This window comes from Colius striatus, chromosome 4 (genome assembly GCF_028858725.1).
Source record: "Colius striatus isolate bColStr4 chromosome 4, bColStr4.1.hap1, whole genome shotgun sequence".
Lineage (NCBI taxonomy): Eukaryota > Metazoa > Chordata > Aves > Coliiformes > Coliidae > Colius > Colius striatus.
This window is the reverse complement of record NC_084762.1, coordinates 49,598,534-49,725,342: the sequence shown is the minus strand read 5'-3', so window position 1 is coordinate 49,725,342 and position 126,809 is coordinate 49,598,534. Positions and strand designations below refer to the sequence as shown.

Genomic DNA, 126,809 nt, shown 5'->3' with positions numbered 1-126,809 from the left:
AATAAAAAGAGGAAGAGCTACAGAATAGGGTCGCTGCCAGCATTGCACTTCAGCAACTCAGTTAAGCAGTTGCCAGGAGAACTGCTGTGAACATGCAGAGATTGCAGGTGCCAGCTAACACCCCTTCTCACAGTGAGACACGGGCAAAGGAACCAAATCTCCACCTTCTCTTTTGGTAATGTGAACACTGGATTTCTGCAATAAGCATCGACCCAGGGTTCAGTTACTCCCCTGTTGCCTTTAATGTACCAAACAGCTGCGTAATAGAAGTATGAATCCTGGCACGCTTGGATGAGCCTTTAAAGTGTGAGTGTCCAGTCGAGGACTGAGCTCATTTACCCTGCACCAGACAAAGTGAAGTCCCGCTTAGCCACTACTACGTAACTGCTACTACATTAACCTCTCTTTCCAGAAGCACTTCTTGTAAATAGGTGCTGCTGATTTATCCTGTCTCTGGGTACTTAACTGGCCAGGTAGGGTGGCCTTGAGAATGTTTTTCGTCTGCATCGCCAGAAGAAAGCTGGTCGTTTCAGTGCATGACTGGCACAGATGGGAATAGTCAGGGCGTTGTTTTTTGGTGCCTGATAGAATCCACAATGATATCCAATGGAGACGACCTACTACCCTCTGAAACCTTAAAAACTAAGACACTCGTTTAGTCATTTTCCTTTAAACGGGCACTGATTTCAATTTGAAGAGAAACATTTTGTTCATGAGCATAATTTTTTGTAGCAACCTTTAAAAATTGCTATAGTAATTACAGGGGTTTTACCATCACCTAAAGGACTTGTCAAGTGCATTTTTCTTTAATGTTCACATTTTTAGGGATTTGGGGGAGGAAGGGTTTGATTTTGGGGGGGTTGCAAAAATAATTTTTATTGATCTATGGTCAGTTTTTCAGAGAAATAAAAACATTTGTTTCCATCTGTCATTTCTTGACTGCGGATTTCTGTATTATGAATTATTTCTAGGCACAACTGGTATTTGTATGTCGGCATTCGTGCTGCCTGAGGTTTATTTACAGTGGAAATGAAACCAAGACGTCCTCAGGGCCTGTAGACCAGTTGCTTTGTCTCAGACTTCAGTTTGAGCGGTTTATTATTTCTTGAGGGTCTGGAGGGATCGCCACCATAAAAAATCAATACGTTGCATCAGGTCCCTGTGTTGGCTTTGGCTGCTACCTCATTGATTTGGTTATTGAAGACCCCAAAACTGACTTAGCATTTGGGATCCTCTGTTTGAGACTGAAACTGCTAAAATCATATCCCTACTCCTCCTCAACGAAAAAAGGTGCAGGCACATACTAGCACAACTCATCCCCTTGTAAGCTGAGCTAGCTCTGCTAGCAGGTAACCAGCATGTTAATGTCAGTGCTGGGGGGAAAACCCTAGTGCCAACCTGCTGAAGCATCTTCTGCTTGTGCAAGGATGAGCTCCAGAAACGGAGGTGCCCTCTGATAGATGGGGGAAAGTGCACTTTTCCTTCAGTCTGTGATTTTTTTTCCCCCATTTGTTGACTAGGGGCTTGTCATGTTACTGAGTCTCGTTTCCTAAAATAATGAAGAGCATATTCTTTTTCAACCGATGCCAGATATTATGCTCCAGATTCCATCTTTTGACCTCCATATTCATGGTGAACTTGCCCCACACCCAAATGACGAGCAGAGTTACAGATTAGTGCGATTCAGGGATTATGAGAAGAGGCACGGTGTGGTGGCTGCCTGTCAGTATCATTGAGTCAACAGCAATAGTATGTGACCTCTGTTGTGTGTTGCCTCTGAAAAGCGCTGTGTTTTCCACTGCAGGTCAGAGGAAGTATGGTTCAATAAGACTCCCCTCTCTCAGGCCCATTGAAACTTTATGTCCATGAGCTCTTCTCTCCACAGAGGCTGTCACTGGTATGAACTGGCTGGGTTTGTTCCCTTGGGGAGCACAGGACGTTGGTGCCCTTGCCTCCAGCAAGCCCCATCCCCTGGTCCTCAGAGCACAGCTCTGGTTTACTGGTTTGAGAAGAGATGGAGAGAGGGAGATTTGTCTTTGTACTCCAGAGTTTGGGCTGATAAATGATCTCATCTACAACCCCAAGTGGTCTTCTAGCTTCTTTTCTATTATGTAGCTTGTCAGTGTTGTTATTAATTTTCCTGAGGAAGGTGCATAGCATGGAATGGCTGGCCTTGCTGCTCACCATTGGGATGCTGCTCACAGTCTGAAGGGCAGGGCAGCGACCTGGTGAGTGAGCATTGACTTCACACAAAACCTATACGTGCTGAAGTCCCCCTAAAGTCACACACTACACTCATTCTGTCTTCACTTCAAACCAGAGGGACTAGTGAGGATGACTAGTGGATATTTGACAATTCATTTGATTAACCTCCAAGAAATTGCAAAGACAAAAGCCAAAACAAACAGAGCGTGAACACTAGCTGTAAAGATGTGGGGACCAGATTTCACTAATCTCTGCTGCTTCTGAATAAATATTTCAGCTCGGAGTGGCTTACATTAAAAACACTTATTAACAGAAAATAGCAAAAGTATCCATGCATTTCTTTCCTTTGCTTTCTTCAGTTCAGGAGACTTGTTTTTCTTCTGATTGGGACTGTGCCTGGACAGCTCAGCTAATAATTTTGGCCCTAATGCAGTGCTTGGTCTCTTCAAAGCATTGTACAAACCTTCAATTAAGCATCTCTCTACCTGTAAGGGAAGATAGTAACGACAAGCTCACCTTGCAGCTGGGGGAGACAGAAGCGGCTCAACTTCCACCCACACTGGTGGCAAGCTGTGCTTCAAGAGCCACGCTCAGCTATCACCCTCTTTCACAGCCCCTATTGCAGTACAGAAAGAGCTTGGAATCGCTGAGGTGCTATCACACCTGTTTTTTTAAAGCTGGGAGTTGCAACCTATTCAGGCAAATACAAGGCATCCCTCACATGTCTTGAATAAACTTAAAAAGTAGCACTACAACCATCTTAGGCTTCATATACCTTTGGGGTTCTTCTTCCTAATTCCTTCCCAAGGGAGAGAAATATCAATGAAATAATTTTCCCTTCACCTTCCAGGTTTTAAGTAGGGTCTACTCATGTCTTCATCTCCTTCCTCTGGCTCAGGTCTTCAGCAGTGACTATCATTTTCAGTTTATATGATGTTTCAGTTGCTTAAAAGAAGTCAGGCATTGGGATGGGGAGGTGGAGGGGGGAGGGTAGCAGGGACAGGAATAGCAACCAAAATCTCCAGTGCAGTTTGTGAGAGAGCTTTGGTCATTCACAGAGCGGTCACGAATTACAACAGTGGGAAACTAGGGCTCAAAACCTCACAGATTATCTTCCTCCTTAAGCATCTGCTCCTCTTTCTCACAGTTGTAGCCTTTGGATGAGTAGCTTTAAAGCCGTGCTATCATCTCTGCCGTAACCAGTGCAGCTATTCCAGGAGAAAGCTGCTTGGCTCAGGGACAGCTGTTCTGCAGAAAAATTCTCTTCTGATGCATTATTGATAGATGTAAGTTAAAGCCATAAAGCTCGCAGCTTTATCAGGCAATATCTACTAAATCCTGGAAGCATGTAAGATAACCTAAATGTAATCTACTGTGTACCCGCTCCTTCAGTGATGGATAGCACAACAAAAGCAGCTCTAATGAAAAATTAATGAAAACAGTTACTTCCATAAGAAAAATGATCTGTTTTCTCCCACCTTTGTATTGATTTTAACTGGCCCTGTAATTGGAAGTGTATAATTTTTTCCTAAGGTAAAGAGGATTGAGGGCGAGGGAGAGCGAGCGTATAATTCTGTTCATGTTTGTGACATACTTTCAGGCTACAAAAACAAAGCATTTTCCTTAGGATGTTGAAGCCGCCTGTGAATGCAGACTTCAAGCATATTTTCTCAGCTCAGGCAAACTGCCACGCTGGTTTGCCTGAAACCAGATACTGCTTGAGCAGAGCACTTGGAGTTACTTTGAAGTCTAGCGGGGAAGTACAAAGAAACAGTGTTAAGAAAAATCAAATATAGTGCATGTAACTTGGTGGTTTTAACATGTTTCATGCATTCAAGTTCATTCCTGATTGATCTGCCACTTCCTGAAAGGCAAAAATCCTCCAATCGCTCTTTGGAGAGAGAATGAATGTCAGCCTGAAAGGAAGGACCTTCTCTGTGACACCACACCAGCTGCACCACATTGTTCCTGCACTGTCTCGACAGTGAGCTTGCTGCCACAGATAGTCTCACCACCTTCTCACCGACTCCTTTAAGTCCAACTATATTTTCCCCTAAATTTAATAGAGCATTTCTGGGGTCTTTGTTTTCACCATACAACAGCAGAAATCAGTCTGAGCTGCAGCTCTGCTGTAAGATCTTTTAATTTTTTTTCTGAAGTCTTTAAGGACACTGCTGAGATAATACACCAATCACAGTGTTATACAGTTTGTTTTGGTGGGGGAAAAAATGCGTTTCTCCAAGTGTTTAGGAAACACCTCTTTCTTGTTCCCTGTGGTGTATCGTGTGGGTCTTTTTCTAATCTCTTCCATGAGAGAGAGCAAAGACATGATAGGGGCTGTATGAGGAGTTGCTGAGAAGCAAGACGTTTCTGCATATATTGCTAGTAAATGCGATCTTAGTCTTTTTCTATTTTTTAACTCGAGGTTTGGCCACGTTCTCCATTGTTGCTTTTCTTCTTGTCTTTCTCATTGGCCTGGTAACAGCTGCAATACAAGATGAACCACCTTTTTCAACTCACATCATTAAAAATTAGAGCATGTACTTGTGCTCAGTGTTTGGCTTGGCTTTATTTTTGTTGCGGCAGTCTCAGCTGGTGCTTCTAGTAGCAGACGTGGTGACTGATTGTCATGGGTGACCGAGGGTCCCTTTCTAATGGTGCCTTCGCCAGCTTCCTGGGCCTTGCTGCAGGAACAAGTGCTACGAGAGCAACATTAGTGAGGAGAAAACACCTGAAAGCTGTCGTGGCTGTAACCATCCAGTAGCAAGGGAGGGCTACAAGCCGGGGCAGCTCCTGTACCTCTAGTCTGCAGATGGCCCTGTGTTGGGGCCTGGGCTATAATGAACATTATGGAGTTAGACAAAGAGGGAGAAAGTTAGCGGTTCATCTTTGAATCGCCTTCGGCAGCAGAAAAAGAAAAGAGTGCCTATGTGACAGCAAGCTTGAGCAGGGAAGAAACCCGAACCATAGACTGTAACAGAGACAAGGTCAAAACAAGAAAACAGGATAGAGCATTCAGTTAAGCATTGTGTGATCACATGTATGTGACTAACAAATTGCAACATATGTAACTAACAATAGTATAAAGTTGAGTAAAATGTAAGGTAAGCATAGCCATAGTCTAGTGTGAGAGAAAACTAACTGAATGCCAAATAGATGGAGTGATATTTTAAGCACAATAAAGTTGATGTTTTAAGTACGTAAGGATGGTGTTTTAATACAATGAGGTTGGTGTCTAAGTTGTTACAAAAACGAAACTTTGAGGCCTTTTGCATAGCCCATGATCCTTAGTAGTAACTAATTGTCATGAGTTGGAGCACATATACAGCATGGACTTAGACCAGGGAAAGCAGGCTGGAGAGGGGCATCAGAGCCTGTCGCAGATAGGCCTGGGTCCATGCTGCCGCTCTGCTGATGGCAGCTCAGCTCTGCAGGGGTGGCAGGAGCATACAGAAGGAAGAGCATTGTCTGAAGAAGGCAGAGTTGTAAAGTAGGGAAAAGAAGCTGTAAGTCATCAAAAATGGTTAACGGCAATGACACAGGTGAAGCATTTGGGATCACTGGCAACTGATATCAAGTATGTATTTTATACACCACTTGTTAATTCAGGTTAGCCATGGCAAAATGTGGTAAAAAAAAAGAGAAATGTTGAGTAAAAGGTACATGTGAGGAAATTATTTTTTCAGTGGTATCTAGCAACAGGACAAGGGGTAATGGGATGAAGCTGGAACACAAAAAGTTCCATTTAAACATAAGAAAAACCTATTTCACTGTGAGGGTGAGGGAGCAGTGGCAGAGGCTGCCCAGAGGGGTTGTGGAGTCTCCTTCCTTGGAAGCCTTCAAGACCCACCTGGACATGTTCCTATGTGACCTGATCTAGGTGAACCTGCTCCTGCAGGGGGGTTGGACTAGATGATCTCTAAAGGTCCCTTCCAACTCCTACCATTCTATGATTCTATGATTAGTACATGCCTTTTCCTTAGCATTGCAGACTGAAAGTAGGACAACAGTTTGAGTGAAAGCTTGTGGAGGAGAAAATTATCTGGATTACTTTAATTCTTTAAAGAAGGAAAACTCTCTGCCCTGTCCAATTGAGGAAGGGGAGTGATAGAACGGCTTGGCAGACATATGGCACCCAGCCAGGGCCAAACCACCACAGTTACAGATGATGTTCTTATTTTCTCCTGCCACCGTCTGTACATCAATTGCAAAGCCAGTCCTCTGCCTGGCCACCACTTCATTGTGTCTTGCTCAGCATGTGCTAATGACAGTAAGAAAGTTCATAAAAAGAAATAGAAACAATACATAGATTTGTTCCAGAAACAGTCATTGTTTACACTAACACATGACTGTTTTTGTTAAAACTGAATATGCACTCCGTGTCTCTCTGTTCTCTCGCCTTGGCAGTCGACTGTGGTTTGAGAGAACCTGGACAGGGCAGAGCCTGAGTACAGGTTTGCTTTGGGAACTGCAGGAGAGGAGAACTCCTCTCCACACAGTGAGATAAAGTTGATACTCACTTGCAGGAAGAGTTCTTCTCCCAGGTGAGAACTAGGAACTCTCATGAAACAAGCATAAATAGAAACAGAGCCTTGTGAGCAGTGTCAGAAAGAGAATAGTCTGCATACGTCATCTCAGAAATAAGAAACAGCAGGGAAAAGGCTTTCATGCTTCCTTGCACTGCTCAGAGACCCAAAGAGGCCACAAATGCAGTTCTTCCTCCAAGTGTCACTCTTCTTAAGTTACGCCGTTTATTTCTGGAGCATCACAATGGTCTTGCATCTACTTAAAAGTAAGATGTGACTTTATCGTGCTTTCCTCCCATTATCGTATCATCTAGGGTTGCAATTCTGTCCTCTCATGTTTTTTTTTTCAAATGAGACAGGTCTTTTGCAACATATTTTTGGAATGGGGATCCAGTCTTAATGGGAGTTGAAAGTCAGTGGGTGCCAGTGTGCTGAGTTTGATGTAATATACTATATTTAAACCATTATTCATAGGAATTTTGCAAACAGTGAAGCTGCAGCTCATAATTGCACAATATTGTTGCTGCAGGATGAACAAACAAAGAGCAGAGCCCCAAGAAAGGTAGATCCAGTCCTTCTCTGATTTGAGAGGGCACATCAGGATGTCCTTAGCTGTTCAAGTCTTCATTTCAATGGGGAACACATGGTACTGGAACTGTGCACCTATTTCCATATCTCACCAAGCTAAGACACAGATGCCTAAAAGAAAGAAGGACAAGAAGACACCAGTGAAAAGTTCCCCAAAGTTCATTCTTCCTGCATTTTTTTGGTTTGTTTTGGTGATTGCAGGGCTAAATACTGATTTTTCAGTTCAGAAAAAAAAAAAAGCCAGAATCTTCTGCCATGTTCTCAATATGCTTAAAAAGAAAAATCACTCCATGACCACATTTTCCCCTGTAAAAATATGAGCAATTAACACGGCAGGTTCTCAGTTCAATATGTACAATTTACTGTAAAATGTACATAATTGGTTTATCAGACAGCAAATGCACCAACATAAGCGTAAACCTTTTTATGAATCCATATGTAACGTTGGCTGTTGATGGGTTATTACTACAGCGAGATGTCATGTTAAATAACTGATGCAGATGTACAGTAGAAAATTACTGGTTTTGCCATTTTCATTAAGAAAGGAAACAAACAAACAACAACAACAACAAAGACCCTATTCACATCTCCATTATTTATTGAAGGATTTTTTTAATACACTCAGTGCCAGAGCATCTGGGTGTATTAAACAGCTGAATTCAGTATCACATTAAGCTCAATTGGCCACAATAGGCAGCTGCCTCATTTCGCTGCCCTTAAAAGTCAAAAATGTGTTTTCTGAACCTGAGGCAATTGTCTCCTTGCTGAAGTCATGTGCTGGTGAGTATTTCACCAAAGGGAGGGGGAAGAGGGGGAGGGAGCATGTCACTTTGCTGCTCAGACCCCGGCCAAACTATCACCAAAAGTTTGCTAGTGAAGAAAGGACAGGAAGAAGAGGAGTGGTAAAATTGTGCTCTCAGCTTCATATGCACCGACTTGGTTTAAAACCTGGTGGCCAAGGGGCATCGTGTGCCATCATTGAGTCGCCTGGCAGTTCTGGGGCTGGATGTGTGGGGAGAGTCACCCTCCTGGATTAGCTCAGTGACCTCTCAAACTCCCAAATATCTATGTGCCATGTAGGGGTGTTGAGGCAATGTAGGGCTGCAGACCCTCAGCCACCCACATAGGCCACAGGCACCCTCCCAATGTTGCCTTGTGGGCTGGGAGCAGGAAAGTAGTGCCAAGAGGGCTGTGTAGGTATGTTCGAGGGAAGAGGGAAAAGGTGGAGGGGCCACCAGGGTCTGCTCTGCTCACTCTGCCTTGTGCTCCTGCAAGAAGCCCTGAAGCCCTTCAGGAGCACCAGACTCCAGAGGAAGTCAGGTTAAAGGAGGAGTTTTGTTTGGTTGATGAGGACTGGGCTAAGGATCAATTGAGCAATCTGGATGTCCATAAATCCATGGGCCCGGATGGGATGCACCTGCGGATGCTGAGGGAGCTGGTGGAAGTCATTGCTAAACCAGTCTCCATCATCTCCAGTAAGTTGTGAAGAACAGGAGAGGTGCCTGAGGACTGGAGGAAAGCAAATGTCACTCCAGTCTTCAAAAAGGGGAAGGAGCAAGAGCTGGGTAACTACAGACCAGTCAGCCCCACCTCCACCCCTGGAAAGGTGATGGAACGACTTATCCTGAGTGCTGTCTCCAGGCATTTAAAGGACAAGAGGGTCATTAGGAGCAATCAACATGGCTTTACCAAAGGGAAGTCATGTTTGACCAACCTGATAGCCTTCTATGAAGATGTAACCAGGTAGATAGATGGTGGTAGGGCAGTGGATGTGGTTTATCTTGATTTCAGTATAGCATTTGACACCGTGTCCCACAGCATCCTCACAGCAAAACTGAGACAGTGTGGGCTGGATGATAGGGTAGTGAGGTGGATTGTTAACTGATTGAAGGGAAGAAGGCCGAGAGTTGTGATCATTGGGGCAGGGTCTAGTTGGAGGCCTGTATCTAGTGGAGTTCCTCAGGGGTTGGTACTGAGGCCAGTACTGTTCAATCTATTCATTAATGACCTTGCTGAGGGAACAGAGGGCACTGTCAGCAAGTTTGCTGATGATACCAAACTGAGGCGAGTGGCTCAGACACCAGAAGGCTGAGCTGCCATTCAACAAGACCTGGACAGGCTGGAGGGTTGGGTGGGGAGAAATCTAATGAAATTCAACAAGGGCAAGTGTAGAGTCTTGCACCTGGGAAAGAGTAACCCCATGTACCAGTACAGGTTGGGGAATGAACTCTGCTCTCCCTCTGCTCTGCCCTCGTGAGACCACATCTGGAATATTGTGTCCAGTTCTGGGCCCCTCGGTTCAAGAAGGACAGGGAGCTGCTGGAGAGAGTTCGGCACAGGGCCACCAAGATGATGGAGTGGAACATCTCCCTTATGATGAAAGGCTGAGGGAGCTGGGGCTCTTTAGCTTGGAGGAGACTGAGGGGTGATCTCATTAATGTTTACAAATAAGTAGAGGGTAGTTGTCAGGAGGATGGAGCCAGGCTCTTCTCAGTGATGTCCAATGATAGGACAAGGAGCAATGGGAACAAGCTGGAACATAAGAGGTTCCAAAGAAATACAAGGAAGAATTTCTTCACTGTGAGGGTGACAGATGGGTTGTGGAGTCTCCTTCTCTGAGGACATTTAAAACCCACCTGGATGAGTTCCTGTGTGACCTACTCTAGGTGGTCCTGCTCTGGCAGGAGGGTTGGACTAGATGATCTTTTGAGGTCCTTTCCAGCCCTTAAGATTCTGTGATTCTGCAGCTCCTGCCCAGACTCGGTCCCTGGGGTGCATCTGTCAACATGGGCAATCCAAGGGGATCCACCTCCATATCTTTCCTGCTCTATTACCCTCTATGTCTTTTTTCATAGGGACCACAAAGCAGTCAGACATTTCACAGCGTCTCTGGAGGTGCTAGTACTCCTCAGGGGAGCCTCCTCCTGTCATTGATCGGGCTCATATTCTGATGTCAAAGCCTCTGTGCCTGCCTCTGCACTCTACACCTCCTGTGTTTCACACCAACATTCCTTCACTCCTTTCACATCTTTGTTGGCCTCTCCCTCATCCCAGAGTGAATTTTACCATTTATTTTCCCACCTTTTATATCTTTCTCCTCCTTTAGACCTTTTTTCATCACGTCTTTCCAGTAGTCTATTTTGTTTCTTCTCTAATCCTTTACATTTGGATAATTTTCATTTGGATTGTTTAACATAACCACTAGATTTGTGTTTTAGCCTTGTTCAGCAGGTTAAGGGCTCTGTTTTCTGTTTTATGCTCTGCATTTTCTTCTCCTTCTTAATATGTCAGGGTTTACAGACTTGAAATCCAGCTCAACTTCAGTGGGAAGCTTCATCAGTGATTTCCATAGGAGCAGGGGGAAAACATTCATAGTGTTGCAATGTGAGAGGTTAAATCAAGTGTCTATGGCCAGATTTCCTAAGCTACTCCATGCTTCCAGCACCTCCTGGCTCTGATGAGACCCGTAAGTAGAACAAACAATGTTTCTGAAAAGCAGGCTGCGATTCCTCAGGTTACAGACGGCTGTGGCAGCGTCCTCCCTGGTTTGATCCAACATGTCGGAGCAGGGACCTTATCTCCAGTGAGCCTCTGCAAGGCATTGTGCCCAGTCCTTCTGCTATGTTTATATTTATCAGTAGCTCATTTGGAAGGAAGAAGAAAATCTTTTTGTCCTTCCATCTTCTTTCCAGAGGCAGCTCATAGAGGTTGAGGTGCTTCAGGCAAGCCAGAAACATCCATGCCATCGTCCAGCTTACACACTCACACGTTACCTGACTGTGGTGCTGCCCCACAGTAGTTTTCTGAGCATATGTGTCCTGTAGATGTACCGTGGCCATCCCAAACCAACAGCTATGATGGTTGAAGCCACTCATCCACATAGCTAATCTAACATAACCCCCGCAATGCCTATTCAGTGATATGCTAGAAAAATTGCTTTTGGCTGGCAGGATTTATCCCAGCTGTCATCAGCCAGCAAAGCAGGGACTGATGCGAGGGATGCCCGCAGGAAGCCTACACGACCTCTGCATAACCTGGGATGGCAGCAATGGCAAAGCACAGGCTAACGCAGCCCTGGAAATAGGCAGCCTTGGTTGTTTCCAGCCTTGGCGTGTAGAAAGAAGGACTCCCTCATGGTGCTCCCGTCACATTGAGACGGAGTTTTTTTATTCTTCAGTTGCAAAACACCATAGAAAAAATAATCCAAACCAATCTCAAGAGTGAGAGAAAAATGGAGCGGCAGTTGTTTTTGAGCTTTGTGAAATGGTGACTGTTCAGACCCCTTCTGTTCCGCGGGAAACGACCCACTAGAAAAGGTCCCCCATTTCCAGCTTATCTTTTCTGCAGCTGTCATCCTGCTGCTCATGGTTTGTGAAGTTGTGGCACCTGTGTCTCTCCACACGATGAGATCTAGAGGCTCCCACTGTTTATTTCAATGTAAATATTTTTTTTTGTTGAGAAACAAAAGGGCTGGAAAAAGGGAGGTTATGGGAATATTCAGGATGAGATAAGGAATCTGAGGCAGAAAAGAACACACCAATTACCTCAGCTCACACGCTCATCTGCCAGATGAAACCAGTTTTACCGGCTCTCTGCCCCAAGGCAAAACACCACAGGGCTTCTGATGTCATGTTGGCCTTTGGTTATGAGCCTGGATTAAACGGGTACCTGGCAGAGAGAGAAAAGGGGCTGTGCTGCTTAATGCCAGCTTCATCTATGTTTGTCTAGCATCAATTAGAGATATCTCTGTCTCATTCTGCCTGCCTGCCTACCTGCTAGTGTGGTACTCATTTTCTTTCCACAACACCGCTGACTGCCTTGCCTTACAGTCTGCAACAGTGAGAGCTGGCATTTGCCTCTGGCAGGGCAGAGGACCAGAAACCATTTCACTTTCATATTACTTTTCCTCCACTCCATCTCCGTGCGGAGCAGAGACGGTGTTTGATGTGCTGGTTGTTGTGGAGGGGTGATGTACAAGACCAGGGCTGTTGTTAATCTGCAGTGCTTCAATAGCATTAGCTTTTCCTTAGGTTTTAAATTGCATTGGTGGCATTGCTGGGACAATATAGTGCTGTAGATCTCAACTGTGTTCCATGTGCTCATCTGTCTTTTTTTTCCCCCTTTATTATATTAACCTTCTCTTTCTTTTCCCTTTTTATATCAGCAAGACACAGTGAAGCAGACTTTATGTTGCAATATTTCTGCATGTTTTGGTTATAAATATCCTGAAGGAAGGCTAATTGTTTTTTTTCCATATAACTATCAAAGCAAGTGTCTGCCTCAGCACAGAGTGAAAGGGCCGTTTTACACATAAAAGCCCATCAGTGGGTGGTAAACAGCTTTGGTGCTAATACACATTGCAAATATTCTGCTGAGGCACAGACTGACAGGGCTTTGGTGAAATTGGTAGTAGCATCTGACTGAGACAAAACAGTTGCCTGTGCTAGTTGCTGTCGTGGGAGCCTAACCAGGATCTAAGCACTCAGGGAATGCCAGCAAAAGAAAGCCTTTTTCGTGCTGCACTACAAAAGAAGTCTCTCTGGCATGTTTTGAATTTCCAGCTGTCTCCTTGAGAGCAAAGAATCCCACAAAGTAGTTTGAAACTGGAGGAGGTAAAACTCAGTAGCTTCAGCAGCAGCAGCACAGACTGTTTCTTCCATCGCAATCTCCCATCTAGGTTTTCCGAGCAGACTCGTGATTTCAGCGTCTGCCCTGGCAGGTGCCCAGCACGGTGCACCTGAAAGCAGCCAGGCTGGCTGGCAGTGGATGCGCAATGGTTTCAGGAAACCAGAGGCCTTCAAGTCACTGTTCTCAAGTCAATCATCAAAAACTACTAAATATTTCACATTTTTCCTCTTCCTCAATGTCGCACGCCCTCGGAACGGCAAGTGCTTTGTGATCTGATGTTAACACGACAACACTGCTGTATCATCGGCTTGCAACAGGATCTATTTGAAGGGATGTTTTAAAGCAGTCTGTGGTGCTGGAAGGCGGCTTTTTTCTGTACTGCTTCTAGCCAGGATGTGCTGATCTGAGCACTCGGCAGCATGATTTATTTATTAGCATTTCATACCACTTTTTTTCCTTTTTCTTCCCATTGACACAGGATTAAAATTGAACGTCCTTAACTGCGCAAGATGAAAGCGCAGCTTAGCTTGTCCAGGTACCTCTGGACGGTGTGTGTGTGGAAGGGATTGCTCCCCGCTAGCTTGATCTCGTGTTCGTGTAAGGGAAATACTCCCCCAAGACAGCGCTCCCGAGCCGGATGTTTGGATAAACCTTGACTGTGCCCAGAGGTGGCAGCGATTTGAAGTAGACCAGGGCAAGCTTTTGCAGCCTTGGATTCTCTGAAGACCCCATCAACAGCTGTCATTGATACTAAGGGGGGCTGTCATGAAAGCCGAAGCCCTTGGGAATGCATCGAATTTGTGGCCTTGCCATCTCACCTGCTCTGCTGAGCATAGCGCTATGCCTGACAGTGTTAAAGCCCAATAACCCACCTCTTCAGGAGCTGGTGGAGAAGAGGCAAGCTCTTGGGTCACACACCTGTGGCCAGGCTGCCGAGTGCTGCTCACTGCTGCTGCACGGCCCTGGGGACATCAGTGCTGGGGTAATCTGCCCAGGCAAGGGGCACCACTGTGGCACTCAGAGAGAGTGCGAATTGTAGGAGCACTGAAGCATAACTCCATGCATTGGCAGCAAGTGGGGATTGTATTCAAAGACCCATTAGAGGCAAGCTGAGCTGGGAATGGAGCTTTGTCACATGCAGATTCCATTCGGCCTTCAACCCCAGTAAAGCAAGGGAGTGTCAGACAAAGCTGTGCTGGAGGCACAAAGCAGCCGTCAGCAGCACAGCCCGTGGTCATTTGAGCTGTCTCTGCTTCACATTCAGACTTTGCTCATAACAGTTACCAAACATCAGGCTAAGGGAAACAGTGGTACCTTAAATTGGTCTCATCCCTTGGTGCTGCCTCTCACAGGGACAGTCCGGGCAGATGGAAAATGTCTGACTGGGTGTCCTGCCGCAGGTGCACAGCAACATCTCACAGAGTGGCACTGACACACAGGACCCAGGAGAGGGAAGATAAAGCATCCTCCACTAAAGGTCCACTGTCAGGGAGACAGGAGTGGCTGCTTTGGGTGCTGGGAAGGGAGTTGGCATGTGCAGACATCTAGTTGGCAGGGAAGGCAGCAACTTGCAACTGCCATGGGGACCTGCCATGACCCAGCCCTGAACAGGACTGCTGGGCCAGCCTGTGATGCTGCAAGCAGGCTGCATTCTGCCACTCCTGCTCCATCAAGCACACTTACCCCAGTAACTGGGCTGACAGCACGAGTTTGAGGTTTGAATAGGACAGATGGGAGAAAAGGGCTCCAGGAGATCCCACCAGCTCTTCAGGGAGGTGGTTTGGCTGCACTTTGCTTCCCTCAGGGTCTCTGCTGCCCTCGCAGCTGCAGGGAGAGAGGTGGGAGGTTCTCACCCACCCTGGCTGTGGGTCAAGGGGCCTCGTCATCTCTGCTGACGGACACAGTATGAAGAAGTCAGAGTCAGGCAAGCCAGTGTGGATTTGCATCCTTGTAGGAGCATTTGTGGTGCAGACCTGCTTGGACTGACTAGACTCTGAAAGGGCCTTGTTGGGGATGCAAAGGGTTTTTTTTGGGGAAAAGTGTTGTGTACATGGGCCCCTAAGCTTTGCAAAGCATGGAAGTGAGCACGTTGCTCTGAAAGGAGCTGGAAGGACTGTGGTGGAAAGTAAGCACTGCTTGCTCTGCCAGGGGCTCTACACAGCATCCAGCAGACCAGCACAGCTGTGGACTTCAGGGGGAAGCAGCCCCCACAGCGTTATCTAGAAGCTGAATGCTTACCCAGGAGGCCTCAACGAAGGAAAGATGAAATACAGTTCTTGCTGGAAATATCACTGAACGCACAACTTATTGCCTCTTACACCAGCAACTTTGAAGTTCAGCTTTATCCTGCACGCAACCAACTACAAGAGCAAAGTCTACGTTATCCTTCAGATTGCACGGCTTCCCTCTTTTTGCAATAAACAACAAGTGAATTGCTTTGTGTATTGCTCTCTGTGCATACTACATTATGTGGTAAGATCTGGTCCAGTGACAACACTGAAAGGGCTGCCCTGTGCTGGAGGTTCCCCAAGGTTTGGAAAGGTGGCCCAGAAGGAAAGCTATTGTTACAAAGACGGTCACATACAGTGACAGTCTGGCTGGTTGATGATTCCAGACCGTGAAGGGATGGGCTAGTAGAGCTTGGGCAGTTTGGTTTAAAACACTGTGATACAGGTTAACGTTATAGATGTTGAAGTGTACTCGCTCATGAAGCTGAAATCACACAATAGGGGAAGCAGCCATGTTACCAAATGATTGCAGAAGCGTAATGTATGGGAAAGCACTTCCAGGGCTTCCATCTCCCCAGAAGTAAACAGAAATTAAAATGTGCTCTAAGTTTGCACACACAGAATCATTAGCTTTGTAGAGTTAGGGACTAGAGGGAGGGAGGGAAGGGGGATTTTTGGTAAGAGTTTTTTTTTTCTTTCTTTTCTTTTTTTTTTTCATTTTGCCCTGGGCAAAATTTTCAACATTAACTAATTAATGTTTATAAAGCACTTTGCATATATAGTGCCTTTCATCAGGGGATCTCCGAGTATTAGATTATATTATCTTGAAGGCCCCAGGCCTGTGCATACTAGCCCTATAAAGTATTAGCCTTATAAACTTTAGTAATTCACTTTGGGGTTTTTTTTCTGGGATATTTTTTTTTGGTTAGGTTTTTAATCTTCCCTCTTCTGAAAACGCGCTGAGCATTTTGGCTGCCTGTGTAAAAAGGTGGTAAAAAGGGTGGTGTCAGCCAGAATGACCGTACGAAAAATCAAGGCCCCACAATGCACTTCTCAAATCCTCTAATTGCTGGACATGGGGAATTGCAACCATGCCCCATTTAAATTGAACTCTAAATCCCACATGTCAAGTAGGGATCAGGAGGAGGCACCACCAACAGTGGGGGAAGCAGCTCTGACATTTGGTCTGAGTTACCTGGTAAGGACAGGAGGGTTAAGGAAAGAGAGACCCCTGATCTGATCTCTGGCAGCATTGGAAGGCAAACATAAGCTCCAGCACAGAGACAAGCCGGTTGGTGGCTCCTCTCTATGGCATCAGGTTTCTGTTACTGGTGGCTGGGAGGCTGGAACCCAAGGATGGACATGCAAAAGGCCACATTCAGCCCATCTGATGTGTTTCCATTGCTGTCACCCTCCCGGGCAGAGGCAGGAGGCAGAGTACCCCAAAGCCACGCCAACAGTAGTGAATCTCCCATGTGTTGAATGTGAAAAGCCTGCTTGGGCGTGGGCTCAGTGGATGACTCAATTACTTAACAATAGCTGGTTGCGTGAGCTGGCAGAGATGTAGCCAGGTTCACAATGGAAAAAATATGTGGGCATCTCAGCTTCAGCACAATACAAGGGGAGCAGACTTGCTGCTGCATGCAGAAACTACCAACAGAGAAAGCAAGGCCTTGGGGAGCAGAAACTTGACAGGGACAAGGCAAAGGATGTATTTGCCCTTACTTGCACATCTTACAGGTGGAATTCCCCCAGCTGAATTTAGCTGGGTAAGGGCTGCAGCTCTGAAGGCAAAGACTGAGCAGCAAGCTCAGTCTTTCAAAGAGTCAGCGGTATTTAGAAATCCAGAATGGAGGCATTCCCTCCGAGGCCATCTTGCCCAGACCAAAGTACTCTTGTGAGCAGCAAAAGTTCACAGGGAAGGGTGGGAAAACCCTCTCCTTCAAAGGAGAAGGAGAATTCGGCAGGCCGATGGCACATGTAGCTAAAACTAGACAGGTACTTTTTCGTAAAAACAGCCTGAGAGCTCTTCCAGAGCCTGCACACATCAAAGAACATGATGGGGAGACTGACATGAGTAGAAGCACTCACCTGCCACTCCTGGGCTGATGTTTTGAGTCCCAGAATAGCCACTGTGTGCAACTGCCAGGGGAGAGGCAGTTGAGAGAAGTGTGCAAGGGGGCTGTGGGGAACAGCTGGCCAGCTGGTGTGCAGGCAGCATCTGGGCACAGAAAGTCCTATCAGGAAATTGAGCAGGTAGGATTCACTTGCCAGGCTCGCAATGTAGAATTAGGCTTGGGAGGCTGAGCCTTGCACTCTGCTCTGTGCATCCCCGGTCCTGAGGAAGAGTGGGAACCCCACACAGATCTGGAGGGTGCTCACTGTGTTGACCTAGAGCAGCATTCAGATGGAGGCAGAGCTGTAACACAGACCCTGCTGGCAGAGATGGCTTTGCTGTGGAACTCCACATCTTCTGTCCCTGGAGCCAGCGCTGTCCCTGGAGCCAGCTCAGGAAGCCCATGTGTTGTGTTGGCAGACCTCTTAGGAAGCATGGCCCACATGGGCTGCTCTGCTGTTGCAAGCAAGAGAGGGTTGTGCTGGCCAGCTGTGGATTGAGAGTGAAGAGAGAGCTAACTTTCTTCCTCTGGACACACGACAGTGCAGGGGGTCTGCCTGGGAGCAGCCAAAGGTCTCAAGTCAGCTTGCTCCAACCAACTATCAGTGTAGGCTGATGCACCATATGTGAGACCAGTGAGCATTACGAATGACTTCTCCTGGTCTTCTCTCTCCCCCTCAGGCAGCTGTGGTTGAAGAGGAACTGGAAGAAGAGGGATCAAAGCAAGAAGTATGTTGGCATAGAGCTGGTGCTTTTTTCCTGGGATCTCCACATGTGCTGGGCTCATTTTGCTCTTTTGGCTTCTCCTGTGCTACACGCACTGTGCTCATCTCACATCAGCAAGTGTGTATTTATATTGGCAAATGAGACCACCTACCAGATAAAGGGCCTCTAAGGAGGCAAGCAAGGCACGTTTATGAGGTACCACTGCCACTGGCCATACGTGTATGTGTTGCTCTCACCCCTTCTTTAATGTACACGCTTCATTTATGGATTGGGCTAATACACCCGATCCTTCAGGCCAGGGTACTCCCACACTTGCTTGTTATGCAGAAGAGACTGCTAGGTGCTATTGGTATTACCTCCAACCTAAGGCAAGAGTGGATTAATTCAGGCTCATCAATAGGGACTGAGACACCTTTTCCCTTTCATAAAGCTGAGGAAACAGCCGTTGCTGTAGCAGGCCTCGGAGAGCGGAGGACCAGGCATGATGGCTCACAGGTAACCATAAACCAGCCGTGAGTCATTCCCGTCTTGGAAGCCAACCAGCTCCTGCTCATAACCTACCGTTGGAAGAGCTACTCTTAGACATGAGTGGTTTTGGTTGGAAGTCACCTGTGCTAGTCTTCCACGGGTGGGTGGGACAAGCACTTTGAAGCAAAGCACAATGCTCGGCTTTGAAGGAGAAAGGCCGTGAGGCTTCACCCCTCACCCAAGCAGGTGTGCTGCCAACTGCAGACTCCGGCCTCAGCAGGGCTGGGAGAACAGGGGCTCTTTGGTTGCTCTTCCCAATTTGCATGCAATTCCCTCTAACTCCTGAATCCTCTCCCTAAGACGGGTAATTTGCTTACCTGACAGGAGCTCAGGAAGAGCCACACAGCCTGGGATTTCCCCCGTTTCACACCAATGAGTCCTGACAGGTACACTCCCATAGCTGAACTGGGACGTAGGAGCAATGAGGGGGCAACACTCCAGGATGGGAGCAGCTTCTGCTGAAGCAGAAGAGATTTCGGTCCACTACAGGGAGGCAACACTAACAAACACGTGGGCTTGGGAAGACCATCTCCCTCCTTGCTGCTTAGGCAATCATTCTTGGGAGTCCTGGCCCACGGAGGTCACCCTCCTGGTCCTCTGCTGTGGAGAGCTGTAGCTGAGCAGCTGTAGCAACGACCCCAGAGCTTTCAAGGACCAACATCGCGGTGCTGGCAGTGGCTGAGGGACTCCAGAGGGATAGACAAGAAAGGGCTTGCCGCAAAGCTGACTCTGCAAGGCTGAGTTGGGCAACAGTAGTTTAGATCAGCTATAGATCTAGAGGCCCTCAAGTGAGGCAGGAGACAGAGGAAGCTTCCCTCTCCTGCCAGCACACCCATATTTGGAAGTGTGGGTGAAGGCTGCTCGCTGCCTAGGGGCTCAGGCGCCAGCAAATTGGGCGACTAAGTCTAGCAGCGGGGGAGTTCATCACAGTCCTCTTCTCAGGTTTTTGGGGGGTTGGGTGACATTGAGGGAGGAGCTATTAATTTGTACTCCCAGATAAAAATACCTTCAACTCTCTCTTAGAGTGAGCTCTTGCATAGTGTGTAAAAGCAACCCTCCAAAATGGGAATCATGGGCAACTCTCTCTACCTTGGGCAGTACTCCTTTGGTTTTATGGCCCTAGCTATGTTCCTCTTTGAACTATTCGCAGCTCTCTGGTGGCTCTCTGTTAATAATCTGTGAGAAAAATAGAGATGCTGCTTCCTTACTACCTGTCCACAGGGAGACAACTGACTCTGATGCAAGTAGCCGTTTTTCCCCACTGTGATGAGACAGGCCCTGGGGCTTGGCCACCCTCCCAGGCAGCCCAGCAAGGATGCGAGGGGGAGCTCGGGAGATTGGCAGGGCAGGATGACCATTTCGGGCTCCAGCACAGAGAGGATGGGTTCCTATAAGCACGTGTAGGCCTCGACTCTGTCCTGTCAGCAAGCTTTCCCCACTGGAGGGCCTGCAGCTTCCCCTAGGGCAGCGAAAATATGGAGGGAAATACCCTTCAGAAACTGCCCAGATTTCGTTTTTGAAATTCAGACCACCAGTCTTGTGATTCCTGGAGATCTGATTCATGCCTTCTGAACGCGTGGGTTTGGCAATCCTATGCTTGCACTTACAGCCATTTCCCAACCCCTTATTTTCCCCAGAGGTGTTCTTAGTTTTCTCTCTCTTACTCTTGTATACATGAAATAAACTGCTCGGGGGGTAAGGGAGTTGTTACCTATAGCAAAACTCATCTATTGAATTCACAGAGAGCTGCTCACTATACAACAACAAAAAAAAAATCCCCCACAACTTTACAGCCTAAAATAACCACAGCAGGTTGGAGCAACTCCTCTCCCCTCTTGCTTTGCCTCGGGGTGGGACATACTGGGGGAAGGCTCCTTTCCCCAAGGTGCAGCAGGAAAATGCCTTGCCACACTGGGAGTGGCAGACAAGCCCCAGGCCACTGTGGTGGACATGACCTGTCTGTCCCCATGTCTTTTTGTGGGGAAGCTGAGCTCTTGCCTCCATCAGCCGCTCTGGGAAGAGAGGTGTGGGGTGCACACAGGCACATAAGCCTCTTGGGACAAATTTAAGGGCCCCTCCTGGGGTCACAAAAAGAGCATAGTTTTGTTTTGGAAGATTGCGAGTTTTTGACACATGTTCAGTCAGGTAGCAAAAAATCCTGGGTTTTCCTCTCAAACAATTTTTTTTCTGGCCAGTTGTGGCAGGGCCTGCATCTTTATCACCACAGATATCAATCAGGGGCATAAGTGCTACCTTAGCTCAAATAAATAGTATTAATTATCCGGAGCCTGTGCTGAACACCATTTGTATTCCCATAGACAGCCTGCTGCTGGCACAATAGAAGGCAAAACCCCACACCCATGGGAGTGGAGATTGTTTTCCATTCCCTGCAAGATATCCCTGCCCACTTGAAGACAGTGCAGCAGTCAGGGAGCAATAGGGAGCCCCATTGGGAGGGAGAAGGTTTGTGCGGTGCCAGCCCCACACTGGGCAGCAGCACACTCCGAGCATGTAGGGGAGGTGCTATGAGACGTGGCCTCGGTGGGTTTGGGACTTGCAGCTAAGGCCGGGAAAGGACTTTGTTGTGGTAAATATTAGGGAGGTATAAGTAGCCTCCACTACCCTGGGACACCACCTGCTCAAGCAATGTGCCAAGGAGGTCCCTAGAGGATGGAACATCAGGAAGGGGAACTACTAAAACTAGACGGGGAGAAATCCCCAATGCAGGGCTTGCTGAGAAGCAAGTGCTTCCTTCTTGCAACATTCAATGGGATGCTGCAGAACCCTCATAACAGCACATTTGCACTGGCATCACAACAAAGCCCAACTTGAAGGAGACATCCAAAAAGGAACAGCTTAATAGACTAAAAGCACTGCAGTTGCCTGAGACAGTCAACTTCCTTCCTGCAGTAGGCGTGCACAGGGGTCTAGGAAAGGAAAAATGCTCTGCCCTAGCCATCTTTCCCTGGGGAAATGGGAATCTGCATCTCCGATACCCTGGGATGCCTGAGATGATGACCTTTGTAGTCAGCACTCCTCAAAGCTCTCCAGAACTCACATTCAAGATTTGGAAGCTCTTCAGAGAGCAGGTGCAACATGAGCAATATTGCCTGGTCAATAACGAAGGTCATGAGTAGAGAAAGTAACCAAGCCCTGTTTTAGCCCTGATGAATTTGATTTAATGTCCCAGCATGCCCAGAGGATCTTCATGTATCCACAGTTTCTGCCTGTGCAGATGACAGCAGGTTTGTTATCCAGATCTATGAGCCATTAGCCCAGACAAGTGGCAGCTGAGGAGCTGTTTGTGCAGGACATGTGCATGCCTTTGTGCATGCCTCTTATGAAAGGCAATCAAAACAGCAAGCCTGAAGGAGGCTGGTGAGGGGTTGTAGTCATCCAAGGGACATTGATAATTTGAGGGACAGGGAAGAGAACTGGAGCGGCTATGGAAGCTGAAGAGGAAGGCAAGCTTTTGGGAAGAGCAGAAGTGCCCAAAAAGCTGTGCAAGACGAGCCCAGCTGTGGAAACACTCAGCCTGATCATTGCTGACAACAGCATTCTTGCCAGATGTACCTGGCGATCTTCATTCCAAGAGCAAGGGAGTACTTGTGCTGCAACCCGATGTCAGGGGCTCGAGCCCCCTCCATATGGCTTGCTGTCTGTGATGGAGGCTGGCCTGTCAGGAGACTTCCTCAGCCTGCCGTGTGTCTGAGGAGGCTGAGCAGACCAAGGAGCACCTGGGGGATCGACTGGCCCACCGAGGGCTCACAAAGCCCTCCCTGCCCAGCCTCCCACCTGCCCGCCCACCAACTGGCTCATCCTCTGGCCTAGTGCCCACAAGCCCCCAGCCTAGCAGAGCTGAGGGGCAGGGCAGGGCAGGGCAGGGCAGTCCCACGGCAGCTCTGCGGCCCGGCAGCCTGGGCCGGGCTGGGCATGCCTGGTGGCCCTGGGGTGGTGCTGGCTCCTCTGGGCTTTCTGCCAAGCGAAAAAAACCAAACATGTTCTGCCAAGGGTGCCTCTGCCAGCTCAGCCCCACTGCCCTCCTGAGACCAGGTCCCTGACACCCATTGTCCCCACGCCACCAACTCTGCCCACACGCCACCAACTCTGCCCACAGCCTACGCTGCTTCAACTTCCTCCACATATCAAAGTGCTGCCCAGCTACACAGGGCTTGAAATCCCCTCTCGTGAGGAATATTGCCCCTGGGGTCTGCTTGGCTTCCCTGCTGCTGGCCAGTTTCAGAAACTCAGCTGCAGCTCGTGACAACAAAAAATTTAGTCTGTTATAGAGAAAAAGCCTGAATGGCAGCTGTCTAGCTCAGGAGGTGGAGGAGCCTCACCCAGGTATAGGGAGGTCTGGAAGAGTCAGGTCTCTGCAAAGTTTTCTTAAGTTTTGACTTGATCAAGACTATAGAGAAAAAAAAAAAAGCAAAAAAAAAAAAAGCCTCCTGACTCACTCTCTTCCCAAGACTGCCCTAGCCCAGAGCACTTTCCCTGCCTTGGGAAGTGTTGCAAAATTTGAGCTTTCCCTGGAGGTATCTCTCACTAATTACTGGATATCCTGGTTTTGTGTAAGGACACAGGCAGAACCTTCCCACAGGTTCTTCTTTATGGCATGGGAAAAAAAACCCCCTCGAAACGCTGATTTCTGTTTCAGCATCCCCAGCAGACTGTGAAGGGCTGATTGCACACTCGAGGGGATCTCTTTCTGGAGCCATCCTCCCCAGCTCTGGGGCATCACTCACCAACGTCTCTAAGAAATGAGGAATTTCAAAGGCAAACACAATCTTACTTTTAATATTTGCCCTCTGTACCTGAAGTTTGGGTCACTTTCAATTTTTTATTCCCCCCTGTAATAAAAAAGGCTAAAGCTTTCAAATTAGAAGCAAAGACTCTGAGAGCTGTGTGAGATGAGACCTGTTTGAGTTTGCACCGCCCGCCAGCTGTGCTGCAAAGGGCTAATGAATCGGCTGGTGAAAGGCAGGGTGCAGAAAATTACAGCCCTGGCCCCGACAAGAGGCAGCACAACCCTGATTACCGTGTCAGCTCGACGCAAGGCAGACACTCACATGGGCTGTAGAGCTTCCATCCAGGCTTTACTCACATCAATACAGGAAAATGGCTTCAGCTCCAAAATACTGAACAGTCCATGCTGTTTCTACATGTCTTCAGCCTCTTCTTTCAGCACTGGCCAGGCCACTGACTGCCATGGGCAGCACATGTCCCCCTTTTCCCCATCCCGCAGTGCCTCAGCTCTGTGGCTGGTCCACAGGCACAGAACTGCAGCTGGTGATAATCTTCCTTGCCACTCCTTCAGAGAGAGATGAGATTAATACAGAGGGTTTCTCCAAATTTTGAAAGACGTGAAGTTAAGAATGAAAACTGCATTGAACAGGAAGCAATGATTTAAGGATTTCCTCCTCAGTAAGTCTGTTTCATTAAATACATAGCCTGCATACACATATCCATCTACTGTGATGGATTTTTTTTTTCCTAGAAAGGCCCTTTTTGTCATTTCTGTAAATGAAAGCTGCTGCCAGAACACATGTAAAGGTATCACCGAGCCTCCTGGAGAGAGGAGTGAGTACTCTTCTGAGTGCCTTCTCCTTTTCTTACCCTCCCTCCTTGAGAAGTCCCACTGATCAGCTCTTCAAGGGAGTCTTTATTCTCTGCCCAATTTTGCACAAAGGTATCAAAGGACTTTAATGTATTAAAACTTGCAAACTCTTCAAGAACTTGTCTCCTTTCTGCCTCTCTCCTTCACACCTGGGAGCTGTTATAACTCAGTCTTTACAAGAAGTAGGGTATTTCTTTTTAAAAGTTACTTAGCCATCCTTAATCACACAGAGTACATGTATATTCACTTATCATTACTTGAAAAAAAAAGATTTTCCTCTTCCCTTCCAGCTTCTAAGGACAGAAATAAGAAACACATTCAAAGAACTGTAAACAATAAACCCTGTCACACTAAATACTTCAAAGTGGAAGTGAAAACATCTCAAGAAGCTTGGGGAACTACACATAATTATGAACTAGCTCTCACGAACAGACACAGATGATCTGTCAGATAATTTTTAATTCCAAATAGATTTAAAAAGAACATTCCCTGTGATCTGGTAGAGAGAGTAGCTGCTTACTGATAAACTGCAGTTGTTCAAGTACTGCCTGCGGAGCAGGACCACACGTGCCAAGCTGCTGAGATGCAGATGACTCTTGTGCCTTAGCAGTACTCGTGCAGTAGACTCTCACACCTTTGCTCCCTTCCACCAGGGCACAGCCCAGGAGAGGCAGCCTTTCAGTGACACTACTGAGGGGAGCAGCTCTAGAGAAACATGTATCAGCCGCTGCCCCTCGGGCCTCAGCGCAGGTCCTGATACCACCCACTATCCACCTGAATCACACAAGACATGGCTCCATACCTTTTCCAACTTCTCAGACCTGAAGCAGAGACATATGAAAGAGCTGAGTGACTGTGATGGGAGCTGGGGAACAGAACAGATGACAACAGATGACCGGCTCGAATGGGGCCTCCAGTAGGAACTTTAGGTGGCTCTGCCAGGGAAACATCCTTTTGAACGTGAGAAGTACTTACTGCTGCAAGGACCTTGTAGACATTTCTTGACTGAAATGAGACTCAATGTTAGAAGTCTTGGCCACAAGAAATAGAAACTTCTTGCAGATAACCATTCCCTATGCAAAAAGTAGCAGCCTCAGGGCTGATGGGAGCTGACCTGCACCACCACCTCCTTCCGCTTCATAACAGCCACTCAACCTTCAAGTCCAGGATGGAGATCCTCCATTTTCTCCCCCCTTCTTAGCACAATCCCTTTCAAAAACAGGCTTCCTGAAGGCATCTGGTGAACTTTGAAGCATGGGATCCTGAGGAGAGACTGTGAAGCAAAGTTAGCAGCTAACAGGCCAGAATACCTACAGAGAGCAGACAAGGAGCGATCAGCTCATGCCTACAGTAGAAGAGGAAAGGTGGAACAAGATCTGATGTATCTGGAAGGAAAATCAGAGAATCACAGAATGGTAGGATTTGGAAGGGACCTTTAGAGATAATCTAGTCCACCCCCCTCACCCCGCCCTGCAGAAGCAAGTCCACCTAGATCAGGTCACACAGAAACTTGTCCAGGCGGGTTTTGAAGACCTCCAAGGAAGGAGACTCCACACTCTCCCTGGGCAGCCTGTGCCAGGGCTCCCTCACCCAAACAGTAAAATAGTTTTTCCTTATGTTTAAATGGAAATTTTTGTGTTCCAGTTTCATCCCATTATCCCTTGTCCTGTTGCTAGCTACTACAGAAAAAAGTGACATCTCAACCACCTGACACCCACCATTTAGGTATTTGTAAATATTTGTGAGATGTCCCTTCAGTCTCCTCTTCTCTACACTAAATAGCCCCAGTTCCCACAGCCTTTCCTTATAAGCAAGACGTTCCAGTCCTCTGATTATCTTGGTGGCCCTGCACTGGACTCTCTCCAGCAGTTCCCTGTCCCTCTTGAGCTGAGGAGCCCAGAACTGGACACAGTACTCCAGATGAGGCCTCACCAGGGCAGGGTAGAGGGAGAGCAGAACCTCCCTTGACCTGCTGACCGTACGTAATCTTCTTGATGCATCCCAGGATACCATTGGCCTTCTTGGCCACGAGGGCACAATGCTGGCTCAAGGTTTCAAAAAGACAAGGTTTCTTGCTTATTCCTTCAAAGGGTTACAAAGCCAGAAGAGTGCTTGTCTAGCTTCTAGAAGTCCTGCAACAAGTAAAGCACTGACATTGTGGCCTGCAGATTGGCAGCCTTTCTACCATGAGGGTGAGCCTAGCCACCGATGGTAACAAGTTCAGTACCAGAAGTGGCAAAAGAGGTCCAAGGTGCTACATTCTGCAGTTTTGGTACTAAATTTTGCACCCATCAGAGTAAACCCTTCACTGCAGTTATCTCCAGAGCCTTGGATAACAACATCTGGATCCAGCTCTCGGAGTATGTGCAGACATTGTGTGCGCTACTTGCAGAGGGAAGAGTGCCGTACTTGGCCTCAGAAACCCAGCAGCCCTCATTTGCACCCTCAGTTGCTGGGAGCAAGCCTGTTTAACCAAGTCCAATCACTTGGACTGTCTGTTCCTTCGGGACATCCTCGTTTGCTTTAGTCTTTCCTTCTTCACCCTAGTGATTACAAATGAAGAGGAAAGCAAGGAGCAGAGCAAAGAGATGAAACTGGAGAACGGCTGGCAGCATTCTCGCCAAGCACAGTGCACTCGTATGGCAAGACACAGGTGCCTACAAGACAGCAGCCTAGAACAACTTGATGCAAACAGTAGCCTTAAGCTACTCATGTCAAAGTGTCCAAGAGAGTGCAATGGCTTTGAAGAATCATCTAGCAAGGCCTCACGGGCTCCCGCTACCTTCCTCATTAAACCTCGAACAAAGCTGCAGGGTGTGTTAGCGCACTCTGGCTAGTCCTTCCCAGGGGAAGGAGGCAAAAGCTGGAGTCAAACACAGTGCAAAGGGCTGGATTCAATGGTAAGACTTGAAAGTGGCAATAAAAGGAAAAAGCAGCAGCTGGAGGAGAAAGAGTACAGGGCTCCCTTTGTCACCACATAACACAGAAAAACCTGACATACTATGCTGCTAAGATAGTGGTAGTCAAGAGCCGGCAACAACTGCTTTCCTTCCACAACTTTATATACTGTTTCTCTACAGGCTGAATACTTGAGTGGCAGGGATCGCTGCCCAGACAGCTCAGTGCATGAGAAATAGCCACTAGGCTAGCAGGCCATCTAGACAGCAAGAAGTGCTGGAGCAAGCTTCAGCTCCCTCGCAGCGTTGGTAGCATGGAGGGCTCCGCTGCTAGGTTCCCTGGCTTAAAAACTACTCTGCTGGGAACCAAGAGGCAAGAATTATGTCAGGGGTTTGTCCTCATCACCTAATGACTAGGGTTGTAGTATTCCCATAAAGGGCAGCGAGACTGTGGAAAAGTATTCTGGTCATCTTTCCTTTAAGTCCTGGTGTAACCAAGCAATCTCAAGTATCTCCTAAGTGCCACTTTAGAGGATGCTCGCTCTTCTCAGAAGCAAAGTTGAGCCTGACTGAGAGGCAGGATGAACCCTTGGAAGAGTTTTAATCTTTGCACCAAGGCCTCGCCCGTCCCTACCTGAAATTATGCCTCAAGACCTGATGACAAACCTTTCTGAAAATGTCTGCTGCTTCCTACAGGATAAAATTTTTGTGGTTTGGGTGTGTTTTCACAGGGGGCCAAACACAGGAGGAAGAGGTAGCACAAAGGGAGGAACCAGCACTGAAAGAGACAACTTGCCACTGCAGCAATGAAAGCATGCAATCTGCATTGTAGACAGGCCCTAAGAACGCTTGAATAATCTACCATACTTTATACACATCTATTTGTTAATGAAGTTTTCCCCTCCACCTTTCATTTTAGTATCATATTGCTTTAAAGATGAAGAGGCAAGAAAATATACAAGACACTCATCTTTGTTCTCCAAATTGCACTTAATTAATAGTGAGTTGCTTTAAAAATAATTTAGGACAACACTTCCACTGCACATTGCTGAAGTCTTGAGATGGTTCTTGTGTTACTACTTTCCAGAACATGTGCAAAGTGTTCACCCTCTGTCCAGGTGTTAAGAAAACCAAACCCACCAACACAACAAACCCCAGCCCTGGGGTTTTAAAAAAAATAAGTATCAGACAAACAAGAGGCCCTTCCCACCCCTCTTTTAAGTAATCCTTTGCTCTGTCACCTAGTTCTGTTTAAAAACCTTAAAATCCAGATGTTTATCTAATATATCATGTGAGGTAACTGTGCCAATCGCTGCGACGGGCAGATAGCTGGGGCTTGCTCTCAGAGCTATGCCATTACTCGTGGTGATGACAGCTTCAGACGCCAAATTGCTCGTGCTGGGAAATGAAGGTACCCATTTATGATTTTTAATAAAATAATTGCTTTAATGCAGTATTTAAAATAATTTTAAACATCTGATCAATAAGATACAGTACACAAATATGGAAAATGCTGCACTTTACAGAAAAAGTAAAGCTAAGCATTTAATTATACAAAAACAATTTTGCCTGATGCCGTCAATATCTTGCAAACTATAGCTTAGTCAAAGTACTGCTTTTCTTTTATATATATATGCTATATATACATATATAAATAATTTACAGCATTCATTTACTAGATTTGCTTATTACTGCTCCAACAGAAAAAAAAAACCCAAAACACATAACTGATTCAAAACTTAATGAATTTGGTAACTATCTGCAGTGGTTCCGAAGGGGAAGGGCATTGCTTCAGGTTTTGAAGTAGCATGCCAAATAACCACAGGAAGCTTGTTCCTTCAAAGAAAAAAGTTTCAGCAGGAAGCCATTCAATAGTTAGTGCTTTTCCCATGGGTCCTGGGCAACAGCCATGCTATAAAGCACCGTGCCACGAGAGGCAAACTGTTTGGAGGCTGGGGAGAAGGGTGACCCAGAGGGTTTTCCTTCCACCACAAGGCAGTCTCTACCAGCAAGCAGAAAATATTTTAATCTACTCTAGCAGTCTTAATAATCTGGAGTCTTTCTCCTCACTGAATGGAAACCAGGCAACTGTTTAAACACTTTCTATTTGGGAAGTTTCTCTGTTATACTACATTAAGGTATTCAATCAATGTTCTAAATAAAGCAGTGAACCCCGTGCTTTGTAAACCCTGCCATTCTCGTTAAGAGAGTCTCCAGCTGTTAAGTTTCAATGCATCTTAAGTCTTCCCCTCCTTGCAGTCAGCACAGGTTGCTTTTGCTCATGCCTTCTATGCTCAAGTTCAATGCTATTTTTTATATCTACAGAAAGATAAGCTGTTTCTTCTGTTTACCCTTCCTTTTTAGTCTCTTTCACTCATTGTCTTCAAGTTTGATAACTCCAAATTTTCGCCAAACATTGAAGTATGCCCTAACAACACTGTCTGATACACTTCAATCACAGGAATGACCAATTCCTTCAGCTTCCCTTAGTCCTCAGAGGAAAGGAGGAGGGCAGTTGAGACAACGTGAGAGCACGAAAGCACTCCTCATTCCCTTTGCTTGCTACTTTGCTCTCCACAAACAAGCATCCAGTAGTAATTCTACACCCTGAAAATTTAAGAAGATGCCAAGTCAGACAGGCAATACATTAGCATGTCGATTGATTGCTGGTTCATGATTAAATACAGTTGCCATGCTATGCAGTGCCTTTAAAGTATTACTAGTTTCCCCACATAAGATTGTATTAGAAAAAGGCACTACATGTAGAACAGATGTTGCTAACTCTGGAGTACTGAAGCAAGCGACATTCAAAAACTAGAGACATGTATCAAGCCCTCAGAGCCTGCAAGTCAGTTGAATGCAAGCAGGTAGTCAGGTGCTTGTGTGTGCAGCTCAGTGTTTTCACTGGTTTACAGATTGGTTTAAGTCAAATATTATTAAAAATCCTACAGGTGCTAAGTTAGGTATTTAATAAAAATGTTTATCTGTAAACAAGAGTTATCCTTACAACGGATCATTTTCCAGAAACTGGAATTTCAAGACAGTGCAACAATGCTTCAGTGTTTTCTTTGGCAGTAGACAGCAAGGTGAAATGTAAAATTCAAATCACTTCAGAAGAGCACGGTACAAGGTTAGAGAATGCTTCATCTCCCTCTCTTGTTCCATGCAGAATATCAAGTCCCTGAGACAGATGCGGGTTATTCTCGGACACAGCAGCTGTTTCGTAAGGCTAAAACTTGATGATCCAGGAACGGTTCTATTGTCATTCAAACCCTAAATGGGGGAGGAAGAGAGAAGAAAATATTAGAACTTCATATAAATACAAGCTTTTAACCAAACTGGTCAGATGAGATTGTCTACCTTGCCTAAAACTAGCTTGCTGACAAGCTTTATATGGTGAAAACCAGCAGTTCAGAAGTCCTTGCACATTACATAGAATCACAGAATCTCAAGGGCTGGAAGAGACCTCGAAAGATCATCTAGTCCAACCCCCGTGCCAGAGCAGGACCACCTAGAGTAGGTCACACAGGAACTCGTCCAGATGGGTTTTGAATGTCTCCAGAGAAGGAGACTCCACAATTCATCTGGGCAGCCGGTTCCAGTACTCTATCACCCTTACAGTGAAGAAGTTTTCCCTTGTGTTTCTTTCAAACCTCCTATGTTCCAGTTTATATCCATTGCCCCTTGTCCTATCATTGGACATCATTGAGAACTGTCTGGCTCCATCCTCCTGACACCCATCCTTTACATATTTGTAAACATTAATGAGGTCACCCCTCAGTCTCCTCTTCTCTAGACTAAACAGCCCCAGCTCCCTCAGCCTTTCATCATAAGGAAGATGTTCCAGACCCTTGAACATCCTTGTGGCCCTGTGCTTGACTCTCTCCAGGAGTTCCCTGTCCTTCTTGAGCTGAGGAGCCCAGACCTAGACACAGGACTCCAGATGAGGCTTCTCCAAGCTAAAGAGCCACAGTTCCCTCAGCCTTTTATCATAATGGAGATGCTCCACTCCACCATCTTCATCTTGGTGGCCCTGCACTGAACTCTCTTCAGCAGCTCCCTGTCCTTGAACTGAGGGATCCAGAACTGGACACAATATTCCAAATGTGCATTAGATAGTTTAAGAGACAAAGCAAGCACTTGCCAGCTGATTTATTTCAGTCAAAGCAACCAGAAAATTCTGCCTTTAACACTATGTTATTACAGTATGATAAATAACTGCTGTTTCACTCAAGTCATGCTACATAGCTGTTTGCAGTGAGAAAAGACAACCCAACTGCCAAGAAGGTACTACCACAGATCTATGCAGATTCCCAGGTTGTGAAGAGCTCTTACTCCCACTTGCAAATCCCCAGGCTCCAGATGTTCACATCTTCTCTTGAAGGAAACCATCACTGTGAGTGGGCTCTAGTCTTGTGACACAGCTGGGAGAAACTCTTAGCCCAGCCATCACCCGTGATTTGTCCTTTAAGGGAGTAACACACTGAGGCAACCAAAGTAGTCGTGTGTTCAGAACTGTATCTGAGCCTATTCATTTCAATCAGCTGCCTTGCTTGGTTATGAAAGTGTAATTGGTGGGAGATGATGATGTTTAGTAGTTACACATTCAGGCTACTGGAATGAGGAACCCCCACGCATTCCAAAATGCCCCAAGATTTATTATTAGGGGTGGAGAGGAGGAAGATTACCATGAGCTGCACAATAGACTGGCTACTTATCTTGGAGCCAATCTATGCTACACAGCCAGTCTCTTATCACTACTGGAGGGTTCTTGGTAATGAATGCAATTTGTACAAATACGAGTGCTCTGTCTCTGTAACTTCAGCAAGGCAATGCCTGCCAGCATCAACACCGCTTGGAGATGCTGTTGCTCGGATGCGGTGTTAACTGTATCAGTTCTTACCCTAACACTCTCTGCAAGACTTCAGCAAAATGACTTTGCCCACTTTGCTTAGACAAATCTGGTTAAAATCCCTGTATAGCAGAAACAAATACCAGTGCTGGACTATCTACAGCAGTGAATGTTACTGTTGTTAGGGCGCAAAGCATTGAATTTTATTTAAAAAAATAAAGAGATTCACCAGAGAGCACACACTAACCACACAGAAAACCCTGGGCATATTGTAGAAATGGAAGCTGTATTTCTTACTAGCAGCATGCAGCGTATTCAGCACCATTTCATTTGCTTTACAGTCGATACTATTAAACACTATGAAATGCCATCATTTGAAACTTTCAGTTTGTTAAATGGCTCGGAACAAATGCGTGTGTGGGGAAGACTGCTGGCCACATCGCACAGACAGGGCACTGCTGTCCTGTTAAGACACAAAAGGGTCACAGTTCAAGTTTGTCATATGACAACCCTGAAGGATCCAGGGAAAAGATAGCTCTGCAATGCAGCTGCCAGCACGGGTTGAAAAGGAAGTCAATCCAACAGGATGCAGCAGAAGGCCCGAGGCAACATTATAAATGAAACAAACCCCAAGGGTTTTCAGTAACCCAACAGCAATGTCCTTTATAATTCAAAAAACTTTATTGAGGTGAAAGGATTTTCTCTTTAAATACTCATTAAACTAGAAGTCTTACCTTTAAAAAGACACCAGACAAAGCCACTTCAATCCTGTTCCCTCCCTTACAGAGGGCACACACTCCCCGTCCTGCTTTGGAAGCTGTTGGAGCTGCAAGATGCTACCACAGGGCAGGAGTGCCAAACTGCCTGCGTTTGAGACAGTTACAGATTTGTTTATTCTTAAATTCTTACCCATCAGGTCCAGTGCAGAGATGTGAAGAACTCTTATGCTGTAAAATCACATCCAAAACCAAAGCTTATCCTGGGCTCCTGGTTGCTAAGGCAGCTAGTTCACACTTTTAAGTTTCGTGTAGCCTCACAACAGCTGCCTCCATATCCAAGTTAAAAGAAAAGGTCTTCTTCTCAAAGTGCATGATGTTTTAAAATTAAAGAAGCCAACAGCCAGCCTTGGTGATTCCAGTCCAGACTGGAACTGCACTGGGGAACTCGCTCCGCATTATGTTTATACAGGGGTGAACATCAACTCGTTTTAGCTACTGTCCTCCAACACTAGTCTTTCATGGGTTTGCTTTAGACTTCGGACCAAGCAGTGACGGGTGATTTACTGCCTGTCTTTTGTAATGAAACATTTAGAGAACAAAAAGTGAAAACAGCTGAAGTCAAGATGCCATCTGCACATCAAAATGAACCATTGCAGGTGCCTCTGTTACTGTCCAAGACCTTATTCAAGAAGAGCACAACTCTGAGCTCTACAGGGACACTATAGTAGAGGGCCTCTGCTGCTCAGCTCTCAGAGCCTCCTCTCGAGCAAGTTCCTGCTGGGCAGCAGGTCAATCTTGTCTGGCCCTTGGCAACAGTCAGCAGAGTCTTCTCCTTTATGTCTCATATACCCCTTCCTGCAAAGAAGCTTTCCCACGCTGCTTCCAAGACCTTAAATACACTGGCTAGAATACCACCAATCCACTCCTTGCTCCCAGACATCTATTATGTTCCTCCCAGTTGGGCAGCAATTGCTTGCATGTTGCTATTTTGAGTAATTATTCCCTGCAACAGTCTTCAGCCCACCCTAAGACAGTTTTGTGAGCCTCTTCTGAGGCAAAGTGAAAAAGCGCTGCTTTTCAGCCAGGCCACAGACAAGTACAAAGGTAACTGAATAGAAAATGTGCCCCTGTAAAGCCAATTCTACCAAAGGGTAATGCAAGTAACCTGCACCCCTCTTCTGCACCATCTAATTATTACTGCCTTAACCAGAAACTTTTATCTTTTTTTTTTTTTTCCCCCCAAATTGGGAACACTGCTCCACAGAGGAAGCTGGAAGACATTAGCTGTATACTGAGATCCTGCCTTTCATTGAACTCCCACTTTCTTTCCAAAGGGGAAATGACAGAGACACACACAGACCATGAGGGGTGACCACCAGCATAGGTACTACCAGCCAACCTGGGTATCAACAGCTGACAGACCCTGCTCGTGAGCCAGGTATGGTACCACAGCAAGGCAACATGGCTCTGCACCACTGGAAACTGCCTCTCAGAGCACTGAGAGCACCAGCTGGCTCAAAGCCAGCCCCAGAAGGCCACACGGGCAGCAGTCCTGCTTTTGGCCTATCCTTAAGAGTCAAGCTGAATCAGCAACTTTGGAAAATCAATATGCTGTCATCCTTTCTTGGTCCTGAGAGCCATTTATATACACCTGACAAAGATTAGTTAGTCTCACTCATCTTGGCAGCAAAAGACATGGTGGAGCTTCTGCGTAGTCCCACGCCTGTTGTGCAGTTACTTAGTTGAGAGGTTGCTCCCAAAACCTGTATTAAGATCTCGAGAGCTCTCTCCAGTGGCTGGACCAAGAACTGAATACCAACTCTCTGAAAAGGCAAGGCTGAAGTTCATATAGAGCCACAGCCCACAACAAGGTTCTTCCTCTACCTTAACTATCACCACTGCCTTATCCCTGGTCAATGAGGTATCTGGAGCACATGATCTCTAAGTCTGGATCACAGCTAGTGACAAGGATAAAGTTGCTAAGGCTATTCTAAAGGCCCTGATACAAAGCTCAGAGGGGTCAGATGACACCTTCCTTCCCACCAAGTTTGGGTCAGGCTCAGCAAGCTGTTCCTAGTAGAGTACATACTCCCCTCTAAAACTCAATGGCTTCACACCAATCACATTCAAAATTTTTAACTCTGGAGAGAGGGACATTTAAAGGGAGCTCAATCAAATATTAAAAGTCAAGCCAAGAATTTTCATTTCAATTTTTGGTGTGGCACAAATGCAGTGCAGTCCCAGAGCCAAGATCCCAAGAGAGCAAACTGTCATTGCAGCTCTGCTGCACATTATAAAAATACCACGAGCAGAAGGCAGAGAAGTTGTGAGACAGTTTTCAATGACATCTTCATAACACTGAAAAATTAACAGCTGTGTGCAGCAGAGACGTTGTCAAAAGGTGGTTAAGAGTGCCTAGAAAAATCGGACCAAAGGCAACCAGGTTCAACCCCCAGCTATCATCTGCAGTCACACTGAGGTTGGAGGTACCTAGTATAACTTGTACATTAGTTTCCCAGGTGTTAAATACAGAACATATTCCTGTCTTGCAGAAGAAAAAAAGGTTAAAAAGCCAATAACACATTGTGGAGTGCTCAAACACTTTCCTAGGTCTCCCCCCAGCAGCAAGGGGGAAGGAAGAGACCCTGTCAGGATTGTGACAGCTTTGCTTGTACAAGTGCGTGCCTAATTTAGGCCAGAGAAAACAAAGTGAAAGAAGTTGATACTACTTTGGTGACAAGCCAGACTACTGATGCTACCTATTCTAACAAGCCTCAGTCTGATAGAAATGTTCTCCCACTCATAATACTAAAACACTATATTACTCAATATTTATATGATTCTTTCCTTTAAATAGTTGTGATAGATGGTTAGGATTTGTAGGATTTTTTTTCCCCCTAACTTCAGAAGACAATTAGGGTAAATCAAGCCAATGTCTGAAAGGCTTAGACCTCTATTTTCAAGCTGCTTCTCATGCAGCTGAAAACAAACATGTATATTTATGATGTCATCTGTAGCCTACAAAGACGCCTCCTGAAGCTGTCAGATCTGTACAATACCGAATGCTGTTCAACTACACATTTTTTTCCCTCAGATTTCATTGCAACATTCCTACAAGTCCTTTCAAATGTAGGCAACAACATGCTTTACATATTGAAACAAATTACTGCAAATGTAATGTCAGTTTATTCAATATTATGCCCAAGATTCATGTACGCATGTCACTTTGTATGGCTACATCGGATGCTTAATCTGTACCTGGAGGTAATGATGTCATGTTAGTTAATAGACAATTATTAAGCTGAAATTTTCTGGCTCTTTGCCACATCATTTTAAGCAATGTATTGTCAACTAAATTATAAATCTCTTGACCCTTCGCATGTCATCAACATTTGTGCGTTACCAATATGTTCAGCCTAAAGCTACAATGCAATTAGTCATTTAAATTGCAGATATCTTTCACACATAAGAAGAATTAAGTTCATCTCTAGCACAGAGAAGGCACAGTATGGGCCAATGAACTGTACTTCTGAAGTGTGTGAATGGCAGTTGAGAATATTTTTGCCTATTTACACAGCGAAAAATTCACATCAAGTGCGTGGCCTAGACTGACAGCAGCCAGGAAATTCAGTGCTGAAATGGAAACACTCTAGCTGACAGGGCTGTGCTTAGTTGGGTCTTGCAGCAGATAAATAAGATGCTGAAGCTGTATTTTATAATTGCAGTTAACACTTTTAGCTCCCCTTTTCCCCAAAGGTATGACCATGCTGGAGATTCTTCAATTGTCTGATAGCTTGAATAAGAACCAGAAACTGAAATCAAGAGTCTACACACATTAATCACATGCAAAGAAGAGGGAAAAACTCCCACCTTCTTCTATTACTGTAGACCTATGGGCTGGAGGAATGTGTGGTAAGAGACAAAGAGAGACACAGGGAAAGAGCAAAACCCCTCAAGTGTAGAAACAGATTTTGTGTCCTGGGTCTGAACACCTACTTCCACAAAAGTAGTCTAGGTCTAATTTCAAGTGATTGCTTTTAAATTCATTTTCTGCAGCTTTCAGGAAAATACTTTATCAGACTATCGCGTACCAGTGCCAAGCACCAGCCAGCAGACTCTCTGTACCCCATGGATATGCAGGGAGCAGCAAATCTATCATCAAGCACTACAAAGCCAACTTCTGTGTTTAATTCACATTACAGTCACATCCTTAACACCAATAGTGAAGTTGAATTATGCTATAGCATGTCCTCTCATCAGAAGAGCTTATGGCCAAAAAGGCAGCAGTAACTCTACAGCTACCATATAAAGAATGTAAAGCCACATACCTGCCAACTACCATATCTGTCTTCCACAAATGCAAAACAACTCCACAAACACAATTTGAATGGTACACAGCAGAAACCCCAAAACATCTCTTTTCCCTGATTACGTGAAAGAGTTGGGTTTTTCACCCATTTTGCAGAAGAGGACTTGTTGCTCAAAGGCTTAGCTCTTCCTAGGTTAGCCTAAAGAGCATTTTCAAAGCTTAGGCAAGCATCGTATTCTGTATATGTTTAATGAACGTGCATACTGGCATCCTAAGCTGTAAAGCAAGAAGAGTAATTTTAAGTTCTGCTATATCAATGAACAGATGTGGCAGAGACCTAGCCCTAGAAAAACAGATGACAAGTTCATTTCCTCCACCCACAATCAATACTAAAAATGGAACAATGACTGGTGTGGTAAATAAGACACTTGTCCCATTTCTTCTTGCCAAACGTCTTCCCAGAAGTATACAAGCTTATTTGTGGATTGCTGTATTAGATGTGCATCATGGAAGTATCACATTATTTTATGTATGTTGGCCAAAGCTAGGAAAAAAAGTACTTGAATGGCTCTGCACACACTGCAGGATATCAGCTGCGCCATTTACCAGCTATGTGCTGGTTCTTGTTTCCACAGTGGAGATGTGAGTGCAAGGCAAGACTCACGCTTCCTAACAGAGCAGCCAGTCTTGGCAGTGGACAAAACAGTCACAAACAGCACCTGGAAGGAAGAAATCTCCTTTGCCCTTGGATCAGGCAAAAAGAAATAAAAGATACAAGATTTAACTCTGAGTCAGCCAATGTGACCAACCTGAAGAACGCATGTGAACGACACACTACCAACAGCACTTCAGGACAAGACACACTGCATCAGTTCCAAGTAGTTAATGTGTTATCATTGAGCCAGAAAATAGATAGGAAGCAAGCACAAAAAAGCTATAGAGAAGTACAGATATCCAACTCAGTTTCTTTGTCTACAGTAGACTCTTCAGAAGCTGACCATATGAGTAACAGCCAGTTTAATAACTCTACCTTCAAAAGCCTACATAGACTTTTCTTCCTCCCTGCTGCATGATATCACACAAATGTACTGCTCTCAGTTCAAGGCCAAAGATGACCTTGGACCTTGGACAGCTTTGGATGGAAGGAAAGAAAGTTTAAGGACTCAGAACTGCAGTCTGTTTCCTACCTGAAAAAAAAAAGCTTTACATATCTGCAAGGGTTTTAAAACATCTAACACTCCAGTTAGAGTGAGAACAACACAAAGCTGTTTCCAGAATAGCTTTGTCATCAGAAAAGCTGTAAAACTTAATCCAAAATAATCCTTGACTATTTCTCAGCATTTAAAGCATTATGGGGCATGTTACCAACCAATAAAAACTATGAAACAGAACACAGAATCAGAGAAGTAAGTCTTTGGCCTCAAGTTTACTTTTGTCTGATTTGTTTTAGAAGTGTTCTCCCTTCTCAAGTTATCCTTCCAGTCTTCCCACTCTTTAATTCATTATTGTTCATCACATGCCTCCAAACTGAGGTGGGTAACAAAAACCAGAAAACACATACGAATTGAATCCAAGGGCCTCTCCCCTTCATTGTATCCAAAAGCATCCAGAGGGACTAGAAGGAGACAGATGAAGATATTACCACCTCTGGAATATAAGTAGCGCTAATTAAACACATTTTCACAATAGAGAGATTTCTCAAATTACTCTTTCTGAACAATACCATTCAAATTTTAAGATGCAATGAGGAGAACATGCAAAACTGCTCAAACAAGTGTTTCCAACGAGTAGAGAGCAAGAATTCCCATTATACCAATTCCTTTTTTTTTTAAAAGGCTTAGAGCATTAGCCTTAGTTTTTCATTCCATAGTCATCATGTATTTGCCCCTACTGCTGTTTCAAGTTTAGCGATACAGAAGTAGTAATCATGACAAGATACATTTCAAGCTTTTAATGTTGTTTTTAGGTCCAAATTAGTTGAAGCACACTCTTCTGAGCAAAAATCTCTTTCTTTTTTTGTTAGCTGCCACACCATGAGGTGATGCAGCTGCTGGTAAGCAGGGTTCTAGCTATCAAGCACAGTTATGTTGCCACATGTTCTAGTTCCCAGATTAAAAAAGTTCACAATACGTCTCCTTTGAAGACTAAGTAAAGAAAGCAGAATTTCAGAGAACAAGGTAAGATGAATATGTGGGAATCAGACATTCAGCCACCCTTGGAAAAAGACTTTCCAGAAGAGGTGTAAAGTCAGCTTGTAAGTGAATGTGGAGAAAAAGATACCTAGGGCTGAAGAATCACCCCAGTTATATACAGATATTCATTTGTGGAGAAAGGAAACATGGTATGCTAACAAAATGCTGGTCTTGGCCCCTCATGCTTACTGCAACAGAAGGTAGCAGATCCGTACCAACCCCATCTTCCAGTACCCATTACACCTTGGTACTGAACAAAGAAAGGCAAATCTTTAGCACATTTGCTTACAGAATTTCACTTGAATACATACTGTAACTGATTATTTCTTCCCTGTCTCCCTAAATACCTCAGGGCTTCAGTATATATCAATAATGGCTTGAAACAATTCCCTTCCTTTAATTATTGCAGTAGGCAACGTAAGAGATACAAACATAGTACAAAGTACATTATCCAAGGAAAAATGAAGTCTTAGCTTAAAATCTTAATGTGTTTAGCCTCAGTGGTTTCATTCAATACTATCAAAGGATCATTCATATTTAGGAATAACTTTTTCCATCACATCTGTCTACCAAGATATTAGGCTTCAAAAAAAAAGATAAAAAATTGGTCACAGGAGTATTATGCAGAGATTTACTCCTTGACGTTGCATAGTCAGAAAGTTCTGACATTTAAGATTACTTGAGAGCAAAGCTGTCTGTATTTGCAATTTGAAACTAGAAAGTACATCCTGCCTGTTTGAATTGTTCTCAGATAGGTTGCCCAAAAAGATGATTTTAAAGATGTCCAAATGCATTATCAGCCTAAGGCCACACTTTCAGTTTCAAAGACCTCCTTTCATCCCTGAAGAATGGAATGTTGTTTACTGCTCAGGATGTTTTGTCATGTTATCATGAATGTATTACAAATGTTCTGCTTCTTGAACTAGAGAATGTTTGTCAAAACCATTCTTTACATGAGAAGTCTTAAGCCTTCTCTAAATCCTGCTCAGATATATTGGGACACTTAAACATTGAAGTCCAAACATCCTTCTCAAATAAGCTATCCCATATAATTGTACAAAAAAGAAAAAAAAAGAGTCCACAGAGAGTTGTTTCTTGGTAGCATGAAGTTTAAGTACTAGGCACTGGAACGCAAGATTGCATGCGAGAAACAGAAGCAGTTTCACTGGCAGAACTGCTTCCACGTACTGCCCATATAACAGTCTAGTAAGGCAATCTATAGAAGCAGCACCTTAAAATGCAGCACGTAAATTTGTGACAATGAAATGTTATCAAGGTTTATGGTCAATTTTAGGCATGTTATGTCCACGTTCTTTTAAACTGCCAATGTAAATAACGGGACATCACCTTTCAATAGCAACGCTGTTAACTGTCTCACTTTGGCACAACTCATGAAGCTTTTACTAAAGCAGACACACCGCAGACGATGAGAAATAACTGAAAAGCACCTAACAGGCAGACTTGTTAAATATTCAGAAATAAATCCGACAATAATTACAGAAAACCACTATGAAGAACAGGAATAGTTACTCGATAGAAGCTTGGGGGAAGAGGAGAAAAGGATGAGGGAAACTGCTCTTGTGCTAGACTGATTTTTTCAAGTTTTTCCAGTGGCATTACAAAAAAACAAAACAAAATTATACCTTCAGCTTCATGTGAAAGTACATTAAAAAACTTCAAAGAAGTGAAGAATAGCTGCTCAAAAGCTGGGAACACGGCTTTCTGCAGCTTCCTTAGATACAGATTCCTTCACTTGCAGTCAACAAGAAATGTTCAAAGAGTTAATTGTGTCTCCTTGTCAGAAAACAGGAATAATCAGAGAAACAAGCCTACTTCACCTCCTTAGAGTGGCCTGTTGTCACAGTCCAGGCCAAGGGAAAACCTACAGGACAGGCACCACCGCTGCCTCAGTTACACTGTAAATAACTGAGCTTTATACAGGGTCCTTCCATACTCCAGTATGCAAAAACGCTAGAGTATTTTCAATCTTAGCATCTACTGAAGCTTCCTTCAAGGATGGCTACAAGAAATGAAAGAGACTTAAGGTTTATCAGAAAGGAAAAGTTTACCACCACTTCTTCCAAACAAGAGTTACTTTCCAGGTGTCTATTCGCTGCATTTGGGTCACAAGTCAACCAGCTGTTCACTTGAGCAGCACTGAGGCTTTGTAAGAAACTGGTAACAACACTTGAATGACAGACAGGCTACAACATGTTTCTCCCATCTCCAAATAAGATGATCACTAACAGAAGTAGGCTGTCAGTCTCCTTGAAAAGGACTTCTGCATTCCTATAAGCTTCCCGGGTCCTGGAAACAGTTAATCTTCAGCACAACATTAAGAAATTTGTTCAGACCAAGATTTGTTAAAAGCACCTTCAAGGCATTTTTACAATGTGGCACGGTATATTTGAGGAATCCCATGTATTGTACACGGAAAAAAGACCACAGTCAAATATCAAAGCAAGAGCCACTCGAAAAGTCATCAAAAACTGCCATCGTGACTTCCACTGAGAGGCCATGACAACTAGCTGCTGTGGAAGACTAACACGGCTTTGTTACCCTCTCCTGCAGATGGAAGCTTCTCTGAGCCACTACTTCATTCTGTCCTTCATTCACAGTGCCCTTATCCACAGTTCTTCCTACAACACACTATTAAACATCCACATTGACTTTACTAGAAACAATCCTCTCACATATTCGAACACACTGACTAGTTTTCTTACAGTATATAATTACTGTATAATTAGCCATTTGTGAGAGAGAATTCTCACTTCTTCCCACATGGAAGGTCAAAATCAAACCAGTACGAAAACACAACAAAATGCAAGTTATTGCAAGCCATTTCCATACCTCCAGCCCAGATCCAATGTTTGATGAATCCAATGGTCTTTTCTTCCTTGGTCCGATGGCTGCCAAAGCTGTGAGGTTGGCTTCTCTTTGTTGCATTTGTGCTAACTCCAATTGTTGCATCTAATTTAAAAGAAAAGAACTAGATTAATTATGATATAAGGTATCCTAAAAGGTCTTGGTTCTCTTTACAGTAGCTTCAGACAGCTCTGCAGCCCCTACGGAAACAATATATTTCACAGTACCTTTCCTGTCTTTCTGGATACTTTTAATACATTCCACTAGTCAGTCATGCTTGGAGCCTTGAAACATCCCTTTAGACAGCGCTGTGCAAGTAACACTTTTTATGTAGACTACATTGTGATATCAAGGCAGCCTTAATAGAAGCCTTGCTGTTAGTTCTTCAGCTCATAAGCTTTGCCATTTCTGATTAACAGAAAGTATTGATCAGAACTAGTTTATGAGGCTGGATTGTTATTAAAAGATAAAGTCACCAAGTTTGGTGAACTGGGCATATTCTTAATTCAGAATCTCAATTCATGACTGCACATGCAAGACACTCAATTTCTTCATGCTGTATTAGCTGAACCCAGCACTCAGTAATGCAATTCTGAAACATTTTTTTATCCAACTGAATGGGACGCTGTCAGTTCACTGATATTCTTTCTTTTCCAGTACATATTTGAATCTTCAGGCGTATCTGAAGCAAATTAGAGATACATTGCATACATTTATTTACATTCAACTCTAAAAGCTGTTCCACACAAAGAAATCCTTAAAACAATCTGTACCTGGGTTAAGTAAATTTGAGATGGAAGTGAAACACAAGAGCATTACCAAAAAAAACCTCTTTCCAGTTTGAGGTTCACACTACTTCATTCTATTCAATAAGTGTAGGTGTCAGTTGCTCTGAAGCTCAAATCAGTCAAGTCTGCTGACAGACTGACTAGTTTGGATTGGCCACCTCGCTAATGCAGCCATGCTGCCTTCAGATTCAGCAGCTGCAATTTGGAGCAGGGGTGGAGGGGACATGCTTTCTCTCTGTGGAAAAGGAAAAACTTCTCTACTTACTCAGGTTGTGTTTGCCCTTAAACACAAAGCTCGAGGTTTAATGACAAACCTTAGATGATCTGACACACAACTAGAACAGCTCCGTAGCCCATGCTCTCCTCATACCCAGGACTTAAAGAGTTATTTGGATGGGAATTCTCTGCATGTGTATGTGTGGGCATCTTTAAAGAGAGTACAGCCATACCATGGTAGCAAAGCATTCAATTCTCCTCTCTTGTTCTCCTCCCCTAAAGAATCATTAATTAATTGGAATTAATCCAATCAGTCCAGGTATTTTGCTTAAGCTTGCAATACACCACAATTTTGCTTACTTTACAGTTTTCCTACTTGGAAATGAGAAATTCAGCTGGAAAGAACTGAGGTTGTAGCATCTACATGGCATTACTCTCCCACTTGCTTCTAGTTAAAAACAGATTAATCCACAAAACAGAAACACTGTTGGGTTTTAGGGGTGGAAATGTTTTGGGGAGAAGGGTGGTTCGGTTGGATGGGGTTTTTGCAAATCTTATTTCACATCAGATAGGTAGAGTCGTTACTATAGTTATGCTGACAACTTCACACCAGATACTGCAGCAGCTAGGCTATTTAAAGCGGTATTTCAGTCCAAGATGCCTAAAAGGACATTCCCCCCTGTGAGAAACTACACATGATCAAGATTTTTCAGAAAAAATACAGGAATGTGAAACTCTTGACACACATGTTGAAAGCAGTTGTTTTTGGAGGCTTGGCAGTTTTTGTTGGGTTTTTTTGAAGACAAGACAAATGCTTCAGTTATGAAAACAACAGCATTTGCAAGTCAGCTTTGATGACACTATGTAGGCTTTTGCTTACAGAAATGTAGTACTACCTCTTCAACACTAGATACCATACTTCACTTAAGTACACTACTTTTAATTTTGTGCTCAGGGTAAACACTTATAACCTTCTTTAACATCATTAATTCAGTTCTAAATGGGGTCTTGCTTGGTTTTTCCAAGTATACAGAATTGCTTTCAAGAATATTTTAGAGACTACAAGGCTTTATGTCCCTTAAACTTGAAAACTACCACTGTTCTGCAATTATCTGTGGTTACTTCCACTCAGCCTACTCGCATATAATGTTTAAGAGAAACTTCCTTTTAATCTAATTCCCTTAAATATGTATATTTATATTCAGGAACACATTGCAACCAATTGGGGAAGGAGGAAATAAGACAAAATAAAAAAAAGTAACTTAAAATTTCACAAAGTCAGTCTTGTTCAACATCTTCATCAACGACCTGGATGACGGGACAGAGTGTACCCTCAGCAAGTTCACTGATGACACCAAACTGGGAGGTCTGATTCCCCAGAAGGCTGTGCTGCCATTCAGTGGGATATCAGCCACCTTAACAGTTGGGCAAAGAACCACCTCATGAGGTTCAGCAAGGACAAGTGCAGAGTCCTGCAGCTGGGGAAGAACAACCCCATGAACCAGTACAGGGTGGGGACTGACCTGCTGGAGAGCAGCTCTGCAGAGAGAGACCTGGGAATTGAATTGAACATGAGCCAGCAATGTGCCCTCATGGCCAAGAAGGCCAATGGCATCCTGGGATGCATCAAGAAGAGTGTGAGACTTTCCTCCCCCTCTACTCTGCTCTGGTGAGGCCTCATCTGGAGCCCGGTGTCCAGTTTTGGGCTCCTCAGCTCAAGAGGGAAAGGAAACTTCTGGAGAGAGTCCAGCGCAGGGCCACCAAGATGATCACAGGACCGGAGCATCTTTCTTGTGAGGACAGGCTGCAGGAAATGGGGCTGTTTAGTCTAGAGAAGAGGGGACTGAGGAGGATTCTCATTAATATTTACAACTATCCAAATTATGGATGTCAGGAGATCGACGCATCCCTTTTTTTTCTGTTGTATCTAGCAACAGGACAAAGGGTATTGGAAAGCAGTTGGAACACCAAAAGTTCCATTTAAACATAAGGAAAAACTATTGTACTGTGAGTGTGAGGGAGCCATGGCACATTCTGTCCAAGGCCCTTGTGGAGTCTCCTTCTCTAGAGGGTTTCATGACCCACCTGGTTGCTTTCCTGTGTGACCTGATTTGGGTGAACCTGCTTTGGCAGAGGCTTTGGACTAGATTATCTCTAAAGGTCCCTTCCAACCCCTACCATTCTATGATTCTATGAAATATTGAGGCTTAGAAACTGTTTTTACGTGTTTTCACTCTCTGGATTAATTAGGAGTAAAAAAATGTTAAGGTTCTTTGGCAGATCCATGTGCTGACTTCCAATTGCAACTGCCCAGGCCTCTGTCACCTGGAGTCACCCCTACTTACAGATACCCTAAGGAGCGTTCCTGTAGAAATATACCTTTCTGCTAGCAATGTAGTTCAGTTGCCACAGTGGTTGCATGTACACCACAGTCTTCTTGCCATGAGAAGAGACATTATAACATGCCATGCTTGTGGCATCCCTCTGGGGACAGATTAAATTCCAAAAGGTTTGAGGTGTAAAAGAAGTCATATGAGGAAAGATGATTTGCCTCACTTCAAGAATTATCAAACTTAAAATGAAAAGGACTTTTAAAACCATTAAACTTAAAAAAACCCCACCCCATACAACAACAAAAAAACTCCGCCAAAAATAACCCCAAACCAAAAGGCCTTATTAACCAGACCTTGTGCTTCCATCCCATAGTCATTATAAAACCTACCCACCTCCTCCAACCCTACAAAACACACACAAAGCAGCTGCAGTTAGACATGTCAAAAATGGATGGCTGCTCAACATTTGGTCACTGTTTTGAAGCAGCATTGAAAAGAAGTCCTCGCCACTCTCCTTTTTACAGTAGATGTTGACAAGCAGTCATGGTAAAGACCAAGGATAAGAGGCAGAGCTGTGAATGACACACCAAGGGGACTTTGGGTTGGCATCAGCACTGGGTGGGCTGTGTGCCTCTTGGTAAAATACCAAAATGCTGCTCTGGCTGAGGACCGGGCATCATCACCATTTATGCATACAATTGAAGCTGACAGAGCACACTGTCCCACGCTGTCCATACAGACACCCTGCAGGAGCAAGCGCTGCTGCTGGAGGGCAGCGCTGGCAGAAAACCCACCCACATAGAGGACAAGATGACACTTGGTGGACAGTACAAAAACGGTACACTTTCTAGAAACAGAGTTGATGCTTCTTGGACCACACAGTTCCCAAGACACTGGAAATGTGTCATTACCATCATCTACTCTCCCCAATACATTTTTCACCTTCAAAACAGTCAAAGGACTTTTCAAATCAGGCAGAATCTCACACCAGGGTTTTGCAGAAAAAGAAAAAAGAAATCATAATCTTGCTGCATTCTAGACATCTCGGGGATTTTTCTAAGAACATAATTAAGACAAATGAATTTAAACACTCAATCTCCATAATGGACTCAACAGATCCCCATTAAGCGATATGGGCAGGCATCCAAATTACCCTGCTGAAGCTAGCAAAATCATCTTTTTAATGGAATAAAACTTGATGAAATGTGTGAGATTAAATGTCCAAACGTTATTTGTGCAGCTAAAAGCACAGGATAAGGGAAGACAGGCAGATAACATCAAGGGATACCTGAGGATGCTGGCTGGCTAACTACTGTCAGATTTTCCTAAACAAGATTAGGAAAGAGGAAGAGGCAACTATGTTGAGTCAAATATTTCTTTACCAGACACTTTTGTAGCACACAAGTTAGGGCAGAAAGATCACCACAGCAAGTGAAAGACAGTAGAAGTAATATACACATTTTATTAAAATATAACATGGAGAAGCTTCATCTAGTATCATCTCCCTTCTAGGGGCTAGTTTTACTAATATTGGTGTCTCTGCCTAAAATAGGACACAAATACGAACTGTCATGTCCAGGATTATATCTTGAAATAGGTTATTCTTCCCCTCGAAGGGAGAAGTGTGTAAAGGCAATTCAAGAGGAGCACGGTGAACCTGCACCATGCATCAGACCCACAAACTAGCAGGTTTTCCTTCAACCTGACCTACATTATCTGCTGAAAGGTGCTGCTGTTCCACCACAACACAGGTGCCCAACACACGTTTTGTTCCAATTTCATTCCTCAAGGAGGGCACTGAGAGGGGACAGTCTTCAGGCAAAAGACAAATGACTGTTCACGCTCCTTCTCCCCTCTTCCTGATTTTTACATACGCTAAGAATCACAGTACAAAGAGTTCCAAAAACCTGTGTGTAAAGATCAAATTGCTATGAAAACGTCTCAGAACTTGTAAAATAGTCTTTGTTGCTGCTGGCCTTTTTAATAATAAAAATAGGGTTTAAAGTCTGGTCTTGCAGCAAGCAGCAATCTCTAGGGTGACACAATAAGCATTTTAGTTAATCTGACCTGCAGCACAAATAAAAAAGTAAGGTATGTTTTTAAGTCCTCCCTTATAGTGAAATGGCATTTGCAGCATGGCTGTAATCACATAAAATGAAAGGTTTTAAAATTGACCTCTCTGTTCTTCACTCAATCCTCTACTGAGGAAAAAAAAAAATTCTTTTCCTGCTCATAGAAATTCTCTCATGTCACACTCCACATTTCACTTAATATGCAAAATCTATTTTTCTTACTACACCAATGATATTTCCGTGGCATTTTAATATTAAAAATTAAATTTCAAGTTGCAGAAGATGGTAAGTAATGAGGAGATGCTGAAACTTTTTTCAAAGCAATACTGCAAGTTGGCTTTAAACCCTCTCAGTTACCAAGTACATGATATGTGGTTGTTAGCATTATCAGAGCTGCAATAATTCAAGTTATGCAAATCTTGCAAGATAAACATTGCAAGGAAAAATCCCTTAAACATAACTGAAAAATAGAAAAAGCATACTCTACTACAAAGTTAACTAACTCACATCAGCTAACTCACAGCAGCAGGTAGTTGTATTAACAAAGGGAAGGAAATGGAAGTGCTGTGACACCCACTTACAAGAAGGGTCAGAAGGAAGATCCTGTGAACTACAAGCCTGACAGCCTGACCTCTTTGGCGGGGAAGGTTATGGAACACAGTATTCTGAGTACCATTCTGAGGCACATATAAGACAACCAAGGGTTCAGGCCCACAGCCAACATGGCTTTATGAAGGGTAGGTCCTGTTTGACCAATCCGATCTCCTTCTATGACAGTGACCAACTTAGTGGATGAGGGAAAGACTGTGGATGTGGTCTTCGTAGACTTCACAGAATTGTTACATTTGGAAGAGACTTTTCAGACCTTTGAGTCCAATCACTAACCTCACACTGCCAAGCTCATCACTAAACCACATCCCTCAGCATCTCATCTGTGCATCTTTTGAATATCTCTAGAGATGGTGACTCCACCAGTTCCATAGGCAGCTTGTTTCAATGCTTAATAACCCTCTCAGTGAAAAAGTTCTTCCTAACGTCCAACCTAAAACTCCCCTGGTGCACCTTAAATCCTTTTTCTTATGTTCTATTAATTTGTTAGTGGAGAGACGAGATCAACCCCACTTCACAAGTTCCCTTCAGGTAGTTGTACAGAGTGATCCTATCTCCTCTCAGCCTCCTCTTCTCTAGGCTAAACACTCCCCGTTCCCTCAGCCACTCCTCATAAGGTCTGTTCTCTAGACCTTTCACCAGCTTCATTGCCAGTCTCTGGACATGCTCCAGCACCTCCATGTCCGTCTTGCAGTGAGGGGCCCAGACTTCAGTAAGGCTTTTCACACAGTCTCCCACAGCATCGCCCTGCAGAAACTGGCTGTTCATGGCTTGAATGGATGTACTCTGAAATGAGTGAAACACTGTCTGGATGTCTGGGCCCAGAGTTATAGTGAATGGATTTAAATCCAGTGGGTGGCTGGTCACCAGTGGTGTTCCCCACGGCTCAGTGTTGGGGCCTGTTTTATTTGACACCTTTATCAATGATCTGGATGAGGAGATCGAGTGCACCCTCAGTAAATTCACAGATGATATCAAGCTGGGCAGGTGTGTAGACCTGCTTGAGGACAGGAAGGCTCTTCAGAAGAACCTGGGCTGCACTGATGGGCCAAAGCCAACTGTACGAGGTTCAACAAGGCCAAGAGTTGGGCCACAATAACTCCAGACAACACTACAGGCCTGGGACAGAGAGGCTTGAAAGCTGTCCCACAGAAAAGAACCTGCGGTGTTTATTGACATGAGCAGCAGTATGCCCAGATGGCCAAGAAAGCCAATGGTATCCTGCTTGTATCAGAAATACTGTGACCAAGGAGGTGATTGTCCCCTTGGTACTGGGTGAGGCCACACCTTCAATACTGTGTTCAGTTCTGCATCCCTCACTACAAGAAGGACATGGAGGTGCTGGAGTGTGTCCCAAGACAGGCAACAAAGCGGGTGAAGGGTCTAGAGAACAGGCCTTTTGAAGAGCAGCTGAGGGAGCTGGGGATGTTTAACTTAGAGGAGTCTGACAGGAGATATGACCACTCTCTACAACTACCTGAAGGGAACTTGTAGCAAAGTGAGTGTCTACTTCTTCCCTCCAGTACAATAGAACATGAGGAAATGGGTTCAAGTTGCACCAGGGGAGGTTTACATTGGACATGAATTTTCACTGAGAGGGTTATTAAGCATTGGAAAGGGCTGCCCAGGGACGTGATGGAGACACTATCCCTAGAGATATTCAAAAGATACGTAGATGAAATACTAATGGATAAGGTTTGGTTTAGTGATGAGCTTGGCAGTGTGAGGTTAGTGGTTGGACTTGATGATCTAAAAAGGCTTTTCCAACTGTAACGATTTTGCGATTCTAATGAAAGTTCATATCTGGTCACAAAGTACCCAAAGCAGAAGGGGGTATTTGGCACAAGATTCCATAAAAAACAAAGCACATGAAACCTTTACTCTCCAAATCCTCAAGAACAGTTTTACCAGGGAAGATTTGTCTAAAGTAGAGACAAGAAATCAAGTATCTTCATTAGCTGTGGCTCACAGAGCAGCAACAGGACTGAGATTAAAGAAAAGTCAAACAGGTGGCACTTGTCCCAGCCTGATGCTGGCAGATAACATTGATCACAGGAACTTCATACTACTGTCTGCTTCTGCAGGGTAACTACTAAGAAATGAAGAGAGAATTCTTCCCTCTCCTTCTCACGATTTAAATGCTGGGAAGGGGAAAAAAAGAAAAATAGTCTTGGCAATGCAGTAACAAATAAATACAGCCATTTCGATGTAAATGAGCTCAGAAGAAATGCTGGTAAGACAGATGGAGAAGATAAACACTGAAATTCCTGCAAGGATAACAGGATGGCCAGGACAGCAGAGGACTTGCCCTGGGCGGAAGAGGAAGAGGTTAAAGACTTGTTGGCCAAGCTTAATGCTCATAAGTCAAGGGGTCCTGATGGGATGCATCCTAGAGTGCTGAGAGAGCTGGCTGATGTGATTGCTAAGCCTCTCTCTATCATTTTTGAACAATCATGGAGGACAGGTGAGGTGCCTGAGGACTGGAGAAAGGCCAATGTCACATCAGTCTTCAAAAAGGGCAGGAAGGACAACCCAGGAAACTACAGGCCGGTCAGCCTCATCTACATCCCTGGAAAGGTGATGGAACAACTCATCCTGAATGTTATCACAGAACATATGAAGGATAAGACGGTTATCAGGGGGAGTCAACATGGCTTCACCAAGGGGAAATCCTGTTTGACTAACCTGATAGCCTTCTATGAGTGCATAACCAGCTGGCTAGATGTGACAAGAGCAGCAGATGTCATCTACCTTGACTTCAGAAAGGCTTTTGACACTGTCTCCCACAACATCCTCATCAGAAAGCTCAGGCAGTGTGGCTTGGATGAGTGGACAGTGAGGTGGATCAAGAACTGGCTGAATGACAGAGCCCAGAGGGTGGTGATCAATGGCACGGAGTTGAGTTGGAGGCCTGTGGCCAGTGGAGTTCCACAGGGATCAATTCTGGGGCCAGTCTTGTTCAACATGACCTGGATGAGGGGACAGAGTGTACCCTCAGCAAGTTCCCTGATGACACCAAACTGGGAGGACTGGCTGATTCCCCAGAAGGCTGTGCTGCCATTCAGTGGGATCTCGGCCAGGTTGAGAGTTGGGCAGAGAGGAACCTCATGAGGTTCAACAAGGACAAGTGCATCTGAGTCCTGCATCTGAGAAGGAACAACCCCATGAACCAGTACAGGTTGGGGGTCGAACTGATGAAGAGCAGCTCTGCAGAGAGAGACTTGGGAGTCCTGATTGATAATAAAGTAACCATGAGCCAGCAATGTGCCCTCATGGCCAAGAAGGCCAATGGCATCCTGGGATGCATCAAGAAGAGTGTGGCCAGCAGGTCAAGGGAGGTTCTTCTCCCCCTCTACTCTGCCATGGTGAGGCCTCACCTAGAGTCCTGTGTCCAGTTCTGGGCATCCTCAGCTCAAGAGGGACAGGGAACTGCTGGAGAGAGTCCAGCACAGGGCCACCAAGATGATCAAGGGTATAGAACATCTTTCATACAAGGAAAGACTGCGGGACCCGGGGCTGTTTAGTCTGGAGAAGAGGGGACTGAGGGGTGATCTTATTAACATTTATAAATATCTAAAGGGTGAGTGTTAGGAGGTTGGGACATCCCTCTTTCCTATAGTAGATAGTAACAGGACAAGGGGTAATGGGATGAAGCTGGAACACAAAAAGTTCCACTTAAACATAAGACAAAAACTATTTCACCATGAGAGTGATGGAGCAGTGGAACAGGCTGCCCAGGGGGGTTGTGGAGTCTCCTTCCTTGGAAGTCTTCAAGACTTGCCTGGACATGTTTCTGTGTGACCTGACCTAGGTGAACCTGCTTCTGCAGGAGGGTTGGACTAGATGATCTCTAAAAGGTCCCTTCCAACCCCTACCATTCTATAATTCTGGACTTGGTTATAACTAACATAAGGGAAAGACTAAAAAGCCTATGTACAAGATACCAGGTTTAATATCAAGATGAAAGTGGGGACATCTCCACATATGACATCGTAGGCTGACAAGAGTATGCGACAGATTAAATAAATATTTAAAGTAACAAAAGAACTGGCAGGAAAGGAAACCAGGGGAGGCTGAAGACAAGTTAATGTATGCCTAAGGGTTATGTGTGCTATCCAGCAATAAGTACATCAGGAGTAATAAAAGCACTAAAGCAGATGAACAAGAATTTGTATAAGACTTGCAGCGAAAAAAAAACCTGAGGAATATAAGCATAGAAAGAAGCAAAAGCCTCCCATTCTTTCTAGCTTCCACAATAAGAATTTCAACAATAAGTTAAAGTAAGTGAAAGCAACTGTGACCAGATGTTAAACATTTCTCTTTCTAGCTCACATCAGTGGAAAAGAAACCTGAACACTTATCTGAGTCCTTTACCATTTTCCATTACTGGCCACTTATCCCACTGAACTGACTTCTCTCCATTCTCTGCATTCTTTCTGACTTTTTTCAATTCAGGTTTCACTAGGTTTCATTTGGTCTTTTTAGTGCTTTGAAAGTTTTCTACTGCTCTCAGATGCTTCTCCATTATCATTCAGAAAAAAAAAAAAGAACTCAATTTTTTCACATTCCCTTTAAGCATTTTAAGGAACTTGTGAAGAAAATGAAAAATAAACCTTAAAAATCTGTTTTCAATCCCGAGTCTCTTGCATTGGTTGTCATAAAGCTCAATGAGCGTTAATGCCTCCAGCCTCTACCTTTCCTATACAAATTTTTCTGCCCTATGGGTTGAATGTGGCTGAATAGCAGACTTCTCATATGGGGGACATTCTCTGAGGAAAACTGACATGTGAAGGCTGCATATTTAAACATTTACCATGTTCTCCTCTTGCCTATAATGCAATTTCTCTTCTTGCAAGTGCTTCCTTTCAGATTGTTTTAATTAGCCATACAATTATAGTTTCCACTGACTTTCTCCTCTGTTGTAATTTAGATTTAACAGCAAAAAGGCAGAATAGCATGCACTTTTTTGACATGCAGTCCTAACTTTAATGGGGCAGTATGTAATACTGTAGGTTTCTTTCAGGTTAACATTTCACATATATGCTTGAGTGACAGAACAGGCCCCACTACAGCTGTGTCTCCCAAGACCAGGTACCTCATCTGTCTAGAAATAAAAGGTGCAATAAGATGTTTTCAGGAGTAACAGAATTTTTTTTCCAGGATAGCCATGAAGTAACCAACCCATGAGAGGAAAAAAGTTCTTTAGTGGATATTTGACATTCCCTAACATATAAAGTAAAAGCTCCTGGGTGCAGTGACTTCCTGATTCTTGCTCAAGATCTCCCAGGCATGGAGTGTGTATTGCCTTTTACTTTTTTTTGTTGTTTTTTAAACAGTTATTGATGTATTTCTGTGTCTTCTAGAAAAAACCTGGAGCATGCTTTCTCCTGCATGGACTCATTTGTTTGCCTTACTTGGAGGCCCAGGGAAGTTCCTGGATGTCTAGCATCCAGTGCGGAGCTCTCTATGTTTATTTGCAGACACTGCCTAGGCTACTTTTGTGGCAAGGACAAGAAAAGGGCCAGAGCACATCACACCAAAGCAATACATACTGTAGGTTTTGTTTTAGGTGCTACCATGTGTAAGAAGACTACTCAAAGACCATCAGAAGACGAGCATTACCACAATGGGACAGTGTCGAGCCCTCATAAGACATAACTTTAAAACCAATTACAGTTCTTCCAAACACGTACTTTGAATGATTTTCATCCACTCTAACACTGTGTATTCATTGACTTACTCTTGAGGTCTTAAAGGTATAGAATATTTAAGACTTATCTCCCACCTGCAGGTTTCTCTGCCTCATCATGCAGTCTACCCAACACTTGCTCTTGGCACAGAAATCTCTGACTCTTCATTATTATCCTTCTGTTATACTTTCAGTTCTAAAATTTCCTCTATTAGCAAGTTTCTAATCCAAGGCCATACTTTCAGCTGGCTACAAGTCCATTACAGTCTTTTGGAAGAATGTAGAAAATGACATTTGAAAATCCAAGAACAGGCTTAATGGAGCTTTGAGGGGCTTTTGTTTTTCACTAGATAAAACATAGTTGCTATCATCTTCCAGTCAGCTGGTTTTATGGTTTCTAACACAGTATCTCAGCTGATCTTTTCTTAAGCTTCTTCAAAACAGAATTAAGAATGCCACATAAACACAGATTTGGTTCACTTTTTAGCTTGCCCATTAATCCAACTCTTCACAGGATGCCCATCCCTGACTTACTAAAAGACTCCTAATACAGTCAATTTCTGATGCTAGCCGTTTCCTATTTCTAGAGCTACACTGCAGGGTATCAAAATTTCTGTCTGTTCAATAATCATGTTTGTTTTTTTTTTTTCCCACACATACAGAAGCAGGTAAGAAACACCACTGAACAGGATAATATGAATCAGACCAGTAGGCAAAAGCTCTCTGGATGTCAGTGAAAGCTCATAAAAGGCCAATTGATCCTGATGAGATCTTACTTTGCTCAGAGCATCTTGCTGGCTTTTTTTGACAGGTTATGGTTAACCAGGGAGTTTCCTTTTCCTATGCCACGAGAGTGGTCTTAAAGCATTTGAACCATTAGGCCCAGAAGTCTAAATACAGAAGCAGCACAAGAGGTGGGGAGGGGAAAAGGAAACAAATAGCTTAAAAATGCTGGTTAGAGATGGTAGGGGGAGCAGCAATGAATCAGGTTACAGTTACTTGTTATCTGGGAATGTGACAGGAAATAAAGGGAAGAGATGGACACATGAAACAGAAAAAGAAATTAGTATTTTTGAAAGAAAGCCACTATAGAAAACTAAACTTCAGTCTTTACTATACAACACCCAGAAGTTCACTGGAATGATGCAGACTTTTTGTTTGATGGTTTTGATAGGTTTTGGTTTGCCTCTACAAAAAAAACCCTTGGGTTTGCTATTTTCCTCCCAGTCAGTTGGCACTAAGGGTATTAAATTTTCTCAGCGTCTCATCTATTGCTGTCTTGTGACATCTGTCAAAATCACAACAGTAAAATGCACAAGTGTATCAGGCAGGTAGGAACAAGAGACTGGGAAGACCTGTGCAGCTCTAAGTGAACTACGGAAGAGCAAGGAATAGGGCAGGAAAGTCTGCTGTCCATCAGGTGCTTGCTCCACACGCTCCTTTCCCTAGTTACAGATGCAGCTGTTCACCTTTATCCACCAATAGATGCTGCACAGATAAGCGCAGAGATGAAGGCAGATATCATGGAATAAGTAAAGATGCTATCAGGATATCTCCCTGCTCAACCCCAAGTAGCCATCTTGCATAAATACAATATGAACAGTTTACCCAGCCTCAGTCTCGAGTTTCCTGAAGCCTTCATTTTTGAAGATGAGACAGAAGTACAAAAGATCAGGGTTTATATTTAAATTTACAGTATGCACTGTTTAATATTGACATTTTTACAGGTCTTCTGGTATACACTGAGCATATGGCATGTTTGTGCATTTGATAGTATCCTACACCTACTCAATTTAAGTAAATTTATTCAGAAATGGGATAAAGCAGAGATAAACCATAAACACAGCAACAAGAATTGCATCAACTGAACATTTTCCTTGTAACTGGAAGCAGAGTCTAAAGTAGAACAGGAAACAGCAGAATGCACTTAAAAAAATTAATGTTTAAAAGTACAGAGCATCAGGGACAAGACAAGGGCTGTATCCTCTCAGCTTGAAGTGACAGATAAGGCTGAATTTACCCAGACTTCATGAATGCCATTGCACAAAGAGCTGGTCCATGAGGCGAGTGGGGACAAAAATTCTTGAATGTAAAAAAGGAGTAGCTTGGGGCAAGCCTTGCAGCTTTCTCAGAAGGAATGTGCAGTTTCCATAGGTATTAAAATCTGCTGTAACAGGTGAAAGAGGGAAGTAAATAAAGACTTAATTTTTAGCAAGTTACATATGGTAAGGATATAGGAAAGTAAATGACTTAGCAGAGTGGAAGCTTGAGGTAACAGGTCATGCAAAAAAGCATGAACAGGGCACAGTAATTATGTATGGCCTTTTGGATAAAAGAATCAACTGCCAAGTCTCTAGATGTACTTCCAGCAATGTTAAGATGTCACCTCCAGCCGCTGGATGACAGCATATCCTGGACTTATGAGTATTCATTGTTAGGATGAATGCTCTGCATTTTGGGACATGCCACTTTTGAACGTGCTCCTGCGTCATTACCTCACACCCTCACAGAGGTTATCATCAACACATAGATGACATCTTTGAGGAAGGCAGGTCCATATTAATTCTTGAAAGAACTTAAAGCAGATCAAGATTAGGCTTCTCATTTTGCATTTTTTAATGCAAGTGTGTGCTGATCGTTATCTCCAAACTGTCAATAACGTTCCAAAGCTGACCAGCTGAATTTGGAGTCATTTCCACTTGAGTTTGAGTTTATCTCTCAGATAAGAAAGCACCTCTGGCACAGAAAGTGAGTTTCCTGCACAGCATCAGAAGCCTAGAGAAGTTTTGGCTCCCTCATTCTCTGGAGAACAAAACAGCAGGACATAAGGCAAGGCAATACCAACACAAAGATCTGTGTTGTGCCAAGGCACATCTGTTTCCTTGTCTTTTGGTGAAGCAGTTGGAGACCACCACTCTGGTAGCAGCACAACATGGAGAAATATGCCAGACAAGCGTGATGAAAGCTGTGTTAGTCTGGCATAAGATAAGATGCACTGAAGGAGGTCAATTCAGGCCCCAAACTTGGACACTTTCTCTGCTCTCTTGGCTCCTTTTTTGTACACCTATATGCCACTTCTTAAAGGAGATGTCATTAACAACACCAATCAATCTAAAAAAAAAAAAACAAACCAGATCCCATATCACATATCTAACTCCTTTCTGTACTAAGTATTCCAATCATGGAATATTTTTCAAGATCCTACATGTTATTGTTCAGAGGAAAAGAGACAAGAAGCTGCATAAATGAATCACTTTGCAGTGCTTATTAAAAGAACCTCTAGAAACGACCAGATGATGCAGAGGTAAAGTCACTTACAAAACAAGACAAATTAGCATCACCCACCGATCCTGATGGCACTAGAGGCAAACTGGGAAAGGCTTAAGGGCAACTTTGTACTCATAGATTGTAAGCGTGAAGAAAGAGTTATATGTGGAAAGAAAGAATTAAAAGATAGATACTAAAGCAAGTTCCTTCTCCCTCCTCTTATTTTACAAATTTCTTCTACCGTGGTGCAAATCCAGAGCATTGATTCTAATACCATTTTACTGGATTTCCATTTGTTTTGCCTGGGCTCCTACATTAATCCAAACAATAAGGGCCTTTAAAGCATTCATAAATAACCTGCTGCTGCTGCTGGCACCTAGGAACCAAGTGCAGCAATGTTAAGCAACAACAAATTTCATAGTTCAAGAGGCACAGTTAAGGAAAAAGGTTGCTCAGAAAATCACTCTCATTTAGCACAAAGATACTTAAAAATTGCATGAAATCAGTCAAGTAACTATAGAAACCAATTTCTTCAGCTCTGTATCACACGTCTCACACCTCAATTGTCTTTATTATCGTCTGCTGTCAGATCCTTAATCAGAAATGTGAACAGGCTTGATGATTTATTCAGCAGGGAAAAGAATCTGTAGGTCAAGTGAAAAATTTCACACACACATACACACGCACACACATCTTCAACCTTAGGTACTTTCATTTCATTCTGTTCCCAGTAGCTCTGGGGGCAACTCCAGTGAGATCCAATATTAAGGCTCAATTAAAATAAGCTCCAATTAGTGGAGCTTTTTTCTCTCAGGCTAGAAAAGTCAGGAAATGGATATTGGGAAATGTAAAAAGTCAGCTACTGAGAGAAGGCTGCAGACATAAATGAACTTATTTGTTGATTTCTACAGTTGCTATGCAGAGGCCTCTGGGAGTAAAAGCTTAACCAGTCTAAGCTATAAACTAAAACCCCTGCAGCTAAACATGAACTGTGTGAAACAAGGGCTCCATTCCAGAACAGAAAACTGCTGGGCCCAGAAAATTAAAAGCCAGAGGCGTTTTCCATTTAAAACTAAATCCCAGTACCGCCTCCCAGCCAAAGAATTATAAGCAGTATCAGATTTACAAAACGAACAATTACCCTGGAAAAATGTAGCCCATTGTACAGTCCCAGATGCTAAATCTCAAAGTTTCTTTTATTATTTTTTTTCCTAATCCCACATTATATTCCTACCAAGTGTACTGCTGCAGTTTACAAAGGACCATTTCTAGACAGGACTGAAGCTACAAAAATAAAATGTTAAAAAAGAGAGCTCATAATTCATTGACCTCATTTGAAGCACTGCCCTTGCCTGTGGCAGTTCCTGTCCTTCCCCAAGGCCTCTGCAAATGGTATGCAGCAGCAAAATAAACCCTGACCTAATTGCCAGGACAGGGCTGCCAACCTTCTCTCAAAACACAAAGGCAAGCATGGTAACTGGAAAGTCCTACCTCTTTCGCTTTTTGCTTTAACCGCAGTTGCTCTGGATCTTCTTTATTGGAACGGCTCTACCAAAGGAAGAGGAAAAAGATTGAGCAGAAATTACTGGCATCCAAACACCGTCGTATCCGTTAAATATTTAATAAATGACAATTTTCTCTGGTGATTGAAAGATTTAGCTCCAGGGGTGAATGCCTCAATCCAGACTGGCTTCCCTCCCCCTCCATGCACATACGCACACCCCCCCCTCATCTGGGCTGGCTGCCTCTGCTCTAGCCTGAAGCAAGATTAAGCTGAAAATGATGCTAACACTGTCAGTCAGGTCCAGTCTAGGCATGATGTTGTTCATGTCAGCAGCAGACACTTAAAAATGACAGGAAGTATAGGGAAGAAAGGGAGTCATACTTGTCTGAGTATAGTATGATTCTTTAATTCCAGATAAAGTGTCCACCCAAGGGGCTCCAGAATTCATCTTGAAACAAAACAAAAACCCCAACAAACAGAAGATGAAGGACTCACACCGGATAGAACAACAGCTAGTGATTTTTTTCCCCTCCAGTTCTTGAGGTGAAGGAAGGAGGGTACTTATTCTGTACTAGCAGCGGCTCCATCAGGGGGTTGGTAGGTGCTAGGGCACTGGCCCCAAGGCAGCCGTCTGACATGACTACAGGAAACAAATACCTCTGGCAGAGTTGTGGATCTCACCAGGCACCAGCTTGAACAAGCATGGCGAAACCATATTTTCAAACGGTGCCATACACAGGCATGGAGAAAGATATACCAATTTCAGAGACAGAAACTGAGCCAGGAAGGATATTTATGGCTATGTGAGTACTACTTTATTCCTCTTGGTCAAAATGAAGTAAGTCTCAAATGTTCACTCCACCACATGTTTGAAAACTTGGGTGATATTTTTCAAGAATGTAAAAAGATAAAATTGTTTTCTGTCTAGCCTAAAGTGTCCTAAATATTACATATTTCCAGTTACAGGGTTAACAGTTACTATATTTAAAGCAGAAATAGGAGAAACCTGAAGATGTTCACCACTCTAAAGGGCATCTTTACTTCCTTGGAAAGCAAGTGGTGAAGTTCTTACCTTGGCTGCTCGAAGCAACATTTCACGTTCCTCTTCATCCTTTCTCTGCTTTTCTAGGTGATCAAGCTTTTCTAGAAATCTCAGCTGTGCTCTGGTGTCACTAGATATGATGTACTTATCACTCCCCTGGAAAGAGAAGGTTTTTTTTTTTTTTTTTACAGACAACCGGACTTTTATATTTGCTACTAGAGTTAACAAATCCAATGGGAACAACCTGAAAAAAACAGAACACTATTTTTTCAGAACTGAAAAGTGTAGGATGGTTTAGAAAGACTTCAGGTGGTAGGCAGTCATTTACACATCTGCTCTCCACTGAAGCATGTTTCTTGGATTCTGCTACTAGTAAGAGGTTATTGAACAAGTAACATTAACATCTAGTCTATATTAACAATAACAACACTAAAGACTAAGTCTAAAGATCAAAGTTTTCTTTTAAACAGTAATTTCACATCCAGTAAACACACCTACAAGACTGTCTATCCCCTGTCTATCTATGGGCCCGTGAATACTAATGAATCGTTCCAATAATAACTGGACATGTGTATATTGAAAAAAACTTCTTTTGGACTAAACAACCCAAATCAACAGGCAGTTTATTTTTTCATACTATTTTTACCCTCCCTGGAACACTCAAGTTTTGTTTTACTTTAGATAGGAAATACAACAGGGAAAGGGAAGATCTACAGTCAACTAGCAACAAAAATGCTTGTTTTTACCATTCTACTCTTCCAAACACAGCCTATTTAAACCATGCGTTGGGGACAGAGGGCGTTAGGCAAAACAAGGCAGGGAGACCATTTCAGATGAGGCATGTCTGTGCCACCTGTTTGTGTCACTCTATTGCATGTCCTAGAGTTGTATTCTTTCTCTGTTACTTTGTGAACTTGTCTTTTCAAGAAATTTTCCTTGAGCTTTTATCAGCCAAACACATATACTTTCAGTAAGTCTTCTTTCTACTCTACACAAATCTCACACTTTAACAAAGCAATTCTGATACAGAACTCTTCTGGAATAAGCACAGCATATTTTACAGCTATATTTCAGGCAAGATTGTATTTCAAGTATATGGACTATCAGTGACTTATGTTGCTAAATTTTTTGTTTTCAAACACACTATACTCAAGACTCTTCTTCCCACACCAGTCATATACTTTTAAAAGCTGGAAGGAAAGTAAAAGTCATTTTGCAAGGCACTGTTGTCACTCCATCTGAATTCCCACCAACTGGCCAGAGCTGGAAATCAGTCCTCCTGGTCCACTATATTGTCATGTACCACCAGTTGTGGCTCAGACCACACCACGTGCTGCAACCAAGGAGGATTTAATTCCTAAGAAGAGACGTTACTTTGAGTTAGTCTCAGTATATTAATAAAATGTGTTTTGAAGCAGCAGTTTACAATAATCCACCACCATGCCACAATCCTTTTAAAGGAACAAAGGAGAAAGACATATTACCAGAAGAATTTTTTTTCCAAAGTTTAGAAGTGTTTTGCTTTGCAATGCCCAAAGTCAGATTCAGACACTTTTCTAAAGCCAAATCCAAGACCCTATACCAATGAGAAATGCAAGCCACTCAACCCGAACCACCCCAATGCACTTGTATATGGGACAAGAACTTGGTGCATCCATAACAGTATTTCAGCTCATCAACAACTGGCTTAAGTTACCTTATTTCAGGAATTTTTAGAAGAGGAAAAACTGTAGTTATACTTTCTCCTACTCAATTAACTACTTCTCTGTGAACACTTTGCATTGAATTGCTTAGACAGAAAACATTACATTGTACACCTGTTCAAAACTTGTAGCCCTTGCTGTTATGATGAAGCAAGTGAAATCACTTTGTCTGCAATGGCAGCCTCCTAGATTGTCACATACCTGTAAATGAATATGAAACCTAAGGTACATGCAACTTGGCACCAGGAATGTATCACACATCCAGGGGCACAATGGAAAATCCTACATACGGAGAAGCTGCACCTCACTTCAGTCCACCAGGAAAGACGTTGGAAAAATCCCAACAAAGTTCTTAACCCAATGCACCCTCTTAAACCAATGCAGCTGCCACACCATATTTCCGTACAGATAGTGCTACTGCACATGGGCATGGAGTAACATTTATAGCACACCACAATACCGTGCTTCTGAAAACCTTGTGCTCCATGGGCTCTAAACACAGGCACATGGCAGTCATGCTGTGCTGCATCCACCCACATCTTTTTGTAATGAAGACAGGCCAATATAAAGCTTGACAGGGAAACTACCCAATTCTCTTGTAAACGCTCTATCAAATTCTCTGAAATACACGGAGCCCACATTACACACTGGTACCTATCAATAGCCTAGACGGAAAAGGGGACAGGGCCAAGCACTGCAGGAGCTGCAATACCAGGCTGTGTAAATACATATACAAGCATATAACAGGGTTCCAAAACCCTGTAGTGTTCTGTTCTTGAACCTAGATTTCTAAAAGCCTGTCAGCATCTCTCAGTAATATTACTCACAAATGCAATCCTTTAGGACATTGCTCTGTAGAGTAATACCATCTTCCTAACGGAAGAGGGTACCTGTGCCTCTAGGATTATTATGTCCATTACTGTTTTGTTTGGTTGGTTTTTCAGAAAAGAGGAAAATAAAGTAAGCTTATTGCAGTCTTACAGTCTTATCATTGCTTCTGGCAATTCAATCAGATAAAAATCTATCCATTTTCCTATTGCTTTAGTTCAATGAGAAAGAAACCAGCCCTATCAAGCAAACTATCCAAAAATATTCCCTTGTGTCCCTGGTATCTGCAAGACACTAAGTCCTACTGGTTATTCAAGACTTCAGCTTCCACCTCACTTTTGCTCACGAGCTCTACTGGATCTCCCTCTTTGTAGAGATAACAAGAACACACAGATTTCTAAAGACTTCTCATAAAAAACTCTATGCTTTCTCTGTGCTGACTTTTTTTAACTGCATCTTCTTCTGGCAAGGAACAGCATATTCCAACTGCTTACAAACATCACTAGAAATATTTGGAAGTTTCCAAACAGTTGCTGCTCTTTACTAACACCTCTCCAGTGCTTAAAAGCCTATAAAACATTCAGTAAAAAATAACTCAAATCCTACCAGTTGGTTGATCTTGTTAACTTTCACTAAAAAAACTCAAATAAGAGCTTAAAAGCAGAAGTATCTGTCAACTCCTAACTTCCAACTTTTTTCTTAGACAAGTTGATATTGAAAAAAAATACACATTAATATCTTATTGTTAAATTTTTTAAAAAGGGCCCTATTCCAGCCACTAGTAAGTTATTGTTTCCTCTTTGTCCCATACAAGCATCAAGTGATACTGGCTCACTAGAATTCAATATACTTTTGTATTGAATGGACTGAATACAAGAGGGAGGGGAAAGGAATCTTAAGTAGCACTGGCAGAAAGAGAGTTCCAGAAACTTAAAGATCAAAGGGGTCTCTTCCTTCACATAGAGTACTTTCTAAAAATAAAATACTCAATGCAGTTTCCTGAGGCTTTTTGCTGAACTAATACTACACTTTTACCAACAGAAAGTGCGTAAAGCAAACACGAGCCCTTAAATCAACCCAACCACCAAGAGCATTCAAAAATAGCTCTACATTTACCATGCAAGACAGATTTTATATAACAGTCACCACTTCTATGGAAGAGGAGAAATGTATGCCTTTACTTTCATGCTATCCAACAAGCCAAATGGAACTCATAAGGAATAGTTAGAGGCTATAAACAGTTAAAACAAAACCAGCCTTTGGTAGATACTGAAAATGCACATATTGTATATGATGTGCCTTTACTCTGAAGAGGTTTACCTTCAAGGCTGCAAAGCAGGAAAACTTTGGTGCAAAACTTGCTTAATGATTTCCTTTACCTTGTGGGTTGATACTCTGTGCTGAGCAATTACAGTTAGTTTTTCTAGGAGCCCTCGTAATCTCTCCTGTGTAGCGTGGGAGATCAAGTTCACAACATCAGAGTTAAGTTCCATAATGTCATGCCTTTTACCTGTGGAAGCAGAGAAAATCCATTACGTGTTTTAGTAGTAGCTGATAATTGAAATAATTAGCACAGCAGGTATTCTGTTCCCCCTGGAAGTCATACCCATTATGAATAAAGGTTTGGAGATTATGATTTTCCTGGTAAAGTCACAACTTCAAAGATCTCAGACATTACATTAATAAAACTTAGCCTGGAGCTTCAGAAAATATAGACATTGTTTCACTTAGCCTCCAGAACCACTCTCCTTGCAAGGTCACTTATAGGACAAAGTTAATAAGAACACAAATCAAGCTTCATGTTCGGGAAGGGGGAAAAGCGGTAGCTGTAAAAATTAGTGCCATATTCTGTTAATTCCAGTAATTAAAAAAGTAGAGAATTACATTTTGCCCTCCTTGACACCATGCTTGTTAACAACTCATGACATTTATTCGATGAGTGGGGATGATTTTTACAGTACACTCCAGGCACATGGGACCCTCTCACCTGCCTTGACTAATGCGCACAGGGCAGACATACCCAACCATTCCACGGCAGCAGCTCGGACAGCACAGATCAAGTCCAGCTGGGGTCACCATGCCATCACCTTCAACCTTTTCTCTAGGTCTGTCACTGTCTCTCTGCATTTCAGCAGTTGCAACTGAGTCTGGCGACAGCTCTGGGCAAAGCTGTCCCAGCACTGTGCCTAGAGCTGGCCATCACCTCCACAGCCTTCCCATGACTGCAGGCTGCCAACGGAGAAGCCTTCCTGTGGCTGACACCATCAATCACTCAACGCAACTCCATCAAGACACCTGGGTAGTGCAACTTTTCCCTGGTAGGCACGGCAGGCAGCAGTTTCACACGTCTCGTACACCATGCCTGTCAGAAGCACTTCTCCTCGCCCCTCGTTGCATTTACTGCGGCTGTAATATTTTATGATGCAATATACAGCACACCTTCAAAACCCATTTTGCTATTTATTGCCAAGTGGAGTGTTAAGAATGGATAAACAGTACACTAAAAAAACCCAACTAATCACCTGTTTCATTTGCCTTTGCAACTCTAGCTGAAAATGAATAGCGATCTCAGAAGACAGGGAGAACCTACAGAACTTTCCCAGATACGATATAAGCATTCCAACTGTTTTATCTTGGCCAGTAAGCATTGGTCTCTACCTTTGCTGAGCGCAAAGTTCATTTTGCTCAAAGCACCATCCAACACTTGCTCAGTAGTTTCTTCACTAGACTACCAGAATACTGAAACATCAATTTAAACACAAATTCCTCCGAACCTCAAGACATCCCTAAACAAACACTTTCTAAACTGAAGAGGGCTTGCTTCAAAAGCCAAATTGTTCATTCTCTGAATTGCTGTACTCCCTGACAGTATTTCTTTCCTTACAATCAAAACATTTTTCACTTACTACGTAAATTATTAACAAGGAACAGCTACCATGCCAGCTATAAACCAGGCAGGTTTGTGTCTTCCATCTTTCAATTAATTGTCTTCACACCTCAAACCAGAAAAGTATTCTGGAACTACTTTATGTTTTTGTAGAGTTCTTTGCTTTTCTTTATATCCATTTCCCATGGCTGGCTGACTAATTCTCTAATGAATTCTGAAATGTTCTAGGCACTAGTTTTCATGTGCATTTTCTCTTTTCCACTAGTAACACAGCACTTACTTCACTCAACTATGCCCTACACAGTTATACAGGCACACCTGACTAGTGCAGGATGTATTGAGGTAGTAGGGACCATTTGCAGGTTACATGCTCGTCACAGGCTAGCTGCTTAGCACGGACTAAGGACCGGTTGTGTGTAGGAACAGCAAGACTTTGTGATCAGGTAGTTAAAGCACTTTTGACAGAATTATGACTGCACATACGAACCACACGCTTTCTTCAATGCTCAGCTGTAAAACTCAGTGTTCTGATATGACAAGCTACCAGACAGTGAGTGTGAGCAAAGCATTGCACAACATTTACCAGTTTGCTGTAGACAGCAGTGATACCAGTCAGTGTGGTGCTATATAAACATGTACTCCCTGCTCTGACATAAAACAACATTGCTAAGCAACAGTTATTATTTTGCTCAGAAACTAGAGCTGCAATGATACACACACTAAAAACTTACTATTACAGTTTAGTCAGAGGCATTCAACATGCATTCCACTGTGTAATTCATGGATACAAACGGCTTAAATGTATCTTTCATATAATTTTTTTCCCCCCCTAGAAGGAGTCATAAATACAGGCCTGCCCTGTGCATATTAGCAAGAAGTTTCAAACTGCCAATGTGAGTCAATAGAGTACATACACCTGAACAGGCTGAGGACTGCAAAAACTGTTAACAAAGTCAGTGCAACAAACCAAGATAGGAGCTGCAGAAATAGAAAAACATGCCTAAGTGTTTTGACATTAGTATCTAGGTAGTTAAGAGGTCCATTAAGTTTAAGAGTAATATAGTTGCTTGATTCTCACACATTGAAATGGCAACAGTTTCTTTTTTCTGGTTGTGCTTCAGATTATTTCCATGTAAAAGACCATTATAAAACAGTTGTTTCCTAGAAAGGGAAGTAAAAACTCAGTATAGTTTTGTAGAAACACATGATTTGAGATGGTTGATCTTATTAGTTCCACTTCCTTCTTCGAAGATTGGAGGCTGGCTGATGAAACCTGCAAGGAAATACCACATGCATGCACATCTCTTACATATGCTTTGTTCTCACCTATGCTCAAGAGTTTCTTCTGAAGTGCTTCCAAGGAGAGAAAAGGTTCATCTGCACAAGAGCGGATCACTCTACCAATGAGCTCAGAGTTCGTTGCCAAAATGCACGCATTCTCCTCATTAAGATTAACCCCAGCCATAGAAGTCACATCATTTATATCATCCTCATCTCTGCAAAAGAGAAAATAAACATTTTATGCTTCATTCACAATAAGTACAAAGGAAAAGCCTCTTGACTATCAACAGTCACATCTGTTTGGCCACCCCTATAACAGGCCACCCCTATAAAACAGACATTTAGTGTTGGGTAAGGACAGTGACAGACAGCTCCTAAAAGCTTTCACACTTTAGTGAAATGCCTGTCAAACTTTAGCTTGACTAATGCCTCAGCTGCTAGGCATGCAATCCTTTATGTGAACCTGAAAATTCAGAGACCAAGGATTGAGGTACACCTGGATTAAAAGTCTCCACAAGCCCTCCTACCCTGCACCACTACTCTAACAGCCTGAAACTTGATTCTATTTAGTGAATGAAGAGTTTTAGAACAAGGGTTGAATAAAGTCAAATATTGACTCACTGATGTTATAAACAAGCCCATTTTCTAGCTGACATTCCCATCCTATGACAGCTTACAACATAAGCGTATTAGTGCAAACCTGATCCTCACTTTTCTTCTAACAAGTTCCCTTAAAAAATAACATACAAACGCTCCTTGTCAGTAGTATACAGAACCAACTAGAACTGTTCCTCTGAATCAGTCCTACCCTACATTCCTTCTATATGTAGCAAAGAGGTTGCTACACACTTCTGAAGAACCACAGCTGAGCTCTAGTCCTTAACATCCCTCCATAAGCTGTATGTTGCTGCCATACTTAAGGCTAACATAACTAAGATTAGCTACAATCACGGCAAAACTCATGTTAAGGAAACAACCTGTGTGCTTCAAGGTTTTTTTGAGTTTTTTTAAAAATAATTTTAGTAAAAACGCAGAATGAATTTTATACAGCAAAACTTTTTGCAAGTCTTTAGGAATAAAAATATCCAAGTCATTGTCAAATAAATTTAGAAAAACTGGTTTTGCTTCACAAAGTGACAAAGGCCCTAATGGTGTGTTCAAGGGTTTAGAACATAATTATTACCATAGACAGGTGGAATCACCCAATCTGAAGGTGTTTTGATTTGGAAAACAAACAAAAACAGAAAACAAAACTACACATACCACTGTTCCCAGAAAGTATTTGCTGGCAAGATTTGATCAAGTTCACATTCAGAAGATACTGTGTGGCCTACGTAACTTTTGAACAAGATGTTTGGCAGAAACTTGCCATTCTTAGGTGAAATGGGATTTCTTGGAGACTGCCTTCTGACTGGCAACAAGTAGAAGCTGAAGTCATCAGAACATGGGTTGGGCTTTGAAGGATACTCAGAAGACACGAGAAAGTATTGGGATTTTTTTCTTAAACCATAGATGCACTTTCTTTGAGCCTCAATAAGCTTCTATGGCAGAAATTGTGTCCCACAAACTTCTAGAGAGAAGTCTGGCTAGGAAAGGAGTCCAGTCTTCCCCTATTCCTCCTATCATTCGTGTGCGCTCATGGGTGGGAGTTTTATGTGATTAGTTCAGGGAAAAGGAGACTCAATACTCTCAAACCATCCTCCATCATTAAGTCTAAGCAGACACTGTAGCTTCCTGACTAGGCCTGTGCCCCAAATCCATCCTGCTAAGAAAAGCATTAAACACCAGGATTATCAGAGTAGTTAAAATGACTCAAAGCTGAAACATTGCCACAACAGAGCATCCCTCCTCCTACCCTTTCACAAACAGCAACTGAGCAGTTCAAGCCTATACTCATACTCTATCAGCCTAACACAGACCCTGATCTTTCAAGAAAAGTGTAAATGAAGCTTCATTACATGCTAATTGAGTGCTAACTGGTCCTCACAAGTACACTCAAGTTTCCTCTTCTCAATGACCACTACAGAGAAGTCCTTGCTGGTGACAGAAACCCAAACAAATGCTGTGACTCCCAGGATCTTCTGATAAAGGAGATTACAAAAATCAGCACAACTAGCACCAAGAACATAGATCACAGGCTATCAGAGTTGCAGGTGCTCGAACCTGACATCACACTGGTGGAGCTCTTTATGTAATCCAAGTAAAGATGCTTGCACCTCAGGTACAACTGTACAGCATGCAGTTTCAGTCAATCATTTTAGCTTTCCATCTGGCCACATACTCCAAATACTCAAGCAATGGGATAAACTTCTATACTACACCTCTATATATCTTTCTGTCATACACGTTTCAGTTCTCTAAACCCAGCCTTTATCAGGTTTGTATGTGCTTTAATATTTCCAAGCACAGAGTCTCTCTTCTGAGTACACATGTATAAGAGCTTCTATGCAAGTAGACATCTCTACCTGTACCACTTTTAAGGAGCAATTCTAACTTCTTCACTGGAGGATATGTTTGCATTAAGTCACCGAGTCACTAGCCTTGATTTAAGATGATTTTGCACCTATGTGCTTACTTTCTATAACAAAGAAGCTGTCACTACATTTCCTTAGAAGCAGTGGTCACTAAAGATTAATGTGAGCTTTGGAAGCTATATTTAGTTTGTACATTTCATTAGTCTTTTTGACTTGCTGTTCAAACAAACCTCAATAATTTTAAGTAAGGTATTATCTAAGCTAGAAAGGTCATTCTACTGAGTGATAAATTTGAAACAGACCAGAGTATGCGTGCAGTCATTTCTGTTGGATGTGGACTTTCTTTCATTTTCAGCAATCCCTACCTAAAGCCCTTCTTCTACAGCACTTATTTCAATGTTTTTCACATTTGATCTTTTCATATCTAGAAAACAAGAAAAACTCTCCCAACTGTTACAAGTCTCTAGTGACTTAAGTTCATCAGGACAAGGAGGAAAACAGGGCATAGAGTTTTGATCACTACCTACCATGAAATCAGGTTTGAAACTTATACTGAATATTCCACTTGAAAAGAATCCCAAGCAACGCAGATGCACCTCACATCTATGAAAATGCCTGCACTGGCTGAAAAGTTAGCCTGTGGCACCCTCTGGTGTTTGACCAACACACACCTCTTCTGACTCATCTTTTTTTTTACTCTATTTTATACAACAAAGGGAAAATTAGAAATGCACGCTTAATCCAAACCCCCACGCACCATCACAGACAGCTGTGGGACAGAACAACTCCAGTGGAGCAAGAATCACCAGTGCTCACCACCGGGCAAGAAGAGCAGCTATTAGACGGTCTCTGCTCTGCTGTCTCAGTCCTGTCTATCTGCTGGTACCTTGCAGACAGAATGCACAAGTCAGAGTGGCATGTGCTTCAGAGAACAACTATTAAATAGATGTAAACCAAATATTTGAAGATGAAAATATGTGTCCTTTTTTTTCAGGGTGCTCTTTACAGAAGTATGTAGAGTAGTTCATAAAAATTTTGCTACTTTTAAAACAGACTGCCCTCTACAATACATGCCATGAGGCAATCAAGTGCCAGTGATGTCCATACTTGGCTCAAATAATTTCTAGAAGAGTTGGTTTGGTTGGGGTGGGTGAGGCGCACATGGTGCAGATATCACAATTTTTCCTGCTGCTCATCTCGAGCAACCTACACCACACCATTAGCGATGAAGACAAGGTCAAATTTCAGCTGAAGTACAGCACAGTTAGTATTACATTCTGAAATCCTAACCTAGTCACACCAATGGCAGAGGGATTCAGGCTCAATTACATACTTGAATGAGTGTACACAGTTTGAAGAGTTACACGTGCAACTGCATCAGTTACAAGACATGCTCTATGCCCATAACAAATCTCATCACAAGGCCTGAAAGAGCTCTCTCTGCCACACACACAAGATCAGCAGCTGACGGATTACAGGTCACAAAATAGCGGTGCTGGGAATACTGAAAGTCAGCACAGAACAGAGAAAAAGCACTTCACGGCTTACTTGGGAACATTATTGCCCAGGCCACACTAACACTAATAGGTTCTAGACCTGCTCAGAGAACACAGATACTTCACATAGGTAAGCCAGAAGTTCAGGTACATGCTGCCCAGGTTTAGATATATGAAGATTCTCACACTTAGTTTTGAAAAGTTAGAATGTGTGGTTGAAGCAGTGAACAGATGAAGTACCAGGGCTGTATCCAGGCACATACCTTCTTCAGAGACAAGAGACTTACTATGGAAATTTATGGTGAATTAGAGATTTCAAATCTGAATTCTCATCAGCTTTGAAAATCATAATCTAAAAGCAAGAACAGATCATTGCAAAAAGCAGGATTTTTCCTACACTAAGATTTAACAATTCAGAGAAGGAAGTTCAAGGATTCAAGTTTTTTCATGTAATACAGTTGATACATTCCAATTGGAAAACTTATTACAAAGATAGGAAGAATGGAAGAAATGACCCACTTTGACAGACAAGATATGCAAGTCTTCGTGAAGAGCAGAGCCAGCCTTGCATAGTTAGTATACAAAAAATGGCAGAAAAGACCCTCTTGGTGTAAACTTGGCACAAATTAGATATGCAAGTTTGTGTGTTAAAGGGCAACTTGTGTGCCAGTCAGTACTGAGCATCCTGGTTCTGCTGACTGGGTTACAAAACCATAAATTGCCAAGCTGTGAGTTGTGACCATATATGGGGAAACTGAGTTGAAGCCTACCTCAAAATGACCAGCAGAGACCTTTCCTCAAATTCAGTATCCTTATGCAGAGGCAGTTTTGCCATGTATTAGCATATGCACTCGATTTATGTGAGTATTCATTTTCTCCATGTAAGTAACAGGCTGCTTTTGTCACTTGGTATGTATTAGGAAAAGAGATACCCCATGCACCCAGCACTGTGATAAACCAATGTTGGCTTTCTAAACTATCATTTGGTTTGAACAGTTTTTCTTGGTTACGATTTTTTATAACAATATCAAAGGAGTTAGTTTGGTTTGTTTTGTCTGGGGTTTTTTAATTATTATATTTGACATGATTTAAAAAAACCCAAAACACACCAGACAACATCATCACTATCCAAAATTAAATTCCAAATTGTATTCTGAACTATATTTTGTAACAGTTTGAGGCAGTTGAATGGAGATATTGCTTTAACATCAGTTTTTCATTTCAGCTCCTGTTTTAAGTGTTTACTGTTCACTGTATGTTACTGTAAACAACAACAGCTCTCTGTCTGTATCAGTGCACACAGAGCTGTAGCTTTCACAAGATAAGAAGTCAGATGGTCAACAAGACAAAGGCATCGTGTCTGTTTTTATCCATGGAAGAACAACTTCAAGTTTGCCCAAAAGTCAAGACCAGTAATGCTTATGGCAGTCTGTACCTTTGTTCCAATGATACATTTCAAAGTCACAAATATAATCTCTGCTTTAGAAAAATTAATTAGTTACCAGAACTAGAAGATTTATTTACTCTTGTAATTTAAAGGCCTAGAGAATATTAGAGGTGTAGTCAAAGACTTTCACCTCTACATACAGGAATGAGCTTGTAAAAGGAACTAATACAAGGTTTAGAAATAAAGCACAGAGCTTTAGACAGGTTACCAGACAGTCCAAATAACAGTCCAGTGCTATTTGACTGCCTGTAAAAGACAGGCTATATTTGCTTTAATCCTATGGAGGGCTTTTAATAGAAGTCAACTTTGCTTTGGATTAGCTAATGGTACTCATAGGATGGATATCAGTATGCCTCCCCTACAAGTGAAATACTGATGCATACTGTTTATATAATTACATTTTTCTGATAGCATGATGAAAATCCAGACTCATCTTGGCATTTATATTAATCAGAATTATAACGTGAAAAACACCTATAATAATCAATTTTCTGATAAAAGTTGGTTTTATTTGGGCTCCATTCCCACCTCCATACTTGCTGTCTGTTCATTTTGTTCTTTCCTATAGTATGTTTCTGTTATTGTTTATATTTACCTGAAGGATATTGCTCCATTCTCTTTTGTTTTAGCTTTCTGAACAGAAGGTACCTGAAGTGACAAAATTTTGTTTCCTGGCAGAGCAATTTGTTTCAGAATGGAACCTAAAACAAAACAAAGTACATGGCATAGCAGAAAGTAAAATGCTAAGACTTCATACTTCAGTTCGTACTTCTAGCAAAGGCTACTGCAGACTTCACTGCAACTAATGTGAAAACCAGACAGTTTAGATTTTTACATTCTACATGTTCTGTATGGCCAAAACCCCTTTGCTGAGCAAACATCTTCCTCTGTGCCGACCAGAAAAAGGTTTTAGTGAAAAATGACTAGCTCACAAAAGATGACAAAGTCATGGGCATCAATCTCAACCTGTTGAATAAAAAAAGCAAAGTCTCATCAAACAACTCTCAAAAGCATCATAGTTTAAAGGAAGTTCATCACAAGGAGCTTACTCAAAGCTTGATTACTGTGAGTACTTGCAATCAAACAAGTACAAATGTTTGACTGACATGCTTTTAACAGGTGCCAGAAGTAGACTTGGCACTGAGTTTCTTATGAGAAATCCAAGCAGACAGTAAAAACGTTCAACTTACCACATAGAGCTGGTTGCTCCCTATACACAACCACCTTCTTACATTCCTACAAGCCTGCACTTATTTCTGTATCTCAGTAGTCCTCTCCCTTCTCCATTTAAGAAGTTCCACTTTACCTGCAGGAAACTTGTTAGTTTGAACAAGTGTATTCACTGGCATCCTCTCCTCAGCAGATGTCTGTAGGGTCAATGTTGAGGGTTGCGGAAGTGTGGATACTTGCTTTATAATGGCTCCCGATGGTTGCTGGACTACCTGAAAGTGGAATATCCAATATCAATAATGAGAAAAGCTAAACATTCAGAGAAGTAAATAGTATCAACAGGTTCGTTTAGCCGGAAGTGCCACTGGGCATGCATGTATGTCTAGCTTTGAGTTTAAAGCAAACAGTACACTCAGAAATAAACACAAAAAATCACTTTTTTTCTTCACGACAAGAAGGGTTAACAAGTGGTGGTGAGCTTTAAGCTCCAGATTACTCAGCGAACTCTAACAGACACTTCATCCCTACTCTCTATTGATAACTGTATTAGATGAGTGTCACTGAGTATTACACAATGCATTACACCAAGAGGTTTTGCTCTCCATAAGTCTTGCTTAACAGACCAACAATTGAATATTGAGTCTGCCTGCCAATAAGATCAAAAGGGTAAATATTACATATGTCTAGTTAAAAGGAAAGAACATCAAAACCAACAGCAGTCTTGCACGGAATTCTTTTCCTGTCAAGAACTGAGTACACACTATATGTTACTAATGCATTTTTGGAGCTGTAACATTAATTGTAAATCGAGGCACTGAACTTCAAAGTATTAAGCAGAAGTACGCTGAACACATCAGTTAGCAGGAACATGAAGTACCAAATAGCAACACCTACAGCGAGTAGAGCCTATACACAAAAACATCAGTACACTGCTGAAGGGTAAAAAGGACAGGGACTGATAGTTTTGTTTAAAGAGGCTCTTGAAAGAAACAAATCCAGACAGCAGGATGTCATCACAACACAGACCTACAGGCACAGCCCATAAATACTAATTCTTCCTCTTCAGGGGCAGCTATTAAAATGCAAGAAAGTAATAAAATTCCACTGTCCCTAAAAACCTCATTTCTAAGCATCCTAGCTAGCAGAATGTGAGCTGCAGCTTTCAATATCTCCTTTGGAAAAGTAGTAGAAAGATGTTCTTTTACCAAAACATAAAGTTATCATCATCTTTAGATTGAATCCAGGTTTTTTAGCAGCAAAAATACAATACAAGGGAATTTTCAGGGTCAAGAAACCATTTTTTCTTCTCTTTATATTTTATTCTAACTTCAGAAAGTCTAAAGAGTGCCTGTACAGCAACACTGCACAAGTTTAATTAAAGAATTTACATTTATGATACTTCAGAAATCAGGTTGTCTCCTCTGTCATCTAACTTCAGATTTATTAGTAAACATAATCAGCACAAGCATCACATTCACAAAAAGAGGTACTTTGTGTATTGAATAGTTAAGATACACTGCATCCATCCCCATATTAATAGCATCATGGTTTGGCATAGCAGCAGTAACAGAATAACTATGTTGAAGGTGGTGTCTGAAAATCAGACAACAGACAGTTCTTAAGAAGAAACATCAGATCCATAAGAGGAAAGAACCATGGGAGTACAGTTACAGGCTGTGGACAAAGTCAAGGTTCACACATGCAGCACTTCCTCATGAAGTAGCACAGACACTAACATTTGTTTCTATGTGTTTTTAACCAAGTGCAGCTTGATCCTTCTGAGATCCACCTTCTATACACTAGAAGTTGCAAATAACATTAACAGCATCATTTACGCATTCAGATAATTAGTGAGACACCAATTAGGTTAGACAAGCTACTTGTAGACTTGACCAGCACCCCCCCAATACACACCTAGAGATTCTCCCTATCTATCACCAGTGAGAATGATACTTCATATTCTGCATGCAAAACACTGAAACAGCACAGGAGGAAATGGAAACATGCAAGATAAAGGTACAGCAGACAAAAGAACAGAGATAGGCTATGTTAAATCAGTAAGTCTACGTGTAGCTCGGAAAAATGAGTCAAGTAACTGAGGAGGCCAGGTCAATGAGAAACAGAAGAATTTGTTGGCAGTACGGTTCATTTTCTGTTTGCCATTTTAGCTGCTAGACTAACAAAAGCTAAAAGTCCTTGGGATTTACAATTGCAGAGAACAATAACCCTAGAAATTTTAACAAGGATCTAATGTCAGAAAGAAGTATTACCAAAAATAGGTAATATCTTTATTATTGTCTCTTCTTCAGGTTAGCAGCAAGAAGTAATTAAAAAAAGGGACTGTTCCTTTGTGCCCTTTTTATTAGGTTGACAGAGATATCAGAATAAAAAGCACCAACACTCTTAAGTAAAAAAAAAATGCAATGAAACATCCACCTGACAGCATAGAGACAGCTGCTTGAGAGAGATTTTGATTAGCCTTACTTGAACCTGTTTTACATTCATAAAGCAAAGTTCGGAGATCAGTAGAGAGATGCTGAGCTCCCATCATACACTACAAGCACTATTGCTTCATGAACAGAGCCTCATCATCAGAATGAAAAAGCATACATCCAAGACAAAAATCTTGGAGACTTTCTGTTCAAGGAAGCTTAGCTCTGAGGGGACTTTACACTAACAACTTAATAAGAACAAGTAGTTGCAACAGCACAAGAACCTCACTCCTTGCTTCAGCCATTAGCAATGTCCAGGGAGTGCATCTCACTGGTAATTGCAGGGACTACACCATAAAACTCTTGCTCTTTATGCTTAACATGAAGTTGGAGTCTCACAGCAGCTTTCTCACCACTGGAGGCCAGTGGCTGGTAATGTAAACTTCCATTCATTGTGCCTTCAAGGACAAAGCAATACTACAGCCAGACAAGTTTTATTTCTGAGATGAAACTTCTTTGTAAGCCTTAAATGAGTCTGCGTTAAGGAAGTCACCAGGAGGGAATCCTTCCAAACATGCAACTCCTACAGCACAGCCTCCTTGAAGGACAGGTCCTTCCATGTCCACCACACAAACTCAAGAATTTTGACAATCATGCTACAGAAATCAAAGTTGCATGTTACATCACTCCAGTCACAATTTTTATATATAAAAATACTGAAGGGCTGCATTCTTAAGTGCCACCAATATTACAACAGAGCTGGCACATGAAACATGCTTTACATTCTTCAAGCACAAGAGATCTAAATTAGAAATGGGCAGGCAGAGGGAGTGTATGGCAGACAACCCTGCAGGCTGGAAAGAGAAAGAAATTGCTGGCAGCATTGCATGGACAGATTTGCACAGCTGGCACGAGCTTCCCTTCAGCTAGCAGCAGGACCCTTCTGTTTAGGGAGAGAGGGTCCACATTTGTTTTCTTGTGGGAGGAAACAGACTCTCTATCCTTTCGAGGAAAGGCATCAGGGAAGATCTAGATGGTGTAGCTGCTTCTACTAACTTGCTCTTTGTGCTAATGGGTTGTCTGAACAAACACCAAGCTCCTGATATGGCTAAAGTGGCAAAGTGGTCAACATAGCCCTTCAACTGCTTTCAAGACCAAAATTAAGTCTTCAAGTATTTCAGTCACTGTGCCTGGAACCTACCCAAATGAAGATAAAAACGTGTTTTGCATGGAATACAATGTTTGTAAAGCACAGCAAAGAAAAGCAATTGCCACACTGCAGCAATGGAACAGGCAGGAGTAATTTCTTAAGTTCACCAATATCATATTCAAGAAGTGCTTTGACTCCCCAGGATAGAGTTACTCTTCCCTGTCTATTTGTACAGATGGTCAACCTTTCCCTCGGATTACAAGTTTTGCTGTGTAGCCAACAAACTGCTCTCCAACCCTTGTAAAACTTAAGAAGCCCTCATTTCCTTCTGCCTGGAATTCCAATTTCAGTCCTCAAAGAGAGCAGAGGTAACAACTCCTTTTCCATTTCAGCTTTAGCTACTCCTATCAAAGACTGTCAGTGCAGACACCTGGTAACCATTTAGTTTCAGGACTTTCGTTCGTTTTCGGGTTTCATTGTTTTGTTTTTAACGAAAATCATTGATTAAAAGGACTCCCCATCCCCTCCATACAGTTCAGTGCTTTGTTCTTTTTAAGAAAGTCTGGAAAGGTGAAAAGCTGGTAGCCTAAGTTCTTTATTTAGAAAGCAGGATTCTTGCATTACACCCAGTTTATGCACTTTGAAAGGAAGAAAACTTAAAAAGCAAAACATTTGTGAGGTCTGAGTATTGTTAAATCGTATACACAACAAACAAACTACAAAGCAAATTCACATACTAGATGCCCTACTACACCTAGTTTCACATGAAACTTAATTTATTTTCCCCTTCTTTTTAAGGAAAAAAAAAAAAAATCTTTACAAGGAAGTCCCTCTCAAGAATTGAGTTATCTGTCAAAGGGAAACTATTCCCTCAAAATACTTGTGAACATTACTTCCAGGTAGACAGCATACTACCCAGTATGTCAAACACCCATAAAACAAACCTAATGTATTTCACAACATTGCTCTTTTGGGTACACCTGTGGATCCACAGTTTGTTGTTATTTAACATTAACATTAGCAAGAAGTTAACCTATGCCAAGAAAAAAATGTTAACACATTGCTTTTCAGGGTATTGTTTTAATAAGACACTTATTCTTCCTGGAATTTGTTAGCTAATGAGGCCAGATAGAGAAAGCTCACTTTTGGATGACTTCATAATTAACACTTCTTAGTAAATGGGGAGGTCAAAACTCTGCTCTGAAAAGCTCCTTGGTGCTAGTTTGTGCATTTCAGCTAACAGATCAGTAATCAAATTATCTGTGCCTGCAAAATATGTGGAGTGGGAACTACTAGGGTAGAGAGATTAGAATCCCTGATAGCTAGCTGAGGCATAGCCCACCAGCAATTTTTGTTTCTGACACTAGCATTTACCGTCTTTTTTCAGGTGCAACCCATCCTGGCTGCACATATAAGAAAAAGACAGAATTCATTCTCTCATGTCTCAAGGTAGATGTTCAGTCTGGTGGAAAGGTGATCAATATGTCTTGCAAAAGATCAAGCTGACAGCTTGGCTTTGGAGTCACCTTTTCAGCAAGGGCTCAGTATCCCTAAACTATGACAAACATAATGGATTAACTCATGCCAGACTACCTTCATATGTTAAAAAAAGCGCTAAGGTGGAAACTGATATCCTCTTTACAAAACTAAGAGTCAAATAAAGATGCCTAGTTACAGAGAAGCAGAGAAATTCATCTTACCAGCTGTTTCACTTTAACCACCTGCTGAGCACCCACTGACTGTGCGATGGAGTTTGGCTGAGAGATTTTAATACTGATTGGGGTTCCAATGATGGGTTTCAGAGGCTGGAGAGGGGTTGCTGCTGAAGATGTAGCTGTAGAAACCAGCATTGGTTTTCCAGACTGGAGAGAGGATGTCGTTACTGCAGAAGTGAAGACTGGCTTGACAGTTTGGATAGCAGTGAGCCCTGATGTTGCTGTCGTTGTGGCAAGGACTGACGTTGCAGGCCGAAGAGATGCTGTCACCACTGTAGAGGAAGGAACAGGCTTCACGGTCTGCAGAGAAGCTGTCACCGATCCACTGGCAAGGACTGGTTTTATAAGTGGAGAGGCTGTAATTGTTACAGAGGCAGACATTGGCTTTATAACTGGAAGAGAAGTTGTTGCTACAGCTGAGGTTACCACTGTTATAGAAGGAGAGGGTGCTGCAGAGGTACAAGTCGAAACAGTTTCTTGGACTGGATCTGGCTGCTGCATACACTGCTGGATAAAGCTCTGAGCATCAGGCATTAGCTGCCGTAACGCAAGCATGCTTTTCTAGAAGAAAAATGAAGAAACATTGATACGTTAGTAACTGAATCCTCTTCCGTATCTTCCAGTCTAATTTTTCATGAGATAATGAATTGCTTATTCAAAACAAGTTTTGCCAGAATTCAGGCACCCTTGGTACTGCTCAGTGAAGCCCATGAGAATCACCAACACAGGCTGAGCAAACGTCAACAGTCACTACAGCTTCACTGAATGTTGGAATTCCATCTATAGGGAAACTGACCCGTAACTTTGTTCTTTTGTTTAGACTTTTCAATTTGGAATTTGTGTTTCAGAATAAGACCATTTACATTGCTTTACTACCGCAAAAAAATTCTTCTGCTAAACCCCCATCCCACTATATTGTAACAGCTGTGTTTATTCCACAGGGTCTGTCTAACAGATAACAAGAAGTTTTTCAATAAAGTCAGAAACAAGCTCTGAAGCTGAGAACTCCTATACCAATACATCTGTATCTACACTAGGGGGAGATATCACTTTATTAATGTCTGTATAGCTGCAGGAGCGCAACTAAGAGAGTTCTCTGCTAAGGTAGAACGTTAAGTAAAGGTATCTGGCAACACCTCATTTTTACCACAGCTGTGTTTGAGAAGGTTAACGGATAGAATAATCTTCAAGTCCTCTACAGATTTTTTCTCTGTGACTACGTACAATCTCATATGGCTCAGAACCAGGGGAAATCAGTTCTATAGCTACCTATACATTTGTACAAACTCTTTTCTTTCCCCCTGAAAGTTTTTGAACTTTGCAAGAGTCTCCAGCACAGCGATGCTGCTCTGGGCTTTGTGCAAAAGGAATGTCTCACACTAATATACCAAGTAAACTCAACACAAATTCACCAAGAGGAAATGCTGCTTGACCAACCTCAGCCTTCTATGAGAGTATATAACTGGCTGGCTAGATGAGGGGAGAGCATTGGATGTCTTTTTGGAAGGACATTTGACACTGTCTCCCACAACATCCTCATCAGAAAGCTCAGGCAGTGTGGCTTGGATGAGCAGACAGTGAGGTGGGTCGACAGCTGGCTGAATGACAGAGCCCAGAGGGTGGTGATCAATGGCACAGAGTCCAGTTGGAGGCCTGTGGCCTGTGGAGTTCCACAGGGATCGGTTCTGGGGCCAGTCTTGTTCAACATCTTCATCAACGACCTGGATGAGGGGACAGAGTATACCCTCAGCACGTTCCCTGATGACACCAAACTGGGAGGACTGGCTGATTCCCCAGAAGGCTGTGCTGCCATTCAGTGGGATCTCGACCGGCTTGAGAGTTGGGCAGAGAGGAATCTCATGAGGTTCAACAAGGACAAGCACAGAGTCCTGCACCTAGGGAAGAACACCACCATGCACCAGTACAGGCTGGGGCTTGACCTGCTGGAGACCAGCTCTGCAGAGAGAGACCTGGGAATCGGGGTTGACAATGAACTAACCATGAGCCAGCAATGTGCCCTCATGGTCAAGAAGGTCAATGGCATCCTGGGGTGCATTAGGAGTGTGGCCAGCAGGTCAAGGGAGATTTCTGCTCTCCCTCTAATTCTGCCCTGGTGAGGCCTCATCTGGAGTCCTGTGTCCAGTTCTGGGCTCCCCAGCCCAAAAGGGACAGAGAACTTCTGGAGAGAGTCCAGCACAGGGCCACCAAGATCATCAGGGGACTGGAATATCTTTTTTATGAGGAAATGCTGCAAGAACTGGGGGTATTTAGCCTGGACAAGAGGAGATTGAAGGGGGATCGCATTAATACTGCCAAGTATTTGAAAGGTGGATATCAAAAGGATGAGGCAACACTTTTTTCTGTAGCGTCCGGTGACAGGACAAGGGATAATGGTCAAAAGCTAGAATACAAAAAGTTACACTTAAACCTAAGAAAAAGCTATTTTACTGTGAGGGTGAGGGAGCCCTGGCACAGGCTGCCCAGGGAGGGCGTGGAGTCTCCTTCTCTGGAGGTTTTCAAAACCCACTTGGACACATTCCTGTGAAACCTGATCTAGGTGGACCTGCTTGAGCAGGTGTTGTTTGGACTAGATGATCTTTAGAGGTCCCTTCCAAGCCCCACCATTCTGTGATTCATGATTCTTTACTGAATTAATTGTATGCACACCTGGACCTTCTGTGACACACCTATCTTTAATATTTGCTTCTTTTTCTTTTAAAAGGGTGATCAGCTTTCCTCATGCTCCTGATGCATTTTATTTACTAAAAGCATTCAGCACAGATTTGAAAAGCAAGTAGGCTTCACAGCCAGTCACTGTACTTTTCCACCTATTAGAAAAGGCAACCCCGAAACATGTGCAACTATTTACTAAAAAGTGTACAGCTCAAACACAACAGACAACTTCATAGAATTGCCCTTAAAATATCACTTCACTAGCTAAAAGTGAATTGGCAACAAGCTGTGTCACATTTCTTTCCAGACTCCAGATGCATTTCCCCCACAAATAAGGCTAGTCCTCACAATACCTTAAAGAAGCACTCCTGAGGACAGCTTCCATTTGGCACTCAGTCCCGTCACCAAATGCAGTAGCTCTCAATATTGTGGGATGGCTAAACTCAGGCTGAGCACTTCTGTGAGTGCATGGGGACAGCTCTGTGCCCGAGCTAACAAACCCTTTGAGGACTCGCAGGAGTGGAAACATTCACAAGTAAAGTGCAGCCACCCCTCAGCTCCTCTGCATGCACCAGTCTGGGGCTATCAGGGCTCTGGACAAGGTCTGGATGTGCCAGACTTTGGCTGGGTCTGCACAGAGCTACTGAGGTTTACCTGTGCAGTAAGGCAGTACCTGAGCTGGTCCCATGCAGGCACAGCCAGCCCACACGGAGAGCAGTGGGGCTTATCAGCCAGGGCCCCACAGAGAAAAGTTATGCCACTTCTGAAGCCAGACTTGCCCTGGCAGTTAGTAGAGCTCTGCTGAGACTCTGCACAGCTCATAGCAAACCTCTGCCAGTCACACTGACCTTGCACTTCCAGCCCAATCCTTCTATAGCGAGAGCTGCACTGGATGTAAGGGAGCCCATACTCTGAGTTCTCTGCTTTTCTAGCACAAGCATTTAAGAAGCCTCCAGGAATTAAGCAGAGAATAAATAAGTGACCAATATGAAAATTTCATAACAAGTCCTGCACAGAGATGACTGTAGTCTTCTAGACTCATGGCAAACTTGCTAGCAAAGCTAACAAAAATATTCATCCCACACTTGAACAGATTAACACCAGCCACATAAAGCGACAGCAACATTATCATATACTATATCAAATACTAAGGAAGAGGACAAACTCCAGAAAACCTCTATCTCAGCTTTAGCATTTAGCTACTCTTCCTTGATTCTCCACCATGCCTACAATGGATGCCAAGGGAAGGTACAGATCTATCAAGCCTAAGAATACTGAGCATATTGCCATTAAGTAAATGCAATCAAGTTTTCCATGTTTTCACTGGGATTTAATGCTTGCTGTACAACAAAGATGTTCACTTTTATTTTGCTAATGCCATTCAGCCATATGATTAACAACGTTAAGAAAGCGATTTTTTTTAAAGATAAATAAAATTATGTGATTATTTGTGATTATGTGATTATTAATTTGTGATTATTTGATTATTTGGAGGTTCAGTTGTCCTGGGTTACTTTTCCTAAGCTGCAGTAATTCTATCAGATCCTTTCTGGAGAAAAGGGGGAGAGGTTTTTTTCTCTTCTCCAGTTAAACACAAACCCGCAGATAGATGAATAGCTTTATGTAGATTGTTTGAGCTTAAATACTGTGCAAGTTCTTCACAGCCAGTGTTGTCAGTTTTCTGCATTAGAGCTCAGATCTAACTACAATTTTGATAAGAAAGTAACAGGTCATCTTGGCATAGAGCTGCTTTACTATGGATGCACCAGCTTCCCAGTCTTATTTACTCTCCAATTTAAGGACACAGTGTGAATTACTCCTCTGAAATCCTCCTTCTTCTCCTGCTCCCCAGGACGTTCTTGCAAGAACAAGTTACACAGGGCTAAGTTAAGCACCATTTCCTCAACTGACCTCAACAAATACTTATCTCAATGTTCTGGTCCTTTCCTTTTCTTTTCTGGCCCTCCTCCCTCCCCTCATTAAATATTATATATCTACAATCAGATACTTACCTTGAGAAAAGGAACTAAATATGGTTGTGGAGATGACTTCAGCTCTATGTAGAGTTTTTTTGTAAATTCTTCTGGTTCAATTTTTGCTTCCTGAGAGAAAAGGATAATTACAACAGTAAGTTATAACTATGGATCTACCATAAATTTTTTCAACCTGTATAAAAAAAAGTCATGGAAATATACATTATCATGGTCTTGTTCCATCTCAGTACTCCAATGCTTTTTTCCTCCTGTATTTTTAAACAAAAAGTTTTAGGCTAGAATGATGCTTTAATTTAGATATAGTATTATCAAATTAAATTACTGTCTTCAACTACAGGCCATTAGCACACTTACAAATAGTTGTTGAAACAACCCTTCGCTGAAGTGAACCGACAGAAGCAAGTTTATGAGGAGCACTGATCCTTCTGAGAATCTCATTTTTATGCAGAGATTTAAAATCCACTAAGAGCACTTTTTTCTTGTAAAGGCAGTTTGTCTGCATCAAAATCCATTGAAAAAGAACGAAGGCAAACCACAATTCAGTAGCTTTTGTAAGACAGTTCTAATGTAAGGCACACATAGCGTAAAGTAGAACAATTTAACGTCTTCTTTGAAAAGCAGGAGAAACTGAACATCTGAACATCACTTCTGCATACAACTATGGTAATGGTTCTCTGGCTCACAGAGTACAGTCTCCTTTCTTAATGCTTTCAACTCTGCTCCAACACAAACACCTGTCTCAAGGGTATGAGAATATTAGGAGCTGCAGCAGACTTCTGAGACTCCCCTCACTCCCTGCTTCACTGCCACCTCCAGTAACAGGGTCATGGTAACAAGTAGACTCAGACACTGCTGCTCTTTCTCATGTTCTCAGGTGAGATCGGGCCACAGAGTCACAAAGAACATTACCTCCTCCAAGAAGCTACAGACACACAAGAAAGAGAGACCAGACCCCAGCATCAGTCTCCGTCTCTTCAGAGAAATTATTCCTCACACACCTTCTCCTGTTTCCAGGAGCTACATGACCAGGGCAAGTTTTTTTAAGGACTGTATATTCACAGACAAACAGAACTTACAGCAGCTCTCCTATTTAGTCACTTGGTCTGCTGCCTGGTAGGTGTCACTGAGCTGTGAATACAGGTCACTGAGGTCGCACAGATACAAAATGTGTGATTTGGTACACTACATCTCAGTGCAGACAAGATGCCTGACACCCACTTTATGAGATGCTGCCTTAAGAACCGTTTTACTTCACAGTTGCTGTTTAGTTGTTTCCCTCATACATATGAAACATTCATTTGTTTTGCATTTAAATCAGACACATACTGAAGGTCTGAGAACATCATTTTTAGAATACTACAAAAAGCAAACAAGTGCACAGTAAATGATGTATTCATGTCTGGCAACAACTGTTCTTAAAAAAAAAATAAAGTACCGTAAGCATAAGAAATAATGATTCTAGTATTTTCCTACAGAAGCAAGGTGTGTAATCCAGCAGGAACACAGAGGCAGAGGAATAAAATTTTTGCGAGGCTGCATCTTCTGCTCTCTAAAATTATACCTCTGGCTACACCATGCTTTACTACACTGAAGAGTCCTTTGGTACCACTAGTAAAGCTGCCCCCAGCCTTCTGCTGTGGTGGAACAACAAAACAGCAGCAGCGGTCAAATGCCAAGACAAGAAGTGGCAGGAGAAATCGTTACCAAGAAAACCCAGCTGTGCTGGGGTACAGCATGAAGCATACGGAAGCCACCTGCAAGGACAGACACAAGTTGGCAGCCACCACATTATTTTCTCCATTCTGTTTTCTAAAGATAATGTCATGCTCGTTACAGCGGAGTTCATCAACCTGTAAGTCTGTTCTGTCTTGGAGTAAGGTAATAGTATGAATTTAGCACTGCAGTACACCTTCCATGGTAATAATCTTGCTATTGAGGACTCAAAACTACACTGATGTGTAAAAAAAAAAAAAAAAAAGCAGCTCAGACTCAGAAGCTATGTTAACACAATCAGCTGCTCCTGCTGTCAGCTACCTGCATGCATAAAATGAAACAGGAACATGAAGGGACAAAAATACAGCATAGGAGCCAGTTAAAATCAGATTTATAATGTAAGACTTAATGACATACTCAGCCACAAATAAAACTCTTCAGTTGTTTAAAAAAAAAAACCCATAAGGAATGAAACTATGATGAAGTCTGTATCAAAATTTATACAAAAATTAGGCAGACTTTGTTAAAAAAACGTCTCACCAATAGATCTTGCACCAGGTTCTTCACATTCTGCCCCATCTCAGGGGCTTGAGGTCCACTAGATGCCAGCTTTATTAGGGTAGCAAGAAAATTCTTGCATTTCTTCACATTCTCTAGCATCTCCTAGTGCAGAAATAAAGAGAAGACTGTTAGATGTTGCATTGGCTCTCCACCCTCTGATGAATATAGTGAATGTTAATTTTTAATTAAAAACTTTTTTTTTTCCTTACTGTAGAAGCACTAGCCTGTGCTACTGTTGTGCCCTCTGCTTTCACAGAGACTGTGTTTTGGGAGATAGCTTGCGCAGGTGGTCCTGTAACTGGAAGTTTTACAGGTGTTCCAGTACTCGAAGGCTTTACAGCAGTAACTGTAGTAGCACTAGCTGTTGCAGCTGCTGTCTGAAAAGAAAAATTAACACTTGTTAACCAAAGACTAACGTGACAAACATACTGTATTCCACACTACTATTTAAAATGTAAATAAACAATTTTTGTCTTTGTCTTTAAAGTTTGGATTCATTTGCTTTGAAAGACTCAATTTAACACAGTGACAGAACCCCTACAGCTATAATTCTGTTCTTAAATCAAGAGCAGAGAAAAGAAACGACAAAGGCTCACCCAGACTGAAGCACTGCCTGCCACTTCAAGTGAAGAGAGAAATGCAAATCTTGAAGAAATCAATATATTAACTTTACCACGCTCCTACAATCTAAGACTAACAGATTTTGGACAACACTAAGCCTGATGCTACTACTCTGAAGTTAAATACAATCATAAATGATTACCTATCTTTCTTCGCCTGCAGCCCCTCTCCCATTTGCAAGATCCCTTACCCTTCCTATCACACACACAGTAGGCAAAAGATGTTGTGTCCACCTTGGAAGGATGTATTGCCAGCAGAAGCAGCCAGATGACTAAATGCACCTAACAAGTTCATTTTGCCTTTTCTTTCCGAGCAGCAATTTGGATCTCTCTCCTCTGCCCAGACACAAACTCTCACAAAATTCAGTTATTTTTGAGATTCTTTTTTTTAAAGATCTCAGAATTTATCAACAAATTCAGAAGCTCCAGTAACAAGAGACTAACGAAGGTTCAGGAAAAAATAAGGAATTCAGGAGTTACCTCTCTCCTTCACCAACACGGCTAAATAATAGTTTCCAGAGAAAACCTACAAAACTTAAGTATTTCTACTCCCCACTGTAAAAAAAAAACCCACAGTACCACACCATAAGTGAAACACATCAAAAGCCACCCCAACACAGTTCTTCTGATACAACAGAATACAGGATGAGTAAAGACTTTGTCGTTATGAAAAACACTACTTTTGATTTCTCGACTTGAAAACCAAAAGGGCAGATTGAACTTGCAAGTTCTAGAAAAGCAAGAGTTTCAGGTTAGTATTTGAAACCTCCAAACATCAAGAGAAAGGAAAAGTCTGGTTTTGCAGGCCAAATTCTAGGTTCACATTGATACAACATAATTGCTCTCATTTACCCTTAAAACACCACAGTCTAATCCAATACTTGCTAATTGCATTAATGATAAGACAGTAACACAAGAGCCTGACTGACGCTACTGTAGATAAAAACTAATCATAGTATCTACATATGTCTGTCCAGATATCAAGTAGAATATGAAAGGGCTTTTAAGTCTTTCAGGATAGAGAAAATTAATGAATAAGCATTTAGAGCTAAAGCAAAACATTGGAACTTTTGTCATTTATAAGTTTTTTTTTTCCTGGGTGGGTCCATTCCCCACCCCCCTCCAAGCAGCTGCCAGCTTGACATGACAGGAGCAGGCAGCTACCAGAAAGCTTTCCAGCTTAGACTCCCACTGTTGGTAACACTTTAATAGCTCTCTGCAGGATCTTTGCCACCACCACTGCCTCTTCCAAGGATAAGGCTCAACAGCTCTAAGACCACAGGGAGGCAAACTGGGCATGAGAATCCCTCAAACAGATGGATGGGAGGAAGGCAGAAGGGGACAGAGTACAGATCTGTCAAGCTGCAGTGCCCTGGGCTTTTAAAAGTTGAAAACGTGAGGTTCACAGGACCTGATCTCTTGCAAATTCCAGCATGTTTACACATCAAGACCAGAACAGCATTTTATCAGCTGAGGGAGATAACAACAGGAAGTCTGCTGGACCCTTTCCCCAGGAAGACGAATATATGGGAATTAACTTCTGTTACCTGCCCTCAACCTTTTTCACTACTGACAATTCTCATTCTCACTTCCAGCAACAGAGAAACGGTTGTCACCAGAAAAAATTGCATTAATTCTGCATATTTTTAAGTCATTTCAAGAGAAGAATTGCTCTGCATCTAAATGAAAGTGCCACAGCATGCTGCTAATTAGATACTTTGCAGCTTCATAAAGGTGAAAAATAAAAATATGCAGGTATTTTGTCTCACCTCAAGATCTTAAAACATTCAGGAATGTCCAAAACTTGAAATAGTTTTGCAGATTAGGAGAATAATCCTGGAGTTTCGTAACAAGAGAGTTTTGTAGAGTGTTCCATGCTGTACTTCTCACAAGATTGGAGGTGAACAAACAGGCCAAGGATTATTTTTTCTCCACTGTCTCCCCTTTTTTGTGATGGCATCATGCTTCCACACCAACACTCCTCTCCTGTGACCTCAAAAAATCCTGTCAAGGCTAACATCAGCAAGTTTTTAAGACTGATGAATGAACTGCTGCCAAGGAAATCAGATCCAAGGACTCTTCCTTTCTTTTCCCAGATGGTTCCTTCAACTTTATGAACAGATTCCCTTGTCATCAGTCTTCTCTTGCCCACTCCAGGGTGAGGAGTGAAGTGGTCCTGTGATGGCAGGATGCATTCACATTGCACCCAGTTACTCTTTAGTGTATGAGGAGCCTGTACAGAAGGCTTTGCAATCCTCTGCAAAATAGAGAGGTGCCAAGGAACCCACTCCAAACAACACAGTGATATTGATTTTTCCCAGTTCCCATTCCTGCTGTTTAAATCCAGCATGGAGTTTGATTTTTTTTTTTTTAAATATGACTTACAAAAAATACTCCATGTCTGCCTCTTCAAACACCTCAGAAGAACAGAATTCTTTACATCAAAACTGAACTAAGAAAGTACAGAGAACCAAATCAAAGACAGATTTAAGTATAGGAAGATAATAGCATGATGAATCTCAGTGTTTATACACATGAGAGTGAGGATGCAGTCTGCTTTATCCATCAGATGGAAGAGACCTTTGCCTTTATCTCTTCTCTCCATTACAAGGGTAGTACAGTAGTGCTTTTATATCGTAAAGATGGCTATGCAGAGATCACAAGCACGACTTGCAAGCTAGTATACCAAAATACAAGTGGGCAAGGAATATCTGTTACTGTTCTCAGACCCACGCTAAAGAAAACAGAAAATGTATTGAGAGGCCTCTGGGTTTTCCCCTTTAGCTTCAACATCACCTATCTGTAGTAAGAAGGAAGAGAAGAAAGATCACAGACAGAGCTGCAAGTAGTTTTCAGTTGCTGATACAGAAGAAGAGCAGGACAAATTCATAAGTCAGACCATTAGTTACTACTGTCAACCAACATAACTCCAATTCTTGAAAGACCCTCAAGGTCAAGAATACACATCCAGAATGACTTTTTTGGATGACTGATCCTACTCTTTTACTGAGTACTTGGTCAACCAATACAGTCCAGTCTCCTTTAAGCTCTTGCTCACAAAAGACATGTACAAGCCAGACTTCTCCCCTGTTTCCCTTCAGAAGTATGAGAACTGAAGATTTGAGCAGTAGAAAGAAGTTGCTTTCTTTTCATTGCACATGCTTATTTAGAAATCTGGTACCCAAGAACAGAGAATTAACTGCATCCAGGAGATGTGTCATACTTTACAGGTGATAAGGACTTGTTCAGAAGAGTCCTACAACCTTTTTCTATAGAAAAAGCAAAATAAGACCTAAGAAATAGGACAAAAACATTACCTAAAAGTAATAAGGCATTTCCAACCACTATCTATTAAGTCTTATCTATAGCATCTGTCTGCCAAACTCAATTAGAGGTCTTCAGCTATACCCTTCCTTCCATTTTTAATATGGGAAAAGAAAGGTACACATGAAAAATATTGGACTAGTGCAGACAGCTCATTTTCCCCCTCTGCAACATCTCAGGTATACATTTTCTTCTAAGGAATTGAGGAATCACAACAGTAGAGAGCATTAGGAATTCTCTATCTCCTGGAAAAAACTTCACCTAGAACCTGAAGAAGCTCTGTCACACAGTAAAAAGCACTGGAAATGGCTTCTCCGAACTATTTATATATCCATTGTTCACGTGCTTTCTACTGTACTGAGATGATGATCTGACACACACTGGTAGAAACATAATTAAATTATGCCTATTTAAAAAAACATTCAGGAAAGAATTTGTGAGGACAAAAGTTACCAAGCTTATTGAAAACCAGATTAGAGTTAGAAATAACAAGATTATATCCTTATTTTCTCTTTGTCATGTCATTCTTATTCCACCACACTATAAAGCTTGCCACCTACCTGTATTACAGTAGGTGGCTTAACAGTAGAAGCCACAGCATTTGTTTTTTGAGATAATGTTTTCACAGGAGTAGCTGCTACTTTCTTCAGTAACTGGGTGCCAGCGTTCTTAATAAAAATAAAAAAATCATTGTCAGACAAGTCAATGACAAAACAGACACTGAAGTTAGTACCTGCTCTTCTTTGCTTAAACCACGACACCTACTTTTACAGTAACAATACAGGCATCATTCACATATTCCATACAGTTTAAATACTGTTTAACAAAGCTATTTGTCTACCAGCTTAATACTCAAGAGCAGATTCAGAGACATTTAGACACAATGCCTAACCAGAATGAAATGGTTAAAGGATAAGCATGTTGACAAGAAATGTGCAGATTATTGTTTTTGCATACGCTCCTACTCTCACATGCTGACCACATTACAAGAGACGGAAGCAAAAAGACAGCAGAGCTTAGAGAAGGAGGAACATCCAGTGGACATGGGACAAGCCTTCACCTTCACTCAGCTTCAGAGAATTATCTCACCAGAGGATGGCAAGGTGGCAGTTACTAGTAGTAACCATTTAGGTAAGTTAAAGGTTTTGTTTTAGATTGGGGGTTTTCATATTTCTTTATATCATCATTTTCAGAGAGGAACTCCTTAATTTGAACTATACCATAAGTAACAGCTAGCAGTTTTTTCAAACTGAGACAGTAAAGTACCTAGTGAAGTTAATGTGCAAAACCAAACACCATTATGCTGTTTCAAAAGCATCCAAATGCTTATTTAACCCTCCACAACTTACTGGCAAACCCTGTTTAACAATACAACATACTGCTATGTCAAAGTAAAGCTATAAGAGAAGTCACCTGTACTGCACATATTCTGATTGCAGGTGTGCTGGTCGGTACAGATGGTCTCACTCCTGTGTTATTTTGTGGCTGGTTCTGTGCTCGTGCTATTGCTTGTTGAGATACTAGCATTAGCTGACCATTACTGCTTCTGATAAGAACAGCTCCTGTGTGAGAAAAACATGCAGACTGTTAGAAATTAAGCAGTATTATGGCTTTCCCATGCTTCCCTGGAAGAAATAAGTAGACAACACTAATAGGACAGTGTAATATTTAGTTCCTTACTCCAAGCAACACCTGCAAATAAATGTGAGAGCTAAGCTTTCATCAGCTTTACTCTGCATTTATGGCAGAAAACAATTCCTAAAGTCAAGAGAAAAACCTAACTAGACAGCCGCATAGAAACACTATATGCATACAAGATGCAAACTGCAGAACAGTTAATTTGAGTAAAAAAGATAGTTTGGACATTAGACACTCCATACACACACTTTAGGATTACTTTAACAGTAACTTCTTTAAGAAGTTCTTCAACCTGAAAAATTCATCACCACTATCACACTTGGCTGTCTCTATACATTTTCACTTTCTGAATGCTTAGGCACGTGCTTACAGGTGAAGATGTGTTTTAGAGAAAACCTGCAATAGGAACTGAAGCCTGACTAATACCAGTTCACCTGCCTATATTCAAGACCAACCCACTCAAGTCAGAGGGCAGTGGTCTCCAATGAAAACCAAGGCTACTCAGATCCTTGAAGCTGTCCCTCTGTCAAAGGTCTATCCAGAAGCATTGAAATGCATGTCTTTAATAAAAAAAGCTTACAGCCAAATAGTGAGATTCCAATAAGGAAAAAGTGAAAAAAAAGAGACACACTGTTCTGGCTTGTTTCCTTGCTTTTTTGTTTTCCTTTCAAACACACAAGCAAAGACTGCCCATCACAATTCAACTGCTTCCACTTTTCTCCTACCTCATCAGCTATAAAGACAAACAATTAAACAGTTAACAAATAGTTTTTTTACAATATCTGTCAAATGAATATCAGTCAGATGCCACACCACAGTCCCAACTTCCCCACATTTGGAAACCATTCAGCTACCAAAGCCTTTTCCTCCTCTTCCCTATCTCCCAAGTATTACACTCCGGAAAATCCAGAAGTTTCATCAGAGTTGGGTACAAAATGCCAGCTGGATCCCTGGTCTGAACAGCTTCAGATCCTTCAAGTGAGCTACAGAGCATCCTACCTTTGCTGATATCTCACTTCCTTTACCTTCACCTCCTTAACCTTCAACGGCAGCTGCTGTAGGGTCCACCATGAAAACAACCATCCTCAAACACCTCAATTAATTTGCAGTGAAGTTATCCAATATTTGAAGAATCATGGATCTTCTATGGACACTTATAATCTTTTCTAGTGTAGAACAAGACTGTATAATTTTTTTAAATACCTGGTTAGTCTGGAAGCTGTCAAAACATTCTTGTACAATATAGCCTAAAATGCTGCTTCTGACCAAATTTAAATGAATACAACAGAAAAAGCCACAAGCTCTATGAGCTGGGTTTTGTTGTTTAGTTTAAAAATAAATAAATAAAACTATAACCACATGCTTAGAAACAGCTTTTCATCCTCCACATCTACATGTGCAAGAGGATATTGCAAAACAACATAAAACCTAGTATAAAATTCTGCAATGTCAACATATTGCCATGTACATAGGCACACACAAACTGAGACTGCAAGGGTAGCAGCATATAGATGATTCCCTCCTTTATCAAGCAGCCTTTGCTAGATGGGGCAGATGCACAAGACAGTTTGCATAGCCAGAAAAATACTGTTCCTCCATCTGGCAACTCAGCTTTCTCCTCCTTCACCAATGTCTTGACTATAATTATATTTATGTACAGATGGATCTTTTAATTTAATCAATGAATATCCTGAATCACAGCAAATGTATCAGATTTCTGCTTTTCTTTTCGTGCCATCTTATTTAGACAGTGATTCATGGTACACAATTTATCATCAATCAGTAAAGGGCTTCTTCCTTGTTCATATCACATGGTTGTGCTTATGCTTTAGGGGAAGAGAAATATGACAATATCACACATTTTAATAGCAATAGCATTTCTCTCTGCTCTGGGTCTACATTCAGGATAGCAGAAGTGTTGCTACTGAAGGTTTTAAAAGGCTTGCTTAAAAATGTCATTGCTAGCTCTACTCTGAGAGGGTACATTTAAATTTATCATTTGCTTGCTTTAGAGATTTGGATTGCATTAAGTGTTTGTTTGCATGTACTTGAGTATTTTGTCACTACTCATTGCATTTGGTTTTTAAGCCAAACTGTCAAAACAAAATTTCTACTTCTCTGAATCCTACAGTATACCAGAAACAGTACTGTCACCAGGCAATTCAATTATAGGGTTGGGGGGGGGGGGGGGAGGTTGCAGTACTTTTCTGAAGTTTCAGGTAGCACTTGCTAGCCATAGAAGGGTATCCCATCCTCTAGTCACTTGAATGAGGAGACTATCCAGCAGACTCCACTTGACAGGAAATTAAGCAACACAGCTAGCAAGCGTATGCAAATACAATACAGTGTATATGCAAATGCATGAATATCTCAAGAAAAATTAAACAAAAAGCAGCATCAGAAATACTAACAAGTCCCGGTAGCCCCTTTCATTTGACCATGACCACAATGCACCCCAGAAGAACAGTATCCCAAAACATAAATCAGCTTTCCACCTAGCAACTAGATTAATCAATACAAGGACAATCATACCTCATCAGAACACTGTGAAACAATTTTAGGCTTTTTCCTGGTGACAGCATTCACAGAAGTTACCTAAAGCCACTCTGCTCATCATAGCCTTGACTAGACTATGACACTAAGATGATGCCTGTTTACTTCCATACAAGTTATGCTAAGAATCTGTTCCATTTGGAACAAACATTTTCCTGTATTTTTCCATCTGGCAGGTTCAGTATAGTGGTAGCCTTTTCACGGCAGTAGCCTTTCAAAACAGTTAGCAAAATTAGAACTCCAAACCAAATATTATGGTTAATCTACTAACTACTGCTTTCACAGGCTGAATACTATTACACGCCTGATGCTTGCACAAATAAAGCTGAAACAAATCTGAAACAACTGTCATAGCTATAGATCCATACCATGAAGAGCCGCAAGACATCACTTTAAACACAAAACACAGTTCTGGACAGTTACAACATCATGTGAAGTGACAAGTAAACTGACACATGGATCACCTGAGACAGTTTGAAAGCTATTGAGAACAATTTCTCTTTTTTTTAAGTCCTGGTTGTTGCTATTACTTACACTTTTCCACAACTTAAAAATATCACTCTTTTAACATTCCCTTTCTGCCTTGAAATAAAACCCCACACTTCGGTCAATAGTGCAGACTCCAAGACGAGACACAGGAAGTGTCCTCTGCCAGAAGAAAAGGTTCCGTGGTACTCAAAACCAATGCCTGATGTCTCATACACTGCTTACAGCTGCACAAGTGTGGAATGAGCGAACAGCAGGTGACAGTGATCTTCAAGTTCTCAATAGAAAGGTCACATAACAGACTTGCACAGCTACCAAGATGTTACCATCAGAAATGAAAAGACACTAAGTGCAAGAAACCACATTCTTCAGTTGGGATGAAAAAAAAATCTTATCAAAAGCTGTTTTCACATTCACTAGAAAGTAAATTTTCACAAATTAAATGTGAAAACTGATCAGGTCCTGCAATTGTTACAACTCCACAGCAAAATGGGGAGGATGATGACTTCTGAACAGCTGAAGCAGTGAAATTTCAGCTACCATCACTCAGCATATCATTTAAAACCAGGAAAGATTACCTGCAAACTTTGACCAAAATATCAGCAACTGCAGTTACTGAACAGCAATCAGGGATTTTCACACTGCCAAAGGTACTCTCTTTTGGGCAGCACTTCCAAAAAAGCACTGTTTACAGGATACACAGTTTGATAGTTTTACTGAAGTTGTTTCAGGGAAGAGGAAAAGACTCTCTCACCACTTTGATAGTAAAACTAAAGTGCAGTCCCTTTGGGGCTAAGAAGACTGATCCTATTTTCAGATCACAAACAGAAAAATTAACTTACCAGCAGGGATTAGTTCCTACATGCTTTGCTGGAGGACTTGGGTGCTTCTCACAGGCTAACAAACAGTTCTTTTTACAATGAACTGAGACTTCTGTTTCTATATATTTTGCCTGTCCTGCCAAAAATATAATTTAGAAAGTGTTTTCTTTTTCTTGACTACCACAAAATGCAGTTAAAATAAAACAACTTTTTTCAACCCCTGCACACCTTCTTTTGGCTGAAAACCTGCAGGAAGGTTGGAAGGGAAGGAACTAAAGCAATTTCAGCTTGCTCCAAAGCTACACAGAAGTAGCAACATTTCCGTTCTCACCTTGAGGAGGTGTCAGCCTTTGTCAGCTGTCAGGAGGAGATCTACAGCCTTTCTCCCCAGTGGCCTACCTGCTCTTGAAACAGGTCCTCCAGCAGCCATGCCTCCAGAAAGAGCGCGTGGCATCACTCCTACAATGCCCAGGCAGCTATCACTCAGAACAGTCTCTTCCTTGACATGCCAGCAGCATGTGCCATGGGAAACCAGAAGCCACTGACTAGAAAGCCATTTGCTGCTCAAACCGAAGATATCTCCACTGTATATTTTTGCTATCCCAGCATCACCAGCCAAGGATTTTTTTTTCCTGAATTTGACTATAATGCACTCCAAATTTTCTAAGCTGTAGCTCTCATTAGCACCCAACCCAGGAGTCACGGAACACAAGTTAGCAGCAGGTGCAGCTTCCAGATGCCCCTTTAACTAAGAGAACCAAAAACTCACTAGAGACATGAACTGTGGGATCATGGCAAAGATCTGTTTATGCCACTGTACTTAAAGCCACCTGTGTGGGTTTCACTGTGATTCAGGGAATAGCATTAAGGAAACCACACAGTTTTTAATGTAAAGCTATGCTGCCAATCGAAGCTCAGGGTTTCATCTGGCAGCACTGAATACCAACATATGCTAAAAGCATCTCACCATAAGGGCAACTTCCACCATTTAATTTCTACCACATAAGACAAGCCTGAGGCCATTTCTGAAGGGGAATATGCAGAAGGAATTTCCTTGGATGAACTAGCCAGGTGTGGTCTGGCAGAGATACATGTTTTGCTGTTCCATGTGAAGCTGTCGGTCACCACTTGGATTACAAGGTTTTCAACAATTGCTCAACACAATAGTTCTTCCTAATTGCTGCCCAGGGAACAATATGAAAAAAAAAAAGCACCTCTTGCCCCTAAAATAAAACATAAGCAAGAACCAACTGCATTAGACTCAACTTGTTTAAGTTACAAAAATCACTTTCAAAGAAGGGTAAATTTCGCTTATTTCAAAACAAGAGGTGCCTGCATCAGGTATGTTGCCAACCTTGGTAAAGTTCACTTTAATGTCTATTACAAATAGAAGGCTAAATGACTTTCAATTCCCAAATCAGTAAGTGAACAGTTTAACAACAAAAATGTTCTAAAACAACAGTAACTTTTCAGTGCTCTCTGTTCCTAAACAAATCTCATTTTCTCACTGAACTACTGAAAACAAAGTGATAGTTTTTAAGGCAGTAAGATAAGACCAAGCCTTTAATGGGATGTTTTAGTAAGAAACTAAATGGCAACTTTCCAATTTCTTAGCCTCACTATTTAGGATGACTCAGAATTCAGAAAATAAGGGGCCAAATCCTACTAATCCACACAACAGCTTTGAAAAGTTTTTCCTCTCTGAAGGCATCCTTTTTTTTCTTCTCCAACTTCATTTATTGAGCCACGCAGAACAGGTCATTTTAAAGTTACAAAAACACATTACAGGAATAAGATAAGACTCAGAATAGCCATTATTAGAGACTCAAACTGTTTAGACAGCAGCCATCAGGCAATGCATTATGTTTAGGCAGTATGTTGTGTAATAGACTAACAGTACAAGACTGCTAAAAAGGCAAAAATTATTAATGAAATACTGTGAAAGACACAAGAGGTAAGGTAGGTAAGTCTGACACTGAACTGACTTAGGACTTATGTAACTCTTCCCATATGTTGGAGTTGTATGATGAAGTATGGACTCTACTGTATGTAGGAGAACAACTTATTACTCATGGCCCTCTCTGGGTACTTCAGTTTTCCTAGATGTCTACTGAAATTTCTGTACTGAAAATGAAGAAACAATAGACAACATCTAGCTGTAATTCTCACTGTCTTAGGAATGAAGCTACAATGAAGATCTGGCAGCCACCTGAGGTTATCTAACCACAGGATCCCAATTACGAGCTCTAACTTCTATCCTTAAATCAGTACAATTGACTTCAGACAACTGATCTTCTGGGAAGTCACAATATTGCCTGCTTGGGGCTTTTCTTGGGAAAAGATGTCTGATCACTCCCAGACAAGCAGGGTCACACTGAACTGTTCAGCTTGTATGCTGCACCCACATAGCATTTTACTCTGTACAACAAACCATTCCAGCCTTTGGAAGCCAATTTTAGTTGATGCAAGAGGAATTCAGTAATGATCAACCCACAATCAACACTATTATGGCCGCAACCAGAATCACTCACCACACACTCAGGCCCCCTAATTGATTCATTCCATTCATGTGTTGTTTCACTAACCGAATAATTACAAAGCTCAGAAATCGCCCTCTGTGCCCTTTTCCTCTGTTACAGTGAAGTCTCTATACTAATGGGTGTCTGCAGCAACGGGTCAGGACCAATGACTAACATGTAAGTACTACACTGTCACAGTGAGACGTCAAATTTTGAGTTCCAACGACAGACATCTTGTTTTGCCCACAGAAATGGGAATCATTAATCTCTAGGTGTGGAGAAAAGTTCGAGGGACATAATCACAAAACGCTTTCATGCTACAGAACACAGACAGCCTAAATAAAATACAATATACTGTTATATTCAAAAATTAAAGAATTAAAGAAGCTGACTGCATCTTTTCCAGCTGCACAAACACTGCACTGCATATTTTTGTAGACTATCACCTGCAACTTTTAAGATTGCATCAGCCTCAGATGTCTGACATATCACCTTTTCAAAGCCAGGGATTAGCCTTATCCATGGACACCACTGTCCAGTTGACAGGCTTGCTTCACACAATCACAGAATCTTAAGGGTTGAAAGGGACTCTGAAAAATCAGCCAGTCCAACACCCCTGCCAGAGCAGGACCACCTAGCGTAGGTCACACAGGAACTCGTTCAGGTGGGTTTTGAATGTCTCCAGAGAAGGAGACTCCACAACCCATCTGGGCAGCCTATTCCAGTGCTCCGTCATCCTCACAGTGGAGAAATTTTTCCTTGTATTTCTTTGGAACCTCTTAAGTTCCAGCTTGTATCCATTGCCCCTTGTCCTATCATTGGACATCATCGAGAAGAGTCTGGTTCCATACTCCTGACATCCACCCTTTACATATTTGTAAATATTAATGAGGTCATCCCTCAGTCTCCTCCAAGCTAAAGAGCCCCAGCTCCCTCAGCCTTTCATCATAAAGGAGATGCTCTACTCCATCATCTTTGTGGCCCTGCAGTGAACTCTCTCCAATAGCTCCCCATCCTTCTTTAATTGAGAGGCCCAGAACTGGACACAATAGATCAGATGTACTTTATATTCCAGATGCATTAATGATAGTTTCACTAGCATGAATGTTTCCCAGATTGCCTGGATTTCTCTGAGTAGCTTTTTAAACCAACAGACACTCACAACTACGTCACTAACAGTTCAAGAGGCATACACTCTCAGGAAAGGTTGCTGCCTCCAGTAGCTTCAACTTCTCTTTAGCAGGTTCTGTGCTAACAGTGGGCACCTGCTTCTGAGACATCTAGCACAGGCCCAGCTTTTTCAAGCACCAGGAGCCAGGAAAGGGATGAAGATACTTCTAGGCAGGATAGAGCAGTTTGATAACCTATTGTTTCAATTAGCCTGGAAAAAATGAACACCACACCTTTCTGGAGAGTCTAAACAGTGTCCCTTCTCCCTCTCTTCCTCCAGGAACTAGGCATAAAGTGCTAAAAAATGCAAAAAATCTGAAGCTAAGTTTCACATGCTGCCTAATCAGCAAGTCTTATTCAAGCTGTTGAAGGCTATCTGTTTATCAATGCATTTTGGTGCCCAGATGGATATCTCTATTGAACAGACTAGTAATTGAGTCTCCACAGTCTTGGTGACTTTTCTGAGAGTACAGGTCCATGTTTTAAAGCTAAGCATTCTCCTCAACTGCATGCACTGTTTGTTGAGCTTCATTACTTAAGAATACATTTATATCCACACCATTTTACACTTATAGTAGAATCCTTGTGCAAAAATACAACTGTCTTAGTTGCAAGGGAGTATATCTTTTATTTATAGCATACATGTCCATACCAGACATCTTAAAAAAAAAAAAAAAACACCTGGACATTGCATTGATTCTTGAAGGAGCTGTATAAAAACCCTGAGAGGTCATGGGCGTTTTCTGGGCATAGTTCCAAGGTGGCACCACTGTATCTATTCAAATTCAAAGTGCATTTATTATACTTGAATCCCAAGAGTTTTTGTTTTTATTGTGGGTAGGAATACAGGATTCCTGGCCAACACTGTGTTGCACGAGGTAGAGTCTTACTTGTTATCATGAGAACATCTAGCCCTTGTCCTTGGGCCACATCTTTTAGCAAGTGGGATAATTTCCCATCAGCATTTCTCCAACTAATCTTTTGTGGTTTGCAACTTCGCTACTCAAAGGTTGGTTGCTTTCCCATTCAAGTAATCATACAGTTCCAGGATTGTCTACGGATAAAATGATCTCCAGGACCCAAGTTATTGTATGAAGAAGCTTCAAGTATTTGCAGAGGACTCGGCTGATGGCAGTGAAAAAGTACTTCCAAAGCAGCCAAATTTACAATTCCTTGCTTTCAAGGAAACCCATACTGCATTGAAAAAGCACCAAATCTGTACACTACACGCTCTCCTAGTTCACTGTGTACTCCTAGTGCTCACTATTCTTTAAATAGCAAGTTAAAATGCTAGTCACATTGCAGTCATATATACACAGTGCACAGCTTTGTAAGGACCAGAAGGTATGCCAATACCCACACTTAACATTTCTACAACACTGTAAATTAAGCTGTTACAGAGAAATCAGAACTTACAAAGTGTTGAATAATAAACCTTAATTTTAAACCAAGAGATGTCAGAAACATAACTGGTGTCTTGCCAGAGTTCCAATCAATGACAAGATCAGCCCCCTTTAAGTAAAAGGGGAATCAACTTAGAATCATAGAATGGTAGGGGTTGGAAGGCACCTTTAGATATCATCTAGTCCAGCCCCCCTGCAGAAGCAGGTCAACCTAGATCAGGTCACACAGAAACATGTCCATGTGGGTCTTGAAGACCTCCAAGGAAGGAGACTCCACAATGTCCCTGATTAATTTTGCAGTGAGATACTTGTTTCCTTGATGTTCACATGGAGACCTGTAGAAGGTCGAATTACACTTAATTTTCTCCAGTAGGTACTCATCCCTCTGTGGATGGATTTTCACTTATTTCAGAAGGACAAGCAAGGACTTAACATTAAATTTTAACACTGATTACCATACCTTGCTCTAAGTTGGATTAAAGCAAACAACAATTTTTGTAGAAGACAGCAAAACTGTCATGGAAGCATTAACTTTTGTCAGCATGGATACTGTGGACACTGTCACCAAAATTGTGATATTTATTGTGTCTAGTATGCAAGTCATATAAAAGTGTCCTATTTATTTACAGTCTTCCACACATACCATCAACTGCCCCAAGCAGACTGCCTGGTAATACAACACCAAGCAGTCAGCTGGACCTGACTTTAAGGGCTTCACTTGAACTACAAGGCAACTGCCACTTGGCAAGCAACAGGTGAAAGTCTTCAGGTGTTGTGCCAACCAGGGCGTGCCATATCCCCTACTTGTTAATCTAGCCTGGACATCCACACAGGGAACTCTGATTTCTGTGGCAACTCCTAGGAGCAGCAGTTCTAACAAAGCCATCTTCTCTGCCTCCACCAAACTGGAAGCATGCTGCAAACACAAGCTATGAACACCAAATACCATCGTAACACTTGTCTGTTCTTAGTTTATCAAATCACTTCAGTAATATCACTGAGCTTCATGAGTTCTCCAGACTTAGCTTTAAACCGTAATTTGCTTATTAGCAGCAAGGATTTTCCATCTGCTGCCATCTTCCCTCACTTCGGTCATGATCAGAGACCATTACCTCAAGACACTGGTAGAGAAGATCATTAGTGGACTTTGGTCTAAAGTTGACTCATATGTCAGTACAGACCTCCATCCTGACAATGTTAAGAGCAAGTCACTTGGAAGCATCTATTGTGATCTTTTGTACTTTACAAATTACATACATTTTATTTGGGGGGTTGGACTAGATGATCTCGAAAGGTCCCTTCCAACCCCTACCATTCTGTGATTCTAATTCTGAAATTATCACAGTTTTCAGAGAAGTGGCTTCAAACAAAGAGAATCCAGCAAAAAAGTATTTGCCTTGGGTGTTTGTCTATTTGCCTTTGGATGTTTGTGGTTAGGGAAGTATTAATTATTTATCTTTGATACTTATCAGAAGCTTTGCAACTTGCAGCAAAACTCCCATGTACGACTCTTAACATACAATCCTACCCACTAAGCACAGCACAGATTTCTACCACATGGCATGACAAATACTTAGTTCTCTAAGGTAACTTAAAAAAATCTGGTATTGAGAATTACTCAAAATAACAACTTATGAGCCTACATACTTTATCAGCCTCTTTGGGAAAGAATATCGAAATATAATTAGTATTTCTTCCAGCTGTCACTTGTATGTGCATGGTGCTATTTTTACTGCTACAAGATGAAGGGTCCTTTAAATACCACAAAAACAACAGAAGACAGGCTCACATTCTCTCACTTCTGAGGATTAAAAATATTTACTATTCAGCAAACCATAGCTGTAATTCTTTGCAATACACTCTAATTGATGGTAAAATCTGAACAGCATTTAACATCAATTTTACTGAGCATCATATTTCAGGGCTCCAGTATTCAGAATGCATCTGGGTTTGGGTTTTTTTTTTTGGGGGGGGAAACCATAAATCTAGAGGTTAGCTTTCTGTCTTCTGCCAAAATGTATATCTCAACTCCCACAGGGCTGTGCATTTAATGATAGGACAGCATTGTTTTGCTAGACACATTAAGTCCTGAAAGCAAAATCAAGTCCTACAGAGCAGCTGAAATTTCTTCTCATTACAGCAGAAGACATTCACTCACTAGTTTTTAAGTTTGCTTTAATTCCTTAAGCCTTGCAAAGTTTTGCTGACCCCTCCTCAAAATAAAAGTAGTTGACTTGTGTTGCCTGATGTGAAGAGATGCATCCTGCAAAGAACCCATCCTGATAAACCAGCTAAACAGGGATTAAAAAAATTGCAATCATATATTATTTAGCCCCTACTGATCATCCTACAGCCCAACTGTTATGCTCAGACTTCATGAGATTATCAACATCCAGCAACTGTAGGCTTTGAAGGAGTTTTTACATTTGTCTTGTTGAAACGAGATCTTTAGATAGCCTCCTCCAACCTAAACAATAATATAAACTAATAACTATTTTCAAATCAGTGCTTCCTTCTATTTCAAAGTGAACAACTAGATGCAAATATGAAAACATAAGATTCCTCATGAGGTTTTACAACCACGAAATGACAGCTAGAACACAAAGAGGAAGATTAGAATACGGTACTTGAGAGGCAGTGGGCCAACTTCAAAAGCAGAAGGTAGCAGCATCCAGATATTTACCTACTCTTACCTCTTCAGGTTTGTACATGTCATTAAGAGAAATCTGACAAGATCAGGCTCAATATCACCCCACAGCAGTTTTGGGATACTCGCATCAGCTCTCTCCCTCTCACCTACAGGTGTCCACCTGCCAACTGCCTGCCCCTTGCCACGCAGCCCTGGCCACCTGCCACCAACAGTATCTTCTCAACAGTAGTTAGCCGCTATCAGCCTGGATAAGCTGTAGGCCGTGGAAAACCTGCCAGGGACAAGCCAAAATACCCAAGCAAAGGCAACTGAGCTGCAAGGAGAAACTAAGAACCCGTACCTGCTGCCATTTTCCTCCAAGTCAGGTGCAAAGCAAACTTTATACAGCAGCCATGCCTTGCACCAGTTTACCTAGTGCAAATTAAGAGAGGCTTAGGGCAGCATTTTTGCTAACACCATACTCATTCAGGCCCATTGGTGTACATCATACACCAGAAATACACACACCAGAGGCAGCTGATGCTACAGCGTAGAGTTGCCGGCAGCTGCTGCCATAGCCAGTACCAGGAGCATACGTTGAGCTTTTTGAAGAGCTTCCTGCTGTAAGCAGATCAATCCTATGGTAACAGAGGATCCCTAGCATCCAGAGGATTCCTATCAAGTTCCGTATATTTTTCGTGCCTCCAGAAGATAAGTGGATACATCTACTAATTGTCCTTTCAATGCTTGCCTGTAACAGCCATTCCAGGGCCAGGGACTGAATGAAAGCCACAAGAATAAGCACAGAAGTGAGGAGAAAAAAAAAAAAAACAAACTCACAAGCAAAGTTCAAGAAAAGTAAACAAGAAAGGAAATCAAGGAACAATATTCTACTTGTTATTTTTATGCTCTTTTTATACCTTCCATTTCTTCAAAGCATCACAGGGCCCAAAACCCAAGGTGAGCTATAGACATTCATCATGGCCCATGGAAACCCTGCCACTCCTTCCCTTTCCAAAGCCTTTAACTATTTCCTCCCATTAACAGCAGAGCCCAAATCTTTTTCCACCCCAACATTAAGTTCAAGTTAACCAACAACATAATTTCCAGTTAAGCAGATGATCCATGGCATGAGAGATTTGCAGTTTTGTGAATATCAGCACAGATCATGAGATGGGTAGAGCTCAGAAGTGAGACAGAACAGCACTGACCATGCCGGTCTGCTCTCTGCCAGTCCTACGGACTGCTACATGCCAAGCCTGCTGAAGTGCTGCTAACATATTCTTGTTAAAAAAGAGGGCAATGGAGGAACACTCCTTTTGGTAGATCATGCAAGTTCCCTGTTTAGGAAGACAGAGCCCAGCTGACAGTATACAAGGTCAAAATGCCACAGCCAAACCTTCAGGGCAGAATCTGTCCAGCTGAAGATGTATAAAGGACACAGTCTCCAACTAGAGTCCTACTGCATCCCAAAACTCCCAGTAAGCCACAGGTGGGCCAGTCTTGTTCAACATATTCATCAATGACCTGGATGAGGGGACAGAGTGTACCCTCAGCAAGTTCCCTGATGACACCAAACCAGGAGGAATGGTTGATTCCCCAGAATGCTGTGCTGCCATTCAGTGGGATCTCGGCTGGCTTGAGAGTTGGGCAAAGAGGAACCTCATGAGGTTCAACAAGGACAAGTGCAGAGTCCTGCATCTGGGAAGGAACAACCCCATGCTAGGGGTCAAACTGCTGAAGAGCAGCTCTGCAGAGAGAGACTTGGGAGTCCTGATTGATAATAAAGTAACCATGAGCCAGCAATGTGGCCAAGAAGGCCAATGGCATCCTGGGATGCATCAAGAAGAGTGTGGCCAGCAGGTCGAGGGAGGTTCTTCTCCCCCTCTACTCTGCCCTGGTGAGGCCTCATCTGGAGTCCTGTGTCCAGTTCTGGGCATCCTCAGCTCAAGAGGGACAGGGAAGTGCTGGAGAGAGTCCAGCGCAGGGCCACCAAGACGACCAGGGGACTCGAGCATCTTTCATATGAGGAAAGACTGCAGGAACTGGGGCTGTTTAATCTGGAGAAGAGGAGATTGAGCGGAGATCTTATTAACATTTATAAATACCTAAAGAGTGGGTGTCAGGATGTTGGGACATCCCTTTTTTCTATAGTAGCTCGCAACAGGACAAGGGGTAATGGGATGAAGCCGGAACACAAAAAATTCCACTTAAATATAGGAAAAAAAACATTTCACCGTGAGGGTGACAGCAGTGGCACAGGCTGCCCAGAGGGGTTGTGGAGTCTCCTTCCTTGGAGGTCTTCAAGACCCGCCTGGATATGTTCCTATGCGACCTGATCCAGGTGAACCTGCTTCTGCAGGGGGGGTTGGACTGGATGATCTCTAAAGGTGCCTTCCAACTCCTACTATTCTATGATTCTATGACTCCCTTCTCCTGACTGCTAGTACAGGACATGCCCCGAGGGTGAAGGAGGAATGCCTTGAGTACCAGAACTGGGCTAACAGCTGGCTGCTCTGCTGAAGACTAGCACTTGATAGAGGAAAACATAGGAAGGTAACAAAAAAATCCTTGTTACTCATGAGCTAGAGGGTCCTGAAAGACCTAAAGAAATTGCAACACTCGGTTGCAAAGCAAAGATCTTTCCTGGGAAAGCATATAAAGTGGCACTTGGCAGACAAGGGAAAATCCATGCTCAGAGAGGTGAGGAGTCATACTTGGTCATATACCTTTCCCACCTCCTGACTTTATTCTGGGCAAGAAGGGGCTGTAGAGATGGAAGAGAAAGAACCCATGACTTCTGTGAACCTCTGCTGACCTCCAAGCTATAGAGGCAAATGCAGTTCCCTGGGTGCCCTTTCTTCCCTCAACTGCAGTCCTATAGAAGCATAGAAGCAATGCCTGCTCCAGGCCACAAAGCAGTTCACGAGTACCTCAGGATGACCAGTAAGGGCAGTGCTGTCCAGCCTTCCTCAGAATACACCAGTTCAAGTGTCTCCCTTTTAAACTCTATAGGATGACACTTTCTGTGCATGTTTTTCTTAGCAGGTGCCTCAGGTTGAATATTGCAGTTTTAAAGCTAAGTGCATTCTCCCTTCTGTATTTGATCCTGCATAGCTAGACTTTGTAATCTATTTGAAATACAAACTTTTCAGATCTAAGAATTGGGTGGTTTATCCTAAATTCTTTTTTCAAGAATGCTAATGCATGCATCTTTAATGCTATTCATGTTGCATTTACATTTCTGAATGATTTTATTATTCACTAAAAACTATATCCGAATAGAAGAAGGAGGTAGAATACTATCACTTATTCAAAACAGACTGCATTTTTAAAATCATCCGCAAGACCATTATTTAGAAAAGTTTCCCTGAAACACTGATCAATTTGAAAACTGACAACTTCTGTGCTCCTTCTGGAACATTAAACTCCATACAGTTACTTTAAATTTACAATGCTGCATGGAACTGGTAACTCTGAACTTCCAGTAAAAGGTCTGCTTGCTTTGTTTCTTGTCCCAGAAGCAAGGAAAACAAAGTGATGCAACCAAAGTGTAACATTACTTTTGTTAATACCTGCCGGCTGCCACAGTACAAGTCAGGTAACATTCAGAAGTATTCCTTGATATAATCAAACCCAAGCTACTAGGGAAACAAAAAGTTTTGTTAACCTGAGTTCCCAAACCACAGGCAACTCACATGAGCATTCACCTTCACAAAATGATGTTTAACTTAATGCCAACACATTCCTGAAAGACACAATATTAAGATAGAAAATCTGGAGATCTGGGAGACTGTACTGTAAAAAAAATAAAATATAAATAGATATATCAACATACTTCCATCATTGTTCATTTCAGAGGAAAGTTGACAGGGACTTAGATGCATCTGTGACTGCTGACTACTGAGGCACTACAGCATCATTTGAGTGCTGGGAAACCTATAGTGAAACTTACTGATTAAAGGCAATTTTATTTTTTAAAATTACATTAGCATTAGACATTTTGTTGAGACATGCATGTCTTTGATAAAGACATGGTGGAAAAAAAATGATAAAACAAAAGAAAAAAAAATGCAAATATGCACCAGCAGCGCAGGAATTAATGTCAAACTAGTCATCCTTCTAGGCAACATCCTACCTGAAAGTAATTGCAACAGATGCTCCACACCAAAGGAACTGTCTTGACAGGAAATATAGCAACAATAGCAATAAAGCAATTACATATCTTGGGGACTCAACATAGCTACACCAAGACCAGTCACCTTCTTTTTTAAAAAGAGTGTAAAGGCAGCCTGACAGTGAAGTGCGGGAAGTTTAGAACCAATAGCACTTTCTTCCCCTTGTAAAAAAGTGCAGGTAGGAACCCTGGCTAACCTTCTGCTGCTATCCAAAGTATTAAGTCATCCTTATCAGAACCATGAAATTCCAACATGACTATTTTCTTTTCCGCTTTAAGAAGTATGCCCCTAAGCATGGTTCCTCTCTCAACTGTTTGTTACACACACATGCTTTGTAGGAAAAAAGCATTTCAAAGGGCAACATGCGATGAAATTTCAACAGTATAATGTTTTGTTTCAATAGTGGTTCACATTGGCCTGGCTGTAAGAGTGAAAACAACTCCAGAACAGCTTGCTTGTAGGGAGAGAGTAGGAGCAGTATGACTTGCACTGCAAGTGGGAGTCACTTCACAGTCACTAACCCACCCTTGTTCTTCCCTTACTCATTCATCCGAATTGCACGAAAGCCCCTTTTCAAGTCACAAATTAAGGTAACCTGGACGCTCCTCGTGCTATACAGCAAAGTAAAACGTTGCCTGACTCCAGAGACTTCCAGACCCATTTTCCAGACACAGTGTGAGCATCTCAGATGCCATAAGCACCCTCAGCGTTGACTTCACCCATTTACATTTCCACTGTCCTGCAAGACAGACAAACACTGCCCTTCCCAGAAGTTTGAGGCACAAAAGCAACTCGCCCTCAACTTTCAGCACACCCGTCAAACAGCCGTTGAAGTAGCGGCCCCCCGCGGGCAGGCCGACAGGCTGCCACCTCGTTCTCCCGACCCGTCCCCAGGCTGCGGGGACTGTGACATGCCAAGCGAAGTCGCGAGAGAGACGGGGCTCGGCCCGAAGTTGGGGCAGCCCGAGAAGGCGGTCGCCCACTCACCTGGGGGCAGCTGGAAATTGGCCGGTAACTGGAGGGTGGCCGTGGGCGGCCCCTTGGGCATCACCGGCCGCGGGCCCCCGGGGGCGGACGCCCGCGCCACCAGGGCCGCCACGGGGGCGGCCGGCGGGCGCGGGGCGGCGGTGGGCGCCGTGCCGCCGGGGCTGCCCCTTTCGGGCGCCGGGCCCGCGGCGGGGCCGGAGAGGAGCCCTGCGGGCGGCGCGGCGGCCGCTTGCTCCGAGTGCCCGCCGGCAATCAGCCTGACGGCGGCCGCCGCCGAGGTGTTCATGGAGGAGGAGGCGGCGAGGGCACAGGGAGAAGCCGCGTCGCGTAGAGCCCCACACTGCTCCGTAGCATGGCGGGCGGGGAACGCTCAGGAGCTGCTCTGGCCACCGACTCGCTCGCAGAAACACATGGTGGCCCCGCGCTGCCGGCTCTCGGGCGCCGTGCACGTGGGCCCAGTCGGCCCGGCCTCCTCTAACGGCGGCGGGAGGGAGGGAGGGAGGGAGGGACGGAGGGAGGGCGGGCGGGAAGAAGAGGGCGGGCGGAGGGCGGGCCCACACCACCGGCGCGCCCCACTGCGGCGGCGGCGGCGGCGGCGGCAGCAGCAGCGGCAGCAGCACCCGGCGGGGCACCACCACTCCCCAGAGACCACCCGATCACGGCGCGCCCCCACCCGCCGTGTTTATGGAGCCATGCGGACTCCCCGCGCAGGCGCTGAAGCTCGGGTGGGGCGGGTCCGGTGCTGAGGAGAAAGTTGGCGGTAGCCCGAGAGGGCACTGCGGCGGTTCGGGTTTGAGGTTCATGTTAGAGAGGAGGATGATGATTCTCACTCCTGCCAGAGGCTACGTGGCCCCGCTGGGTACGCGACGCAGCCTCCGTGTCACTGCGGGATCCGACTCCCAGCTGCCGCCGGGTAGCAGCGCCTGCCTGCGCCCAGAGCCCCCAGCTCCGGTTTTAGTCAGTGGAGGAGGCTGAGTTAGGGTGACCGCAGCAGGGCGGGCCTCCCCGCCGGCCCCCCCTCTTCTCCGCATCATCCCTAGGCCCTTCTGTCTGCGCTGTGTCTAGGGGTTGCAGGTGCCCTTGGAGCTCCTTCGATTCCAAAGGAAGCCCCAGTCAGTCTAAGAAGTTCTCCAGATCACGATCAGATCAGTAGCAGAGCTGAACTTGCTGTCAGGTCTAAAAGGTGCAAGCATTGCCTACCTGCAAGGATGGAGAGAGCAAAGTCGATCCATTTGACCTTCAGACCCAGGGATGCATTTGTAGAGGCTGAGGAAAAACGTGCAGCTTGCTCCCCTTGCAAGGCAACCATAATCATTATAGGATACATGCAATAGAGCTTTGAAAAACAATTTTCCAAGTAGAACTGAAAGTTTTTGCTCATTTGGTGGGAATGTCAGCATGACCTTCAGTAATTGCATTTTGAGGTTTTTTGCGTATCGTAGCAAAGTTTGGGCCAAGTTTCAGTAATTTTTGAAGCATGCACATGCTCTTTACCTATAAAACTTAAGGGGCATTGCACATCTGCCCAACTTGAGCGCAATGATTATAAAAATGAAGGCCTAGTGTACAGTTCATTACAGTGGTCCCCCCTCAAAAAAGGCACAAAATCCATCAAAATATTAGGATAGCCAAAGATAATTTTAATTGCTCATCTATTAAGCATCCTTTGCAGCTATGTTTTTCAGGTAGAAAAGTAGACAATAAATTCTAATACATGATGATACCTGCTGCTTGCAAGTTTATCAGACTGCAGGAGCAAAGTAAACATTCTTCTCTTGACCATTTCCGTTCACAACTTTGCTTGATTTCACAGTATTGTTGCTTTAAAGTCAGCAGCAACTGAAACAGCTACAGAACAGAAATCACTTGAGACGAGAACTGAAAGTATGTGGAACGCAGCATAATTTCTAGTGTTTTCACCAGACAGGTAACTGTACCCTCGTGAACTCCACTAGTACAGGTAACAACAAGCATGAAGATAAGTTACACGGACCAGATGGATAAGTACCTTAATCCTTTATATGCATGTCAAGTTCATTCTACCATGCTTTCACCACTACTGTTCTGTTAAAGCAAGCAATCACACCTGCATTTGCAAAGTCCCAGTTAAGAAACATGATGCCACAGAAGCCTATATTTGGATACACAAAAAACCCTTTTGGATTTAGGATCCAAACACATTATTTGCTCTCACACACAGCATTCTCTCCCCCTTATCACCACAGCTCTTGCCTCGCCTCAGCTCTCACCGTGCCTACCATTCCAGAAGAAACTCAGACCAGAATCCCAAAGCAGCAAAAGCAGTGGCAGCAGCAATGGCTACAGTTATAGTGGAAGATGTGGCGATGGGATAACACAGGCAAGCAGTTTCTGTACCCCGTAGAGCTCTGCGAAGTCTGAGCAAACTACATCACTTCTTACTTGTGAAGCTCTGTCACACAGAAAATAAAGTCCAGGGTACAGTGAGTAACCTATATGCCAGCAGATGCTCAGAGACCAAGAGACAGGGAAACTTCATTTCCAGCAGAGACCAACAGTTACTGATGGTACAAGGAGGAGAGTGCAAGGGAAGGCACTATGTCCACTGTTCTTGGACTTCAGGAAGAACAGAGTTGGCATATTAAGGCCAAGTTTTTCTCTTCTTGTGACCATTCAACCTCAGAAGGAATATGAGATCTCCATGCAAATGTTCAGGAGTGAAAGTGTACCTGGAAGAGAGAAAAAGAAAGAGACGAAGAAGACAGAAGTATATGCACTGAAGCTGTGAGGTGTGACAGTGTGAGAACAAGCAGAAAATAGTGAGAGAAAAACATAAGGAGGCTGCGAACAGAGCAAAGGAAGTGATTGTAAAGAAAACTCAGGAGAAGGTAAGCACAATGATAATAAAGAGGGGGGAAAAAAAAACCCCAAAAAACCCAAGGAAAATAAAACACTGGATGAAGCCCAGAAGCTTTAGAAATGTGCATATCTTAAAAAAAAAAAAAAAAATACTAGGCTATAAGTGCCATAAGTGTCCTCTCCAAACAAAGCAGATGAACCTATCATTCTCTGAAAGGACACAGGAAATAGAAGGAATTGTCCTTTTTTAACACTGGAAAATGTGTTAGAAGATATTATCAGTGTGCAAGGGACAAAGAATATGGAATTTTAAAGCTATTTTCATAACTGAACAGGTTACAGCACACATAAGTTACTTTTGTTGCTACCTGGAGTTTGGGGTTTTTTTTTAATCTTTAATTTCTTGGGTGACTGCTACCACCTATACGTTGAAAAAAGCTTTTAACTAATCGTTCTTGTCTACAACTGTTTTCCTCAACACCTTGTCCAAGACATACTGATAAACAGAGTAACTGCTTTTCAAAGAAGCTGAAGGTATGTCTAGCTTTTCATCCATGAATGCCCAGTCTTGGCAAAATGACATGCTTTACTACTTCAAGTAACTTGTGAATGGACTCATCTGACATTCACATGGAAGTATCTACTTTACTTTTCAGACATAGGAAAGCATTACTGTAAACACAAATTCTGATTTCCCTCCCAGGAGTTATTATATATTGCCGGTAGTTTGGTCTGTATAGCCCCTTCCAACAGCTAAGACTTAGATAGTGCTTACTGAATTGGTCTCTGCTGATCTAAGCTTTCTTGAGGCTTTCAAATAGGATATTTAAAACACAAATCAATTACCCATCCTGCAGAATTTCTGTACAGACAGCAGGCCTAAACTCTTCCAAACACAGAGCTTTATAAATAAAGTTCTTAGATCTTAAGTCAGTTTCACATGCCACATGTTTTAGTTTCTTACAACTCCATAAAATCCATCTAATATGCTTCAGGATTTTTTAACCTGTCAGTGATCCTTTTTACAAAACTTTTATTTCCTTTATGGCTGATAAATCATCAATTAAATACAACCAGCAAATTAGCTGGAATGAGAAAGGTGTAATATCTGCCTTAAGCTTTTCTTAAATGACAAAGACTCGGCAGCATTGTGGAATTAACTTAGGCATGCAACAGCAACATGAAGGGAAAGCATATGTGTGAAGATTCAGTCTCCTTAAAGTAGTTAATTGTAATGGGGAAAAAAATAATAAAAGCTTACCATGAAACAAGTTAAATAGTAACAAAGAACATTAGCTCTTCAGGAAAAGATGCTGAAAGAAATGAGACAGTGTAGATAAGAGCAGTAAAAATCAGGGAGTAGAAAATTTCATTTAAAAATAAAAGCAAGAATGAGTTAGTTGGAAATGCAGGATTAGAAGATACAACCAAAAAGATTAAGTAATGGGACTAGAGTTGCAAATGTGAATCTATTTACTAATGAAAATGGCCAAGTGAAATCACAACTGGCTATTTGATATCCTCAGTAACCACGCCTCTACATTAAGTTTGTAATTTGAGTACACTTTTTCTGCTGTTTTATTTGTCTCGACTCTTAATCTTTTATGGAGGTGCCTGTCCTTTGAACATTCAGGTCACAAATGCCAAACCAAACACTACACTTATTTATAGAAGTCAAACTCTTTGTTCGATGAGGTACGCTGCAGCTTTAAAACCTAATAAAACATCTGAAAGTACAACAAAATAATTAGGCATATATTTTAATGTTTTCTAAGCTATAAAGCTTGGTTGACTGTACGGAGCTACTAATAACAAGAGAGCTAATTGAACAAGGGGCTTAGCCATACAGTGAGGCATGTGAAGTCCCAGCAAAAGAAAGGCTATTTGAGTGTGCACAGCTCCTGATGGTTTGAGGAACCCAAAGCTACATTATGAAGCCACAGAAGGGATCTGATGAGGTAGGAACGTCAGGGAAGCACAGAGAGATGGGTAGCTGAAAATATACAGGAAACATGTACAATTAAAATGCCTCTGCAAAAAAGACTCACAGTATTAAAGGCACTGCTATTTGGTACAAAAATATTCTCAGTGGAACACAGAGTAAAAAAAACCAGTTAAGACTTAGCATTTTAAGAATTGCATAACTGCATTAAGAAGTTGTACTGGATGTCACTTGCCATCCAGTAAAATTCACTAGAAGAAAGTAGTTTTATCACTGAAGCCACATGGCCTGTAGTAATACAGCACTATGTAAAGTGCCATTGCTAATCTACTTTCATTAATAATGTACGGCATTGCAACACTTTGTAAATTAAACAGAACACACAGATCAGAACTGTACTGGACTCACAGTACCACCGAGCAGTAATTATCCCATTTGCAAAAAGTTACAGTAGAAAACCTAAACCAAAAAAATCTATTCTAAAAGATTTTACATATCTTGTACCAACACTAACCGGGGGCAAGCATCAGCTTCTTGAAAACATATCAGTAGCCTTTTGTGGCAAATACATGTCCAAGGAAAAAAGAAGAATATGTGAATATATGTCCCTTTGCACAGTGCAGAATGAATGAGTGTATTTGGTTTAGCACAATTGTAGCTCCATCAAGTTGCAGGAAAACTACAGAACCTGTCAGCTTAAGAAACAAGTTAATTCAGCAGCTCTGTGCCCTGTAGACAATTACTGCTTCATAGAACCTTAAAAGCATCATAACAGCTATTGTAATTGTTTTGTGACTTAGGTATTTTTCTCTTATTCTTCTGAGATTCTTTTTCGTTTCTGCAACTCGCATTTCAATATCTTTTGCACTAAGAATCTGAGTAAGACAAAATTATTAGTACCACTGATTTCCAATTACAGTGTTCCATTTAGTTGCACTCCATCACAAAAGCTGTGCTGTGAAATGCTTGTAAAGCATTGCAAAGTAATGCAGTCAGAGTCAGACTTCTGAATCAGATGACAGTGAATTAAGAGACTGTTGGCAACCAACAGTGGAGTTCCCTGAGGGGCTAAATGGGGCTGTGTCCCTTTCCCCTCTCTTAGCACCAGCCATGATAGTGCTGAGCAAAAGCTGTAGCATGAACTAAACCAGTAAAATCTAAAATAAAATTGGAGAAATCTAATGAAATTCAACAAGGGCAAGTGTAGAGTGTTGCATCTGGGAAAGCATAACCCCACATACCAGTACAGGCTAGGGAATGAAATCTTAGAGAGTGGTATAGTGGAAAGGGACCTGGGGGTCCTGGTGGGCAGCAGGATGAGAATGAGCCAGCAATGTGCCCCCATGGCCAAGAAGGCCAATGGCATCCTGGGGTGTATTAGAAGGGCTGTGGGCAGTAGGTCAAAAGAGGTTCTCCTCTCCCTCTACTCCACCCCTGTGAGACCATATCTGGAATATTGTGTCCAGTTCTGGGCCCCTCAGTTCAAGAAGAACAGGGAGCTGCTGGAAAGAGTTCAGCACAGGGCCATAAAGATGATGGAGTAGAGCATCTCCCTCATGATGAAAGGCTGAGAGAGCTGGGGCTCTTTAGCTTGGAGGAGACTGAGGAGTGACCCCATTAATGTTAACAAATACATAATGGGTGGGTGTTGGGAGGGTGGAGTCAGGCTCTTCTCAGTGATGTCCAATGATAGGACAAGGGGCAACAGATACAAGCTAGAACCTAAGAAGTTCTAATGAAATATAAGGAAAAACTACTTCACTGGAGCACAGGAATGGGCTGCCCAAATGGGTTGTGGAATCTCCTTCTCTGGAGACATTCAAAACCCACCTGGACAAGTTCCTGTGTGACCTACTCTAGGTGGTCTTGCTCTGGCACGGGGGTTGGACTAGATGATCTTTTGAGGTCCCTTCCGACCCTTAAGATTCTGTGATTCTGTGAATTGCAGATAAATTAAAACTGTTGTTGGGGTTCACTTTACTCCCTAAAACAGACTAGAATTCTATTGTAGCATATAGAATGTCTTCCCATTCTTTCATGTTGTGCTCTGGTGTTAAACAAGCTCAAATATCAGTCAGAACTACAGTCCATTAGGTACTTTGCAAAATTTTAAAAAAGTACTATACTTAATTGTGTTTATTAGCATTTTTTAAACACATAAGTAGTTGTGCCAGCTACTGAAAATTCTTATTTCTAAAAGAAAATGGAACATTCAAGAATTAACACTTGGGTGAGTATTCCAACTTCTTTGGGAAAATAAGCCCGCAGCACAGTTATTTTTTTCTGTGGTAAAAAACAAGGTTGTGTCCTTGTTTATCCTTAATCCTCTCAAGTATCACATTGTAGGAAACTATTGCTGGAGTAGTGTGTTTAATTTCCACCTCTCCGTGCATGTTTATCATCTCAGATTAAGCAGGTGCATGTTTTTTATCCGAACTGGTGACCTTCCACTGGGAATTAATGATCCTATTTATCCTTAACACACACAAAGCATAAAAGAGTGGAAATACATGACTTCTGAACCTGGAACTACTATCTTTCCTCCTCCTTTTAGTTCCATAGGTGTTTCAAACAAGCTGGTTTACTTGATCAAAAAATAAAAAGTGCTTGCATTTGTGTTTCTACTTCCTTTAGTGAAAAATAAAAAGATAGAGACTTTTTTTCTTCCTTTTCCCTCTTCCACCACTGTTCTCATATTTGGAGGGGTGGAGAGGTATTTTAAACTTTGAACAATGATAAAACTAAAAAATGAATCTAATTAATGTTGGACCTGCTTCTGCAAGGGGGTTCAACTACATGACCTCTAAAGTTCCCTTCCTATCCCTACCATTCTATGATTCTATGGATGTCAAAAGCATTAATGTAAAGCAAATTAATTATTTACCTTCTTCAGATATTTGGGAAAATTTGTTTATGGATTGTTCCCTCTCCCATTTTTTTCTATGTTGGTTTCCTAAACATCCAAGTCACAGTCACTTACTGCACTACTGCGTTGGGAGACATGAAATGTACACTGAATTTCAAAGCAAATGTTTGTTGTTAAAATTTGTTATTCAAGCCAAAGGCCAATAGGAAACCCTAGGTACCTGTAGTTAGGCCAGGGAAATTTGAGTCCACTGCTTCTCTCTGTCCACATCCAAGAGTTACTAGAGAAAAAAAATTCTCAAAACACAACCACAAAACATGGTGAGCTGAAACAACGAACAGAATCGCAGGATGACAGAGATTAGAAGAGATATCTAGAGGTCTTCTGGTCCAATCCCTTCCTTCCCAAGCATGGCCACCTAGAACCTGTTGCCCAGGACCATGTCTATGAGTATCTCTAAGGAGGGAGACTTCACCGCTGCTCTGGGCAGCCTCTGACAGTGCTCCGTCACCCTCGCAGTAGAAAAAAAAAAAGTGCTTCCTGATGTTCAGAGGGAACCCATGGTGTTTTGGTTTGCAACCAACACTTCAGGTCCTGCCACTGGGCATCACTGACAGGGGTTTGGCTCTGACCTCTTTGTACCCTCCCTTCAGGTATTTATAGACATTGAATAGATCCCCCTGAGCCTTCTCCTCTCCAGGCTGAGCAGTCCCATCTCTCTCACACTTTCCCCATAGATGAGATACTCCAGGTCCTTCAGCATCTTTGGGGGTCTTTGCTGGGCTCTATCCAGCATTTCAATGTCTCCCTTTTACTGTGCAGTCCAGAACTAGACCCAGCACTCCACCTGTGGCCTCATCAATGCTGAGCAGAGATGAAGGATCACCTCCTTCAACTTGCTGGCAGTTTTTTTAGTCAGTATTAAAGCAACTGTTCCAAAAGAAAGAAAATACTGCATTCTGATAATATGTAAATTTTTGTGTATACTCCAAACTCTGTATTTTCCACTTAGGATAGAAACAGAAGCTATTAACCTATGAAGGGACCACAGCATGTCAGAAATACTGTGATAAGGATCACAACAGGGTAAAACACTGCTATCATTGTCAAAGACAATGATAATTGTCTTATACAACCCACACAAGTAGCATGTTGCAATACACCTTCCTACACCAATTCCTGCAGGAAATCCAAACAGTCTCTTACACTATTATAAATTAGCAGTAACCACTACAGTTCCCAGAACTATCAATCTTCAGAGACACTGCAAAAGTCACCTAACATTGTACCACCAGGTGTTAGGGGAGATTTCATACATCAAGTTGAATGCACAAATGTCACCTGGAATGACTTTTGTGAGAAGATTTTGTATACCAGTTGTATATTTGTTTCCTATAAAACAATTTACTTATACCTGTGGTGACTGGTTTCTCCTTATTAAAGCAAGTTCATGGTTTCTTTTCACAAGATTTCACAGCAGAGCATAGAATTAAAGAACTAAAACAAGTATATTTACCAAGCATGTCGCATTTTCATGAAGGAAAGAAGCTCAAGCTTTTCTCGAAGCATTTGTCATGTACTTTGTACTGTCTTACTTCTTACCGAAGCTGATTTCTAAGTAGGTGGTGTCATTTTGATCTCCTGTAGCTTCTTTTGGGTAATTCTTATAGAATCATAGAATGGTAGGGGTTGCAAGGGGATCATCTAGTCCAACCGCCCTGCAGAAGCAGGTCCACCTAGATCAGGTCACACAGGAGTGCATCCAGGTGGGTCTTGAAGATCTCTAGAGAAGGAGACTCCACAACCTCCCGGGGCAGCCTGTGCCAGGGCTCCCTCACCCTCAGAGGAAAATATTTTTTTCTTATGTTTAAATGGAACTTTTTGTGTTCCAGCTTCATCCCATTACCCCGTCCTGTCACTAGATACAACAGAAAAAAGGGATGTCCCAACCTCCTGACATCCACCATTTGTATACTTGTAAATATTAATGAAATCCCCCCTCAGTCTCCTCTTCTCTAGACTAAACAGCCCCAGTTCCAGCAGCCTTTCCTCAGAAGGAAGATGCTTGAGTCCCCTGATCATCTTGGTGGCCCTGAGCTGGGCTCTCTCCAGAAGTTCCCTGTCCCTTTGGAGCTGGGGAACGCAGAACTGGACACAGGACTCCAGATGGGGCATCAACAGAGCGGAGTAGAGGGGGAGAAGAACCTCCCTTGACCTGCTGGCCACACTCTTAATGCATCCCAGGATGCCATTGGCCTTCTTGGCCATGAGAGCACATTGCTGGCTCATGGTTAGTTTATTGTCAATCAGGACTCCCAGGTCTCTCTGCAGAGCTGCTCTCCAGCAGATTAATGTCCAGCCTGTACTGATGCATGGGGTTGTTACTCCTCTGGTGCAGGACTCTGCATTTGTCCATGTTGAACCTCATGAGTTTCTTCTTTACCCAGCTCTTAAGGTGATTGAGATCCCGCACAGCTTTCTGGGGAATGAGCCAGTCTTCTCATTTTGGTGTCAAATTCTTTTACAAAAACTCTTACCTAGTTTTAGCATTGCTACCAATTTCATTGCCCTGTGGAGCACAGAAAAGAAGCTATAAATCTCACCACAACATACTTTAATTTACTTCTGTAATCAATCTTATAAAGGGTTTTATACATTTTGTAATGGGACTCTCACCATCACTGTGCCAAGTACACAACACAACCTGCCCGTCTGCCAGGTCAATGATTTCCCCTTGCAGCTTCTACTTAGACTCTGTTAATGCTTCAGTACTTGATCTTAGGCTATCTGGGAGTATAAATATGTGAGAAAAGCAGTTCCCAACTTTTTCATGCCACATGTCTTTATGTAAATTATTGTAGCAATTGTATTGTCAAAAGGTCTTCTGATGTAGAACTAGGGAAGGACAGAAATTTGAAAACCTTTTCACACAGTCCTATGAGGAACAGTTGGAGAAACTAAAATTAAATTTTATCCATGAGAAGCATTCTGAGTAAGCCAAGACATAGAATATTTCATTAGCTAACGTAGATCTATAGTCAGCATTTTACAAATGCTGTGGCTTGGGATACTCTTTTGCAAAAAGCCAAGTTCTATTTGGAGAAACTGCCAAAGTTTGGTACCTGTTTCTTTATATCCAAGATGAAAAAAAAGGCATGCACAGGGTTTCTCTCAAATGGAATTCAAAACGTTTTCAGTTCCACGGGCATCTAAACTGTTGTCAGGCATTCCTGGTGAATTGAAGCATGCATATGGTTTGGTGTGCAATGCTGTAGTTACTGTCTTTTCTTGCAGTAACTAGTGAATAAATATTTGCAGTGATTCAAGGATTATCTTCCTCTTTCTGAAATTTAATAATTAAAACAATATTCTAACATAATAATGGAAGATGGGCAGAAGTTTCATCTGGGTTTACATGACCATCTCCACCCATGCAATGGCTTTGTCAACTAATCATATCTCTGTTGGCCCAGCTGCCAACACACTTCTGCCAGTCCTGAAGACAAGGATCCTCCAAGCATTTCCTCAAATTAAAATGAGAATGGCAAGAATGATGTATTGCACTGTTTACAGTGCAAATACATTCAGAGAAAAAAAATCCAGAGTTGTTTTTCTTTTCATGTTTACAATACTGTCATTAATAAACCAGTTGTCAGATTCTGTAAATCCTCAGCTTTTCAGGGCTCATTGCTTGATCTATGTGATGTCTATCTGCATGCCCCAGAACTCTTTCCCAGCTAGCTCAAGAACACCTTTGAAGTACTATGATAGCTCATGAGCACAGTAGTCTGTTTTTTGGTCCAAGTTCATTAGAGATGAAAGAAATCCACAGGACAGGGAGAAGCAGATGGTGGCTAGGACTTCCTTTTTTTTCTGGCTCTTGGGGATCAAGCAGAGAACATGAACCATAATCCAATTAACTACACCCTTGAGGCAAAAACTAGAGAATAAGCAGCAACTGCAGGCAGGTCCCAGCAGGATAGGGAACAGAGGTGGCTTAATGGGCACATCACAGTACAGAACAAGAGAAGACTGCAAAGCCAGTCTGCTGCACTACACTCACCTTGGGGAAAAGAAAACTAACCAAATATGCAATGATTAAGAATGGAGGACAGAAAGAATTGGGACTTCTCCTTACCTTTTGTCCATAACTTCCAAGTTAAAGAGTCCAAATCTCACAGCAGAAGGGAATTGGAAGGGAGATAGTGCTAACAGCAAGAATGGATATTACCTGACAAATTATCTACAAAGGCAACTTTCCCCACAAAGTTTCTTAAATAGAAACAATACAATGTGTTTACTTACTCACCACTCCTATCAAATACATCAAAAATATCAATAGCATTAAGAAGCATACAAAAAATGGCAAAAATATAAATTTATAAAACTAACATTTACAGTATTGACATATTAAGAGTCTTCACAAGAACAACATCCTACAACCCCTAGCATGCTTCCCTTGAGCTTCCTTATAACAGGCCCAGTTATATCCCCTTCAAAACTAATTTAAAGCTCTACCAATGAACCCTGCTAACTCCTACCCCAGAATCCTTTTTCACCTCTGAGACAGGTGCATTCCATTTGCTGTCAGCAAGTCAGGTGTCTTGTATCTCCACCCATGATCAACAAACCGAAATCCCTGCTGATAATACCAGTCCTGGAGCTATTAATTCATGTGATGGCACTTCCTGTCAATTCCCTCATTCATCCCTACCAGTGGAGGGATAAAGGAGAACACAACCTGTGCTCCTGATCCCTTAAGCACCTGCCCCAAGGTCCTAAAATCCCTCTTAATGTTCTGAGGCTTCTAGTAGCCACTACGTCACTACTCACCTGAAACACCAAAAGCTGGTAATAATCCAAAGGCTTCATTAATGTGGGAAGTTTGTGTTACCATGTCTTTGACTCGTGCCACAGGGAGACTGCAGACTTGTTGGCCAAGCTTAGCGCTCCTAAGTCAATGGGTCCTTGCAGGGTTCCTTTTTCTTTGTGCACGGGTTCTTCTTCTTTGTTGCGCGAAACAGGAGTGACCAGACACCAATATGATGTGCATCAGCTCCAATTTATTATCACATAATCATCACTTAGGTACCTTTTTCAAATGCTGTGTACGTGCTACAATTCATGGCAGAAAGTTAATACTAACCATCACGCACTATGCATAAGGCCTCAAAGTTTCATTTTTGTAACAACTTAAACACCAACCTCATTGTGTAAAAACACCATCCTTATTGTGCTTAAAACATCAGCCTTATTGTGTCTAAAATAGCACCCCATCTGTTCGGCCTTCAGTTAGTTTTCTCTCACACTATGGTTATGCTTACCTTACATTTATTTAACTTTATATTATTGTTAGTTACATATGTTACAATTTATTAGTCAAGTACAATCAATCATATAATGCTAAATTGAATGCTCTATTCAGTCTTCTAACAATGCTTAGTTTAATGTCCTGTCCTATCTTCTTGCTTTGACCTTGTTTCTGTTACAATCTGCTGTTTTGGTTTTCCCCTTGCTCAAGCTTGCTATCACATAGGCATTCCTTTCTGTCCTTTTTTGCTGCAGAAGGCAATTCAAAGACAAACTGCAGACTTTCTTCGTTTCTGACTGACTCCATAACATTCATTATAGCTCAGGCCCCAACAGGTCCTGATGGGATGTATCTGAGAGTGTTGAGGGAGCAAGGGACTTCTCTATGAAGTGGGTCTAAACAGCACATTGGCACCTCTGTCCTCTTCAGGAGGGAGTCACCCATAACAGTGCCACGTCTGGTTTTCTTTTTGGAGTGAGTTTTTAAGCTTGGTCTAGGGTGACTTGGTCTTGCTGGCACTTCTGACTGGGGTAAGCTAACCACCTCTCCATCAGTCAGTTCCTCCTGCAAGGCCCCATACCTGTTCTGCAAGAGGAGCTGGGAAGGTGAGAGAGGATGGGAGGGAATTCTCCTGCCTTCCCTAGCAGGGGCTTATTTCCACTCTCCCCCATCTCTTTAATCCCCTCTTTCTCCCTGGTGGCAAGAGGGGAGGGGTTCCTCTGCCTTTTGTGGAGCCTCCACTGTCTGTTTTTGCCTCAGGGAGTGGCTCCACCAATCTATCTCCATCTCACACTCCCTGATACTCCTTAACCTCTCCACTTCCTCCTTAAGCTCTGCCACCAGGCTGAGCAGATCATTCACCTGGTCGCATTGAACACAAGTGTTCTCTCTGCTGTTCTCTGATACCAGTGACAGGCTGAGGCACTCCCCGCAGCCAGAGACCTGCAGAGCTGCAGGCTTGCATGAGAGCTCTGTCTGGGTTCCCACATTTTTTGTGGTGTTGATTTTTGCACAAGTGGTCATCATGGCTACTTCCTGTGGCAGAGTGATGTTCACTAACAGAATTAGCCTGTTATTAGGGAATTATCTTCCTCCCTCCTTTTCTCCTGAGAAGTTTGGAAGACATTTATTTTCAAAGTGAATTAATCCAAAGCTTTCGAAGCAGTAAAAGTGGACGCTACTCCTGTCTGCACTGGAGAGACGAATCCATTGCAGCAGTCTTCAGCTGCCTTAGCTATACCTATGCTAGAACAGAAAAGTCTTCAGTGCATGGGTCCAGACATGGGAGCTTGGATATCTCTGTTGCTACAATGGTCTCTGGCACACATCAGGAGCAGGACACACTAGTCCATTTTGGAGATGAGGACTCTGGTACAAACATGCTCTTGGGTACACAAAATGGGCTTTGTCAGTTTTTGTTCACAAATGAAAAGGCACTGCATGAGCTCATGCACTGTAAGAGCTTTCAGGAATGGCTAGGCACAAACTCAGCAATGAAACCACACCAGTAAATTAAAGTGGTAGATATGTGATTGACTGAGTACAAAATATGGATAAGCACCAGCTGCAACCAGGTGTGACTGTTCCTTTAGCTGAAGGACTTCCTCAACCCTATCTCTACTCAACTTCCTTTAATAATAACTCTACTGCTCTTGATCATTGCCTCCATAACCAACCAAACAACATATTCAACAGTTTCCCTTCAACTGAAATAGAAGCCTAAATACAGTCATCCAGAGTGCTCTCGCTACTGCTGCCAGTGGCACAGCTGCAATGTCCATAGGGAGAGTTTCTAGTGCAAACAGACCCCTGCACAGAAGGGTTCACTGTATTTGTTCCAGCCCTGCTTGAGTCAGTTACAAAACCTTTGATCAAGAGCAAGGTATAACTCAAAATTCTCTGGTGCAAAATCACCAGTAATGGCTTACTTGCTGTTTGTTCCTTCAAATACAACTGATATGTGAGTTTTAAGTATCTGTACCAAAAAGTTTCTACAAAAAGCAACAAGTAAAAAAATTAATCACAAAGAAACACAAGACACATTTCAGAGGGATTTTTTTTCCCTAAATGAACAGGCTACCAGTTATTGCAGCAAGTATTAACCACTTGTAAAGCTTTCACATCTCCTTATGTATTTTTGCTATAGCTTATTATAGCTATAATTATTTTCAAAGCCCAGTGTGCTTCAGTGACTTGGTCAGCTTGAACTTTCCTTTTGATCCTGTTGATGTTTGGTTCAGAATTCAATATCCAGTGTCAGAGACATACACTGACTATGCAAAAACTTTTAATGCTTAAAATTGATTCTTCATACAGTCAAAATATGCAGTACTTAGTACTTAAATGCTCACAGACAATATATAGAGAGAGTAAGTTGACACTTACCTTCCAAGACTGGTAGGTACCAGATGGATTTGTCTGGTTCGGTGCAGGATTCTCACTGCTATCAAAACCTAGAGTCAAGGGAGATGTACCAAGAAGTCTGTACTCATTGCTTTGTGTACAGCACTCTGGAAAAGCTGACCGGTTTTGGCAACTTGGATAATTAAGAAATTTACTGGCCCAACACACAAGCAAAGCACAAGACTGAAAAGACTGAATAAAGGTATGCACCATCAAACTCTTCATCCCCGGTACATCAACAGCTTATCTCCAGAAGTTAATCTGTGGTCAGTGTTCTAGTCCCTCTACTCCATTCAAGTTGCACACAAGGCAAAACAGACTTCACTGGTAAAGAAACTACTCCCGGTTAAAACCACATAGACTATAGGAATTAGGGCTTAATCAGAATATCCTTTAACATGATCTGAGTTGTGAACAGTTATGAAGGAATGTCTTAGATGGTTGCAATAAGACAGCCTGCTTACAAGTGTTCTGCTAGTCTTTAGTATTTGAAAAATAAAAATTGGTATCTGTGAGTTTTCATTCAATGTGGCCTTGCATGTTACTGTCTTCTGTAAAGAGAGTTGTTTCTTTTTGTTGCCTTTTGAAGTTTATATTTTTATCTCAGCTCTTTTATTCAGTAATATTCTTTGGTTTCTCTGCACTATTATTTCCAAATTAGACAATTAAGTTCTTCACAAAGATTTATGAATATGAGGAACAGTAATGTTTGCTGATGCTCCTTAAAATAAAAGAGCTCATAAATGGTGATTATTTTCTTGTGAAAAAGAGTTATTTATCTCAAGTGGTACTGTTTTAAAGAAGTCATGCAAAGGAAACTTAACCTGACTTCCTATTTTTACAGATAATAATAGAACCAACTGGTTTGTTTTCAACACTCAGGATCATCTGACACTTTTAAGTAAAAACCTAAAAGTGTCAAATCGCTTACCTGCTAAAGTTGCAAAGCAGTGTGTGTATATTCTACTGTGACTGTACTCTCAAGAGTCAGTTTATGGTGCTATTAATCACTGTTCTGGCACCAGCAGCCAGGTTTGCATAATCATAAAGTCATCACAAAAATTCTTTCATTAATTATTCAAGACAGAGCAAACAATTTTTTTAAAGTCATAAACTGCTGAAAAAGCAATGTAGGTGAAGACAGAAACAAATTCAGAAGAGCACACACAACCAACCTTATTCTAACTGAGAAATAGCAATTTTAAGTAAATTTCAGGACAAAACAGTTTTTAAGTTTACAGTTAACTTCCCAGAATTAAATTTGGGTTTAGCCCCTCCAAAACACATATGAAAAGTACCCCACTCCCTATCATACCACAAGTCATGATTTTGGTATTGTACCCTTCCCTCCACCCCACAGTACCAGGAAATTGGAGTTACAGCACCGTAATAGTATCTTAAGGAGAGTGTTGCTGAGGTACATCCTTTTTTTTTTTTTTTTCCTTTACAAACTACAGTAGAAAATGCAAGGCACAGTTTCACATTGTAACTTTCTTGACAGTAAAGCCAATTGACTAGTTTCCTGATTTCCCAATGTCCTAGTTAATTATTCACTCACTGATGTAGTACTTCATTCTCCTTCTCTTCCACAATTTCACTTGCTTGTGAGGCCAGTGAAAACATCAGCTTCCAAAAGTAAAAGATATTTTAATGTTTTTTTAAAGTTGGCTCATTTTGGTAAGCCATTTACTACAAAAAGCTGAATATTTCTTTTGTCACTTGAAAACCTCTTCTTGGGAAGCAGCTGCATGCTCAGCATTGGCCAATCTAAGAGCACCCTGTTATAAAAAAGGAAATCCCCCTGCCTTCTGTCCCTTACTGCATTTTCTTTTTCTCCATGTGTAGAGCTGTTCTGCAGCTCGTAAGTCAGATCAGTGAATTGACCCAACTTAAAACTGGTTGACAAGGTGAGTTTTATTTTTTGTCCCTTCTGAAAGCATGCAGAGAGGGTGGTTTAACATCCTGACAGCATAACTTAAATGGAGATTGCCACAAAACCCAGCAGTTCTGTTCTCAGCCTCTTCCACATAGACTTTCCTGCAGCTTCCCCTGAACAGGATTTTAGAGTCACACAACTTTGTGGCAACTTACCAAAAGCAGAATTCACTTTGTATCAGATCCCCCAGTTTAGGACTATTTTCTTCAGTAGCAGCTTGTGTGCACAGGTGGTTAGGTGTAACATCAAATTGCAGACTTAATGGATGATAATAATGGTTTGGCCACCAAAAAAGGACAGTTCCATCTCCTCCACTAACTTTTTTCTTCACTCTTCCCTTTCCCTCACAGAGTTATGGAGTTCAAACTGTTGCAAACCGAGTCAATTAAACAGTCAAATAAAGAGGTTGTGGGGGTTTTTTTCATGAGTTTAATGAGTTGAGTCAACTGCACCTTGAACACTGTGTCCAATTCTGGGCCCCTCGCTACAAGACACTGAGGTGCTGGAGTGTGTCCAGAGACAGGAAATGAAGCTGGTGTAAGGTCTGGAGCACAAGTCTGAGGGAGAGTGGCTGAGGGAACTGGAGTGGTTTAGCCTGAAGAGGATGCTGAGGGGAGACAGGATCTATATGATCTACATGATCTACAACTACCTGAAAGGAGGTTGCAGTGAGGTGGGGATCAATCCCTTCTCCCAAGTAACAAAAAATAGGACAGAGTAAATGACCTCAAGTTGTACCAGGGGAGGTTTAGATTGGCTATTAGGAGGAACTTTTTCCCTGAGAGGGTTGTTAGACATTGGAATGGGCTACCCAGGGAATTGGTGGAGTCACAATCCCTGGAAATATTTAAAAGACTTGTAGATGAGGTGCTGAGGGGCACAGTTTAGTGGTGGATGTGGCAGTTAGGTGAGTGTTTGGATTCGATGATCTGAAGGATCTTTTCCAACTGAAACATTTCTATGATTCTATGAACTCACAAGAGGTCAAAGAAACATCAGAAAGGGCACCAGGGAGGAGGTGATAGTGTCTAGGATATTGCTGAGACAGGAGGAAGTGCCACCATTCAGGAGCACACACTCATATATAAGTTTAAACTGATTGAAGTTAGTGCTACTCTGTGGCTTTCTTCTGTGACTGTTACCCTGGTCCTTGAACCTGTACTGGCTCTCACCTGGCCTATGTGTGACACTGCAAAAAACCTTCTCTTCCTGGCTTATCTCTCTCATACCATGCCACAGGCAGGCAACAAAACTGGTGCAAAGTGACAATAGAAGAGCACAGCCTGGAGTAAGACTGTCTTACAGCTGCAATTAGCCATAACTAGTCAGTTTAGTGGTCACATGCCAACTACAGGTTGAGATGAGACATATGCCTAGGTAGTTTTTTTAAGCAATTTGTGAAGTTTCCATGTAGTTTTGTTTTCATTCAACTCTTATATGAAGGAAAATACTTTGTGGAGGCCAACGTTCAGAAGTGTTAGTTCATGTATGGTACAAGGCCCTCATAAATGTGATAGGCTTGTCAAGAAGTAGCTTCTAGGGCAAAGGAGAATAACAGCAGCACCAACTGTCTTCCAGTAACTTCCAAAATTGTCTTCCAACCCTCCAGGAACATTTCCAGTATCATCCTAGTTTGTTTTGCTGAATTTGATCTCTAGGTTTACCTTCCTTCCTCCTTTCAGTCTGCCTATTGCTAGTGCAACTAGTAGAGAGCAGCTTTTCCTATCCAAGCGCCTTGTCCCTGATGATGAGATGCAAATAGACCCCTATAAGATGACTAAAAAAACACAAAGAAGATAAATAAGTTTGAAAACTCAAAGTAATTCCCACTGTTTTTACAAGAATCTTTCAGCTACATTCAGATCAGTTATATAGGAAACAAGGCCTTCATATCCTACCAACCTTGCAAACCACAGTGCCCACTTCAACAATATCTTTCATAAATCCAGTCTGTAAAGGTCTTTTAGGTACCTTATGCCTGCAATGGAATGTATTGTTGAGAAATAATGCTAGAAACAATGCCTTCGAAAACCAAACAGACATAATCAACCAGTGCATACATTTTCCTCATAATTCCTTCCTCTTGAAGCTCAGTGACAGATTTTTTTTTCATATACCTAACACAGCTCTATCAATTCCTCAAAT

General features: G+C 42.5%; 1 protein-coding gene across 1 annotated transcript; it reads right to left on the bottom strand.

Moving 5' to 3' along the window:
• Positions 1 to 30,164: 30,164 nt before the first annotated feature.
• TAF4B (TATA-box binding protein associated factor 4b) lies at positions 30,165 to 107,654 on the bottom strand. Its single transcript, XM_061995533.1, has 15 exons — positions 107,369 to 107,654; positions 90,398 to 90,546; positions 89,545 to 89,652; positions 85,250 to 85,417; positions 85,020 to 85,142; positions 82,785 to 82,874; positions 78,085 to 78,660; positions 72,939 to 73,074; positions 72,228 to 72,333; positions 66,261 to 66,430; positions 63,427 to 63,557; positions 59,547 to 59,672; positions 58,462 to 58,518; positions 41,982 to 42,101; positions 30,165 to 30,332 (listed from the first exon to the last, which is right to left on the bottom strand). Exons 1-15 carry the CDS (start codon positions 107,652 to 107,654, stop codon positions 30,165 to 30,167), a joined length of 2,514 nt encoding a protein of 837 aa, XP_061851517.1.
• Between the last annotated feature and the right edge of the window lie 19,155 nt (positions 107,655 to 126,809).

What these genes read in the sequence shown, in the direction of transcription:
- TAF4B (XM_061995533.1), bottom strand. Translation starts at nt 107,654, where the DNA reads ATGAACACCTCGGCGGCGGCCGCCGTCAGGCTGATTGCCGGCGGGCAC. An exon ending in AACTAACAAGTTTCCTGCAG is followed by an intron (nt 72,334 to 72,938) that starts GTAAAGTGGAAC and finishes GTTTTGTTTTAG; the next exon opens with GTTCCATTCTGAAACAAATT. An exon ending in ACAGAGTATCAACCCACAAG is followed by an intron (nt 59,673 to 63,426) that starts GTAAAGGAAATC and finishes TTCTCTTTCCAG; the next exon opens with GGGAGTGATAAGTACATCAT.